Consider the following 144179-nt stretch of genomic DNA (forward strand, 5'->3'; position numbering starts at 1 on the left):
AATCATCCTCTGAGCATCATCTTTTTTTTTCTCTAAGGAGTTTCTGCTACTGTCACTACAGTTTTTTCCTTTGTCCACTAATAGTAAGTATAGTCATTCTTTAAATGGTAAATTCCTGCTATTTTCCAGCTGTTATTTGCTACACTCTCCACTATTTGGGGTCTCCTCATGCTGTTCTCTCAGCTGCCAGAGTTCCGAAATGCCTCAAACTTTCACTTTCCGCTCCATCGTAGCATGCCCTCTACCAGCTCTTGCTTTCCTTTCCAGCAGCCTAGATCCCACCTGCTGTTTCTTAGTTGTTCAATTCCTAGTTTTCAGCAGAGACTCCTGTTTCCAGTTGCTAGATTGAGTTTACATAAAAACTTCTATCTTAACATCACATTTTTTCTCCAAAATAAGTTACAGCACCCAAAATATTCTGTTCGTTTGAGTATTAGCAGAGGGACAAATACAGGAGGTGCTCTCTAGATAGGCAACTTGATGAAGTCTTCATGAAAAATCCTTTATTTTTAACAAAACTCCTTCCCCCTGTGCCCCCTCTCCTATGTCCCTCTGTTTTCTGAGTGTTGAGAATTTAAAGCATACTTGAGTTAACAGTTTTTTCTGTTCAGAAAATTGGGGGGGGGGTGTGCACTTTGGTTTGGTTTTTTAATAAAAAAATTGCATCTATATACCCTGCTGGATGGCATTATTTTATCTAGTAGTGTTATACTGGGGGTTTACATTGCTGGTGCAGCTTTTGTCAAAAAGCATAATAAAGTCAGCAGCGCGCATCACTAACTCACTGCTTTTGCTTTGTAACTGACAGCACAAGACTTAAGTTTAAGTATCACTTTTTGTGACTGGCTGTTGCTTCCTTCTATCAGACACTGTTTTCAGAGTTTTTCCAGTCTGATAATTTTCTGTCTCAGGGTGATGCTTTTTGTGGGAAGTATTTTAACCATCCTAAGGAATGGTAAAATTTTCTCTGTATGAATACCATAGGAGTATTTTGGTGGCTAATCATTTCAGGAATGCAGTATGCGTTACTGTCCTTGTGAGTCTTCCCAAATATCACCATTAATGTGCCTTTGAAAATTGCTACTTCTGTATGATCTGTGAAGATTTACAAGAGTTCACAAAGTCAAGTCTCCAGTTTTCACTTCAGTGAGTACCTCATGACTAAGCCTGTACTTGTGTCTTTTCTGTAGGACAGCTCTTGAGATTAAGCAGAATACACATGCATCAATCTTGTTGAGCAGACATGCCGGCCCCACCCCAGGGTTCATGTATTTTCCTAAAAATGGATGCTTTCAGCTACCTTTTCAACTAATTAAGTGCAATATTTGAAGTGGGTGAAGGAAGGTTTAAAGAAAAAGCTTAGTGGTTTAAAGAAAAAGCTTAGTGGTGCAAATGCACAGAAATAAAAGTAAAGAGGTGGATTGGGGAAAGATGCTGGTGAGATTCAGATTGGAAGAAGGATGAAGACAAATTTGCTGGAAGATGAAGAGAAAGCAGCACATAAGCCAGTTAGCAGAAAAGGGGGGGAAGAGAGTGACTGTAGCTGAGGTAAGGGAAGAGACTTGAGTTTGATGTAAACTGGCTTCAAAAAACAAAGGCAGATGAATAAAAATATGATAGGACACTAAATATGCAGGGTGGGTGATGTACCAACAACATGGTGATAGTCTTTTACATGTATGCAGTATCAAAATGATTAGGTATCATAGAACAGTTTAAGTTGGAAGGGACCTCCAGAGGTTTCCAAGTCCAGCCCCGATCAAAGCAGGTCTGATTAGACCAGGTTGCCCAGGGCTGTGTCAAGTTGAGTCTTGAACACCTACAAGGATGGAGAGTCCATTACCTTCCTTGGTAATCTGTTCCTGTATTTAACCATTCCTATAGAGAAAAAAAAAAAAAAGAAGAGTAAGTAACACTGTAGCAGTAATATCTCTGTGATAGCCTGACCCATTTCTCTACAACATGGGTCAACTTGTATGTCGTCTTTAGTTCTTTCCCCATCCTCTTCAGAGATCGTATCCCTGTCTAGTTAGCCTGTCTTCTCCATTGGGGAGGAAGAAGAGAGGATGAAAGTGAGCAGCACATCCACTTTTGGCTGAGGATACTCCTCCCTGCACAGCAGAGTAATAGAGCAAAACTGCTGCATCACCAAAGAGTGAGTGAAGCCTGGAGTTTTGCTGTTTGGGAGAGTCCCAGAGCTACAACATCCATTACAGGGGATGTACTTCTAAGATGGGTCTGAATGTGAACTGTATTGAGACAGAGGCAGGAAGGTGATAGACAATGGTGTGATGGACATGTAGAGCAGACCAGCAGTAAGAGAAGACTTGGGAAGTAGTTGCAGAAGGAGTTGGTGTGGACAGGGGAGTATTGTAGATTATTTGATGAGAAGAATTGGATTATATTTGGGAAGAGGGACATGCTGGAAATTTGGTACCATGATAGGACTGGCTGAAGAAGGAAACTGGTACTTCACGGAGAAGGGATGGAGCTAGGGACATGAAGCTAGAGGAAGGACAGAGGATTGGGAAGAGGATGTGTTGGAAGGGATAATTTTAAAGGAGTCGAAATTGGGAGAAAACAGCAACATAGTCTGTGTAAGTTACAGCACATGATTGTCCAGATCATCTGGAATAGAGGAAGGTAGTGAACGTTGTTCTGCTGTGTGCAACAGTTCACTCAGATTTTTTTTTTTTTTTTTTTTTTTTTTGGTCAGTGTGTGATAACTATTAATCAGCCACGCTATAGTAACAAACACTGTAAAATAATTTAAACAAATACTTTTGCTGCTTTGGCCTTTTGAATTTGTCTTGTATTAGATTTAGTTCTGCTCTGGCTTGCTCAGGACTTCACAGCTGTCTGCGTTGACTAGCTTCCTCTCTACTTCCCCAAAGTTGAGAGATGAGGTGTAAACTCTGCAGGAAGGACATGATTCTATTTTAAAGGCAGATAGTATAATAAAGATGCTGGGGGCTTCTTAAAAGATCCATCGTCTAAGAGAGGGAATACTCTGTAGCAGACCTGAGCTGAAAGGCCTTTGAGATGCCTGCTGGAATTGTTTCAGAATTTAGTGCTAGTCAAAACCAGTGGTTGTATAGCCTTTCTTCTCCAATGTGTGAAATGGTCTAGATGCTTTGCTAGGTGATTTAGACTTCGAGTACAAGTTCAGGAGGTAATGTGGGTACTTGGTATAACATCACATTAAAAGTTAGTGGGGCTTTGACCGTAGTGGCACATTTGCTTTGTGCACAGCACTTTTGTTAAAGCACTTCAGACAGCAAAAGCAGCAGAACTGCAGCAGCAGGGTGTGGGTTCGCTTTTTCCTCATCTGAGATTAGGAAATGTGTGTAGATGCCTGCCACTCTAGGAGGTAGAGTCTGGTTCACAGTCACTTAGGTGTATTTGGAAAATAATACTTGGGTATAATTTTCAACCACTAAATTAGTGTACCAAACCTTTTAAATACTGCAGGTATGCTGGAGTACCTAAATGGTCTAATTTTGCTTTCATTAATCTTTAGTTTTGACGTAAGCATGAGTTTCTCAGTGGTCTTCCAGACCGTTGATGAATTGCTCGTTCAAGGGCAGATTTCTGGATTGTAGAGGTAAAAATAGCTTAGTTATTTAGAAATGTAATCATAAGTAAATTAATAAACCTAGATTATTCTTCTCAGCCTTGAATTATAAAACAGCAAGTCATAGAACCATACTAAGATTAAAAGCTTTGATTCTTTATCTGTAACCTTTTTGTGAGATTATCTAACTGCTTCTTATGGTAAAAAAGAGATTGGGGTGGGGGCAAAGTTGCTTTAATACTGTGTAGCCTAGATTGCAATTGCATGTGACCTTTTTTCCCCCGCCCTTTCATCCACATCTAAGTATATGTTACATTAACTAAAGGGTATGCAGAACCCAGTGACTCTTTTTTGGTTGGATTTTTTTTTGATTGTTGGTTTGTTTTTTTTTTTTTCCTGTAGTGAAAGGCAACATCTGAGTTAGTAGAATGCAATGTTACATATTTCCTTTATAGCTTCTTAATCTAGTAATACTGAAAATTAGTAATAGCCTTTCAGATTCAGTAGACTTCTTCATCTCCCATATTAAAACATGCCTGGATAAAAAAATTAGTATGCAAAGGGATGGTTATATCTGGTTCTGTGAGACACATCCAGAGTTGTGACTGTCACTTGCTAATCGCTATCCTGTTGTCTTAGTAATACATTTTATCATGAGATACTTTATTATTTCAAGGAGGGATTTTTTAAATTTTTTTTTTTAAATAGAAACCTTCCTGGAAAGTTTAGGGTAATAGTTGGATCATTCAGTCAGACTTACTAATGAATTGTGTATTTCCCAGTGTGTGATAGATTCTGAACCTCTTACTGGCACCAGAGAGATGTTTAATTTATATAGTTAAAGCTCTGCTGTTGTCATGGGTGACTGTGGGTGAATTGTCAGCTTTATTTTAATTCTGGAGATAAAAATATATCATTATTTATACCATCAGTACTACTGTTATTCTTTATGCATTGGTTGGATAATTAATATTTATCAGAAATCTAAATGTGTTGATGCACTTCAATTTAGTAACTGCTACCTGAAGTTCTTAACAGCTTAGTTAATTGAGGTAATAATATTTACCTATTTCAAATAACCTTTTTTCCTCCGAAGTATTTTCCAGCTAAGTCAGTCATCCATTGCATCTTTTTTATGTGGAAGGTAACATAAAGTATTTGTAGCAGCTGTATAAAAATCTAATTAAACTTGGATTGTCTTTAACTAGTTCTGGTTCTGTATTTAATTTTTGGTTTTTAATTTTTTAAAAAATTTCTTAATTATGTTTTGTGAATACTTTCTTTCTAGGTAGACAATGTTACTAGCTCAGATAAATAGAGACTCTCAGGGAATGACTGAATTTTCTGGAGGAGGAATGGAGGCCCAGCATGTGACTCTCTGTCTAACAGAAGCTGTAGCTGTGCAAGGTGAACCTTCAGGTTAAAATGTCTCTACATTATTGTGTCTTTTCAGTTTAAAATTCAGATAAAACTCTAAAACTCATGTAATGTATTGTAAATTAAAATCTAACAGAAATTATTCTTAGTTAACTGAGATTTATTAAGTTCACTAATTTAATTCTGAAAAGAAATTATCTCTTAAGTTAATAGGAGTGTAACTGTGCCAAAATAGGAAATATAAAATGTGACTTTGTTATCATTATATTTGTACTGTTTTATACTTTGTAACTTCAGTTTATATCTAAGTATGTATTAAACAAGCTGAGTTTTAAAATAGATCGGTGATCTAGGATTGGTTTAAACTTGATGTTTTCCAACAGCTTCGTTACAATTTTATATGATTAAAAACTTTTCCTCACATCTGTGTTTTACTCTAAATAGATTTGTGTATATTAATGACAGTAGTATGTAGTAGTGTAGTATTTGTAGTAGTGTACAAAACAAACTTATCAATACAAGTACATATATATCATTATTTCACTGGTGACACTCATGACCTAATTAACATTTCTCCTAAAACCTTAGCTTTGTAGTTATTTATGCAGTGACACTATAACTTTTTTTAGTAGAAAATGACATTCTAGCTGTTATGTTTACATGAACATATGACCCTAGTATATGTTTAAAGTTCAAAAACCAGAAAGCAAATACGAGCTATCTCCTATTATTATTTCTGAAGTCATTGTGTTTTAAGGGGATATAATAATTTATGGAGGTGGTTAAGTTCTGATTTTTAGGGTTTGATGCTTGTAATAGTGAATGTGAACTTTTTTCCTTGCTAGATGGTGACAACTTGGAAAACATGGAAGGTGTAAGCTTGCAAGCTGTTACCCTTGCTGATGGCTCCACTGCTTACATACAGCACAATTCTAAAGGTAGGTAAATGACTAGAAGTTGATTGGTATTGAAATCGTATTCCCCCTTTTAACCCTGTCTTTGGATTGTAAACCTCTTTAAATTGTAACGTCAGGCAAAATCTGTACAATGTTTATGAATTTCCAATTCCAGCTGGGAATTACATGTATTACAGTAATAGTACAAAGTAAATATTTTTTTCTGCTACTAATAAGGTGCAGGTATCAAATGCAGAACATAAGTCAAACAAAAGTGACCTTTACACTTCAAACCCAAATATCAACATTCTGCCTACTAGATAGGACATCAGGCCCTTTCCATTTTTTTTATCCCAGAATTTTAAAATATCTATGCTTACTCTTTACCAAACATTATTTCTTGGTGATATTTTATTGATTCTTTAAATAATTTTAATAATTCTAATCCAGAAAGCATCAACTATGTATTTAAACTGTGATGGGTCTTACAGAATATTTTTTAAGAATTCTAATTGTGTATTTCAGATGGTAAATTAATGGATGGACAAGTGATTCAATTAGAAGATGGTTCTGCTGCTTATGTTCAACATGTACCCATGCCTAAAAGCAGTAAGTGTAATAATACAAGAAATATATTCTAAAATAATGTATTACTGATAAATATTGATATTAAGTAATTAATGGTAATTATGATAGCTTGCTTTCTTATTTTGATGGAAACAGTCAGGAAGAGATCCTAGGTATTTTGTATTCCTAGGTATTTAGAGTTTAATCTTTCCAACCTAAAGGATTTTTCAAACTATCATTGAAGCATTGTAATTCTTTCTTCTGAACAGGGGACAGCTTGCGTCTGGAAGATGGACAAGCAGTTCAGCTGGAAGATGGAACTACGGCATTTATTCATCACACCTCGAAAGGTAATTTTTTTGGAATTGTGATTTATTACACTAGAGTTCAACAGAACTTCAGAAGTATAAAATATGGTACTCTGTTTAGACTATGACATCACTTAGTGTGCTTCCCAATGTAGATTACTTGTTGCTTTTACTTCGTGACATCTGGAAATTGTTGAAATGAGACTGGTTCAGTTCCTTATTTGGGCCTCATATAACAGTTATAATCAAAACCAGCATATTTCACTTTTTTTTTTTTAGCCCAGGATCACATTAAAGTAAGTATATGTCATGTTAGTGGAGAATGTAAGTCCTTATCCGGATTTCAGCAATAATTGCATGTGAAAATGAGAAGAGAAAGCAGGTAAGAATCAATCAATCAATCCTTCTTGAGCTAAAGAATGTAGAGATTGACTTAAATTTTAAAGATCGTGCTATTGATGGTAGGGCAGAAAATGTGACCGCTGACAGGCAAGAATGCAAATGTATTTATTTTAAATTATAACTTAGATTTCTGCAGAAGATAATTACACTAGTCTTGGAAATAGTATTACTTCTTTACAGAAAGTGAACAAGTAGCTATTTTAAGTCTGTTTAAACTAGTGTGACAAGAATTACATTCTACAATCAGCAGTGCTAAGAGGAAAGAATATAATAAAGAATTTCTTCCTTAAAAGTAATCCTATATTTTATGTGTTTCTTTTGCATGTTTGCACAATTCTGTTCGTAAAATGATCACGTTTATGAATTCTAAAATCTGAAGTACTGACATCAGTACATGTGTTACATTATTTTCATTTTATTATGAGTGGATATGAAATGGAAAGCATATGTGTGTTCCTGGTTTCCTCTGTAAATACAGCTAGACCAATATAGAATTGGTTTTGCACTTTTGTAAGTGTGCAGAAATAAAGCTATGGGAGGTGTTGTCTTGAAAGAAATTTCATCAGTGCTATTCATAGTAATATTTCAAATGTTTATATTTCTCATACACTAGTGGTTGTATTTCTCATATGTTTCATACATCTATATGACTTTAGGAGATATTTCCGAACCAGCAGCAGTTTCTTGTGTAATGTGCAGACATTGCTATTCCTTTTCTTTCATAATACTTTGTAATACTATTTTTCAGACAGTTACGACCAGAGTGCATTACAAGCAGTCCAGCTGGAGGATGGAACTACTGCCTACATTCACCACACGGTGCAAATGCCACAGTCGGATACCATTTTAGCCATTCAAGCTGATGGCACAGTGGCAGGTCTTCATACAGGAGATGCTGCCATTGACCCAGATACCATCAGTGCTTTGGAGCAATACGCAGCCAAGGTATACTGAAAGATATTTTTCCCTATCCATAACGCTTTAATGTAGCATCCCAAGATAATCTGGCAACAAAAGCCAATTGTGATCTAAGAATTAAAGTGATAATTAAGTGAGTCTTCAGACTCTTCTAAGAGAGAATACCAAATTGTCATGACAGTGCTTCACTATCATGAGCAGCTCCAATGTGTAGTGTTGCATAAAAAGATGATGTGGAGTCAGACAGATACAGAAAGTGATTTAGACAACCAAATGAATAATTTTCTCTAAAACATGGCATTAGAAAGGAGCCTCCTGAGAGGATACTGTTTGGAAAGAAGGACAAAGTTAAATTATTCTTGTGCAGGAACTATTGCTGGATTTTAACCTTTTTTTTTTTCCTTGCATTGGGATGAGTAGGGCCTAGTATACTGGGCAAGGACAATGCATGGTATGAAGTGTAAAATAGACAATTAAATGATTACTGAGTTTGGAAAAAACTTCTTTGATCTATACTTTCAATAATAAAATGTAGTATGATGCTCAAAATTCACGTTGTCCACTTTACTGGACTTCTGTAAAGCATGATGTAAGTATAATAATGGGAGGTGCAACTGCCATGACTTTATAGTTTAGCAGTGTCCCAGTTGCTGGATGATTACCATCAGTGCTTGTATTGCTCTGGAAAAAGAGTAGAATAGATTTTAAAATTTGTCCACCAGTGTCACTGAAAGTTGTCAAATTTTGGGAGAAGGCCACTTAGGATAATTTGTGGTTTAATCCCAGCCAGCAACTAAGCCCCATACAGCCGCTCACTCACTCCCTGCTGGTGGGATGGGGAAGAGAATCAGAAGAGTAAAAGTGAGAAAATTTGCGGGTTGAGATAAAGACAGTTTCATAGGTAAAGCAAAAGCAGCGCATGCCAGCAAAGCAAAACAAGGAATCCATTCACTGCTTCCCATTGGCAGGCAGGTAGGTGTTCAGCCATCTCCAGGAAAGCAGGGCTCCATCACATGTAATGGTTTCTTAGGAAGACAAAGGTGGTACCTCCATACATCCCCCCACTTCCTCCTTCTTCATCCCAACTTTAAATACTGAGCATGATGTCATATCGTATGGAATAATCCTTTGGCCAGCCTGGGTCAGCTGTCCCGGCTGTGTCCCCTCCCAGCTTCCCATGCACCCCCAGCCTACTCGCTGGCAGGCCAGCATGAGAAGCTGGATAGTCCTTGACTGCTTAGCCACAACCCAAAACATCAGTACATTATCAACACTATTTTCATCCCAAATCCAAAACATAGCCTCATACTAGCTGCTCTGAAGAAAATCAGCTCTATCCCAGCTGACACCAGGACAGATAATTAAATGGCTTATACTCTATTCTTTGCATTAGGCTTCTGTCTGTTATAATTGAGAGATCCTCAAATGAGTGGTCAAGCACTGGAACATGCTGCCCAGGGAGGTGGTGGAGTCACCATCACTGGAAATATTCAAAAAATGTGTGGACGTGGCACTTTGGGACATGGTTTAGGGGGCATGGTGGTGTTGGGTTAACGGTTGGACTTAATGGAAGGTCCTTTCCAACCCTGATGATTCTGTGATCCTAAGAGGGCCAGTCAGATTGTGTTGTGTTTAGCCATGCCTTAACATTTCATAAAATAAAAGGTAATTCAAGGCTAGTTGAGCTGTAGTGACAAGCTTTTACACATTCCCTAGCTACTAGTTAATTTAGGTCTAAATCAATCATAACTTTGTCCTTCTTAGCAAGGAGCTATGTTAATCATAATTTGTTTTGAGAAGGTGAAGAAGAAACTGAAGAAATGCAAATAAATTTGCATTTTTGTCCTATTTATCTCAACATAGGTTTTTTAATTCTGTAATGTGAATTTGTTTTCTGTAGTGTACTTGTGTGAGTCTAGGAAAAATTCTATTTATTCTCTTTAAGCTTTCATCCCAGAAACTTATTCTGGAAGGTACTGCTAGAACCTCTTGGGCAAAGTCAGTAGAAGTGAGTTTCCAAGCATTGCACCTGTTTTACATACAAAAGCAAATAATAGCTCAGTCATCACAATCCTGCCTTTCTCTTAAAAGGAGAGAAATGTGGTTTTGTGATTCTATTCCATGTCTGTGTACACCTCATAATGAGGCGAAGTATACTTTTCATAGCAGCTGGTATAGGAACACTGAAAAAGGTACAGGAAGGGGCAATGATGACCAAACATATGAAATACATGAGGTAAGTATCTGATAGAATTTTATAAAATTTTGAATGGCATAAAGAAGAGTAGTGACTTGTCATTGTCTTTACCAGCGTAAGAACTGGGAAACATCAGATGAAAGTCTCAGATGACAGGTTCGAGAAAAACAAGGGAAGAATACTTTTTCAAACAGCAGAAAGTTAAGCCATGGCACTGCTTGTAGGATATTGCGGATGCTAATATGTCCCTGGATTCAAAGAGTAATTAGATAAATTCATAGAAGAAAAATGTATCCAGGGCTCTTAGGTAGAAACATGTGACTTCTAGTTGAGGAACTTCCTAAGCCACAAATTGCTTGGAGGTTGGGAGAGTATTTCTGAGAATGTATCACTATATGCTTGGCCTGTTCCTTTAGTCTTCTCTAGCATCAGTTACTGGCTGCTGTTGGAAACAAAATTGTGCACTAGATTGACCTTTAGTTTGACTCAATATAGGTGTTCTTATGTTCTTAATCGAAGGCAGACTGAATCTTTCATTAGAATCTAAGAGTCTTTTAGGAGGAACTCAAAGATCTTCCTTGGAATCCTTCCAGAATTCTCACAATAATGAAAAAGAGAGGTTTATAATTAGGCACCTTGCTTTTTTTTGTTGACTTTTAAGATTTTCTCCTCAAAACTTAAAAGGGTGAAGAAAATTTTAGAGGTGAATTTGGAGAACAGTAGTTCTTCCTACATAACAGGCAGAAATACCGAAGATCAGTAGGCTGCCCAAGATCAGTGCAGAAGCTCTGTAAGAGTATTCATACAAAGAGGTCCAAGACAACTACAGAGAAGCTCCCTGGAAGTGGTAGAACACATACATTTTTTCATTGTCCCTTGCTTCTCCTTTAGGCATAGTACTACTTTCCCACATCTTGCAGAACACATGCAAAGACTTCACTAGGGTCCTCTTAATTTTGGGCTAAGTCAATGCCACCTTCCTGCCAAAGCAAGCAAGCTAAAAAGAGATCATTGCTCTCAGAGAATGAAAAGTCAGAAGATACATAATGGAATTGTGAGAAGGTTACAACTTCTTTACTTTCTTTCTCTCTACTTCTCTCTAATTTACTTTCTTCCATAAGGTGTTTTCCTGTGGCATCCCACCTGCTGAAAAAGTACAAAAGTACAGTGCCTGGGATTTGTGTTTGTCTACACAGATGCACACACATTCTGTTTGGATCATTTGTTTCCAGTGGTGTTGATGAACTTTTAATTTCATGTCAACAGTTCTTTTCTCAACCAACAACAGTTCACAATGAAGTGATTCTCAAGTCTCCTTTCTGTGCAGGTTTTGTCCCCTCCCTTCAAAAATTCTGCAGGAGAAGGTCCCAAAAGAGCTATTTTTTCCTTTAAAAAAAAAAACACTGAGAATTACTTGCTTGCAGGCTCTCTTTGCAGTCTTTCTATAACGTAAACTTGCCTCTGCTTGGGCACTTTCCTCTTCACTCCTTTAGCTCAAAGTTGCCAAAAGTATATTGCTTACAATTGTCTAATTTAGAAAGATAGTACAGTCTGAAAACCTCTTACGGAACAAGTTCATCTTTAGTCTCCAAGTGAAATGTTGGTAGCTGATGCTTTGAGCAAGATACTTTACGCAACCATTAACATTCTCAGGAGCCTGCTATGACCTCCTTAATGAAGGGGCATAAGCATACCAGCTGAGGAGGGTTCCTGCCAAACTATTTTAGAGAAGAATAAAATCACTTAGACTAGATTTAGGGGCATCAGTCTCAGCCTTGAGTGTAATGGATGCAGAGAGTATTATGAATGCATGTGCTCAATACAGAGGCAATGAAGGAACAGGAAACTATGTAAGGAATGGGAAACTACATACAGCATACTTCAAATTAGTTTTTTCTACACTGACTAATAAGACACTGGTCTTTGAGTTGACCTGTGTGAGAGAGTTTTGTGGGTTGTTTTTTTTTTTTTTAAACAGGGCAATTATATTTTTATTTAAATAAAAATTTCACATTAACATCTAATACTCTTTCCAATATTTTTATAAGCTCCTTGGAAAGCAGCAATACCTTTCTCCTCCTGTATATTGATTTTTAAATATAAACCTATGGAGCAATACACAAGTCTTTGTTTAGCTGTTTATAATTTGACTATTTCAAGTTGAGATGTAACACGCTGTCTAGGTATTTTGATTCCAAAGGAGTTGTGCTCTTCAAAACAAGTAAATTCTGCTTAACAGGGAGTGAAAGATATATCCCTATTATAAAAGAAGTAAATGTTTTCAGGTTTTTTTCTGTCAGAACTCAGTATTGCTAAATTCATTAATTTATTTTTAAACTTTTGTCAGTCTATTAATTTAACACACTTGCATCTTGCAGTCTTTCTTACCTTGTTTTAAGACAACTTTGAGATGCTTACTTTACCTATCCTATAATGCAGGTGCTACAAGTGGTGTTTTTCATGTAAGCTAGTGTACTGTAGGGTAACCATGTTTCAAGAGGGAGCTAGAGAGCTATGAAATAAAAAGCCCTCAGCAACTGTCTGTAACCCTCTGTTTTTCAGATGAATAAAAATAACCTGTAAATGTTTTTCCCATTTCAACTTCATTTTTCAGGTGTCTATTGATGGAAATGACAGTGTTAGTGGCACAGGAATGATAGGTGAAAATGAACAAGATAAAAAAATGCAGGTATGTAGCCCAATACGAAATAATTAAATATATCTATTTCTTCTGTCTTCTCTGCCTAGCAACATGCATGATAGGTAATCCTGTGTAACCATGAACTAGGGTCTGCTGCTACCCTTCAGGGATTTTAGATCTCAGACCTATACAGATAGCTCATATTTCTCACTTTGTACAAGATTTTAGAATGATCTTCTAATGCTTACTGTTTTCTGGGGGTTTTCTGTTAAAAGGTAATTAAAAATTGTGTTGGATTTCTAAGATTTTTTCAAGCTGACCTGAGTATGTCATCAGTAAGGGTGTAAGTATTTCAGAAGTTCTTTTCTAGAGGATGAACTACTTTTTATAGTCCTTAAAGCAGAAGGAATGCTGACTCAATTAATGAATTATTTTCTTCTCAAGAGAGACAATTCTAGGCATATGTCTGGAACTGTTCTCTCTTTGGTGACTTATTTTGATTCCACTTGCCCTGTTAGTGTCTCTGACTTGTATTGTGGGTTTTGTAAGTAATCAGTATATAAGTGTCACTCCTAGTGCATGCTTAAAGAAGCAGAAAAATACTTCCATTTCTTTTTCTGTATTCATGTTGTTAGTACGTAGGAGTAAAAAAACCTTTTCAATGTGTAAATATTAACTTAAAAGATCAAAGGGCAATGGAAAATACAGGTGCAACACTCAAGCTTTTTTTTTACTTGGGATCCGTAAAATTATGTAAGGAGAATGGTATTTGTCATCATAACATATTTTATTAAAGGAAAAGACAAAGCAGGAATGTATTCTGGGCTTCAAAGAATTATGACCGGCAACAAAAATAATAAAACTCCTATACCCTCACATGTTCGAGTAACAATATCAAAAATGGAAAAGTCTTGAGAAAGGTTTGGTCAGAAAAGCCCTGGTTTTCTTTTTTGTTTTATTTAAGAGATAATGATCTAGACAATGAGGAAAAATACCTTCCAAGATAAAATACAGTATCTGTGAAAGGAAGAATTACATGCTCACTTCTGACAGTTACCTCAAAATTCTCTATTCTTAATTTTTTTAAAAGCTAGGTCCCACAATATTTAAAGCCGCACACACTCCGATGTTGCCTCTGTGGCATGACTGTGAAAGGAGAGAATAGCTAATGCATGCATTATTTATAGTATTGGAATATATTCCATAAAATTAAATCAAGAAATTTAGAGGTTTTGCACACCTGTAGGTTGGAATAGGGGTGCAGCTCCAACAAAAGCCAAAATTCAAGGAAGAGTAAGATAAGATCTTATAGAATCATAGAATAATTTGGGTTGGAAGGGACCTTTAAAGGTCATCTAGCCCAACCCCCTGTAGTGAGCAGGGGCATCTTCAGTTAGAGCAGGTTGCTCAGAGAAGGGACCTTTAAAGGTCATCTAGCCCAACCCCCTGTAGTGAGCAGGGGCATCTTCAGTTCGAGCAGGTTGCTCAGAGAAGGGACCTTTAAAGGTCATCTAGCCCAACCCCCTGTAGTGAGCAGGGGCATCTTCAGTTCGAGCAGGTTGCTCAGAGCCCCGTCCAACCTGACCTTCAGTGTTGCCAGGGATGGGGCATCTACCACCTCTCTGGGCAACCTGTGCCACTGTCTCACCACCCTCGTTGTGAAAGATTTCTTCCTTACACCTAATCTAAATCTGTCTTCTTTTAGTTTAAAACCATTACACTGTGTCCTGTCACAACAGGCCCTGCTAAAAAGTTTGTCCCCATCTTTCTTAGATGCCCCTTTTAAGTACCGGAAGGCTGCAGTAAGGTCTCCCCAGAGCCTTCTCTCCTCCAGGCTGAACAACCCCAACTCCCTCAGCCTGTCCTCACAGCAGAGGTGTTCCAGCCCTCTGGTCATTTTGGTGGCCCCCCTCTGGACCTGATCCAACAGGTCTGTCTTTCCTGTGCTGAGAGCTCCAGGCTGGATGCAGTACTGCAGGTGGGGTCTCACCAGAGCCGAATAGAGGGGCAGAATCCCCTCCCTCCCGCTGCTGGCCACGCTTCTTTTGATGCAGCCCAGGATATGGTTGGCCTTCTGGGCTACGAGTGCACATTGCTGGCTCATGTCCAGCTTCTCACCCTCCAGCACCCCCAAGTCCTTCTCAGCAGAGCTGCTCTCTATCCCTTCATCCCCCAGCCTGTATTGATACCAGGGGTTGCCCCAACCCAGGTGCAGGACCCTGCACTTGGCCTTGTTGAACCTCATAAGCCCATTCCTCGAGTTTGTCCAGATCCCTCTGGATGGTATCCCATCCCTCAGGCGTGTCAACCGCACCATTCAGCTTGGTGTCATCTGCAAACTTGCTGAGGGTGCACTTGATCCCACTGTCTGTGTCATTGATGAATATATTAAACAGTACTGGTCCCAGTACGGACCCCTGAGGGACACCGCTCGTCACTGATCTCCATCTGGACATTGAGTCATTGATCGCTACAGTCTGGGTGTGACCATCCAACTAATTCCTCGTCCACCCATCAAATCCATATCTCTCCAATTTAGAGAGAAGGATGTTGTGGGGGACAGTGTCAAAGGCCTTACAGAAGTCCAGATAGATGACATCCATAGCTCTTCCCTTGTCCACTGGTGTAGTCACTCCATCATAGAAGGCCGCTAGGTTGGTGAGGCAGGACTTGCCCTTGGTGAAGGCATGCTGACCGTTTCCAATCTCGGTTGGTTTTACCTGGAAGGAAGAGCCTATTAAGCAAAATGACCTATAACCAGTATACAGTTACATGTTGATTTCAGCCTCAGCCCCAAAACAAAGTGAATCTGGAGGTTGCTTTATCTTATACCTGTATGGCAACATATATGCCATATGGAAGTGTGCCAATCTTATGGAGCATTATATGTTCCGGACAAAAAAAGTTCTGATATTTCAAAAGGTATTGAGGCTTAGCCTCAAATTCTGACACCTATAAGGTGACTTCAGTTGGCCAAATGAAGGGTCCCAAAGCTATCAATTATCTATGAAAATTGTAATCATGTTTATATCTTGATTTAAGTAGATACCTACTTGTAACTCATTCTGAAATAATATATTACTTGGGATAAAATAGTATCATATTTAGATATAGTATTAAATAAGTATATAAATACAAACTTTTTAAGTCCACAGGTAACACAAGAACAGAACAGATGTCATGCTGCTAAGCAATCATTCAGACTTGCCTGTGGTTAGGTTTTTCAACAAGAAGACAGCATAAAACCTCTTTGTGATTTCCACATGTAAAAGCAAAAGACTATGTGTGCCCAAATGGTATCACACAGTATTTCCTTTCAAACCTGTCATACCCATCTGTTCATAATAAAAGCAGAATCATATGACTGAAGTTTGTATGTATACAATATAAAAATCTTATCTGAGATCTTTGTTACCTTTGTTGTTCTACTGTGTTACCTGTCAACTCAGGATGCATTTGTGATCTCTTTTAAAATTAGTGTGGTTTTTAAAATTTTGTCTATTTAAAAGTATTTTGAAGTACACAATTTCTCTCAACAAGTTTCACATTATTATAAAGGTTCTTTATTTGCTGTGTTCTTTTGATTTTGTGCCTCCTAACATCTGAATTTTTTAGTTTCTTTAGAGTGTATTATCTTCTAAGAACAGTAATTTTAATAACTATATCTGTCCTTGTTGAATAATACTGACTTAATTCTTAACAATCTTCAAGTCATGCTGACGTATTGTGAAGAAACACATACTTCTGCAAACAGTTGTCTGAACAAACAAATGCTCATGATGTTCAACTTTTTTTTTTCTTAAGCGTTCTGTGCTTTATTCTCCTTCCCCTTTGTATCAATCTTAATATTGGTAAAATTATGTCTGGTTATTTCCTTACAGATATTAGCACATTGATTATAGAAGTGTTCTAATTTTCTTTTAAACTTTGGCTTATTTCAGCTTTATAGTAGAACTTAAGCAACTACATACATATTTTTATATGCTGAAACAAAAAAGAAATACTAGCAGGTTTACTGATGGAAAAAACAAATCAATGCTTAAGTGTATGTGTTCAGTCATCGTCGTGATCCTTAATGTATTAAAGTGACTTCTATGTTCATGATATCATAGGTTAGTTAGCAATGGGTTTCTTGATTCATGAGATTATGTTTTCCTCCATGGTTCCAGAGAAGCTTTTCTGAAGTGGTGGTGTTGTACATTTCAGTTGATTAAAAATTTCATATTCAACTTTGCATCTTTAGTCTTAAGAACAGTCTGAAAGTAACAGGGGTCATACTCCCCAAAGAATCTATAGGGAAGTTGTTCTTAATCAAATTTCTGATCTATCTGAATGAGGAATTAGAGGTCTATGCGCAGTTGCAGGGCTGCAGTCTCGTTGGGGTGAGGGAGATGTGGTGGCATAGTTCAGATGACCGGAATGCTGTGATGGATGGATAAAGGCTTTTTAATAAGGCCAGGCAGGGAAGGAGAGGACGGGAACTTGCCCTGCACATGAGAACAGCAGGACTGCACAGGGCTCTGCTTTGGGAATGGTCATGAGCCAGTCAAGAGCCTGACTGGCAGACCAGTGTGGGTGGCATCGTGGTGGCTGTCTGCTATGGAGTCCCTGATCAGAAAGAAGATGAGGTCTTCTTCAGACAACTAGAAGAAGCTTCATGTTCACAGGCCCAGGTCCTCAGGGGGAATTTTAACCACCTCTGTCTGCTGGAAGAGCATCACAACAGGGCACATGAAATCCAGGAGGTTTCTGGAGTTCAGGGATGGCAACTGGCAACCTCTAACAGGTTATTGAGCAGCTGGTGAAGTGAAACACTTTGATGGGCCTCATACTAACCAAGAAGAATTAGTTGGGAATGTGAAGGCTGGGGGCAGCCTTAAGGGAGTCTCCATCCTTAGAAATACTCAGAACCCATCTGGATACTGCTTTGAGCAACCTGCTGCAGTTGACCCTGCTTTGAGCAGAGGGTGTTGGACTAGAAGATCTCCAGAGGTGCCTGCCCACCTCATCCATTCTGTGAAATATTCTTTTGACAATTCAGAATAGAATTGGATCCATAAGAAAAGGGGGGAGGTTTAAAAGAAGGATACACCTTTTAGAATAATGTTGATTACTTTGCATATGGTTGTATCAAAATGTTTACATTTGGGCTTCTGTCTTTTTCTTCAGTCAGTATTAATGTTTCTTGCATATTAGTATATGAAGAAGCCTTTAAAAGGGGATTAAGTTGCATCATAAAGCTGTTCTGTATATTTTCCTGTTGTGTCATGCCAGAGAGTAGAACCTAGCTCAAATTGCTCCAATTAGTTTGATCAAAACATGTGCATCACTGACAAAGTACAAAATGCTTTCCTTCATTTTCAAAAAGTGCTCATTATAAGTGCATTTAATTATTGTTTGGCCTTTGCAGGAACATATCTTTGAAGGTGGTCTGATTTATGGCTAATCTCCCTTAGGAACGGATCCAGTGCCTTAGATGTAATCTAAGCCTCTTGTCTCTACTAATTTGGTCATCTTACCACTGGGCTTTATTTCAAATTATTTTGTCTTTGTTGTTATTTGTCTAATTAATGCATGCATTTAAAATTGCTAGCTACAAGTAAATATGTTTTACAGTTTCTCTGTTTCCTTTCATCCGAACTTACGCTTTTTAATTATTTATTTTTAGTTTATTGAGGACAAAGAAATAAATGGCATAGCAAAGAGAGACAAAAGAAACCTGTCAGAATCAGCTGGCTTGATAGCAAAATAAAGTGTGTGACTTTTCTGATCCATTGTGAGTTTTAATGGTGGGTTTTTTTTAAAGATTGTCTTGCAAGGACATGGAACAAGAGTGACTGCAAAATCTCAGCAGAGTGGAGAGAAAGCCTTTCGCTGTGATTACGATGGCTGTGGAAAACTGTATACAACAGCTCACCATCTTAAGGTGATGAGATGTAAAATGAGCATTGTTACTTTGCAGGCATGATTTTTTTTTTTGTCAGATTGTGTGGTTAAAAGTAACAGAAAATAACAGAGAGCCAGTCACAATGGTGCTGTTTTGTCAAATGTTTACTGGATTGATTTTACAATAATTGCTTGTCCCATGTGCTCAGCTGATTTTGCTTAGTGTTCTGGATAGATGCAGGTGTGGGATTGTGTTAGGCTCACATATTGGCAGCATGTAAGAAATCTCTTGTTGAGATAGTTTCTACCAGCAGTGTCACAGAAACTCTGAAATCCAGTGTTCACTTTAACTACTTCATGTGTATGCAAAAATTCCAATTTTTGAAAGATTTTACCATCATAATACAAAGTCTAACTCCTCAAAAAACCCACAAAATTCCAAGTGAAAAGTGGAACATCTTTTCTTTACAGGTGGCAACTCCTTAATTCTCTTCCTTTTTTAAATTAAGTAGGAATTACTTAAACAGTAAGGGTGTAGAGCTGTTCACATTCCAGCTTAGGCTGAGATAATCACTTGCCGATGAGGTAAACTCCTTGCAGTGCGGCCTCCTCTCTGACAAAACACTCTGGAGTCAGTGAGTAATTGACTCTATGGATCATATGTTAAAATGGTGTCCTTGCTGTAGAGGTTTCAGTGGAGTCAAAAAATCAGATAGAGAGTGGGCTCTGAGGCATGTTTGCCCACTGTCCTTAATGTAGTTGCATGATGGCAACTCCGTGTATTTACAGAAATGTTTTTTGCAAAACTGACTGAAAGGATCAGGTTAGACCTTGGAAAGAGACATCTTTAGTTTTAGGGAAAACATTGTCACCATATTTCATTGGTTTTTAAATCACTGATCTAAAAAGAAGACAGTTGAATGTGAATCTTAGGAAGAGAAACAAAATATGTTGTCTTTGAGAATTAACTTTTTCTGTGTTGAAGTAATCAGATACAACATTTCATTAAGTCAGTGTATTTGATGTCTTGACAGGTGCATGAAAGGTCACACACGGGAGACAGACCGTATCAATGTGAACATCCTGGATGTGGCAAGGCCTTTGCAACAGGTAATCTTTTGTAGACTAGCTCCTCCTGCTTGTTAGTGTTTGTCTCTGTATAAAGTAAGTTTTTAATATTGCCTTTTTTAAACTGCTAAGTAAAGAACTTGGTTGGGAGAACTGCAAAAAGAAAAAGTCATCATTTCAGCTAGCATAGCATAGAGAAGGGACAGAGGAATTAACTCTTACTTACTGAAGGAGGAATGAGGTGAAACACTTGACACTTTGCCTTACTCTTCACCTGTCATGCTACAGTCAGATTTTATGTTGAAGAATAGGCCTTTCTTAACATGAAACTAATAGTATAAGTTAAATGAGGTGATAATAAGAAGCTGAACCTGGTGGCTAGAAGTAAATACCTGATCTTCTGTTCCAAACTTGAAAAGAACTTTGATAGAAGATGCTGTTTTAAGTGTTTCTTATTGAACACTTCCTTGAGCTTGTCCAGATCCCTCTGGACGGCATCCTGTCCCTCAGGTGTGTCAACTCACTGAAAGGGTTGCACCTAAGTTTAATTGCATAGTGTTTGTAAAGGATTTCAAAACTAAATAATAAAATATTCGCTTCCCTTGCAACAGACTGATGTTTAGCTATAAACAGCTGTTTGTCTATTAATACCATATTTTTGGTCAGAGCCATTATACCACTGTAGTTCAGCAATCCTTGCCTTCAGTAAAGTTCATTTTAAGTACTTAATGCTGTCAGTTTAAATATTAAGAACTCTTCTGGGTTGGATCATGAAATTGAGTTTATTTTAGATGAAAGAATTAATTAATGCTCAGCTTGGTAGACATGCTTTGTGTTTCTAAAAACATCAAGAATAGGAATTTCAGCTATTTTAGGGAGAACATATTGAAAGTAAAACAGGTGCCATCTTCTTGCAGGCTTATGCTTTATTTTGTAGAAATATATACATCACTTGTGGACACAAGTACAGTTCAAGTTCATTTTCTAAAATGGCTGTTTCAGGGTTCTTTAGTCATGATCTTTTCAGGCAAGCGCAGCAAGGAAAATCTTGGTAAAATGCTCATTGCGAAATAATTTACAGAGAGCCTGATCCAAAGCTCACTTTCGACTGGTAGAGTTTTTGATGATGGTGAGTTCCTAACAGTAATCTTAAAGGGAATGAATGTCCATGACTGCTATCAGTTGGCACCTATATATGCAATGAGGTTAATAATATAGTTTAAAATAATTAGCGTTTAGAGCCTGGGTAGCAGTAGAGCTTTTACTGCTGACTTCATTAATGGTACTGATTTTTGTATGAGTAGATAATTAAATGTCATTTTGACGACAGCAGTGGTAAGAGATAAAAAGTACATGGAATACAGAGCATACAGCTTCCTCAGAAGACAGAATAAATATCTGTCCACATTATAATCATTTCAGTTTATCCTTTTGAAGGGAAGGAGAAGCATAAATGAAGGATGAAAGAATTTCTAAACTGTATCTAGAGTTCTGCTGCTCTGTATGGTAGAATGAAGAGCTTGTGAAGAGTGAAAGAACAAATTTTACTCATCAGGGAGCTTCCTGATTGGAATGGCAAGCTCACTTTTTGATGATTATGGTTTATGAGTATCCTAATTTTGTGCTTATACTATTATAACATCCTTTCTGATCTTCAGGGTATGGATTAAAAAGTCATGTCCGAACACACACTGGTGAAAAGCCTTACCGTTGCACAGAAGAAAATTGCACCAAATCATTCAAGACTTCAGGAGACCTGCAGAAACATATCCGAACCCACACAGGTACTGTTATCACTTTGTTGTTGTTGTTTTTAACTCACTTAGATGGATTTTTTTTTTTTCTCTTTCGTCATTCTGTGACTTTATAGTTATGAAATCAGCCTTTGTATATTTTTTTTCTGAAGCCCAATGAGCTCAACAGCATTCAGCATGGTAAGCACTTACTGCAAATCCAGCATGCTTTTCTTGGAAAAAGCGCATAAGCATTTATACTGCTATTGCAAATGCATTAACTTTTAGCAGTGCATCACTTACATTGTCACTGAGTCACTTGATCCCTTTACCATTTAATTTGCAGCTAATAGAACAAAGAACTTCTCTTCAATAATATCACTCACCTTTCAGAAATGGCATCAGCATTCTTAAGTTTTGGTGCTTTAAGATAACTTGCATGCCAGCTTCACAAAGTTTGATAGTTATGAGCTTCTTGTTATCCTGATTTCCCTTCTTGCAGTAAAAAAATGAACATAGAAAACCAACTGTTATTAAAACTTTCAAAAGCATAAAAAATAAGATCTTACATTTTATCTAAAAAAAGATTAATTTGAAAGCCAAAACACAAATAAATTCTAGACGGCATACACTGCATTCCACAAGCCTCTATGGATGCACACACGTGTAAACAAATTTGCACAGTGTCTCCTTTGTTCCTGAGATCTCCAAAAAAAAGAAAAAAATCCTTAAACGTAGGAAAAATAATTATCACTAGCCTATTCCATTAAGTATACTTACCTGTCCGCTAGAACACTGACAAGTTTTTCCACTAAGCTTTTTGAATCTTAGAGTGTAAAAAAGAAAAAAAAAAAAAAAAGTGTGTCTCAGGTTAAAAAGAACAATGGGGGGCAATAAAAGCATGCAATAACAATTGTAAAAACTCAAGATTACATTGAGATAATTCTGCTTTCCTGGATTTACGTATTCAAAGACAGACTGTTGGGTTTAGTGCTATCTTAATGTTACGCTGGTCATCGGGATGAAGACATGAAAGTGTCATCTGTTTTCAGTTCTAGAAGAGAACTGTTTGATGTTACATAGTACAGCAAGTACAAACTATGAACTGAAAGATTTCTGTAGTATGGACAACTGGATTAGCTGTAGACTGTTTTCTTTGCTTCTTTATGCCCATAGATGTTGTATGGTAATTAATTGCTTTAATCTAATTTAGAAGTTGAGACAAAAGACTTGAGCCAGCCCTATGTAACCACATAATAAATAAATAAATAAATAAATAAATAAGGGTAACAATTTGAACAATATTAATAATACAAACACAGATTCCTGCCAGACCAGGGACCAGAGCTCAGGGGTGTCTTTTTTTTAGATTTATGAGTAGTTGCAGGAAGCCAAAGAATGCGAAGAAAACTGCACCAAGTCCTTTGTGCAGATGCATGGAGTAGTGGATGCTCCTACCCTGTGCAAGCTGCAACAGTGCGCCCGATGGAGACAAGTCTGGGCTCTGCCCACTCTCTCCCATGGTTCTGAAACCTTTTTGTTCCTTTATCATGTAGAGCAGGGTTCTGCCTGTTTTAGCCAAAATGATTTTTCCCTCTCTTTCAGTGTCAGTCCAGTCTCACTTTCTGTTGCCATCAAATGCTTGCCTCTGATTCCTCCATGACTTCCCTAGACATACTATTCTGGTATCAGAAAAGCTGGTGTGGATGGTGCTTCGTAGCTGCTGGGGGGTAGAGCATGAAGGCTTCTGACTTGCTTTGCATTTCTAGTGCTAGAAATCTCAGTTACCTGGAAACAGGTCGCTTTTCTAACAAGTACATTAGAAACTCAAAAGGCTGGCTTCCCCAACCGGTCGGATGACATTCTTGCAGGCATTCTTTAAGAGCAATCTGTTTTGGTTTCTAATGCAGGGTCTGTTGTTGGGCGGGGTTGACTCTGCAACCCTGTTTTCAGGCATGATTTGAGGTCCTGTGCTGAAGCAAGGATTAGAGGAGCCATGGTAACACAACACTGAGGCGTGTATGTTTAATACACACGCACACTGCCTTGGCAGGAAGCTGAAAAACCTTCCCGAAACAGCTGCCCTAAGGAGTGAATTATAGTTTCCTCTGCCAAGGAGCTAACTACTTTGGAGTTTCATGGTATTAATATCAGGACTTTGTTTTTTATTTCTGTCTCTAAGTACTTAATGTTGTATCTGTAGTGGTAATCTGCCCTCTTTTGCTCTCAGATTCTTCTCTTTGGTAAGCAGTACAGTCAGCGGAATGTACTTAGCTCTAGGAAGTGTGAAATTACAACGGGACAGCATCTCAGGTGGCTCGCACTTCTTCAGAGTTCACCTCCTTCATGCTCCCCCTCTGTGTGCTTTGATAGATCTGAAGGGTCGGGGTATTGGGGTATTAGACAGGGCTTGGCCTTATGTAATGCTCATGGTGAAACGGTTTGGTGCAATGATGTAAGTGATTGTGCTTAAATTTATATTACACTAATAGACTTGTTTTAAAAAGAACCTGTATTCGTGATTGCTTTTGTTTTGGTGTTTGAAACTTGAGTTTCAGGACTGTCTGTGTTTAAAAAGTTGTTTCTTCTCATGTAAGGTTAAGTACTTTCTATAATAAGTTTTACTAATCCATTTGTATCTTGGTTATATGCTCAATCATGAAGGTATTTTTTTCATTTTATGTATTATAATTTACAAATGTACACATGGGATGATATACTTGTTTTGGATAATGTATGTATGAATTGGGGGAGGGTGTTAAATACATGTTAGAATATGGACAATGTGGAAGCTAATCCAAGCAATTGAGTCTGTTTTATACACCATAAAGTACTAATTAAATTCTTCATAATCTAGCTTACAGATTGTATGATTTTCCTGAATTTTGCCGGCTTTGGGTAAACAGTAGAACACTCCACAGTGCATGTTCATGGTATTTCTGACTGAGGGTCTCAAAGAGAGAATTAGGTAGCGCTAGATTCCTACATTCAGTCCAAGTGTAACTCAGGATTTTTGTTCTTTTATAACTTTTGCATGTGTACTTTTTCTTTTTTTTCAGGTGAAAGGCCCTTTAAGTGCCCATTTGAAGGATGTGGCAGGTCGTTCACAACATCTAATATTAGAAAGGTTCACATCAGGACACATACAGGCGAAAGGCCTTATTACTGTACAGAGCCAGGATGTGGGAGAGCTTTTGCCAGTGCAACTAATTATAAGAATCATGTGAGAATACACACAGGTATATGAGTGTTGTTTTGTATTTTGAAGTGGAATCTGCTTGGAGAGGCTGTGTCATTCTCCTTGTGAACACTGTTTTGGTGCATTGTAATCGGCTATAGTCACGTTTATAAGACCTGGCATGGGACTTTTGTTTGGGCCTCGTCTCCCCTCAGCTGAGGATATAATTAAGCAGTCAAGTTTCCCGCCTTGCTGTCAAGGCCAAATGAGTTTGGTTTGAATAGAGTTCTTTAAAACGAATGCAAAACCTTGTCTTCAGTGGACATGAGGCTAGATCCTTAATACGGTTCTGGGACTTGACTCTTTTGTGAGCTGTTTCTTAAATAAATAATAGTAAAGCACTAGCCTGAGCTTCGCTTTGGCTCACCATTGTGAGTCACCCTTTCATCCCAGCTGTATTTTCCTTGCTGTTGGAGCAGTGGTCAAAACCTTCTTTTTATAGACTGGAGGTAAAAATACTTACCTAACGTGATTGTCAGGGTTAGGCAGCAGAAATAATCGGCACAAATTCAAAAGTTCTAAAATGTAAAAGCCAGCGGTAGCCGTATCGGCGTGCTAGCCTCATCTATTTTTATAGAAGCACTGTCAAGTTTCATAGAGGTATGTTTTGTATCTCAGATTATCCTTTTAGTTTATAATGTAATTTGGGCGTTTATTTCATTGATTTTAAATGAAAGCTGGTTTTATATGAAACTGTAATTTTTTAAACATACACTTCCTATAAATTTCTTCAGAGCTTAAAGACTCAAAAGTAAGTGAAATCATATTAATGTATCAATGTACCTGATTATTGAGGAGAAGTGAGGTTTCCAGTAATAAAAGAACAAAATTCTCAATACAGTGCCAAATTGACATCACAGGTTTCAGCCTCTATTGTTCTGTCTTCATCAGAAGGATGTTTTAGATGGAATGATAGGGAGAAAAAAAGGCCCAAATGTTTACTGGCAGTAGTTTTTAAAAAAAGACAGTGGGAGGCTGCATTGATAAATTTTTTGAGCTTGAGCTTCACTGTTGCCTTTGACATTGAAGTATGGTTGGTAACGAAGATGTCACTAATATCATTTGTTGACAAGTTTTTCTGTGCATCCTCAATAAAGTTCTCTTTATCTCTTTTGTTTTTCCATACAGGGGAGAAGCCCTATGTCTGTACAGTTCCTGGTTGTGATAAACGTTTTACAGAGTATTCCAGTTTATACAAACATCATGTTGTACATACTCATTCCAAACCATATAACTGTAATCACTGTGGGAAAACATACAAGCAGATTTCTACACTTGCTATGCACAAGCGGACGGCACACAATGACACAGAGCCCATTGAAGAAGAACAAGAGGCTTTTTTTGAGCCACCTCCAGGTTAGAGTTTCAGTCTTTGAATCTCTTGTTGTAAAAAAAAAAATGGGCTGGATAATATTTTGCTGTTTTCTTATAACTAGGGAGATGAAAGCATAGATAAAGATCTGAAGTATTTAATAAAGTTATTTAACTTCTTTGTAGGACTTTTTAGTGTAGTGGGCAACTTGTAAACAGAAACTGAGAGCGCAACTGAGCAGATTGTAAACTCATTTATAGCAGTCCTGGAGATAAGAGGGAAATCTGAGTGGCAGTCCCAGCAAACCAGCTATAAACATGAATGTGGGAGGGGGCCTGAGAGAATATAAAATGTTTGTTTGCAACGCACTGGATTTTTCTTAGAGATTTTTCTAAAGGTATGTGTAACACCATGGTTGGTGACAGTCTTTTGTGCAGGAGTAAAGGCACGGCCTTGAGAAAAGGAAGATCTTTTTTTGCAGCACCCTGATACAGTGCTGGCTTTGCTGCCGTTGATAGCAGTTTCTGTAAACTGTCCTAGAGGCAAAGATGAAAATAAGCTCATGTGCTGCAGTAGTCCTTAGAATATGTTTTTCATGGTATCATGAGTATTGAATCCTATGACTATAAAAGATCAGACTGAAGGAGGTACTGTGATAGGACAAATATAATTTGTCAAATTGTGTTTTTTAGATGTGACTGAAGATAGGAAATACATAAACAAATTGTTTTGGTCAGAAAAGTTGTTTTACTACACGTATTTGGGAAACTGCACTGAATGCCTCAAGCAGATTTGCTATAGTCTAATTCCTTTTAAGGGAATGATAAGATTCATTTGCTGAGGTTAAACATTTATTAAGATAATGAACTTACTTAAATCTTCACACAAAGGCATCACTATGTTCTTTTATATGTCTGTTAATCAGTAACTTTTAAAAAGCTGCCAGTTGTGTTTGCATGGAACCCCTTGTATGGAGAGGTTAACATTTAATGACTGAATTAGAAATGTTTGTCACCATTTTAATACTTGCTTATAAACTAAATGTAGATTTTATGTGTAGTGTTTATGTGTGTTAAAACTCATTGCTAAAAGATTATACCCTGTGTTCCCAAAACAACAGACTTTGTGACTTGATTTTGGTGTCTTTCCTCCTTTTATTTTTCTCATCTTTCCACTAAATTTTTTCCATTGGAGTGTGTAAAACTTTCAAACCAGGCTGGCACTTAATTCTTGCCATTTGCTTTCCTGGCAGCAAAATTTTGAGTATGTAAACTATCCTCTTGCCTTCTTTGTATCAAATAGGTCAAGGTGAAGATGTTCTCAAAGGCTCCCAGATAACCTATGTGACAGGTGTAGAGGGAGAAGATGTAATTTCTGCACAGGTTGCTACAGTTACTCAGTCAGGATTAGGTCAACAAGTAGCACTAATATCCCAGGATGGAACCCAACATGTAAGTAACCACGGTGTTCAAGAGCTGACAAAAATGCACTGAGAATTGAGACAGGTGTTTGCAGATACTCCGTGTGCTTTCTAAAATCAGTTAGGATTCTTGCTAAATACATACGTGGGTTTCTTGAGGAAAGCAGCTTATTTGGAGCTGGCTCAGGATATGTTTAGGGTTGGGCCTCCTGTGGAATACCTAAATTAAACCACATATTCTGATATCTGAAACTGTATTAATACAAAGTTAAAATTTTTGGCTATCCTTGTTATCTTTGTCACTCTTAAAGTGGTTTTTCATTCTGAGGTTTCTCAGAATTCCCTGATTATTAATATTTGATGGTCATCTTCACTGTTGTCTTGTCTGCACGCACTTTGGGGGTGTGGGAAATCTCTTTAGTCCAGCTGCCTGCTTTACAAGCTGTTTGGTAGCGTGCAGTTCTTACCATTTCGAGCATAAACAAGAGGATAAGGAATGCTTACTACCTCCACTTGAAAATTCCTATGGATTTTTTTTTTTAAGGATTCCCCTGAATATATTTTTTTTATGGATTTCATATGAAATATCATAGGTAGGGGATTTCAACACAACTCTTTTGTTTAGCTGTGGCAATATATCAAAGGCATATGGGGAAAAGTTTATATCTCAGCTGGAAAGGTAGCTGAAATGCCAGTAGCATGTGAAAGAGATCTTCTAAATTCAAATTGGAAATGAAATATTAAAGGGGGCTGTTATATTGCCAGCTCTGAACATTGCAGCAATACTAAGTAACTGGCATTTTTACCATCTAAAATGAAGGCCTGCAGAAGCCTTGATACAGAGTTCTCACATTTACTTAAATTACCTTTCAGCTTGACTTTAGTCCTGGGATGTTTTATTACCTTGTAAATCAGACATCAAATCACATAACTAATGCCCTAATGCATTTATACTGGAGGCATCAGTAATTTATATCATTAATTTTTTATTAATTGTTTATTTGTGGTTTAAATTTTAAGCCCTCATAGGCCTCTTTAGTATTTCCATTAAGATAAAAGTATGTCAGGTGGTACTACCTTGAGTCACATTGTCCATTGTGTAAGACATGTGCATAGATAATCTGTCATGCAGTTATTTGGGATTATGATCTGATCTGATTAACGTGGAGTTATAGACTCTGGGGCCAAGTATGCATCCTTTTTCTTATTACTGAGAGCTGTAATTTTATTTCTGCAAGCAGCTAAGTGTGTCTGAAAGGTCATGGAATATTAGATCCCAGTCAGTAAGATGAATGCGATGAGGCCTCTGTCCAAGACAGTGACTTAGCCAAAGCTTGACAGTGATTCTCGAGGAATGCAGGAGCATGCTGGTCAGGAAATGGAATAACGGCTACTAGATCTTTTGGCCAGTATGTTACTTGTGATCATGGCTTAAAATATTTTTTTCCCCCGCTATTATGAACAAGTTGCCTTTTTGTATTCCTGCTGAACCAACTAGCAAGAATTTGTTTGATGAATGCTGTTACACTTAAAATGCATGTAATCTTTTTTTTTTTCCCCTCAAACCTTACTTAAAAACATATGTTCTGTTGCCAACAGCTAAGACTCAGGTACGACTTGAGCGGCGCTTCATTTTTTACTTCAGGAATTATTTTGTGTTTCAGGTCAACATATCCCAGGCAGATATGCAGGCCATTGGCAATACTATCACTATGGTAACACAAGATGGCACCACCATCACAGTCCCTGCCCACGACGCAGTCATCTCTTCTGCAGGCACACATTCCGTAGCAATGGTTACTGCAGAAGGCACAGAAGGACAGCAGGTAAGATATTATCCTGCATACATGTTGTAATGTTCCTTTATAAGATGACATAAAATAGGCACCTAAGCCATCACAGTTCTGTCATTCACATAGATAAATCCAAGTAAAGCAGTTTTCAACACCTGGCCATAGCATTCCCCTCATAAGAGTATGGTGTGTTCTGCTCCAGTGTTCTATGTCAACATATGACAGAATCTTTTAAAAATAATTGGGCACCAAGAAAAAATTCTGAGGTACCAGTCCGGTAATTCATTTAAGTGTATATAAAATAAGACCTGGAAATGCTAAGTGTTTTTCCCCAAAGTCACATAGGCAGAGCTAAGAATAGAATCCAGTATGAACTATAACTTTATCACTTAATATTATGGGACTGTAATTTATTTGGCAGATAGGAAACATTTGTGTAACTATATATTTGTGGGTTTGTTTTTAATATACAAATACAATAGCTAATTTTTTTAGTAGAAATATAATTAAAATGCATTCTGCTGTTCTAAAAATGCGCCACATGAAAATGAAGATACTTCTTCATCACCGTGCTCTGTATGTATAAATAGTCACAGGTTTATAGGCACATTTACTGAACTTCTGTGCAGTGCTGAGGATATTTGTATTTTGAGAGCTAATTAGATAACTTTGAGAACACAGTGATGACAACCTTTCTTAAAAAATGTATCTTATGGACAGTAAAATTATGCTCATGATTAATCACAGCTTTGAATTTTACTTTGAAGATAACCATTGTATGAGGTCAGTAACAGTAACAGATCTGTCATCCAGTTGATTTTTTTTTCCTTTGGTCTTGAAGGTTGCTATTGTGGCTCAAGACTTAGCAGCATTTCATAGTGCCTCATCAGAAATGGGACATCAGCAACATGGGCACCATTTAGTGACTACAGAAACTAGACCTGTTACATTGTTGGCTACATCCAATGGAACACAAATTGCAGTTCAGGTAAGATGGTTATAAATGTTCTGTGGAGTGTTTCTTACTTCTAGAGCTAGAAACTCCTAGTCATGTAAGAAAATTATTTGAATAAGCCCTGAAAAAATAGTCCATAACCATATGATCGCATATCTTAAATGATATATAGGGTAAGGAAGAGGAATTAGAAGTACCTGGTTTTCCAAATCTACATGTAGAACTTCCAGAAAAGGGAGAGGTTATGCGAGGGCCAAACTTCAGGTCAACTGAATTGTTTATGGAGTCACAGCTTTCCAGTGGAAAAGCACTTTCAGTCATCCTTCAGCATTACATACAGAGCTGATACATGTAAAACCAAACTCAGAGTAAATTTCTGTGAACTTATACAGGTAAAATTACTGAATTTACGTTATTTGAACCTTGAAATGCTAATGTTAAAAAAGTGTAAACAGTTATATAGAAGGATTAATAATCAGAAATCTCTGGAAGTAGTAACCTTCTGTTTATGTGTCAAACCAGCACAGTATAAGCAGCAATCTCTGTACATAGTTCCTCACATTGTAAAAACACTGTAATGGAAGAGTAATTTGTAGGTATGAAAGAGTTTTAATGGGAACCAAACACAAATTAAGCTTTTATCTAGAAAGTAACTGAAAACAAAACCTAGACAAGTGTTTTCATGAATAGTTTATTCAGAGGGAAGCTTGGCTTGACTGGAAGGTTGAATCAAACTTGTTGTGCAAACCATGGCCAGTATGCTACCTTACTCAAACATTAAATTAACTATGTGTATATTTTATTTTTGTTAAATATGATACGATGGTAGGTTAATCGAAGCTTTTGGAAATTTTAAATCTGGAAGATTTAGTGTTTTAATTCATCTCCTTAAATGACATTGCACTCAAGGGTTAGATAAATGACTGAAGGATCTTGGGGAAATTGCCACTTCAATGACAAAAGCCAATTTTAAACTCAAAGTGAAATAAAAGGAGTTGAATTGGTTTAAATTTTAGGTTGCATAGTAGTATTAGTCCTGCAAAGTCCCTAATACTTTTGGTCCACCTCATAGCCCTCTTGATTCTGTGCTTAACTTCATGCATAAATAAGTAGTCCAGTGGGAATGTAATGAAGCTACTTTTGTATTCAAATTTACTGTGGAATTGGGACTCAGCACTTTGGGTTTGATCCTATCGTTGTTGGGGTATCACCACAGACACATTTTTTTCTAGAGAACATGGAGAAGCACAGGAACCATACATCCTGAAACACCATATAATTAGGAGTAGGATAATGTTCATGGATGTGATACACCTTTTGAATTTCAAAGGGAGTTGAGTATATGCCACTGTCTTGAGTATGGTTTGCTTGGTTGGCCTTAGCTCTGACAAATAGCAATATAAAAGAACATCAGTGTGATTATTCAGAGAGGAGATGCTCAAAAAAGTTTCCAAACAAATCAGTATGAAGCAGTGTAAGTCAATGTGTTCTTGGAAAGTTCTTGGAAATAGCTTCAAATGGAAAAAGAAGTGCAGAAAATGCATTCACAAATTTCATTTCCAGGGTGTAAAATATACTTTGCATGTGGAAGTAACAGCAACTTAAGTCTGGTTCCCTCAAACTGTTCATATTTGCTGAAACAAATATGAGATCAAAACCTTTGAGCATTTGAGTCTCAGGATTAATGCTGCAGTCTAAGTGTATGTATGCATGGTACTCTCTTAAGAGCTGAGACTGAAAAGCATTGTGTTAATATCTTCAAGCAGAAATGAGAGATTGGTATTCTCCCCTTTGTTAAATGGAAAATAGCAGTCAGTTGCTGATTGAAGACCAATGAAAGTCAAGAAGCTCTTAATTCTTAACTCCTCTCTTGAGCTAAGTTGGCAGTAATCAAAACTGCATGTGAGAGAAAGTGTATCAGAAGCCAATTGTTTGCATGAGAGGAAAAAAAAAAAGTAACTTGCACCCTCAGCGTTGTGTCCTTTGAATGAAAGGAAAACAAAGGCACTCTCTGCACATGCCCCTCTCTTGTTACCAGCAGTGAAGCTTTTAGTGAAGTATCTTTATATTTATTAATCTTAAAATATACAATACAAATAGAAGAAGAGAGAGAATTCAAAATTAAAATAGCACTGATTATTCCTGAGTTCTTGATTGTTTCTCTTTTGTACTTTGATACTAACAAATTAATCCACTTGGTTTCTAAATACTGATAAAGCCAGGAGCCTGATGGCCAGATTGAAGTCATAAGGAGGTGGTAACAGAGCTCTTCTGGATTTGAGTGGCTCCAGAATGTGGTATCCAGTGACTGTAAAAACAAGTTACAAGCGATATTTAGAACTGTCCCATTAGGTCGATCCATCTGTCAAGTACTTCAATTTTACTTTTCACACTTTAATAGGTCTTTCTCCTGAGCCAATAGGCAATGGCAAGCTTTACATTTTTGTTAAGGTGAGGTTGTCTTCAGTGTTTCCATCACTGGATGTACATGTATAGTGTACATATTATAAAACTCCATGGATTCTTTCCCAAAATTGTGTCCAGTTGTCTTTATTCAGGGTTGGTTGATGTGGCTTCTGACAGTGCCAGATACATTGACGGCCTTGTAGTTACAACTACAAGGTTATTTCCTCTTGGAGACACATCGAACAGTGTCATCATGACTGCTTTTTTATACAGTCAGGATTCTGCAATAATTATACACTTTCTATAAATATTTATGTCATATGGTGTTCCAAAGAGCAAGCTTTCTGCAAGAGAATTAAGAAAAATGAAGATGTTTGTTTGCTTTACCAGTGTTAAAATGTAATTAAACAGCCACCATGACTTTTGAAAGCCTTATCTTAGCTTTGTTATAGCTGCTAAACTGAAATATCATCTATTTTGTGTGTCATGAAATGTGTTTACCATGCAGCAGTTCTTTGAAGAAAATTTATTCGGTAGATACATAGAAACTGAGTTTAATCTGCTGTCGGAAGCTATCGTAATTGTCAGGTTGATTAGATAGCTGCTAGTATATGTTACCCAGAAGAGGTGTGACAATACTGATCACACTTATTTGTGCTAAAGTATTGATCCATAGCTAGATCATTGGTTTCATATTTAATGTTTTTTACACATATATCCATATGTAAGATTTTGGATTCATTTATGTTTAAATGCATTTGTTTCAGCTTGGAGAACAACAGTCTCTGGAAGAAGCCATTAGAATAGCCTCCAGAATACAACAGGGTGAAACACCAGGAATTGATGATTAACTTCTAAAACTGCTACCAGAACAATAGAGTGAAAGGTATTTTATTTTCAATCAACAAAGGTCCATGCCAGCAGCAATCCATAAAAACTTTGAAGTTCCCCGCTCATTGATACTGTGTACACTTTTTATGCAAGAGCGAAGAACATTTTGTAAGTTTTGTGTACATAACCCTTGGAATGGACTGACATAATCTACTTCCAACCGTTGTATATTCAGGAGTATGGAATTAGGATTATATGGTAAATTTCCTTGTTATCCTTTCATCAGATTTCAGACCAGTCTACAAGCAAGTGAAAAATTAAATAGAAGTATTGGAATGAATTTTTAATGTCATGTACAAATAATGAAGGCATTACTGAAGATTTCAGATGTTTAAAATACTATTAAAAATCATTATTTCGGGAACCCTTACAAGTAATAAAGATGACAAAGCCTTTTAAATTGCTTTCCATAAATGGAAGAGTCTTGGATTTTGAGCCTACTGTAAATCTTCGTATTTTGATTTGTTTCACACAGATTTGAATACTCTTTAGATTATCCACCCCATCTCATTCATTGTAAATACAGACTATTAATGCTGGAAGTCCTAATTATATTATCTTTAAATTGGATTATGTACAAAGAAGAAACTTTGGTTGTTCAATATTAAAGGAAGTAAATCTAATGATTTTGTTTCTTTACATATTTTACTTAAGATGTTACTCTCAAATTATTATGCAATAAAATATAGCAAGATTGTATTGTCTAGATAGGATGGTATTGTTGTGTGACGTACTGTTTTACTTTTTAATGAGACTGAAGTTCAAATTATTTATTTATGGCCTTGTACAAATTTTTCCAAAGTTTATTTATGATAAACTTAATTTTTTGACATATTAATTTTGATCATAATCCACCGTAGTGTAGTAAGTAATTAATGTTAATAGTTATTTTAAACACTACGAGAATGATTAAAATAGTAATTATTCAACTGATTTTGACTAAAAAGTAAACTACCTGTTTTCAAGAGGAATATTTTCAAATGGTGCATTTGTGGCATAAATACAAGTACTAACAGTCTATTTTCAACAGTTCTGAGTGCCTGCTGCTACCATTCAGTACCTAGGATATGCTGATAATCAGTGCTTTTGAAAATCAGGGCACAAGTTACACTTTTACCAGAAAAAGGGATTAATTAATGATGATGTAAGTACAATGCTCCTCTCCACCTATCATTCTGTAAAGGAAAAAAAAATCCACTGTAGATATGTCTAACACATACAGTAAAATGTAACTTTAAGGGGGTTTTATATGAAGAACTGTCTTTACTCATTTGTCGTCTTAGTAAGCTTGGTAAGCAAGTTAAAATTTTTTGGCTTCATGTAAGATTCAGTGCTTGCTTTAGATGAGTGTCAAGAGCACTTCTGAAACTGAAGCCTTACCTTTTACCTTCTCAAGGGAAGGATTAAAAACCCTCTGGATGAAATGTTAATCAAGTAATCATAAGTATTGTGAGGTACAAATTTTACAGAAAGAATAAAGTCCATAGCTACATACCTGGAGGTATTTGACCTTGAAAAAGCCAAGTTTGAATAGAATGAAGCTAATTTATTGTGAATTTCTGTATCAGTGTGGGTTGCAGCCTTTTGTTTTTTGTACAGGTGACCAACTGAAAAGTGCAGTGAAAGAATACAGTACTGTGGGATAGATGTGGACAAAGCAAAGACTGTTCTCTGGATCCATTACAAAGTAAAACTTGGAAACATTGAGGTTGTCTGTAACTTTTGTACAGGATTGAGGCTGCTTGCTCACTTAGGTGCCAGTTTTCCTGAAGTGTTGTAATTCTTGATATCCCATGGAGATAAATGTACTATGCAAGGAGTTTCTTAGTACTTATGACCTTTTAGAAATTAAAGATTTATCATTTGACCTGAATGTTCAAGGTTTTTTTTTCTTAAATTTCATTGCTAATAGTTTTGGAAACAGTGACTGGAGTGGTGGCTTTGACTTAGCAAAGAAATAACTTCAGTTCTTCTCATTTCTCAGGACATTTTCTGACCACTGTACAAATGTGAGTATTCTTTCCTCTTTCATAGTAGTTTGTTTGCTGCAAGGCATTCAGAACTAGCTCAGTCAGGCAAAGCTGCAGTATTTTTAAAATTCTTCTCTTACTGATATCTTACCAGTTATTCTTGCAAAACTCCCCAGTCAAAGGTTGTGATTCCATGTTGTGCTAGCTACCCCTATGAAGGAAAACATACTCACTGAATAAATAAGCCAAGCTGACTTAAGACTGCTTAGTGTTTAAAGAGGAGCTGAGGTGTTTATATGAGTCTTAGCTGTGAGGCCTGTATTCATAATAGACTTGTGTCCGAGTGGAGAGACCTGTGTGATTTTCCACTCTGTTTCCATTCAGATCGGAGTGGAAGGAGCTGTTTTGGTAAGCTGATGCTGCATGTTGGTGTTGGAAGGACCTGTAGTGGAGATTAGACAGGATGAAATTGGGTAAGATAGGAATATTGGTGAAAAGGATTTCAGGAGGACGAAACAAAGAATATGACAGAAAGGACTGGGCATTTGGCAGTAGAAATCTCTGTACTTTCTCCATAGATTTTATTCCTCTCTTTGAAAGTTCTGTTTCAAAGGGAATGCTTTGGCACACTAGAAGGAAATAATTTGTAAAAGAGGAATCCTATGAAGTAAAGCAACTCAGTATTTCACTTCCTTTTATAAACCGGCTCACACTTCCAGCATTCCCAGTCACAATTTTTCTTTCAGGTTTGAATTCCAGGCCTACATGAACTCCTCCCGTAAAGGAATAAAACCAAAACCTCTCTAGACTTTGCAGTCAACTTTTCCGTTTTAAATGTTTCAACAGTTTTTCACCACTGTGGGCTTTGCTTTACTGTAGTTCAATCCCTTTCCTGATAGTAAAAAAGAGAGAGACAATTATTTTCGGTGCTCCAGGCTGATGACCTATTGTGCCAGACACATTACGCATAACAATAGGACAGTTTTTACCCTGAAGAGCTAATGCCAAAGCACACATGAATAGGCTGATGCTGGAAAAGTGTGTTTTTAGAAGAGTAAATCCTGAAGCCTGACAACAAAGTTGTAAACAGCCATAATCCCTGATGGTATAATTAATCTCAGAAACCGATCAGCTGACCGATACGGGAGATACTCAGGCACAGTGTGGGAGAAAAGGCATGTGGTGCCTGCTTAGCACACAAGAGAAGGACAGAGCTGATAGACCAGATAAACAAAATATCTGAGCTTGGACGGCAGTTCTTCCTAAACTTTACTCTAGTTCCTAACCCTCATAACCCCTCAAATACTGCCGGGAATAATTTGTATGACTGGATGCTCTGGTTTCTGTGATGATTGTGCTGTACTAGAATACGGAAAAATCATTGCATGCTGTGTACTTCCCAGTGCAGAGTCAAGGAGCCTCCCCCAGGGACAGAAAGCTATCTAACCGGTATTTAGCCACCAGGAAAAGATGGTATGGAGTCAGGATGTGATCAAGAGTGTTTCTGAATCTGGCAACTTCAGCACTACAGCTGTTGAGGTTAGTCAGACTGCACACTTTAGGTTGACCGTAGCTTCTACTTACCAAGGTGCAGTAAACAAACTGCAAACGTATTCCAGTCACTCTTAGTTTGTCATTGAATTAAAACAATTAAATGTTCTGTAAAATTTTCTATGTAGTTTTCAAATATAGCACAGATGAAATTTCACTAATAGTTGGGTGGGAAGCGAACTGATTTTCTTAAACTGTAAGGCATTAAGAGACCGGAAATGAAGGGCAACTCGTGTCCTGTTCAGCTATTACTTTACAGTTGTTTGGAACTTGAAAAATATGTTTATTCAGTCTGCATCATTTTTGTCTTGAAAAAGATAGAATTAACACATGCCTTGTCTTTGCAGATGCATAAATTGAAACTCCAGCTGGTTGTTGATAGTGAGGTACTCCTTTTTTTTTTTTTTTTTTTTTTGCAAAGCAGTATATATTTGAACACCAGATCTCCCAAAAGTACTTAGTAAACTACACTCCAAATAAGGCATAGAAACAAGAATTTTTCCTCCTTGTGTTATGTGTATTTTAAAATGTAGTTTGGGTGTTGCCAGCAGTTTAACATTCCTTTGATGCCATTTTTTTATTCTGCCAGTAAAGTTCACTTGGCCAAAGGAAAATCTAACAATCTAATTAGACCATCACCATTAGCAGTAAGTGGTTGACACCTAACCCTATCAGGAATGTGATACCAGACTTTTTCAACTGAGAATTATATTCAAAGCAGACTTTAATTATCCCAATAAACATACAAGCTTATATCAACAAGCAAAAATTTTGTCCTACATAACCTGTATATTTATCACTAGTGGAAATGTGACCGCCTTAAATCCCACCTGTCTCAGGTTCTGAAGCAGTAAGAGATTTTATTTGGATTATTTTTATTTGGTTTAGATTATTGGAAGCATTTTACTCAAAGGAATGGCAAAACATGTACACTTTCAGGGCACAAGTGATTGTGTGGCATTTTTTCTACAATAAACTGTCTTATGTTACTGTCAAAACCCCAGCATTTTAGCCTTTCCTTTGTTTAAATCCCTCACCAGCCTTTAGGCTGACTGGCTGCCATATTTTACTACTTTTTCTGGGGAGTTTTAGATTCTCCATCATGTTACTTCTTGGTTCTGTAGTATTTGGCTGAGAGTTTTCTGAGCAGGTATCTTAGTGAGGCAAGACAAGGAAAGGAGGCTGACTTCCTAACACCTGGCACGTCCGCTGGCATAGCAGAAGCTACCACATGGCTGTAAAAAGCTCCTGGAGAAATGACAATGTTACAAAGCTACACCTCCAGTGGGATTTTTGCTCTGGTGTAGAGCTAATTCAGATTTGAATATAAGTTGCAATGACTGAAAAATCAAAAGTACAAGAATGGTTTGTAAGATAGACAAGATTAGCTGCTTTTTGTTTTTAAACAGATATATTTAAGGCAATGAGAGACAGATTTTTGAATGTATGTAGGTTCCTGAGGATGGTGTTATTGAGAAGGTGGTGGCTGCACTTCTTGAAACTCTTAGTAGGCTTTTATCTTTTTATCTGCATCTCTAAAAGTGTTTGCAAAATGTCTTATCTTAAATGATATGCATAAGAGATTACTGAAATTAATAGTAGTAAAATTGAAAAAACGTTGAGTACCTCTTTTATGGTTTTGCATATTCCCTAAAGGAGAAAAAGGAAGAAAGTTAGCAATACTGGTAAATTAGTAGTGACTATTTAGTTCCTGTGCGTTAGACATTTTAAGGTTTTTAATTGCAGATACAAAATCTTGACTTCTGTTCTATTCTGATCGTTTTAACTTCACTTCAGCACAGGAATGGGGCATTCTAATTGTACCTGTTTCAGTCATGGCAATCATTCTGTCTCCAACTTTTCGGATGTTTTGGAGGAAATTTCTGATCTGAATACAACTCTTGGGAACAGATTCTTTTGCCATTTTCTTTGTAAGGAGAGATTTCAAATGTTAATAGGCAGACATACAGGCAGAAAGGGAGTCACTAAAAACTGTTAAGAGTGTGTGCTCTCATAGTCACAAGAGACATATGAATTGTACATGACTGTGTGGCAAAACCTGGGCTTTTTTTCATGTACCTTGTACATTATAACTTCTGAGTATCTTCAGATCTTCCTTTAAATTCCCAGATTTTGGGCCCAGAGGCTGCTCTCTACTTTGGGATGCATCCTATGTGCTGTCAAATTCCCCATTCTATTCTCCACCTTGTTCTCTTGCTCCTATTATGTACACTTTCTGGGTGAATATATCCTTGAGAAGTGCTCTATCTGCATGCAGACTATAGGCTAAAAAGAGTAAAAGGACTGGCACCATCAACTACAGGCATGTCTTTGGACACAAAGGCCACCTTCGATGGAGAACCAATTCAACTCTGGACCTTGTAATGAAGAAAAAGAGTTTGCCAGCTAACAGCAGTTGTTAGCAGCACAACCCCAGATAAAATAATCTTTAAACTGTTCACCTTTAAGCTGTCAGTGGCTGGGAGACAACATCTCCCTGTTGGCACACTACCACTGAGACCTGTTAGCCCTGTATATGTCAAGTCTTGCGTGAACACTGGAACACCATCACTGGCACCGGTGACAAGCACACTGATCCTCATGTACCTGCTGGAACACAAGAAGAAAAGCTGGGAATAGTGCAGATCTGTCCCTGCTCTCGGTTCTCCAGTAGCAGCCTTGGCATAGGGAGCTGTAGTGCTTTTGGTTTTCATATAAGCAACTCAACCTCCCTCCTCTTCTGCTTTTTCACTCCATTTGCCCTTCGCATAGTAAGATCAACTCATCATCGTTTCACAATTATGCTGGCTGATGTAGAATGGATTTCATCTAGTTTTTGGCAGAACTCTTCCAATTTGATCAAAGCAGTTTTGGGGGACTGCAGATGAACTTGTAAGTACAGGAAATCCTGACAAGACGGCAGTGTACCCACTTCTGTGTCAGCTTCCTCTGACAGCTAGACAAATTGGCCATTGTTCCATTTCTTTCCCATTCATCGTTATTTGTGTTCCTCTGCTACCCACAGAAGAGGGAACAACGGTTTCCCTTGAGCTTGAAAACTAGTTAAAAGATGCTGTTTGTCAGTGAGCATGTGCTGCCCCAGATAAGTATTTCTGGTAGCAAAATCTTCAGTGCACCCAACTGATATACTTATTTTTTAATTTAAAAGCAAGTATTAAAGAAAACCAGAAGCCAATTTTGCAAATGTGTCCTGAAAACCCTTAAACCACTCAAATTTGTAGGAATATCAGTCAGGCACTGCTTGGACATCAGATTACATGCTGTTACATCTATTTGGAGGATCAGGGCTTTAGTTTGCAAGATCTACAGAGGCTCAAAGGTGCAATTTAATCAGCTTCAGAGAATTTGGGATGAATTTGCCTTGTAGAGTATGGTGCAGTGGAAGCCTGCAGAGCTCCTCCCTGCTCACCTCTCTTCCTCCTGTGATGATGTTCATTGCTAATGCACTCTCTGACTGAGGGAATTAGCTATGCAATGCTTCTTAGTTAGGATATTTATAGGCCTCCTAATGCTAGTTGTAGTGGTTGTCATGGGGGACAGGACAGCAGAGTTGCCACACAACTGTTCATGGTCCAGTCAAACTACAGCAAAAGAACAACTGATGCAAATTCAGAATGGCACATAATGTAGAGCCTATGAATACAGGCCTTTATATAGCAATTATACATTTTGTTATAGTTACATATTTATTCGGTATTTCCCTTTCTTATTTGCTCTCAGTTTGGAAATAAACTTTCTTTTAAATTGTGTAATGTCTGTTTATTTCTTTCTCTGTTCCATTTTTCCTTTGCTCTAATATCTTTGTCTTCTCTTCAGAAATCCTTCCTTCTCTGTGCAAACTGCGAATTGTTCCATTTGATTTTGTCCCACTTAAACTGTTACAGTGATTAGCAATTCATTAGTTGAAGTCTATACAATGGGGTGTCTGAATTTCAGTTTGCCACTTACCCTCACCAAATACCCATGTCTGTAGACTCCAGAAAGCAATGCAGCGCCAGTTATACTTAGGTTGAGTTTGAGAAGGAAACTAAAGATTTGACATTTCAGGGGGAGGGATTTATTGAAAGCTTAAATTCTTCAATCTTTTTTAAAGAAAAGGAAACTTCATATATGACTGAGGCAAGCCACAGCTAGTGGCTGGATTGTTTTCAGTCACTTACTAGGAATTGCTTTGCATTCTTCCTCTGTGGGCTATTAATTGAGAAAGAGATGAGGTATTTTTTTAATAGCCTACTCTTACATTTAGAACATTTACACTGTTACAAAACTCAAATGCTTCAGTTAGTATTTGCTATACAGTGCATTTCAGTTTTAAAAATTAGTATTTTTAATGGGACATTATTGTGATTCTAAATTATTGCACACCAAGCATGTTTACAGCACTTGGCTTGATGGCAGCATTTACAGAGATACAGCTACCAGTCCTATTTTCATAGGTGATCTTGGCTACTTTCAGTTTTCCGAACTAGTTTTCAGTACGTTTCCACAATCTCAAAAAATTTTTTCTTGTGGCTCGCCACTGCTTGTCCTGAAAACAAAAACTGTCATAAGCTTTCGGGCCATTGAAAGTGTGAGAAATACATAGGAATGTGATATTTAAATGGAAATGTTTCTGTGTAGGCCTTAGAAAAGGAGGGTAGTGACCCACACATCTCCAAGTGATGGAGCGCCAAGCAAAACCATTTCACTGCGCAGGCATGAGGAGTGTGTGTGAGTACAGAGTTACATTGGCCAAATAAATTCAAAATGCTCTTACGCTGGTGCAATGCTGGTGGCACAGGCAGTTGCCTGCGCGCATGCTGCTGGTTCAATCCCCGCAGGGTACCAGTGAGAGCAGTTGGGGACAGCTGTGTCACCCGGCATGGCAGCTCTCCGCAAAGAAATGGGTATTTTCAGGCAGAAGAGGTTAATGAAAGGAAGAACAACTAGCAAAAGTGAGTATGGGACACTAGCATCCCCATGGTGTTTCCGATGTCCCAAAATCACAAGGACTTGGAGAGCAGCAGTTGTGTGAACAGCACCAGTGAGAAAAAGGCATCCCAGTATTTTTGGTTTGGGCCTCAATAGAGAATCTGTCTAAGAATTTACCTGTTGGAGATACACGTGTTCTGTTTCAGCAGGCAGCAGAAAAGGACCTCCGAGCCCCGCTGTTGACCACAAGCCTTCCTTCAGCAGCGGCAACATCTGCACCCCAGCTGCGGAAGCTGGAACTGTGTCCAAAAAGCTGCTTCTGAGGCTTCTTCCCATGGACATTGAGGACCAGTGGCCCAGCTACAGGAGATCAACAACGGAAACATCGTTAAGTATAATCTTCTATTTTCTATTGACTGGGCCTTAGGTGTTTTAGTTCATTACCTTTGAAGCTTTCACACTCGCAGTCAGACCATGCTGCTCCCTGTGGAGGTGTCCCATTTTCAGCAGATGAGGTTTTTGTCCTCCAGGTGAGGAAGGGTAGGCTTTGGAGAGGAGGCTGGCTGGGGGCACAGGCTGACAGAAGAGGGGCTGTGCCGCAAGGTCCCAGCAACCTACGTGCCCTCAGCTCTCAGAAAAGTGAACTCGGCACTGCTTGCATGTCCAGGGGATGGTGTGCCTGGGGAAGCGGGGAGAAACTCCACAGGCATACACACCTGGCTTTGGGCTGTTCGGGGCTCCTGTGGCTGGAAAAGCCCTATTTTTTCAGGACCTTTGTTACCCAAGAGGTTCATTTTAAGGTGATTTGGTACAAGAGAGATATTGGGGTTTTATTTGTTGCGTTGTATTTCATCAAGGTGGTACGAGACAGAAAATTAAGCTAACAACCCAAGTTGTGGCATCTGTAGAAAATGGCATCCACTATAAGTCATATTTGCTGTGCTTTTGGTTTGTTTATCTTGTAGGAGTTTTCATTAACAGCATGGGATGCTGTATTTGAGGCTTCTGTGTTTCTGTCTGCATTTTAAATCATAGTAATAGAGTCATTTGGAATGTATTAATTTTTTGGTTTAGCAGAAAAAGGTAGTCTTTAACTGACCTAAAAGGAGTTACTGTTTTCAGGCACATGAAACGGAGATTTTTGCGAACTCTTACAGCCACCAAAACAACCTTGCTGTGAAGCGGGGAGCTGCACCCTCAGAAGGGCAGCGCGCGGCCCGCCTCGGCCGGGCTGGGCAGCCCGGCGTCCCCGCCCGCCCAACGCCCGCTTCCCGGGCGGTACCGGCCCGGCCCGGCCGTCCTCCGGGCCCCGCCGCCGCTACCGGGTGGGGCCGCGCCCTCGGGCTAAGATGGCGCCTCGCCCGCGCCGGGCAAACACGTACGTGTGGCTGCCTCAGGGCTGGTTTCGCGTGGCGAACCCCGCCCCACCCCCTCCGCTCGCGGCGTTCGCGCCAAAGCGTCCCGTGACGCGACCGTGTGTAGATCCGCCCTCGCCCTCCGTGTTTTCAAACCGAGTGGGCGGGTGTGATTGGCTGGCGTGCGCCCCACGTGACTAACGGTCGCGGGAAAGCCGCGGAGTCCGAACAGCGCGAGGTGAGCCGTGCCCGGGGGCAGCGCTGTGCGGAGCCGCCGCACCCAGGGGCGTAGCGTACCGAGGGGACGTGGAGCAGCGCAGCGACAGCGGGCGCGGCGCTGCCGAGTTCGGCCGTGAGTGGGGCTCGCAGCGAGCCGCCATGAGCTTTCTTAGCTTGCAGCAGGCGGCGCCGCCGCGGCGGGTCTCGGCCCGGCGGGCGGCCGCCCCGATCCGGCAGAAACTGCTGTTCCTGAGCGGCCACAGCGACTGTGAGGAGGAGGACGAGGAGGAGGAGGAGGAAGGCGGAAGCAGCGGCAACAGCACCGGCGAGGACTCGGCCTTCCAGGAGGCGGACTCGCCGCTCTCGGCGGCTCGCACCCCGGCGCGGGGCGACCCGCCCCTGCTGGAGGAGGAGGAGGAGGAGGAGGAGATGATGGAGCCGGCGGCGGCGCCGCTGCCGGACGAGGGGGACTCGTGGGAGGAGGAGGGGTTCGGCTCCTCTCCGGTGAAGTCGCCCGCAGCCTATTTCATGGCCGGCTCGCCCTCGCCGCCGCCCCCTCACAAGGGCCGCCGCTACTGCGGGCGCTCTCCGCCGCATTCGGCGGCTGGTGGTTACCGGGTGCGGAGCGAGGAGCCCAGCTCGCCGCTGCCCGACTACCCCGGCACCCCGCCTCACAAGACCTTCCGCAAGCTGCGCCTCTTTGACACGCCACACACCCCCAAGGTGAGGCACCCGACCCGGCGCCGGAGCGCTCCGCCGCGCCGCGGGGACCCCTGTTCGGCCCGCCCGGGGTGAGGGTGGAGGGAGGTGCTGGGCCGGGCTCGGCCGCCGGGGGACCGCGGTAGGCACGGCGCCGCGCCCGGCCGTTGAAATATGGGGTTAGGGGGTGGTAGGAGCCCGGGTCCGGGAGGTGCCGGCGGGGTCGCCGCCCGCCCCGCGAGCCGTTTGCACCCCGCCTGCCCGCAACGGCAAGTTGGCGTCAGCCCCGGGACCTGCCCATAGCCCGTCCGTTACGGTTACGTAACCCGTGGGGGGCTCCGCGCGCCGGTGGGCCCGGCGGGGGGGGGGGGAAGGGGCGGGCGGCTACGGGCTCCGCGTTACAGGCCGGGGAGGCGCCGCCTCCCCGCGGGCCGGCTGGCGGCCGGCGCTCCGCCGAGTGGCGGCATGGACGACCGGGGATGTGAAAGTAGTGCCGCGCCCCCCGGCCGTACGTTTTGTCCCGTAGGGTAACTGGGGACATGGAACAATCCCCCTTACATATAAAAATACATATTTATTAATACATTTATACGTTATTTATATATATAAAAATTTAAAGTACCCTGCTTTTGCTATATTTTGTGGAAAAGACTTTAAAAAAATCTGTAAGTATAATATTAAACTCTTAAAACACTTCATTGTCGCGTGGGCATTTGTACCTTTATGACCAGATGAAGTTAAAGCTTGAATTGGAATTTGCTCCTGCGTGTCTGTTCAGTAAATTGGTATGTCTTGGCTGAGTTGTACCGTATGCCAGGGCGGCAAGTTCAGTGTCCTCACTCTTTTGCGTTAGATGTAAAGGGCTATTTGAGTTGCCGATGCTGTTAAACTGACGGATTTGAAAGCTTAAAGGGATAGGTGTCTCTTAACTCCGTCAATAACAGACTTTTGGAAGGCATTTCAACTTTTGAACTCGACACTCGTGTAAAACACCGTAGAATGAATCTAAATCTAGTGATAATAGGCTTGCTTTCTTCGTTACTTTTCATATAGCCCTGTAGAAGTAATCCAGGGATAATCCCCGGGGATAATCTCCCAGGCGTCTATAGATTCAAAACAACAGACTTGAGGTGCGAGGAAGCCAACCTTGTTAATTGGTTTTCTACAGCATCCATCTCAAATGATGTTTCAATGGTAGGAATCAGTGCTACAAGTTGGGAAATAGTAGAATTGGTGATGATCTTGTACGAGTCAGGAGCAGATGCTTTAGAGATGCAGGAGTCTTGTGGATTGTGACACTAAAAACTGGAAGTACTGAAATATGTGTTGAGACACAGTTGACACGGTGACTTGAAGGTCTTCATCTAGCCCAGATTTGGGGAGTTCAGTTGAGATTCCCAAGTACTGAGACACCTTTCTTATGGTGATTTAGGCTTTAGTTATGTTAATTCATTATTTTGTAAGGTGTTGCTAATCATTCCTGCTTGTGATCCAGTAAGTCACTGGTTGGCATCCTCATCAGGATGTAGGAGACTCAGGTGCAAACTTCCCTACCTAACTGGGAGAGGTTTCATCATCTTCCTGGAAAATGCCTGGTCTGACAAATTACCACACAAAAGATCTGTTTTGGGTATTGAACCAACAGTACAACAATGCTGTCAATTCTTGAGCAATTTTTTGTAGATTCATGAAGACGCATCTGTGCATCAGTATTAAATCTTTTGTGTACTTTTTTTTTTAGCTTGCCACCTAAATTTGTAGTCACCAAAGAGAATTTCCTATGTCTGATATAGCTTCTATACCTTATATGTGAAAATCATGCTGATACAGCACAAGGTGGTCCATGAGTTTCATCTGTGTTTGTTTAATGGACGAAAAATTGTCCAAGAGGTTTAGGTGATGACATGATTAAAACCAGAAGAACACTGCTGTCATAATCTTTCCTGTCTTTTAAAAGTTATTTTAACATTCAATATTTCCTTCAGCTGTTTTTGTGTGGAATGTAAAGCCCTATAGTTTTTTTGGAATTCTTTTTGGTGGAAATGCAGGTATTTAAACAACTCATGCTAACTTTGATTAGACAATATTGTAATGATGGCTTTCAAGTGTGACCTGACTGTTTATGTCTAATGCAATATTGAGGCTATAAATGTCTTTGTTGTTGTTGTTGTCTCTTTTCTTAATAAATACAGAGTTTGCTTTCTAAAGCACAAGGAATAGGCTCCAGCTCAGTCAAACTTCGAGGGGGCTCTCTATTTATGAATGTTGGGAAGTCAGAGAAGCAAGAAGAAGATATTAGACAAACACCTCATGTGAACATCAATCCCTTCACTCCTGATTCCATGTTCCTTCACAACTCTGAAGGAAAATGTCGTAGGAGGAAGAGAATGCACTGGAATGAGTGAGTAACTTGCATCTTCCTTTGTTAAGCTTATCTTTAGAACTACTTTTAGCTGCAAAAGTTTTGTTACAAGTTGCTTCCATGAAAGTGTTTTTCCTTGCAAATCTGTTAGTGATGCATAATATAGCTCTTAAAGTATCTGCTTTGAGATGCTTGATACTATGAAATAAACATTTAGCACTAGATTAGTACACAGAGAGGATAGACTATGCTGTGACCTACAGTCTTTTTACCAGAGCTATGCACAGTCTTTTCTTGAGGAGGGAAAAACACGTTAAATACTAATGAAATGTGAAGAAAGAAATGACAAAGGTATTAGCATCATACCTTTAATTTTTATGAGTTTGTGCTTACAATTGTCTAGCATTCAATTAGTTAAACTAAACTTGGGTAGAATGGGAGAATTAGATCTCAGAAAAATCAACAGCTGCTGAAGTTCAGTTTTACACTTACTTAAGCCATATTCTGCAAAAGTAACTGGTGTGACTTCCAGCTCTTGTGGAGAGGACATGGAAGCAAGTGATGGAGAGGCTGAAGATGAAACTATCAGACCTGCTAAGGTAATTAATCTTTAGAACTTGATACTAAGTTTGGCAGTTTGTGTATCTGCAGTTCTAAGTATCTTCCTTTCTAATCTTTGCAGAGGATAACAATAACAGAAAGTAATATGAAGTCACGGTATGCAACCGAATTTCATGAGTTGGAGAAGATTGGATCTGGCGAATTCGGTTCTGTGTTTAAATGTGTGAAGAGGCTTGACGGCTGTATTTATGCAATAAAACGATCCAAGAAACCCTTAGCTGGCTCAGTGGATGAGTGAGTATTTCCTGCTATTAAAAGTTAACTCACCTCTTGGTGCTTTTTCCTCCCATGTCTCTATGTGCTGGTGTCTAGAGATGGCATTGAAGAGAAAAGTATAAATATACATGAATTAAATGTAAAACAGATACAATTTTGAAGTAACTTTTTTTCATGAATACTGTGCAGTACTGGGTATGAAAGGCTACTTGCCTTTTTCCTAGAAAACATTTGTCCCAATATTCTGTGTGGAAACAGATTGTTATCTGAAAAGTAAGAATAATGCTTACTTGTAGTAATGGCAGGAGGCACTATATGAATAAATTTCAGTGATGATCCTCTGAGATATGAAAGGCAATATGCCTGACTAGGTCCTCATCCTTGTCAACTTGAGTGACATGCAGATCAGTTAAGTCAGTCTTGCGGTATTTTTTGGCATTAGTGAATGAGCCTGCGATTCATGGCTTTTTCCCTGACCATTCTAATAGTTATAATGTAAAACCTCACAAGTTTCAGTCACTCAAAATTGCATATCAGACTTACACACAAGAAGTTAGGAATGTTGAGTTCAGTGAAGTTCAGTCCTGGGTTATGATTTTTTTCCTAAAATTTCAGCAGTGCTTCTGAAAACTTGCTGCTGGTTGGAAAGTATGTAATGGAAGTGGCATCTCCCTCAAGACTTACCTGGAACAAAACCTGTTTTTTTGATGTTCTGTACACTTAGTCTTTTAATACTAGGTAAATTATTTTAGCTGTTCGGATATAAATACAACTCCATGTTAAGGTGCTACAGAACTGAATATGAAGGTTCCAATTAGAAACTTGGGCTGGCGGAGGGGCATGATATTATAATAAGTGTTCCTATCAAGCTGAAATTGGACTAATTTCACCTCGTAATATTCTTGTATGCTGTTATTTTTTTGTGACTATAACAGGCAGAATGCTTTAAGAGAGGTCTATGCACATGCAGTTCTGGGACAGCATTCTCACGTAGTAAGATACTACTCTGCATGGGCAGAAGATGATCATATGCTTATACAGAACGAATATTGCAATGGTAAGTAACGTTTATAGCTTGTTCTGAACTTGCTTTCAAAAAGTCTAATTTTTGAAGATAACACGGGTATCTCTACAAATCCCTAGCACTAGTTAGGAACTGATTACCCTACACATAGCTCATACCACTTTTGTCTCAGATATATCTGTTCCTTTCTATTGGAAAAGGCGTATCAGATATATGAAGCAAAAACTATACAAAATTGCAGACAAAGGCTTAAGTGTTCAAGAGTATTGGAAGTACAGCGAGGCATTTGCGAGCAGCACAACTGTTCTTTCTTCTTTCCAATAGTACAAGCTTGTATAGAGAAAATTGCCAGAGAGGTGCCTTTAAAAAGGGAGGTGGACCTGATTTCTGAAGCTTTTTGCTATGGTTTATACCCTAACAGATTTGGAAGAGGGAGAGAGGTCTTTTCCCTTGTGTTGCTATTCTGTTAGTTTGCATGGCAATAGCAGAAAAATTATTTTATTATATGGCTATGAAGAGGGGATACCAGTACTAGATTTTATACTTCCTATGTATCCCAAGCAAGCTCTTGGCGATATATTAACTGTTTATTTTGGAAGCAAGTTGTCATTACTTTGTCAACTGTTTGATGTAAAATGATTAGTTGTTTTTTTTAATGTTGTTTTAGGCGGCAGTTTAGCAGATGCTATAAGTGAAAATTACAGGAATATGCGTTATTTTACTGAACCGGAACTGAAGGACCTGCTCCTTCAGGTGGCTCGAGGCTTAAAGTACATTCATTCAATGTCACTGGTACACATGGATATCAAACCTAGTAAGTTTGTAAACTGCTTTACTGTGTATTGACAACTTCCTCGTTAATTTGATCTACTGTAGAAAAATGAGCAGTTAGCCACACCTTATGAACTGTATAAATTCTTCACTGAAGTTCTAAATAGCAGGATGCAGATGTCGGTTATAAAATTGGCTAGCAAACTTAAACTGTTGTTGTGAGTTTATCTTGGGTCCTTTTTGTGTAGCTGACTCTACTTGCATAACACTTGGCTCCCTTCCCAGCAGAGGGGCCAGAGTGAGTAAGTTACATTTTCTTGCTCTATGAACTGGGTATGTATACAACTAAAACTTTTGTGTGTTTAAAGCAAACTGTAGTCAAACTAGATGAAGTAGAAATTGGACAGAATTTTTTTTTAACACTTCTGCTCTTTTTTAGGTAATATTTTCATATCTAGGACATCAGTCCCAAGTACAACTTCAGAAGAAGGTGATGATGATGATTGGTCATCTGATAGAGTCATATTTAAAATAGGTGAGGAGCAGCACAGTTGTGCTCAGAAGAATTGCATTGTCTATTTGTCTTCTGCAAAAATAACTTCTTTTTGCAGGTGACCTTGGTCATGTAACTCGAGTATCTAGTCCACAAGTGGAGGAAGGTGATAGCCGTTTTCTTGCAAATGAAGTCCTCCAAGAGGTAACTGTTCTGTTTGTACAAGATAGTGATGTTGTGTTTGCATGCTGTTTTCTTTTAGAGTAATGGGTTGCTGTCTGCCACCTCCTTGCTGGAGAACAAATTTCCTAGATGGTACCCCCTTGAACACTGGTAGTACTGTAATATTGTTGGATGTGTTCAGTGCTGAATAATTTACCTGTCTGTTAAATTTCTTCTTACACTGGGTGCTATGTCTAGTAACTAATTTATTTTTCTTTGTTTTCAAGAATTACACTCATCTGCCAAAAGCAGATATTTTTGCTCTTGCTCTGACTGTTGTCTGTGCTGCTGGGGCTGAACCACTTCCAACTAATGGGGACCAATGGCATGAAATTCGACAGGGAAAACTACCTAGACTACCACAAGTGCTTTCTCAAGAATTACTAGACTTACTAAAAGTAAGAACTCTTTTACAAGTGGCTCGCTGATTAGTGTAATTTACTGTATTACAGGCCTTAACTACAATGCCTTATTTTCTTTTTTCCAAGGTTATGATTAATCCGGATCCAGAGAAACGGCCTTCAGCTGTGGCACTAGTCAAGCATTCAGTGCTTCTCTCTGCTGCAAAAAAGAGTGCAGAGCAGCTCCGGATAGAACTGAATGCTGAAAAATTCAAAAACTCACTCTTGCAGAAGTAAGTAGTTCCTTGAGGTCCTTAAATATAATTTAATTTCTAATGGGTTTTCATATGACAGTAGAGTGATGATAAAATGGGACCGTCCTTGTTTCTGTGTGAGGTCCACAAATCTGTGTGCATGTACATACCTGAAAGTACAAAGTGGGTAATGTAACTTGAAAAGGAACTTTCTCCATAGAAGGAACTTGAACACTCTAAGGGAATCTCAACTACACTATAGTATTCAAGGCACACAAAACATCACAGTTTTGAAAAAAATGTTTCAAGCATAATGCATACTTCTGTGACATGTATAGTGTAACTTATATCTGTATTATTTGAGTCTGTGTTTTCCTAGGTCATCTGTACATTGAAATGTTTTGGAAAATGTGACTAAATGAGCTGTTTTGGACTTAAATGAAATGGCACATCAAGAATGTTTTTGGACTAAATTGACTTATATGCAGCAGTGTTATTAGATTACCACAGAATCATTTGTATAAGGAGGTCACCTTGCCCTACCCCTTGCTCAAACATTGAATTCTGAATTAAAACTTTGAAGAAGAGATTCCCTTCAGGAAAGTCTGATTTCTGCTTAAGTTTCAGAGAAGAGTTAGTAAGTTAAGAAGCAATCATCTGAATCTTTCACTGCAGTTAACTTTGCACGTATTATGCATAATAGGTAGGCTTTTATAAGGAAATATAGAACACCAATTACCTTCTGACTGGCTCATTTTAATGAAGATGTTAACTTGGATTCTCTCCATTGCTATCTGCTTATCTTGCCACTGCTACAGTCTGAATGTAGCCAGACTTGCCATTTTAGATGGTTAACTTTATATAATCTTCTTGTGGATTACACTGGCTGCAGAAAGAATAATTTGACAGTTTGTGCAGGTTATTCAAGGACAGATTTGCTGAGATAACTTGCTTGTGTAAAGGACATATTTTTGTATCATGTGAAAGGGGAAGCTGGCAAAGCTAATACTTTGTGAAGTACTTCTGGCCTGGCAACATGTAGGGTGCATACTTATAACTGTCAATCCAAGAATGATTTAAAGAGAACACTTACCCACAGTAATTTTTAACGTTGTGTGGGATAGCGTTCATAAAATAGTTCAGGTAGGTAGTTTTTATTTTGTTTTTTTTTTTTTTTAACACTCGTGCATTTGAACTATTTAATGTGCCACTTGCGTATGTAAGTTGTCATCAGCGAAAGGAATCCTTGTAGGGAAACTCAACTGTTCTACTGTGTCATCATCTTCAGAGGAAGGAAGAATTCAAGATTAGACTTCTAGGGAAGAATGGAAGTAATTGTAAAATATAGTTCCCTGATAATGGTGTGGTGAGTGGGTGTGCACACGTGTGTGCATTTGTGACTGACGTTCAGTATTTAGGGAAGATGACTGAAAATGGACTGCATTCTCTTGCAGTGAACTGACACAGTGATAAGGTGGGGAGAATTAGATGGGGCATGGGTGCTAATGAATAATACTTTGGCTTACAAGAATGGGAGTAGCTTATTAAACAAAGACATGTAACTTAAAACTAAATACACCTACACCAATATGCAGCAAGCTTGTAAAATTTGATCTTGCTTTGGAGTGCTGATGTGATATGAGATTACAAATACTAGTTCTTATGGTAGAGAAAATTCTTTGAGGGATAGTTTGGGATAGGAGAAGGAAAAGAGTATGGGGGAATCCTTACACTTAGCCATATGTCAGCATTTAAGGAAAGGAGAAAAGGGGTGTGTGGGGAAACCCTTGATAACTTTGCTCTTTAGTCAGACTATTTCATAGCTTTATCCTGAGTTTTATTTAACTTCTTTCTCAGACTGAGTATTGGTAATGTTCTGCAACAGAATAGTTGACAATGTTGCACAGGGACAATCGCCTGTGCTACCTTCAGTGACTCACCCTTGCAGTTTTGGGCTCAAATTTTTGTTAGGCAACGAAGATTTAGGTGGTGATAAACTTTTGATGTGCCTATGCAAAAGGAAAAGGATACTTCCCGAGTTGTCTGTTGCCAGTTACATTCGTCTATGTTCATTTAAGTGTGTGTCTGTCTGAATCTTCCACAGAAGTTCAGTTGTGGCTGAATGCTTCATTTGGGCAAACGTCAGTAATTAGCTCTTCAGTGATTTATCACACACCTTGTACTAGAAAGTAGACAGCATCCTACCATGTCCTGGTAATTGAAGTGTGGAGCTGCTTATAAAAGGCTGGATTTCAAAATCCGAGTTGTGTGAATTTGTCATTTCCTTCCCTTGTTGTTCAAAAGAAGGAACACCTAGACAAGTAATGAGCATCCCACTTCTGTCCTCTGGGTTGTAAACAAGTGGATGCCAATGATAATGGTCTTAGTATGACCTAAATTGACAGCAAGTCTTAAGTTCTGAACTGCTGTAATGAATTTGAAACACTCTTGCTGTGATACGCCTGTAGTACGTATTGATACCATTGTGTAAGTGTGACTCTCAATGTCTTTCAGAGAGCTGAAGAAGGCACAGATGGCAAAGGCTGCAGCTGAGGAGCGAGCACTGTTCACTGACAGAATGACAACTAGATCTACGACACAAAATAGACCATCTCGACTCATTGGAAAGAAAATGAACCGCTCAGTTAGTCTTACCATATACTAACTATGAAGTCTAAAAACTACTGAGGATGGCTTATAGCATCTCTGCCGGACTGGAGCCTAAGGAATTGAAGGAAACATTCAATTCCTGGTTTCTTGTCCTGTCTTTGATCAGTGTCACTAGTTTTACAGGAATTGCTTCTGGGTTTTTATTTGTACAATATGGCTGATTAGCTGTATTAACCATTTGAGTTAATGGACTCAGTTACTATCTTGTCTATAGAGGATCCTGGATGTTAATCCATAAGCCTTTCAGTTACACTGTTAGATGTTACATCGTCCCAGGGTTAACCACTATAGTGGTGTGCTGCTTTGTAGTGTTACGGCATTGTAATAAGAAGTAATATCCCTAATGATCTTTTAAGAGGGAGGGAGGGGGCCTTGCTTTGATAGTTACTGAATTTTTTTTTGTTTGTTTTGTTTGTTTTGTTTTTTTTTGGAGCAGAGGGGAATAAATTTTGAAAGACAGGCTTTAAGGCCACCTATACTCAATGTACCTGATGTCAGGTAGACTTTTATTGTGAATTTTATTTGTATATTCAACTGGGAGCACTTTGTAGGCATTGCATAAACCACAGCTTAGAAACCTGTGGAATTAAGTGCCATGTGGAACTGCTGCTATTTTTAGTTTGTTGTCCTTGCTGTAAACTGTAGCATTAAAACAATCATTATTGTGTTAATAGGCTTCTTGTTAAAACAATTACGTGAAACAAATCTAAGCTGCGTTTTAGTAAAGGCAGCATTTTTCTCTCAAAGCTAGTGCATTGTGAAATAATGCACCAATTTAATATTTGGACTTTGTATTAGTGTAGTGCAATTGTTAATGTCTTTGGCTATTGATGTTTTGTAATTCTTTCTAATAAGGTTCTCTAAATGTTGGTATTTTCTTCAGTTGTCCATTCTTGAGGCTATTGTATAATTTTTTTTATGTTGGAATATTGTAAATAATTGTTTAGTGTAAGTGTTCAGGTTGTTCTTCACTGTTTATGTACATAAGTTTGATCGTGCTTATAGTATACTATACTGAAACTGCAGTCTGAGATGCCAACAGACAAAGCTTAACTATTCAGTTTTAAGCTCCAAAATGAACAGAATGTGCCTGACAAAACCTGTACTGATGTTGGACCTAGGCTGACAGATGTTGCTAAAAATAGAACTGTTCTAATTACTGGCTTATCTCTTCATTAATTTTAGTTTAAACAATGTTTCCTATTTGTGTTCTGTTGTTCTTACTAGTCTTGAATTTGAATATTAAAGTTAAAAGTTTTGTTTAATATTGTCTAACACTTATTTAACTCTAGAGTTGTGGAAATAAAATATTGAGTCAGGAATATACTATGGCAAGTCCTGACTAGATCTGCTTCCTGCTCCTGCGTAATGCTTGCGGTTCCCTCTCATGAGAGTGGGGCTGAGGTAACATACTTGCTGATAGCTATGTTAGGAGAGAAGCACCGCAGTCTGTGTGTTAGTATCTATAGCAGTCTGTCTCTACAGCTTCAGAAATGTACTGCATGTTGGAAGGATGAAGCCCCGGGAAGGCCTGAAGTGGAACCCATGACTGTGAAGATGGAGGACTAGATGTGAAGAAAGACCTGGACCTGAGGTAAGGAGGAAAACTCATGAATTGCTGAGAATGGGAAGAGAACGGCTTATTTAGGAGTTGGACAGAAAACGGTGGTAGAAATTGGAATAGTCTAGGAAACATGATAACAGCATGTTCTGTGGTATGGATGCAAAATATTTATGCATTTGTATTCTACCCCATGTAAAAAAGAGAGATACAGTAAAATTAATAAAGGCTTAATAGAGTAGTCTATTGGGGAAGGTTTTACATTGCTGTATTAAAGTCACAGGTGACTGTCAGAGAAGCTGTATGTGAATTGAAAGGACTACCATAAAATTTAACTTTGCAATTAGCAAATGAAAACTGCTAAATATTTTTATTTGTAAGAGGTCTCGGTGCTCTTCATGTTATGACAGTGAAATTCAGAGGCTTTGTTTAGGAAACTTTATTCTCTGAATATGCAGTTTGCATCAGTAAAAACTGATAGACTGAAATACCTTCAAGTTTTTACTTTGTATAATAGTCCTGTCTTGTTTGTGAGAGAACTTAGAACATCTCATGGTTTTGTTGCAGAATTTTAAGGTTCATCTACACTAAATGAGACCTCTCTTAAAGCATACTTCTAAACAGTCACAAATATCAATCAGTGGGGGATCAACAAACTTAATAAGTCTTTCTTCCCCTATAGTGGAGATAAATTTGATCTACCTATGATAATTATGTGCTCTTGCATAGCTCCTTTTCAGAAGCTTGTAACATCAGTACAGGTACTGCTGTGCAAACAAGCTGTACACAGTAGCTGTGTAGGCTTGTAGAGGTGTACTCTTCCCTGGGTAAAAAACTGGCTGGATGGCCAGGCCCAAAGAGTTGTGAATGGGATTAAATCCAGTTGGTGGCTGGTCACAAGTGGTGTTCCCCAGGGCTTAGTATTGCGGCCAGTTCTGTTTAATATCCTTATCAATGACCTGGACGAGGGTATTGAGTGCACCCTCAGTAAGTCTGCAGACGACACCAAGTTGGGCAGGAGTGTTGATCTGCTTGAGGGTAGAAAAGCTCTACAAAGGGATCCAAACAGGCTGGATCAATGGGCCAAGGCCGTCTGCATGAGATTCAACAAGGCTAAGTGCTGGCTCCTACACTTGAGTCACAACAACCACATGCAATGCTACAGGCTTAGGGAAGAGTGGCTGGAAAGCTGCGTTACGGAAAAGGACTTGGGGGTGTTGGTCAGCAGCTGGCTGAATATGAGCTGGCAGTGTGCCCAGGGGGCCAAGAAGGCTAGTAGCATCAGTACTGTGGACAGCAGGACTAGGGAAGGGATTGTCCTCCTGTAGGCATTGGTGAGGCCGTGACTCAAATACTGTGTTCGGTTTTGCGCCCCCCACCCCGAAGAAAGACTTTGAGGTGCTGGACCGTGTCCAAAGAAGGGCAACAAAGCTGGTGATGGGCCTAGAGAACAGGTTTATGGAGGGCAGCTGAGGGAACTGTGGTTTTTTAGTCTGGGAAAAAGGAGGCGCAAGGGGAGACTTTAATTGCTCTCTACAACTACCTGAAAGGAGACTGTATTGGGGTGGGTGTTGGTCTCTTCTCCCAAGTAACAAATGATAGGACAACAGGAAATGGCCTCAAGTTGCACCAGGGTAGGTTTAGATTGGATATTAGGAAAAATTTCTTCACCAAAAGGATTGTCACGCACTGGAACAGGCTGCCCAGGGAAGTTGTTGAGTCGCCATCTGTGGAGATATTTAAAAGATGTGTAGATGTTGTGCTTAGGGACATGGATTAGTGGTGGACTTGGCAGTGTTAACAGTTGGACTTGGTGATCTTAATGGTCTTTACCAACCTAAATGATTCTCTTCTATTGCTCGTCACAGGTTTTTTATCTGCCATGGAGTGGATGCCTAGTCTAAACCACACAACTGAGGTGGCTTTGGATGTTTTAACTTTCTCCTGTGTGCCAAGGAGCCTAAAAGGGAGTTTCAGGGTTTTTAAGTAATTTATGGGAGCAGTAAGAATGGTGAAATTTTACCTCAAATTTTCATAAGCTTTCCTGAGGCCGATGGTGAGGCTGAGAATCCTGTCCCCAACGGTGGCCGTGGGAAGAGAAAAGGCAGAGAATTCGGGAAGTGTGCATTAATGCTTCCCATGAATACTCCCAGCATCCAGTGATTCATCATTCAGATGCTTGCTGAGTGAGAAGTGGCATTGATTTTTATTGACATTGAAGGGTTTTCTTTTTTTAATAGAAACAATTTTACGGTATGTTTTGTAGCTTACAAATTTATTGCAAAAACAACATTTGGGCAAAACTTATTAGGTAGTCAGGCAAGCCGCCTTTTCAGGTGGAAGAAGCTACAAGCCTCTTGCAAAATGTAGAAAGTCAGATGTCAGTTGAAGAAATTCTACCAAGCATGGTATAACAAGATGAGCTTCAGCACTTCCAGAAGAAAGCTTTATCTCAATTTAAGAAGCAAGCATTGGAGTTGGGTGGCAAACGTGTTATTCAAAATAGCTACATTTAATGTTTAACCATTTTTTCTCGTGAATTCATCTAGCTTAATTTTCCAGTACAGAAGTAGCATAGTACCTTATTTGGTCAGAGTACCTGACTTCTTCACGAAGTACAGAGAAAGAGAACCTAAAAATAACCGAAAGCAGGCATTTCATGTCTTCTCCTCCTCTAGATATTTGTCTGCTTCTTTATCTTTGTATATAAATCCAGTGTCTATAATCCATCTTCTAATGATGCATTACTAGACAACACTACCTGTTTAGTCTTGCTGCATCTTGTGCCCAAAGGGTGGGTGGTGTGATGGACTAAAGCTCTTACAGCATTAGTTTCTGATAAGGACATGACCATGTAACACTGACAAATGCAGCTTTCCAAAAGAATATTCTGAAATTATTCCATCTAAATGGTTTATTTATGGATTGTCTTCCATTGGACTGTACAAAACTAGTTCTTGTTGGAAATAAACCAAAAAGCATTAACCCCCCCTGCCAACTTCTTAATGTGAATTTCAAGTATCAATGATTGATTCACTTTTTGGATAATTCATCTTGTGAATCAAACCTTTCCATGGACTACCTGTAGAAATACTGATGGTCCTTAGTTTTTCATTGTTTTTCAGGCTAAATCATTATAATCAAATCATAAATCCTATATTTTAAAAAATATTTTGAGTCATGTATGGTATTCAAATGCTAGAAGAAAATCTACTTATGCCATTACTATCAAAACAAAATCGGGTTTACTTGGAGAATATTTTTTCCAGAAAACAGTACTGTGATTGTCATGCATACTACTGATCCATTATAGCCATAAAGGCCAATAGATGGACAAGGAATATGTCTGTAAAGAGAAGTTAGCACTTTCCAGTTGGAAGCTGTAGCATAACTAGAAATTGTTGTTCTACTTTCATAGATTGCTATCAACTCCCAGCAGTTTTTGTCATGAATTCACACAGGATTAACCAGCTAGAATTACTAAGGTCATCTTAATATCTTTTGTTTTTGTTAAGCTGTTGGTACTTAGCATTTGTCTAGGGTTGTGGGGTTTTTTTGCAGTTTCCAAGTGTCATAGAATAGTTTTGGTTGGAAGGGACCTTTAAAGGTCATCTAGTCCAACCCCCCTGCAGGGCACAGAGCAGGTTGCTCAGAGCCCCGTCCAACCTGACCTTGTCCTATTGGCTCACTGATTTCATGCTTCCCCCCTTCCCCAGATACAAGCTGTTGATTATCACAGACCTAGTAACATGTTTCATTTATTTGGGATGGATCTGAATTAGTAAGGTGTAGAGCCTGACAAACTTACTGATCACTTGGCTTTTTTATGAAGTTATAGACAAGCTTTATCTCCACTTAAAAATGGAGGTAGGCACTGCTTGTGTATTTGAAAATAGGATTTCAATTTCACAGATTGCATTACTCATGAATAAAAGTATACTTAGTCATCCTATTCTTCTTGAACTGTGGGGGAGGAGGAAAGGTGCCATGCATTGTTTGACCCTCTAACAAAAGCTGACCAGCTTGACCTTGTCTTTAATGTGTTTTGTGGTCTCCAGCAACACCTGCTGGACAAAATCGTCAACTGTACACTAAATTTTTGTCTTTAAAGTGTTTGTGTGCTAGTATGACACTTGACCCTGAATGTTAGAAATCATTATCTTGTTCTGCAGTAGTGATTGAGCATTCTTGCCAGCAGTAGCTCAGGTAAGTGTTGACTTTTATTTTTCCATCTGCACCCACCCCCTCAGTTCTGTAGGCTTGGAAAAGGCATCCTCATGATTTCACCATATATGTGATTTGGTATACAACATGTATGCACGTTTAATAAATCTGTGTATGTGTGCTACCTATGAATATCACTGCTATAGCTGTGCTTGAGAACTCGGGTCTAAAGCAATGGTCAGCAAGAGTCAAAAGCAGGGCTATTCCCTGCCTGAACCTTACCTGCTTTCAATGAACCATGGACACCACCTGAGAGCTGCGAGCTCCCGCAGTTGGAGGCTGCTGAGCCAACACATAGGTTCTTGTCCCAAGAAATACTGCAGAGAGAAAGCAGGAAGCAGCAGTGACTGAGCAGGACAGCACACAGGAAATTAATGTCCTGCTTCTGTTTAAACAGTTAGAATTGGATGAAGATGCTATCTTCCCAAAGTATAATGGGATTGGGGTAGAGGAAAGGGAGGTGCCCGGAGGGGAGAATATTGCTGTGCCTAATTAAACAGGAAGCAATTTATTACTGTTTAACCTGTTGCTCAGAGAACTGAGGTTGTACACGCTTAAATACTATCTGAGATTCTGGATAGTCTTGAAAAATCTGCAGAATTGGTTTCAAAGATCTTCCTTTTGCCAGTCATTTGAGTCCTAATATGCAGCATCAATATTCAACGTGACATCTGAATAATCATGCTGGTTTAAACTGATTTCTCTGACTCAAGATGAAAGCAGAATAACTGGCCTAATTCTAATTAATGATCTTCTATGTAGCCCTAGGGTTACTGCCAGATAGGTGGGCTAATGGGTGTAAAAACTGCTGCTGTTACTGAATTACCATTTATGCACAGGAAGAGATTCTGCTTGTTGAGCCTGCATCCTGATGGAGAAGATCTTGTTCATCTATGGATTTACAGACAACAGAATGCACCACTAATTAAAGTATTTTAGGCAAGGTGTTCTGCAGGATAGGGATGGGGGGACAGAAATATTTATTCCTAACCAGAATAGGTTAGAAGGACAGAAATATCTTATTCCTAACCTTTAGTAGTCTCACCAACCTTGGGTGATCTTCCTACCTCTGCAGACATTCCCTCTTGCCTCTTCATTCTCAGCTACTTAGGTGTTAAGATGTTTAGGGTAGAATCTCCCCATATATTTGTTCCATGCCTTAGCAAATGGCATTGTAATCTCCTTTTGGTCTTTTAGACACTGAGTCAATATTGATTGACAGTCTTTTACACTAACCCTGCTTAAATGGCTATTTCCATTGACCGTTTCTCTCTTTAGTTTCCATCCCAAAATATGGTATCAGATGGTTACTGCAGTATGCACCTGGGATTTAATTTCCTCTTCCTTTCTGCAAGTAAGGTATCTGTGGTATTCTGTTCTACGGTAAGTTCTGCAACTTGGTGAAAAATACCTCATCAGCTACAAGTGTAGAGTAAGATGTGTGTTACCAGGGAGGAACTCAAAGGTAACTTAATGTTCTGTATTTTACCTCTTCCTTATGTTTTTTTTGTTGTTGTTCAAGTTTGAATAGAAATGCATGTGTTGTGCATATGTGTATAAATAGCAGAAAACTATAGTGAAGTAGGTGTGCTTTTCTGGAATCACTTTAAAGGTTGCTCTAGAAGTCTTAGAAGTGAATGGGAAAAGAACTTTTTTTGTAGGAGAGACTGAGCTGCCATTCTGATTCAGCATCTAATGCTGCTTCCTATTTCACCTGAAATAATTGTCATGCTTAATTTCCACACAGTTTCAGTGAGACTGTTTGAGGTATATGTATAAGGCCAGAGATAAAACTGTTAAAGGTATTTAAAAATAACAGAAAAATCAAATTCCTCAAATGGCTTGAGGATTGGGTTATGGTATAATGTCAAATATACTCACTGTTTTTTACACTGTCCCCCAATGCTTCCTTGAGATGTTTATGGTGGGACTAGTCTGTTCAGAAACTACAACATGTTGATCACGAACACTGGCATTTGCTTTAGTTTTATCTTCTACTGAAACACTGCTGTGAAATAGCAGATACTGGAAACGCAGTTTGCTACAAAGTTGGCTTAATGGTTTGTTCCCATTTAGTTTTCCTGTGGAGAATGAAAATGACTCGTCTAGCCACAGTTCAGGAAGATTTTCTATGGGCTAACAATGAGCAGAAAACAGAACCGCTGATGTGTCTGAAATCCTTCCTTGATGGCAGTTTAACTGACTCAGTGGCATAAAACAAAATCAGTAACAGTTCAAATGCATAGTCTTTTCTCTGGTTAGAACCTCCTGACAAATACTTATTATTTGGCTAACAAGAAGTAATTAAGCTTCTGCAGGGAGGAGGAAGGGAAAAGTGATTGACTTCTTAAGGCTGAGGCTCAGCAGGGCCTAACTAAAGCTTCTTCCTTAAAGTGTGAGTCACTCTGAGACTGTGAGCCAGTTTTCCCTCCCTGATCTCCTCACCACCCTTCAGTCATGTTCTTAACTGTGGTGAACAAACAAGATTAGAATTAGCACAGATTTAAAATAAAGTTGCTGAGATCTCAGACAACTTTCAAGAAAAGTGGAAGTATGTGAGGTTGCATCAGAACTTACTTTTGTACCATGCAGGCAATTTAAAGTTTATGTAGTGCTGCCAAGGACTTCATGGTTGTGTGATCACTGTTGATGTTCTATGGATTATATGTCAATCTTATCTTCAAAGGTTTAGAATGTAAAGTCTGATAAGCAAAGGTCCAGACTAGCACATTAAAACAGGAGAGATGCTTAAAATAACTTACATTTTGGGTGTGGATGCAGTTAGTCCTGTAACTTTGTTAAAGCTATTTTGGGTAAGTATAAAAAACAAAGGTTTTGTTCAACAGCAAGTTTATGTCTCCATATGAACTTCAGTTTAACTGTTTTTGCTCATTAGTTCAGCCCTATAAGAACTGTTTTTAAATATTAGTATGTCTATATATAATCATGTACTAGTTTTATGCATAACTTATAAGTATCCTTTTGATTAACCTACCAAAAGCTGGAGCAGTTGAGGCTTAGATAAACTACTCATTAAAATGAAACATTTAAGCATGGATTGTTAACCTATTGACTATTTATAGCTGTAGTGGAAAACAAGTCCTGTTCTGGCAAAGGATTTTAGCATGCCATTTAAATCAGGAATAACAGAAGCCAGCAAAAAGAATGAAGAGAAAATGAAGTGAAGCACACGGGTTTGTTTGTTTGTTTGTTTTTACAATTACTTTGTGGGGCATATTTTTTTAATTTCATTTTTCCACTCGTATCTTTTTTTTTTATAGAAATGAGCTGCCAAAAATGACTGAACTCTGTTCAGAACAGAAATTAAGTCCCTGCCATGAGGAGATTCATGTGTGAACTATAATAATTGCTTTTCCTCAGTGACATTTCACAGAACCTTACTGTATTTTAATGTAATTTAATAGGGATGTTCTGTATTTGCTGGTGACCTTGTGGTTGCTCAGCTACCAAATAAAGTAAGTTTTTTAGGTTATCTGCATATACAACAGTTTTTTCCTTCCTCCTTAAGTGGAATAGTTGTGGTCAAACTGGAGAAATGCTAATGTATTTCAAGATGATAGATGTTTCTGGTGATAGTAACAGCTATAATGTTAGCAAATCTGGTTCATTAGGAAATTAAACTAATTGTTGATATTAATTGTATAGTTCACACCATCCATCTCGAGGAAAGAGCATAAATAATTCTTTGTGGATTCCGAAGTCCTGAATAAATTATGGGGAAAAATGTGTGGAAAAAGGCTGCTTGGGATATGCCCAGTGAATAAGGCAGGTTGTGTTTGACTATTCGCTGTGCTACTGAGAGACTATGCCATCGCTGCATTGCTAGAGTATTTTTGTTGCTTTGCTGTAAGCTAGAGAAGGCACTAAAAAAAATAAATTACTGGAAATCTGTGGACGATTCAAGTCTCCAGTTCCACACAAATAGAAAACTCATTTAGGAATGATCACATATGAGAATTAAAAGTAATTCCTACAGTGGACTTTGTTGGAGTTTGTCTGCTCATCTGTAGTGATCTGTAGTGATCCTGACCAGAAGACCACTGTACACTGAGGATTAGTGATCCACGTAAGTTAGGCCTGTGCCTACTCTGCTTGTGCTGCACTGCCTGTCCAGTCTGGCCTCCGTGCCCACGTGGGACTGGGTGTGTCCTGTGGCCGTGGGATAAATTTACCTGGTTGATTGTACCAGAGGAGCCCGTGGGCAGCTCCTGCTTGGTACCTGACTGGTACACAATTATACCCCCTGCCTGGCCTGCCCTTTATCTGAAAATGCAGCAAGAGGTTCTTGTGTGTACATCTTTTCTGTTTGACAGTAGAAATGATGTATAGAGTTGTTCTCTTGTACGAAAGTCCTGTAATAGCTTTAATGATCAAAATGGCGTAACTTTTCCATGGGCAGGATCTGTGTGCCGTGCTGCACCTTGATCAGAGATCTGGTTGATGCTGCACAGCTCTTGGTTCCCAGCACCTGAATGAATGTAAGATTATCTATACTCTCCTCTCCATTATAGTGTTAGCTCCAGTAAATGGCATTTTAAGTGATACTTTAGAATGAGTGCCTTTCTTACTGGGATCGTAATGAACCGGCACCACCTGGTGCACAATGGTCATCTTGCTGTACCTGCCAGCACTGTTTCACTTGCAGAGTGCTATTTGTGCTCTGATGATACAGTTGAGTGAAGACTAAATTGGACAAACGTTAATCTCTTTTTTTTTTTTTCTTGTTATGTGTCTTGAAGTTGGGATCTTAATGGTTCTGCTTAAAATCCATGGAAATGAAACCTTAACTTGACCATGAGCTGTGTACTGTGAAGGATTGCACAGGCAGTATTCAAAGCAGTATGCATTGTGGCATTATCTTCCTCCCACTTCTGGCCCACATGTAGCTAACCCTACTGTTAGGAGAGGAATAACAAAATCTTAGAGTAGTTTTGGTTGGAAGGGACCTTTAAAGGCTATCCAGTCCAACTGCCCTGCAATAAGCCCTGTCCAACCTTGACTTGAGACAGGGCATCTACCCCCTCTCTGGGCAACTTGTGCCAATGTTTCACCACCTGCATCGTGAAAAATTTGTCTAGTCTAAATCTGCCCTCTTCCAGTTTAAAACCATTACCCTGTGTCCTGTTGCAACAGGCCCTCCTAAAAAGTCTGTCCCCATCTTTCTTATAAGCCCCTTTAAGTACTGAAAGGCTGCAGTAGGATCTCCTGGGAGTCTCCTCTTCTGCAGGCTGAACAACCCCACCTCTCAGCCTGTCCTCACAGCAGAGGTGTTCCAGCCCTCTGATCATTTTTGTGGCTTCTTCTGGCCCTGCTCCAACAACTACCATTGAGGGATCTGCTAGAAAGCAGGAGTGTGGAGACCATCTGAAGTCCTCACACAGCAGCTGCTCTCCCTATTGCTTAGTCAGAACCCACAGCATTTAAGGGGACTTAACACCAAAAAAACCCAAAAAGACAACAACAAAAAAATCCAAACCAAAACCCCCAACAGCAAAACTTATTCCTTCTGCTGATGTTTTGTACCACTCCTGCTCTGGAAGTAGTGGTGCCTTTTTTTTTTTTTTTTTTAGTCCTACCCCCATTATTTGTGATTGACCTTCATTCACTCCAGCTGCACGCAGTCTTCCTTGCAAGCTGCTTTTTGAAATTCTTGGGGGGTGAAATACTCTTTTCGCAGTGTGAGCGTATCCTACTGCCAAAGTCAGACGGCGTCTCCTGTACGAACTAGCCGAGGGCTGCGGCCCCCGCCCGCGGGAAGGTTGCCGCCTCGGGCCGCCCCGCCGCCTCAGGCCGCTGCGGCTCCTCGCAGCCCCTCGGCTCTCGCCTCGAAGGAGGAACGCGCGCGCCTCCCGGGGCGGTGTCTGCGGAGCCGGGCAGGGCCGGGCGCCCGCCCCCGGGGCGGTGCGGGGCGGGCGCGACGGCGGAGCCGGGCGAGGCGAAGCGAAGGCAGAAGCGGCCGCGGGAGCGGGGCGGCGGCAGCCGGCGGGCCGGCCATGGTGGGCCTCAAGGAGGAGCTGCTGAAGTCCATCTGGCACGCTTTCACCGCTCTCGACCTCGACCACAGCGGGAAGGTCTCAAAGTCCCAGCTTAAGGCAAGCGGGGTGGCCGGGGACAGCCGGGAGAGAGGGGTGGCGGGCCCCCAGCGTGGGGCCGGGGCCCGACGTGGGTGTGAGGTGTTGTGAAATGGGCCTGGGCTGTCCTCAGTGGCCACCTCCACAGTGGACATGGGGGTGCAGGGCCTGGGGCCTGAGGTGGTCACTGTCGGGGGTGCACAATAGGACACAGCCACCTCTTTTCAAAGGCCACTTGGGAGTCCTAAATTGCTTTTTCTCCATTGAGGTTGTCGTTCAGTACACAGCATTGCCAGTCACTGTGGCTCCTGGATGCCTCTGACCTGCCAGAAACTCGTGCAGGCCCTTCCTCCAGCTCGAGGAGGCTTATTTTCATTCTGCCCAGGCAAGCACTTCGTCCTCCCTGAGATGTCCGTGCACAAACCCTTGTTGTGCTTCTGGTCTGCTTTCAACCGCATGTCCTTGGTACCCTTTCTGGCCAAAATTTTTTGTGGAGTAGCCACAAGGTCCTATCTATAGGGGTTGGCTGCATCCAAGTGAAATTCATAGGTTGCCAAGGGGAGAGTGAGGTTGCACAGTGCTCTCTTATTTGGATATAAACAGGAGAATTAGTCAAGAGGCTCCAACTGTGCTATTCTTTCCTTAGCTTATACGCTGAAGTAATGTTTGTGCTCTTAAAAGAGCTCTCAGGCAGCTCACTGAATCTGATCCCATCTTGGCCCCACTTTATGGGACTGTCTTGGCCTGGGAATAATAGCAGGAATCTGGCTAAATAAATATTTTGAATAAGAACGCAACACCTGTTGACATTTGAGACTGTGGGTCCTTGTACTGAGTGCTGAAGTTGTGTTGGTCGCAACAATTAGCTGAAGTTTATGCCCTTTGTGGGATTAACTCCACAAGCAAGAGTGGCCATGCCACGGGCAGTATTTCCAAGTGTGGTCGGTAACTAATGGACTTTGGTTTTTGCATTATGTAATAAGCATCCGCAACATGTGAAGTGCTGCAAGCAGCCTGTTCCTCTTTTCCTTTTCTTTCGCTTGGGGCGATCAGGCTGTGAGATACAGCCTAACTCAGCCAGAAGCGACTGTGGGGCAGGAGTCGGGCAGGAGGCCAGGCCTGACTGTGAGCCCAAGCTGAAAACATGCGCAGGTCCCAGGTCTTTTACAGGTGGCACCATGAAAGTGAGTATTTGTGTTGCAGGACTAACTGATGTAGGTTGCAGAGAGGTGGGTTTTTTATTATCTTGCTCTTTAAAGGAATCCTGTTTTTCTGTTGTGCTACCACACCTTGTGTGCACTGCCGTGATTTGTGTGCTCAGTACATTCACCTGGGAGGTATGTCTGCAGCATGTGTTGTGCTGGTTGGTGGAGAAGCTGTTGTGCTTGCACAGGTGCTGGGGTGAATTAAATGGCTGAAGAAGCAGCCAGGGTGCTGGTGGGCTTGTACAGCTTGCTCCGAAGGAGGTGTTGTCACTTCTTCTCTAAGATCATTGACTGACCTAGGTGGATTAACACAGCAGTTGTATTTCCAAACTGAAGCACGGTTACCTGTCTCATCATGTTCTGCTGTCTTATTAGAGCCCCAGTGTCTACAAATGTTTGTGTTTAAAAAAAGTAAAAAAATAAAAAGGAGAGGGGAAATTAAACTTGTCCCCTTGTTACTTGTCCCCATCTTCCTAAACAGTTTTGATATTTCATTCTGTCTATCTGTGGGAGAGAAGGGTTGAAAAAAGAGTGGGTCTTTGTGGGTCTGTGCAGTTCTGCATGTGATACAAAGGCTCCTGAGAGAAGTGTCAAGTGGGGGATCCGGGAATGCAGAAACAAGTCTGCATTAGTTACTTTGCTCCCTTTGCTCCCTTCTCCTGTGGCCACCAAGAGTTAGTTTTCAGGAAACACAGGAAGGGGTAGAGAGCATTCTTCCATAGGCTTTTTGTGGCAAATGATGAATGTGGTGTCAAACTGATAGTCCTACTGGGGAGTAAAGGTGTACATTATGGCAGTAGCCCCACATTGATGCAGTGGAAGGGGTAGGCAGGACAGCAGAACAGAAGTTCCTCTCTGATGATGTAGGGCTATATTGTACTAAGAAGGTATCTCATAATAAAGTATTTCTCATCCACATTTCCGCGAGGAAGATATAGCACCCCTATAAAATGGAGAGATGAGGCTTGGACATAAACAGGTTAGTAGAGATCTGTGGCGTTAGAAAAATATGTTTAATAATTTAGTGAAACTCCTGTTATTAAAAAAAAAAAAAGGTAAAAACCTATTTGTTTTCTGAGAACAACATGCAGTGTTGTAACGTGCTGAACTCTTGCCTCCTCAATAAGAAAACTTACTGACAATGGATCTTTGAGTTGTATAATCCAGCATAAAGTATTGCCATCATGTTGCACAGAAGGTCTTAAGTATAACATGTTGGTTGTTGAAGAGAGTGATTTCTAGTTTCTCTACCTAGAAGTGATCTTTGAGCGTTCCATAAAAATAAATAATTTTCATTAAATACTATGAGAAAAATTAACATGTGTTATGTAGCTGAGGCCCTACTGTGAAGGGTTTGCATCACGCATTTGTTTTTAATGTACCTAGAGCAAAGGAATGGAGGTGAGTGAATTGGGTCTGTTTTGTAGTCTGGAGAAGCAGCAAATGCTCAGAGGAAAAACTAGGACTTTCTTGGAATAGTAAGGATTTAATGAGATGTCTTTTATCCATTTGTATCTTCTGTATATGGTTTGAGCTGCTGAGAGAAGAGATGGTTAAATCAGTCCTCTGTGTAATTTGAATATTATCTTCTTCCAGTATTTTTTTTTTTTGTCTAGTCGGTAATCTTCAGAAGTTCTCCTGTTATGCTGGCTGCAGATCTTGCCTTTTTTTCTACATCAGCAGAAACATTTGTGTGTTCTGTTCTTAAATTACACCTTTAGATATGGACACAATCATTTTTTCAATGTGTTTCAGCACTTTCAAACACTGATATATCAAGGCTGAAGTACAAGTTCTGTGTATGCAGTTATAGCTGCTGTTGTGGTTCGAGCATGAGCTACATGCAAATACTTGCTTTCCTATACTTAAATCCAATTTCATCTTTCTTGCAGTCTGCAATTTCAAAATTGACTTATTTTAATAAGTTTCTGTGATGTGCCAACATTCAATCTGCTTTTCATCTGGATCTTGAAACACTGCAGTTTTAAATGTACTTACACTTAACAGCCAGCAAAATTCCTTGTAGCATGTGTGTATGATTGGATCTTGGAAAGAATACATACTAATTAGGTTTCACACTCTCTCTGGAAGCTCTTCCTTATATTGCTTTGTGACTTGGCTCTGCTTAGGCAATGGGATTATTTGGCTGTTCTTGTTTTGTTTTGCATGCTACACTGGGATGGATTTTCCAAGTCTTGGATTCCTGGTGTGATACCTGAAGAATGTGGATGGTGAGCACCTCGTGAAAATACAGTCTCATTCGGGCCCATAAGATGTGGGTGACCAAAGTAACTAGTCAGGCTTTGAAAATTTAAACTGATCTTTAATCATCTCTGGGGTGTTACAGGATTATTATACCTCGTATCTTTATTTTGCCTTTTTTACTAAATGGGAAGTCAGTGGCCGGTGGGAAGAGGAAGAATGGTGTAATCAGGGGCAAGAGGGATGGTCCAAAGGGAGAGGAAGACCTTGAACAATGTAGCAAGGCACTGGAAGGGTTGAGAGCCTGTGACGAGTGGGCAGGACCCCAGCTGGACAATTGACTCTGTACAACATTGAAGGATGGTAGGAAATTAGTCATTATGACTCACTATGAGAGAGTTGTACTCTGATGTTATTAACGGGACTCGGAAGTGTTTGCATGAGGGTAGCCATGAGTAATCGTGTCTGTAAGGTGCAAGGGGAGAGATGCTCCTCCTCCAGAAGAGCTGGCAAACCAAGGCAGCTTGTAGACCAAAAGGAGGGCATTAGGAAACGACGGGGCTGTGATACTGTGTTCGAGAGGAGCAGCTGCCAGTGGATCAGCAGCCCATTTAACCTTTGTCCTTGAGGTTTTGGCAACTGGTTTCAGGGAAGATATAGAAGAAGGGATGCACTAGCTGGAGGATGTTTACTGGGAGCTCTTCCTAAGGCCTGGGAGTGACAGGGCAGAAAGGCAATTCCCTTGGCAACTGGGCAGGCGCAGGCTGGCACCGATATGTGATTGGGGGCCAAAACGGGTGTTCTGATAATGAAGGCAAGAGGAAGAGTGAGGGTTGTTCAAAAGATGAGAAGGGGTCTGTGGGTGCCCAAGGGAGAAGGGAGCAAATGAAGGAACTGAGAGGTGATGTCTGTGAAGGGTACTAGGTGAGCTGGTGGAGGCTGGGCTTGAATACACTCGTCTGACTGGGAAAGAGGTTGCTGCACTGACCCCGATGTTAAATAATGAGACTCCGAATGGAGCATTTGCTACCTGAGTGGTACCAAGGAAGCTGTACCTTGGAGATGCTGTGATGCAAGAAAATGCATGCTTAGGACGTACCCTGGGTGAAAAGACCTTATGCCTGTGACAAGGGGCATATACGATGCTGGTTTCCACGCTGGTCAAAAAAGGAAAAGGGGAAGTACTTGTGAGTAGCCTTATTTTGGCTGGCTAGCTGCTGACATGGATGTCATGGAGACATTAGCCAAGAATGTCTTGGAATGAATTCACACAAAGCCACTGAATGGAGCTGTCAGGATCTGTGATGCCAATGTTTTAAAATCTTAAAAAGAGATGGGGGAGGGAGAAGACCCCCCTGAAAAATGGAAAAGAAAAAGAAAGAAGTGCTGAAGAAACTGACAATAGCCGCTGTAGGATTAGTCTGCCCTGTTAATGCTCCTGCTATCATCTGGGCCAAATTTTTGTTGCTGAGCAGTAAGTAGTCTAGCAGATCTTCCTTTTCCCTTCAGAAACTCGGATCACTTTTATGGACAAGGTTAAATGGAATTACTCAGAGGGTAACAATTCAACACGTGCTTAAACTTTTGGAAGATCGGTGCTTTGGAAAATGGGAGCTCAGAGGGGAGCAGTTGTGGTGGAGTAGAGCTGGGCTGGAGATCTGCACTCCACCAGGTAAAGCAGCATGAGACTGGCCATAAATAAAGTAAATCTGGTGTCTGTAAAGACCTTTGGTGTTCAGTTTGCTTGTTTCATCCAGTTATTTATATTTAGAGCAGAACACCTTCAGTATTCCCAGGGCACCACTAGGCATCTTTCTTATGAAACTTTTCATTGAAAAGGGACGAACTGTGCCCAGACTGCACTGGTTTTGTGAACCCTTTGCAGACCACTTGTACTGCCTCATGGACTACAGTTCAGGGACCACCGCTGTGCCCATTTGCCGCAGTACAGAGATGAGTCTCTGTCCTGGAGTAGGAGTTGGCTCTGGCATGAAGGTAGATTGTTAGATGTGGCATCCCGAGCATAGTAAGTGCTGAAAGAAAAAGCTGCCTAGCAACCCTCTGGGCATGGGGGGAATAATCTTTACTGGTGCAAAACTTCCTCATGGTTGATGGAGCTTCTGCAAGGCAAGGCAATTTTTTGTACCCCAGTTAACCTAATACTCAGCTAGATTTTTTTTTTTTTTAAATTGGTTATTAAAATGAAGTATAACATGGTCCAAATAATGTGATTTGAGGAGACAAAACAAAATGAGGCATCAGTGCAAAATTTTTCAGGCTTACCCTGCAACTGAAGAATTCAGCTGGCACTTGGCCGTCTTAGAGAATGGCAGGCTTTGGCAGGCGCTGAGGAATTTCCTGAGTTATGAAAAGAGAGCACTGGGCACAGGAGAGATCGCAGATAAGGCAGATCTTAGAAAATGACTGAAAGTGGAATTCTTTCCTGGTAAAGTGGTTGCTTGATGCGGAAACCACCTAGGTTTCTGACAGCCCAAGCACAGCAAGAAAGCTGAAAAAGGGAGAAGAGAAACACATAGAAGGGACATGACGAAAAGTGTTTTATTGAGACTTGTAAGTTATTTTGGTAATAAGCTTAAATCAGTTATGCTTTTAGAATAATTTTTTATTAGCTGAGGTTTTTTTTAGTTATAGTATTAGCAACTAGAGGCTGGTTGGAAAACTGAGATCATCTTTATCTCTCAGAAATTCAAGAATCCCGCAGTGTTCTATAAATAACAACAGAAGCCTTAAATAGAAGGGGAAACACGCATGATAGTACATCGTCGTCGTCCCCCCAGTTGTAAATCACATGGACTCAAATACTTCATTTGATGTGGTGGTTAAAAATAAGGATGGATGGAAGGGAAATACACTGTTGATGGAGGGTAGTGTGAAATATGGTAACTTCTAAATACTATTTTGCTACTCTGGGAAATAAAACTTTTGTTGTAATACGGCTGATGTTATTGTTTTTCTGTTTTCAAACTTCTGCACCTGGTTAGCCCCAGTGGCTTAATATTAGCATATGAAATGAAAATATGTATTTCTCGTGGAAATGTGTGCTTTTTCTAAAAGAAAGTGTAACTTTGGAAGCATGTAGAGAGGAATTTTCCTCCGAAATCAGTTGCATCTTGGGCTATCTTTGTAGGATTTTATGTCAACTAGTACTTAGTCTTTGCATGTGTCGTTGTTGTACTTAAGAAAAGTAAAATGTACATTATTTTTTGGGGTGGGGGAAAACCCAGACATTTTAAGTGTGTGGCATAAGTTTGATTTCCTAGGCTTTGACAACTTTAGACTTTCACTTCTTGTTTTGCAGATAACCCATCTAGACTGGTGTATGTCTACTCACCTAAATAGACCTACTTACAAATTTTCTGCACTTTTTTTACTGCTTTTTCTTGGCATCATTTGAGTCTGGGTTTTTTTTTAGTCTATGCAGCGCAAAATTCAGTTGCAGTCTGTCCCATCTAGTTGTTGATTTAAAAAAACCCCTAACCGTAAGCAGCATACTTTTTCAAAAGATGCAATCTATTTCACTTCTACCAAATTTTGTTTTACCTGTATTTTTTGCCTTTGGTTCTTAGATTTTTTTCAATGCAGACCATTCCTGGGCATGTGAAGTTAAGTCCTTAACGCAGTTCCTGTAGCTGGTATGTGGTCTTCAGAGGCTTAACTCTACATCATGCCAAGGGGAGAGAGCTCCTGAGTGACATCATGTTTAAGACCCAGCAGGCAGCATGTTACAGGACTGACCTGACTCAAGACAGTGTAAACAACGAAAGGGATGGTGTTTTGTCTTTGTTAGGAAAGTGCTGGTGGCACAGGAGTGACTGCTACCCTGGCTCTACCTTCCTGTTGTCGGTACTGACGCGTTAGTTTGTGCGTGCAAAACTTGGCCTAAGCTGAAGAAGTTGAGATGTGTTGGCTACCGGTTAGTTTTCAGTCATTCAGTACTTCCTTAAAACTAATCAAGCGTGTAGCCTCTTCTTGAAGGTCATTTCTCAAGAACAGACATGAGTGCTGGTGGGTGTTAAGCTCTTGACATAATTAATGCAAATATCTTTTTAAAATAAAAATTCGAGAAGCACGCCTAAAACCTTCCCCTTTCTATATAAGATTACTTTTCCTTTGCTAACTGAAACATGGAATGAATGTTAAGCAGCAACACAAAAGCAAGCAGATGAGAGAAATCTGTTATCAATGCGTGAACTGGAGGGGTCATTTCTTTGTAAAGTAAAGGTACATATTGAGTCGTTTTCTTTGTTACTTGTCAGTAGATAATAAATATAATTTCAAAGGCTAGGTGTTTGTGGTTGTTTTCTGTAGCTATCTAATTTCACTCTGTAAATATTACTTTGGTGTTTCTGCGAGCCTGTCCTGTTTTTCAAATGGGTATGAGTACAAAGGGTAGCTTCCGTAGCTGTGTGTGCACTCCTGTAGGAATGGACCTATCTGTGATTGCATTGCTTCTGTAAATGTGCAACTGTCTGAAGCCGTTGAATCCTTGGAGTCAACTTTTTTAGTTACGCTTTGTTTTTTGACAAAAATCCACAGGGCAGAACTTGTGCTGACATGAAAGCGTCACTTTCTGCATGGTTTTGCACATCACAGGTCTGCTCTGGAGGGAACACAGCATGGTTAAGACCAACAGCATTGTCACTGATTTCTCTTCTGTCCTTAGGTCCTTTCTCACAACTTGTGCACAGTGTTAAATGTTCCCCACGATCCGGTGGCCTTGGAAGAGCACTTTAGGGATGATGATGAAGGGCCAGTTTCCAATCAGGGTTACATGCCTTATCTAAACAAATTCATCTTGGAGAAGGTAAGTTTTGAATTCTTGTGTTCTGTTTTTCCTTTTATCAGGTTTTGTATTAGTTTCTTTACGGCTTGCAGGAAGCATGCTGGTGTGAAGACACTTTGGTGGTGAGTGTGCCTGTGTGGGGTTGTGATGGGGCAGGTGCTCTGGACAGCCTGTGCCTGAAAATGGAAGCATGCAGTGTTCTCTACTTCTTATTTTTCTCCTTCGTTTCTATTTCCTGTTACATCTGGTCTTTGTCTTATCTGTGTTCATGCAGAACTGTGTTCATATTAATAAAGGACCTCAGCTTGAATTTATTTGAAAGTGTCTTAGAGCTATAGATTGTCCCACTTTATACTACAGCTATAACAGAATATTGCTATAGATTCCTTTGCAAACAGGAAGGTCAAAAACATCTTTAATGTCTATTCACAAGGTACTTGAATAAATAGATCCCTTCAAATAGTTACAGTGGGTGACATTAGCAAGTGTTGTTAAGTTTCGTCTTGTAAGTTCTTCCCTTTCATGTCTGAGCACTCTTCAGTCTTCCATTGTGCCTTGTTTTGAGGGAAGCTCTGGAAAGCTAGCAAGGTTTCCTCATCTCTCCTTTCCACCTTGTTCTAAGATAGGTAGTCACTGAGCCAGAACTGGGCTCTCAGAGCTGTGTGTTTGAGATTTAGGATGAAATTTTTGAAAGTAAAAAAACTATCGTCTTGCTTTTTTTTCCAACAACTTCTGTTGAGAGACTGGTCTAGACAGTAAAAACTAGCCCAGGTGATAGTGCAAACATATCAGCTTTGATACCACTGATTACTCGTACACTTGGAGGCTGACTCCAGAAACCCTCAAACTTTGATTCTGTGTCTGCAGAGATAGAGATGTTTGCTTTCTTTGTAATGTTTCTTTATAACGTTAAGAAGTCCTGAACTTACATGCTACTGAAAAGTCCAATGCAGCAATTGCAGATTATGCAAATTCCTTAGCCCTATCTGCTATTCTTTTCTGCTTCTTTAATCTACATTTAATACAAGTGGAAAATATGAGAGAGAGAGGGAGTGCGCTAGATAGATAGATAGATATAAAAATGCAGTCTGGCAGCTTGGAAGCTGGAGAAGCTTCATATATGTAGCTAAGACTTGCCAGATTCTCTGCCTCTAGACTGTGTTTCTTTCATACCCAATAATAGAGTTATGTTTTACATGTGGGAGTTGTTGGCTGTTAACCCACATAAAGGTACCCGCTTAATAACTTCGTTGTTTGATGTTGGAGAATCTAGCTTTGTCCCTAAAAAGTTCGTGATCTCATTTCCACCTTGTGTTGGCTGTCTGAGCTCCTGTGAGATTCAATGGAAACCAAGCAGTTTGTATACAAATTTTGGGAAAAAAGAAAAGGGCTTGCTTTATTTTGACTGAAGGATTACAGTAGTAGAGTCTGAACCACGATGTTTTTTGTTAATACCATTTGTAGGCAGTAGCAAGCCATTAAGTAAAAAAAAGAAAAGAAAAAAAGAGATAGAAGGCTTTTCCAAATATAAACATGGTTTATTATTAAAGGATGTTTATAGGGAGAATAGTTACAGAAATTAGGAGCAATTGCATTTAAATAACACTTTAATTTGAAAATTAAAGACCTGGCTATATAAGCACGTTGGTGTGAATTTACAGTGTTTAGCTACTCTGAGGCACCTTCTTACCCCATGGTAAAAACAAAAGACAAGGGACTTTGCTTTCTTATGAAAGGAGAGAGCATGACTGCATGTAGTTTCTTGTGTTGTTTTATACATACAACGATCTGGCTTCCAATAATTGCCTGATATACCCATACCATTAGTTCATCTTAAAAGATGAAAGTGTTAAGGAACAGGATTAAATTACCTGTAACTTCATGCTACTTAATCCTGACTAAGTGCTTGTAAACTGTTTAGATATGTAGTATTAAAAATTAGTGGAATTCTTTAGACAGAGGCTATCTTTGTGGACTGGAGAAATCTTGACTGTGACATCTTATCTTTTAGAGATGACTTTACATCAGTGCCAAAAAACAACATACAGAAGGATGAAGTCACTGGTTCATAGCATGTCTCCTTTGTTTAAAACAAACAAGCAAAAAAGGCAAACAAGAAACCCCTTCTCTTTTCATTCTTCCAAGGCGTAATCTGTTCTTTAGATGGGGTGATTGTAGAACAAATGCTATTAATTTATGCTAGTAAGCAAAGCTACTAAAGAAGGACTGGTGCTTTACACCCACAGAATTACAGAGGAAATTATCTCAATTTTGAGTCATACATCTTGTGGTGAATTAATTGATTTGAGGAAGAGCAACCTGCTCGAGAGATTGTTTTTTTAAATCTCAAAATATTTTGCTTTAAAACATTAGTAAAATATTTAAACAATAAATCCTTAGATTTCTTTAAAACAGATATGTAATTGTGACTTATAATTTTATTGAGAGAACTTTGTAACCTTTTGAAACAACTTCTGTTGTACTCTTAAATGCAAGTTGTAGCTTTTTTTTTTTTTTTTTTATTGCTGGCTTAACCTCTGTTGCCCTGCAATAAAGCCTCTTTATATAGATCCAAGGAGTCATCAAGAAAGGCACAAGTTCATAATTGAGGCAAATTTGTTGTAACTAGTTTCCTTTATCCAAATAGCGAATTTTAATAAATAGTTTGAATAACTAGTATTGCCTTATTGACAATTTCTAGTATTGTGCTGTTTGCTACTTAGCAACAGGTGTATCCATGATTTTCCTGCATCTGAAGCAAAATCTGTTCTTGTTCTGTAAGTGTCCCTTTCCAGAGGGAGCTGTCACTTGCCAGTATAAGGTCTTCTTCATAATTTGTTTTACTTGGTTTCATAACCATATTTTACCATGTTCCATTATTTACAATGTACATCTTTTAATTGGAAATGTTTTAATACCATTTGAAAATGTTTCATTTTCAATTATGCCGATGGTGGTATTTTACAACAGGCCTTATTTATAGCAGGGAAGAGTCATAGAGGAGGGAGATACAGAACATCATTCTAAACCTCAGTTTATCTCATCTTCCAGACAACTTAGTGAATGCTATTTACACTAACAACACTTGTTACATTTTTGGAACTGATCTGATCACTGGTACTTAAGCCAAATATTTTCTGTATTTCCTGATGTTTTAGAGTTATTTGGTAGGGTATTGATGATGGTAAATTATACTTTGCATATTGATAGACATTGAAGATCTAGAAGTGGTAAGGATTTTGCTGCATTTTTCTTTTCATTATTTTGAGAAAATTCGTAGACGGGGAAGGTAGGTGTCTTTTATATATCATGTTTTTATCTCTATGAATTTAAACAGTTTCAAGGTTGGAGGGGTCTGTTCATTTGCATGTTTCATCGTTTGGACAGATTCAGAAACAAAAGTGATAGTGGCTGTAGAGTTAATAGTGTGGAAGTGGAACTGTAGAAGTTCCCAAATGAAATTGTGACTTGAAATAATTTGGACAAATTTTGAAGCATAGTTAAAAGCATATACTAGTGCACAGGGAAAATCTCTTGTACAAGGATTTGTTCATTAATTAAGAAACAGAATTGTGTGATATTCCCAGAGATTGCAAGCAGGATGAGTATTCTGGCCAAACCCAATTGAAATTCTGGTTTCTCAGTAGAGTGTCATAAATCTCTTATTTTAGTTTCACATGAAGATGATTTCAGTGTAGGATTCATGGTAGAGTCTCACTGTAATTAAAGAAGTTTTGGGAAATCCTCTTTAAAATTAAATTTCAGGATAGTCTTTGACCCAATCTTTTTTTTATAAATACATGTTTTGTGTATGTCATGAAAAAGCAGTGTGTGTATTTGTTTATGACTGTTTTTTGACATCAGCGCCTCCTGTTTGAAAAGTTTCTACTTTTACAGTTTCTTAACTGTTAGAAGTAGTTTTGCAAATAAGTTCAAGTATAACTTTAGAAACTGTTCAGATATTTTTAATTTTTGAAATGAGGCTGAGAAATGATCTCTCATAAATCCAGAGAGATTATTCATACAGAGTAATTGTTATGTAGCCACCTACGGTGGAGTAGTGCCAGTCAAGGAAGCCAAAGTAGCACAGCTAAGACTTTTGTCGTATGGAGTTAGCTATAAAGCAATTTGGGTTTAGTTGCGGGAGTTTCACCTTCTTTCCCCTCCCACCCCATGCAAATGTACCTGTAGAATGTAGGTGCCAGGAATAGTTGACATTGCTATGTGAAATTGCTGAGGATAATTTTTATTCTTTATTAAAGAGAACTGTTTAGTTCCATCCCGATTCCCAATATCCCCAGGAAAACAACTTTGTGATTGTATCCTTTATTTAACAGACAGCCTGATCATTTAGAAAAAAAGCCACAGATGTGAACCAGAGTTATTTTAGAGAGCCGAGACTTGTGCGCTGATCTGATTATCGGTCCTGAATAATTCCTAAGCAGTGTCTCTGCTCCATATGCTACATGGGTCCCATGAAGTCCATTTCAGAATCAAGTTTGGATTCCGAAAAAAGGACTTACGTGTCTAAAGTGGGACGTCTGGCACGGCATGACCTAGTCCCCTGCAGCAAAATGGTCCTGAAACCTCCTGCTTGGCTGCCCTAATCCTGGTGGCCAGGGCCCATGCCTTTCTTCACCCGTCTCCCTGTGGTCATTGATTGCTGCTGTGCTTTAAAACACGAGCTGCTCACACAGCAACCCACCTTATTGATAGTGCTTGGACCGCTTGCCGTGTGGTGGCTGTAGGAAAGGAGATTTCCCACCCTGTTGGCATCTTCCTTGGGGAGCAGCATAACCACTAGGACATTTCCAAAGTGGAACTGCTCATCATCTGGGTAGGTGAAGCTGTTTTACAAAAGAAATCCAGCTTCACTGGGCAGGGTGGGGAGGACAGACAGGAAAAAGCACAGGCAAAAGTAGCCAAGACGCTGGCAAATTGAAGGAAGGAGAAGGAAACCTGGCTTCTTGCCCTTCTTCCAAAGGGTGTTCATTCGCTTAGCTGGCGTTTCATTTAAGACCCATGTTTTCTTGTGCGAACAACCAGGATGCCAAGCTTGTGTCTCTAGCAGCTATAGCTCTTACAGCTTCCACCTTCTTCAAAGGACAGTTGCAGCCTGTAGCCAGCCTCTTGCATTGTCACTTACGTTAGTGGCCTGCTCTGCAAGCATGCAAAGTCTATGGCTTGCTTTCATAATCTCACTTTTAGTCCTGGAAACTGTACTGTAAAATGCTTCTTGGCATAGGGTTGGTTTCCTGTTTACTTCTGTCTTTTTTTTCTTTTCTTTTTTTCTTATTTTCCTCCACCCACATCATTTCATCCACTTCCTTAGTCTGTCTTTGACTTAGCCATTGTGACTTACCCACTATTTGACCGCTTACCAGACTGGACAGGAAATCATACAGTTTGCAGTGGTGTCCTTGAAGCATCTAAGATGCATGGTTTGGCCTATCATAAGAAAATGTCACTGAACATTACTGGTGTCGTTACCACAAGAGGTACAAGAACGTGTTTCTTAGACATGCTTTCTGAAATCTCAAGGGACTTCTATTACAGTGCAGAACATGCCTTTATCAGTTACATGCTGGCAAAGAAATAGCATTGCTAAGCTGTAGGGAGATAAATAGATTTCACTGAGGGTTTAAAAAGAAAATAGAGGAAATGAAAGCTTTCGCATATGTAAATAATTCACAGATGGGTATGTACGGTTGCTAGGTATGATAAAGGGTAACGAAAACAAGAGGAATTTTTTTATCAATAAGGTAAAATTTTGCAAGTCTGAGAAAAAGGAAAGGTTTTAAGTGGATTGGCATTTCAGAAAAAGATGATTACATGTTTATGAATATCCTACAAGAGTTATGTTTGAGTAACATGAAGTGGAAAAACATATTAAAGGTCTTTCCCAACTATTGTTCCAATATTGCCTTTAGCATATTCACATGTAGTTTTGGCTATAATAGTTTCCAAATTTGCTACATAAAATCTCAGTAACTCAGTGCAACAGAAGGGCAGTTGGAACTAAGGCAGTTATGAAGATGGTTTGGAAGCTAAAGCTAACGCGCTAGATGAAACGCAGAATGCAGTGTAGCCTCCTTCACATGAAGTCAGGGTGTTATTAACTTGACCAGAAATTGCAGGTTGGATGTAGATTTTGCTGGAAGAAATTCCTTAGTTGACCCCTTTCAGGAAGTCAGACTAGGCTGCTACAGTGCTCTTTTTGGGCCTTGACATTTCTTGCAAACTAGAATTTTCTCAGTGTTTTTTGAATGACTTAGCCTGCTAAATTTTGTCTGTCTGTTATTCTGTGCCATTTGTGCATATTAAATTTTTTTTGTTCAATTTCTTCACTTCAGGTTCAAGGAAACTTTGACAAAGTTGAATTCAACAGGATGTGCTGGACCCTTTGTGCTAAAAAGAACCTCTCTAAAAGTCCTTTGCTGATTAGTGATGAAGATGCATTTAAAGTGTGGGTTATTTTTAACTTCTTATCAGAGGACAAATACCCCTTAATCATTGTACCTGAAGAGGTAAGAAACAAGAACTTAAGCTGTTTAACACCAGTTTGCTTAACATCCCAGCTGAATTATGTTAATGTTTGCTACTCTCCAGAGATTTGAGAGAAAATAATTGTTTAATATAAAACTTCTATTCCCCTCTTTTAATAATGTAAGGGCTTCGGTGCTTTTCGTTGTCTTCCAGGGTCCATATGCAGGGATTCCCACAGGATACTTTACATGCTGATAGCTATGCATATCTGTCATTTAAACAGCCTGGACTAACTGGGTCATGCTGCTTGCTCCCCAGTAAATAGCTTATTTTGCTTTTTGTGAGGACTGACTGGTGCTAGGGAGACTTGCTCCAGTACCAGCGTGCAACGCTGTTGAGGTTCTTGCTTTGCTCATGGGTAGTGCATGTATGTGATCTTTAATCACTGTGCTTGCTTGTATGTGATTAAAATTTTGCACAGTTAGTACATCAGTGTGATTCTGAAAAAAAATTCTCTCCTCTGGTCTGTGTTACTATGACTTGCAAGATGAGTCTTCAGTCTCATGTCAACCTCCTGATGAAAAGGAGAAGTACAAACTTTTTTGGTAATGTCTGTTTCTGATCAAAAGCAGCTACCACCTGAACACTCTCGCTTGAAATGGTTGAATACCAGAGACATCTCTTTGTATTTTAATTTCACGAACTAGTATGGGCAACACTCAATTAGGTATTTTAGCCCTACAGCAAGATTTTGGTATCTCCATAGTTCTTCCCTTGGGGAGGAGTGAGGGAAGAAGCAGAAGGATCAGAACTGTAGGCATAAATAATCTCCTGCAAAACTGTATACAGAAATCCCACGGGTTTGCAGTTCAGCACTGGAGTACAAATTAATAAATATTTGCAAATTGTTGAACAGTCAGGGATCAAAACAGTCTGATTTACATGCAACTACGACATAACTGTTAGACTCCAAGCTGTTTTGCCAAACCATAAAGTACAGATAACTCCCCTATTAAAATAAACTGCTTGGTTTTGCCTTATCACTTACTTGTTAGCAGGAGGATTTCACTCTGTACAATGTTTCTGCTTTTGCCAGGCTGGTGTTGACAGGGCCCTACCTGGTGTGCTGTATTCCCACGAGAAATGGGACAGTCTTCTTGCTTGCTTTCCTGTTTTTTCTGTCAGTTCTGGGAGATGGCGATCATGCTTGTAAAAGCTAAGACAGCTTCTTTCTTAATGGTGCCAGATTTGGCTTTAAGAAGGTCAGAGCCATTAATAAATGTCAAAACTGGGACTCAAATCTACGTCTCTGGTTTGTCATTGTGTTCCCCACTGCACAGCCTAGTTTACCTGAGCGTAGATACTTCACATCTCCTTATTTGTTGGCAAAGAGGTTTTCCAGATTTCATAGCTGCTGCTGTTTGCTTTGCTTCCCATCCTTAATGTCCAAGGTTAACTTGTATTGCTCTTCTACTTGGATGATTTTAAAAATTATTCGGGTGGATCTGTGTCTGCATCTCCCTTACTATGGCAAGACTTAAATTGTGCAATACTGTTTAAAGAAAGCTTACAGAGCCCGACAAAGAAAGGCTGCTCTGTTCTTATCATATACAATGCCTGTATTCACTCTAACCTCTTGCCTTAGACCACACAGGTAATGTAATCAGCCAGTGGAGGAATGCTGTCTGCTGAATGTGCTCCTTTTGGTCCTTCTCGGGCTCTCTGTACTTCTTGAAAATTTGACATTTACTCATTTACCCTTTTACACCAAATTCCAAAAGTAAAGGTGCAAAGTCTCAATTTTGGTCAGTTTTGCTTTCTCGCTGTGTGACCTTTCATACCTGCCTTTTAAGTTCTTATGTCTGGAATTTTTTAATGTTAAATCTAAACTCCAGATTTGCAAAGCAGATTTTTGTATGAACTTGTAGTTGTTGTCTTAGCGCACTGAGTAGTCAAAATGATACTAGTACCTAGTAAAGGTATGTTTCTTTACTTTTTATGCCTCTTGAGTTCATAATAAAGCTTGATTATAAACTTAAGTCTTCATCACTTCATACTGCGTCATGTCATTTAATTACAGATGCAAAGTGAAGAACAGAGGGGAGGGTGATGGAAGCATTGCTGTTCTGAGATGTTTACATTTTAGTGAGACCAGCGTAAACCTCTCATGGGTGACTATAGCTTCCCAGCCAGGGAACAAGCTTGCTTTCCCTCCTTGTCTGCTGCTTTTATCATTGGCTGAGAATATTGCGACACACAATTTACCGCAGTCTCTGGCTTGCAGTCCTTTGTGTCGGATCTAACCATTTCACCTCCTCCCTCCCTTCCACCTCATAGGCTTTTGGGTTTCAGGGATTTTGTTTCCTCTTTATAAGTAACTAGGAAACTTGCCTCATACTTCCAAGTTGGAAGGGTGATCCCTTGAAGATTTTTGTATCCTATCTTTGGATGGGAAGATTATAATAGAACTTAGGTCTCCAGTGAATGTGTTGATACAATTTCATGTGGCTGGGAGGATGCCTTCTCTCCCTCCTCCCTGGAGGAGCTGCTCTTTGAGACCTGCTTGAAAGCCCGATTTTCTTTCCTTTTTTTTTTTTTTTTTAATGAGATAAGTGGTTTCTGCACTCATTGGAACAATTTCATATCTGGAAAACTCTGCTTGGTTGCAGTTTTACCTCCTTTGCACTGCGCTGACTAAAGATTGAGGCTGCTGTCTTGCCTTTTTGCCCGTGTTGTGTGCTGCTGTGCTAGGCCTTTCATATTAGAGAGCTAATTGTGGTGGGGCTGTTAGCCCCATCTGGAAAGCGTTAAGTCTTGATTCCCTGCCCAGGTGTTGAATGGGCAGCAAATTGGGAACAGCTGCAGCTCAACCAGAGAAGGGAAAACAGGCTACTTTGGAAAGGTTTTGGAGATGCAGGCTGAGGAAAGCTTTAGAAAGAGCAAAGTGAGGAAAGCAGTTATAAAGAGGGAATTTGAAAGCAGAAGAGAGGTGACATAAGGGAGAGAAGCTGCTCACTTAGCAGAGGCCAGGCTGAAAGCCAGAGGCAGCATCTGGCCTGTGTTCCTCACCTGCCGTGGAAGCAGAGGTGGCAGCCCTGCACTTGAGGGAAATAAGGTTAGTAAAATCCAGCATGGGGAAGGGCCTAGGTTGGGGTGTGCAGTTTTGGGGTGTGACTTCAAGCTTGAGAGAATCCCTCGATGTTATGGGGAGAAGTCAGGTTAACAGAAAGATAGGAGCTGGTGGTTATGTGGGGAACTGGACTTAGCTGGTAATGACCTTGGACTCCAGTGTAGCTTCTGCTGGTGACTGGTGGGCAGCTGAGAGCAGTTAGGAGAGTTGGAAAGGAGCAGAGATCCATCAATGTCTGTTTTGCAAAGGTGCTTGTGTCCCAGGGAAATGCAAAATGGTATCAAATCTGAAAGCTGCCTCCCCTTTCAAGTGAGAAGCCTTGCTGTGCACAAAATAAAACACTTCTGTGAACTGGGTAAATGTGGTATTTCAAAGAGATACAGATGGACTGGGGAAAAACAGTACTGTATTTTGTTTGCTCTAGGTAAAATTAGTCCTGATGGACAGCTTTCAGAATTAATACAATTCATGTCTTACAACAGAATTGCCTTCCGGTGCAGCGGGCAGAGCTTAACCAAGCAGCTATATTGCTAATGCACATGGAAAGTGGGTGCCTAGGTGGGAGCGCCTTCCCCTCCCCGCAGCCAGTCTTTTCCACTAGCTCATCTGAGACACAGACATCCAAGTGTGTGTTTCCTTCAGCTCTCGCAGGCATTACCTCTTCCATGAGAAGGGTAAAATAAAGGGAAGAAAGGTGGAGGGAACTGTAGCCACAGGAGGAGAAATATTTCTAGTCTGTCGTGAGCTTGCCTTACAACTCGCCTCTTAGTTGTTACAGGCTCATTTGTGTGCCTTGGTATTGTTTAACCAGACGTTTTCAGTTTTATAAAAAGGTTTCCAAACACTTCCCCTTATTTCTGGACATGTGACTGCAGCCTTGGGAATGCTTTATCGCCTGAAAGCTGTGGTATGTGGTTAGCTATGTTTCTGGGCCATCCTTAATGCTGAAACTTGCAGATATGTACGCTGCAAGCTGTGCGGTCTTTGCGTGTTGTAATATAGTGTTCACATAACTTGTTTTAAATAAGCCAAACATATTTGTTGTCTTTGCTTTTTAAGCCTGGCTTCTTGAGGAAAGAAGATTTGTACAGCCATTTTTCACTTGTCCTCTAGCCTTCAACTGTATTAACACGTGGCATTTCTAATCCTCCTAGTGAGGACAAAGAGAGTCCAAACCTTGTGTGGCTTTCTGTGCATTTGAAAATGAGGTGGTGTTTTTTTAGACTGAGGAGGTAAAAGTCTGAAGCTGTCCAGTGGTGATTCTTCTGTAGGCATTTCTTGCAGAAAAAGGTTTTTTGTGACCATGTTTGCTTCCTTGTTCTGCATTCTAGTATCAGAAACTAGTACAGTGAATGAAATACTGGGAATTGAACCTTTGCTGTTCACAAATAAAATCAAAACAGATACAACTAGAACGAAAGCTGCTTGTGTGGGGGTTTAATTGACCCATGACCTCTACAAGTTGATGATGATAATGATTAGAAACATGTTTAGTCATTTATGACTTACATCAGTTCTTCCCATTTCACTACTCTTTTTCTTTTTTTGATGGCTGCAAAAAATAAGACAATTTGCAGCTTATGCAGCAGATTGCCCCTAGGATTTGCATGTTTACATGTTACACTGTTTTTTGAGTTGACTTTTATTATATTACTTAATGCTAATTTAATTTAAAAAAAGATGGCTTACACTGTGTGATGAACACAGTTTACGCAAAGTCTATTCATCCGGAGTAGTTATTGTCCACGAAGTTTAATAAAACCTAGTATGGGGATTTTTTTGTTGGTGGAAGGGAAGAAACAAATATTTGATGTAAAGTAAGTCATGTTCTGATGGGATGAAAAAAAAGGAATTGATGATGACAGTAAAAGGGGATATAATTGCTTTCGTGTTTCTTGCCCAGTAACATGTGCTTCCACAGAATTTTGTACAATGTGAATAGACTTTTTACATCTGCTCCGTTAATATCACAAACCTTATTTGAATAGCATGAACTAGAATAGCTTTGTCTGCTGTGCTCTGCTGGGCATGGAGGCCTCCTTGACATTATTTTTCATTTTTCATCTTCTAAGAGACCCACTTATATAGCAGAAAAATACATGAAACATCTATGATACTTCATTTCTCCTGGAGGATAGTGCCAGGAATACCTGGAAAAGCAAAGTGAATAGGTATTGAAACATGGGAAAAGAAAGTGCCCTCTGAAAGAAGGTATCAAACAGACTGCATAGCTCATGTTAAAGAGCCTCTATTCTTTGAATTGTTTTTGCTTTCTCTTGGCAAAATTCTGAAAAGCTTCTGTTAATTTGAGATGGAAGCCATTTCTCATACTGAGAGCCAGTTGGTCCTCACTGGCGTATGTAGCATTAGCCACCCTGCTGTGTTTTTATGTCCATATCTGAAAGTGAGTAAGGTCCAGTCAGAAAATGTTGCTTCACGTTTGCTTTTCGACACTTTACTTTTTAACCACAATAGTAGCTTATGTTTGAGCCAGTAGACTTAATTTGTCAGTTATTTGCTGAGTTGACATGTCTCTTTGTGGAGGAGGGGAAATGTCATTTGCTCTCAGAGGTTCCTCATTTGAGCACATAATGAATGGTTTCTTCTTTGCTTCCATACTTACTAGATCCAACTTACTTCTTTATATTTACCTCGCACTGTTCCATATTTATACCCCACCCCAACGCTCACTATTGCTCTTAAGCAGATATGTTAGATAAAATTCTCTGGGGACTTGGGTTAGCCATCTTCTTACCTGAATGAAAGATAAAGCTTGAAAATATATATATATATTTTTTTTAATTTTGGAAATTAAATTGTAATATGCAGAGGTCCTTTTTCAGTTGAGTTAATGTATTTTAAAATTATGAGATATTTTATGTACTTGAATGGAATTTGTGGTCGTTTTAGTGACTTGCAGATGGGGGTTAGCAGACTTAAACGTTTAAATCGGTTCTAATAATCAAAATAAGGTAAAGTGTCTACAAATGCTATCAAAGGAAAGGATATGTTGACTTATTTTTAGTGCACATGATAAGGTGTACTAGTCAAGAGTTTTGCATTCCCTTTTTTCCAGACCATTAGTTTGATGTACATTTTGTTTGTATGGCTTGAGCAAAAAAGTGAAAAAAATCTATTCAGGTATGATTTTGTTGTTTTGTGTGTCCCTTTGTCTGCAAGTCCTAGTACTTTGAGATAATTAACCAAAAGAATTTGAGAGCTGCATGCCTCAAGCAGTGTAATAGGTTGTGAAATCTTGGAACAATAAATTTTAAAGCTCAAGTTCATTTAAGTTTTAATGATTTTTTTTTTTTAATTAATCTCTAGCATTTTGGCAGGTATATTATCTACTTAATTAAGCCTCAGTTATTTTAGCTTTCCCTTCAACTAAAGTACAGGATCATAGTTCAGAACCGGTGCTGCTCAGAGGGACTGAGCCAAGTGGTAGAATGTGTTTTGAACATGGGGGAAAAAAGTTACTCCTGCATTGATGCCAGAGCTCGTTTCAGCTCATCAAATCCAGGTTTTAGGAGGTTTGTTCTGAAACAAGTTCAGAGTGCTACTGTTACATGCTGTGAAGGGCTTTTTTGGGCTGTTGTTTTTTTTTTTTTTTTTCTATAAAACTTGCCTGGAGTAGGAAGTAAGCTGCTTCCTGCCTTTAACTGAATGCTGAGGATTTATGGTAGCTGGTGCTCAAAAGCCTTGGATTAATTTTTTAACTTAAGGATTTTGGACAGTGAAAATCAGCAAAGAATATTTTAAAGATTTTTAAGGGAAATAGTTACTGAATTTTACAGAAATTTAGTAAAAACTGTATGTTGGTTGCTTGGGAGGGCATGCTAAAGTTTCCTTGCTATCATGTGACTGTATGAACTTCAGTAATTCCGAGCTGTGCATGGAACTGGTGCAGAGCACAGTTTTATGACCCATTCTGGTGAAGTCGGATATGAGCAGCAGCGAACATCACACAGCAGAGCCCTGGCACTGCAGCAGCAGGAGGCCCATGTCGCACCTCGGAGGGACATGCGTTTCTTGCTCATTCAACGGAGCGGGAACTTTCCTCCATACCGTGCAGTGGCTTTCAGTAACTTCTCCATTTTGCTACCGCATTAGTCCAATGTGTAGGGGCTGTGAGACCAAGAAAGTTACTGAGCTGAAATAGTAAGAAAAGTCCACCCATCTGTAGGGTGAATTTGGTAATTTCCTGCTTTGCCAGGTGAGTGTTCTGGTCCATGCTTGTGTGTTTCTTGGTCGTGGATGTGAGGGAAAGGAAGGGATTTGCCTGTACCAGTTGCAAGAGAGAGAAGCAGCAGCCACAAAACCAGCATGTATGCTGCATCAAAACCTTGAGGCCTGGGAGTCCTTGTGGTGAAGTGTGTGGGGAAAAAACACTTCCTTATTTCTTTGTACTCCCGGATCTCTTATGTAGAGACTGCTGGATGCTCAAAAGCCCATTAGACCAGCTGAAAAGTGACTCTGAGCTGTAACTGAAAAGTTAATTCATTCTGTAGTGAAACATCCCCTGGCGCTGTCAGCTGGGGTTTTTCTTACCTGTAGGAGAAACTACATTGTGTTTTCAAGCAGTGCTGAGCAACAGAGGCAAACCAGCGCTGGTGATTAATAAAATGAGGTCCCAGAAAGCATTTGGTTTCCGCAGCTTTTCAATGAGGCGCCTTCACGCTGTATAACTGAGTAATTTTTTATAATGGGATTCAGACTCCCAAGTCACTTAGTGTTTCTGAAACCACACCTAAAATAGGTAAAATTGACACTGGAACAGACTGTCCTGAAGGACTGACATTCAGAAAAGCAGCATGTTCAAGGTCAGGTTGGACGGGGCTCTGAGCAACCTGCTGTGGTTGAAGATGCGTCCCTGCTCATTGCAGGGGGGGTTGGACTACATGAACTTTAAAGGTCCTTTCCAACCCAAACTATTCTATGATTCTTAGGAAATCCATGCTATTTCCATGTGCACGGGGAGAACCTGAAAGGATTGTGGTGCTTTCCATCCCCACCTCCACTGGGTGGTGTGCAGTTCCCACCCTGTTGCACCCCCCATCCTTGTCAAGAAGCAGGGCAGCCAGGAGGGGCCCTGGCCTGCAGCTTTGTGAGCCAACCTGCCAGGAGGTGGTTCTGTGCTGGCCTTGTGGTGGCTGGAGAGAAAGGCCAGTCCTTGGGAGAGCTGCTGCTGCCCTGTCCCAGCAGTGGGCTGGTGCAGGAGGGTGCTCCAGTGTGGGGTTACTGAGCACCCTCTCCCCAGGCTTCCTCCTTAGGGAGGGCGCAGGTGGCTGTACTGTCTGTCTGGGCTGGTTGCTGAAGGCAGTCGGGTTCCCTTCAAAGCCGGTGAGGAAACACAGTGAGCTGTTGCGCAAAACAGGAGAAAGCTACATTAGGTTGGTCTGTCTTCAAAACTGGGTTAAACGCAGTAGTTTGTATCCTGTGACTTCAGTCAGAGAAACTTAGAAGCATGGCTTTTACTTCGTTTTGTCTTTAGGAAAGCTCTCACCGATTATTTTGTTTAAAGAGCCATTAAAAGCATTTTAAATGTGCTCAAAGCTGTAGATGGACTTTGTTTAAAATAATTCTTTGTTTAAAGAGCCAACAGTGATGAGTTTAAAAACTACATAAACAAACAGACAAAAGAAGAAACACAGCCTTCTTTCCCTCTTTTTCATTCTTGTGTTTATTTTGACTAGTGTTATTGGTGTTATTACCCTGTGTATGGTAATGCTTACAGAATGATAAAAGATTAAAGGAAAAGGAGAGTTTATTTTGGAAACAGTAAAAGCGGACATGAAAAATTTGTCCTTTTACTTCTCTTGGTACATCTGCCAAGATTGTGTCCAGTGATAGAGTGCATGAGAGATGGAGAAGAAGGGATGAGTGAAGACTAACATATGTGATTGTACCTTGGTAGTTTTTCATTTCACTTCTTGCCCGAACTGCCATCTTTCCTTATTTTTTCTAATTTGTTTGCTTTTTGTCTTACAAGAATACTTTTTGAAACTTCTTACTTTCTCACACTTCAGTCATCATGGTTTGGAAGCTGTTGCAGGGAAGGTCCCTGCTCTGTAGGAATCTGAAATATTAAAAGAGGCAGTCAGGTTCATTCTTTGTTTCTTTCCTGTGAAGAGAGTAGCTGCAGGATGGGCTTGGCAGTCAAAAGTTCAACTGAGACAGGAGCCCAAAATCTTTGCTAATTAAACCGCCTACATGTGAACGTATGAATCTAGCTGTAACGTCTTTGGAGAAGCTTAGTTTACAGCTCTGAAACACTTGGTTTCCCTGCCTGCTGAAAATGATTAATTTCTGCTTCTATTTCTGTACAGATTGAATATTTACTGAAAAAGCTCACCGAAGCAATGGGAGCAGGCTGGCAGCAAGAGCAGTTTGACCATTATAAAATTGCTCTCAACACCAGTCGAGAAGGTCTTTCTGCATGGGAGCTGATTGACCTCATCGGAAGTGGGCAGTTTAGTAAAGGGATGGACCGACAGACGGTGTCCATGGCAGTCAATGAAGTCTTTAATGAGCTCATATTAGATGTACTCAAACAGGTAAGAACCACAGAGAACTAATGTTTTAAAGTAGAACAATTTATTGCATAATTAGAAAATGTTCAACTTTTACTGAAATTTCTTTACCTGGTGGATTAATGAACAGGGGGAAATTATGTGAATTACTTAGAAGGGCTCTTTAATATGAGCTTATTTTTATAAAAGAGAAATAGTGCTGCTGTTCAGATTGTTGTAATTGTTGCAGTATTATGAATGAGTTGCTTGTTGGGAGAGTTTGTTTTTAGAAAGTAAAAGAAGTGTGCTCTGCCTTAAAATACAGCCTTTTTTATACTACTATCAGCTGCTTGTTAGCTGACAGAATAGCTGCAACACACTGTCAGTTCTTAAACTGGTGACAACTCTTCAATCTTTGAAAATGCTTTTTTCTAGTTTCATTTACATTGTAGCAAATGTAAGTTGTGCTGATGATGACCTCTGTTCAAACAAGGGGGTCTGGACAAAGGTATTGCTCCAGTTGAAACGTCTGCTTCTAAGTTGCCCCACTTCAACAGGGCAAAAAGGTGTAGAACTGCCTTCTTGTTCTGCTTAGCAGGCTACATGACTGACAGCTTATTTACCTGTACTCAAACACAAGAAGTCATGCTGGCCTTTATATTCTTAGCAAACTTTTGTCAATCTTCAGTTTCTTCAGATTTCCAGTGGCTGGATTATCAGTTTAGGAATGGCTTTTAAAATGGCATTTCTTTCATGGGAAGTATAAATATCACAGGGACCTGAGGGATCACAGCAGAGCTTACAGAGAGAGCTATTTAAAATTGACTTTTACCTGACAGAGGCTTTTTGTCATCTTTGATTTCTTGGCTTCTTGGTGAGGAGAGAAACAAAGGCTTTCTTGGCAGGCTTTCCTGAGCTGTTATGAAGAAATCATCAGAAGGTCTTGGCACAGGAAATTCTTTCGGAATATCCACCGAACAATGCAAAAATCTATTTTTGTTAACTGCTGGTGGCCTGTTAGAGGTGAGGGCTGGGGACACACACACACATAGTCAGTTGAGGGCAAAATGAAGTCATTCTGCTATTTAATACCATGAAAATAAAATAACCAGCGTCAGGTCAGTCCTTCCACTTGAAACTTGTGAGGAAATCTGATTTCTCTTCAGTTTTGATACTGCATTGTGTCTCTCCCCCCACCATCCCCCCCTTTTTTTTTTTTTTACTGTCTCCTTCCTTTCCTCTCTTGGTGGCTGGGCCTCTTTCTCAAGGATGTCTGAGTGCCTTTGGTTCCTTGACACTTAAAAATAGTTTGTGTCAAGATTTGGCCCAGCGCCTTCTGGACAGTCACTGGCCTAATGGAGAATAGAGTTCCCTGTGTGACTTACAGATGTCTGGTTCGGTCACAGCTTGTACTGTGATACCTTGTTGATTCACAGAATTGTCCTGTTTATTGCAGTATATGATTACTTCAAGGTATTAATTAATGACATACCGTATCGTAGCCAAGTTTCATACTACCCTTTTTCTTGGACACTTATCCTGGATCTCCAAGGCTTATGGAGGGTAGCAGTGATGATTAAATTTGTGATACTTAGTTTTCTGAAAGATGTGTTCTTCATGTGAGAGTTGGTGTGAAAAGGTCCCCAGGAGCTGTTAGTGGGTTCTTGGAAGATGAGAAGCAGCTGATGCACAGAAATAATAAAAGATTTTGCAGAAATTTGAGGGGAAAATATCAGTCTGACTTGGCTTTGAAAGCAAATTTAGTATGTCAGGAAGGGGAAAAACACCCTTAGGCTTAGACTGTGCAAGGCATGGAAGAGTGAAGCTGCAGGGGTCCTTTACATGCTCTTGCAACCACCCAGGCCTCGGACCCAATTACGGAGGCGGCAAACAAAGATTGTTTCTCTGCACATTCCTGTTTTGGAGCAGAGGGGTGGGATAGCACAGGGGAATAGGCAAGGCCTTGGCTCTGGCCACGTTTAACTGGCTGGAAAAGCTGAGCACAGATAAGCTGTGTGTGTAGGGGGGGTGTTTATTTTTTGTTTGTTTTGTTTTTTAAACAAAAGAGCTTCTCCCACTGTCCTGAATCTTTTTCCCCTCAGACCTGTACAGAAAGACAACTTTGACTTAAATATGCCACAGCACATTTATTTATTTACTTATATCCAAAGTTGCTATAGCTAAAAGGCACTATGGAAAAATGTTCCTTGATCTCCTTTCCAACTTTTCCATCTTCTTAATCTGGAATATTTTAAGTACAGTGCTTTCTGTATTGCTTGTTCATAGCTATAGTGATGTAGGTGTTTCAGTTTCATCAGTGATTTGACTTTTTTCTGAAGTTAAGAGCCAGACGAAAGTGTGTAAGTAATTAGGAAGTATGGCTTCAGAAATGGCAGGTATAGCTCAACTACTGACAAACTTTGAAACTCTAGATTAAAAACTGTCAGGGTCACAGCGGTGCCCCTGATAAGACCACTAAAAATCAAACGCCTGAAAGAATGACCAATTATTATATCATTCTCTGTGTACCCTCTTTTCCATGAGAGGGTTTTTGAATTGCCATAGCCACACTGGATAATGTATAGCAGGGTTACTAGTATAACTGCACTTAGTATTGCTCTTTATATTTTAGAAATGTTAATATTTAATAGAGGCAAACTTGGATGATTTGCTCATGATACCAGTCCCATGTATTGCCATTACAGAAGTTTACAGTTTTTATTCTTTTATTTGTATAAAGCTCAGTGGCAAAGTATGGGCTTATCTACCTTGTTTTGAAATAGTCTTGTTAAGGCTTGCAAGTGCTTTTTTCTCATATAGAAAGTTGAGTGGATCATCTTTCAAGAAAAAAAAAATACTATGAGTAAAATCTTGGCATGATTTAAATCAAAGTACAACCTTCTTTCTTCAAGGGAAGATCCAGGCTTCGCCAGTGTTCCCATATCCAGTCCAATAAAGATGCCAGGAGTATGGTTCTGTTATCAGTTTCTCTAACATAGTCATTGAAGTATCCTGTATGGGATTGCTTCTTCAGTGGGGTGCAGCTAAATGAGTGTGGTGGTGGGGTGGAGCCACTCCCAGAAGAGAGGCGCTTCTGCTTTGTCCCTGGGAGTATCCCGTAACAGCCTGGGTTTACAGTGCGTAGATGCAGGCGCACATCCGCCACTGGGGCGTGCATCCTCACAGGACTGATTTTTAATAACGGCTGTCATTAAAATACTACAGGTGAGTCTTAGCGATGGCAAATGTCTCTGCTTGACTGAAGAAAATTAAATAGTAAAGGACATCCAAGAGAAGTCATAGTAATGACTTATGATGATGACGATAATGATAATAATAATGTTATTCAGATAATCCAGTTACTTAAAAACGGGACAGAAGAACAGCAAGTAGTTTCTCAGGGGCTAAACAATTAGCATGTGTGCTGGTATTAAGAATGGATGTGTGTAGGTGAAGTATTTAGGGCCTTGAGCTAACTTTTCTGTGTGCCCTCTTGGGCCTTTAAAGCCCCGTAACCAAAAGACCAGGTGATTCAACACAGGCCGGGCATTTCAGCAGATGCATTGCTTTTTACAGGGCTATATGTTGAAAAAAGGTCATAAAAGGAAAAATTGGACGGAACGATGGTTTGTGCTAAAACCCAATATTATTTCCTACTATGTAAGTGAAGATTTAAAGGACAAGAAGGGAGACATCATACTGGATGGCAACTGTTGTGTAGAGGTAAAAAAAAAAGCCAAAAACTTATGAATATCTCTAAAGATAAGAATTAATCTTGTGTGTGTGTGCAGGGTGGACTCCTGATATCTTGTTATTTTTTACTGTCATAAAAAGTGTTTATGAACTGTATTTATATAAGGTTCTTAGTACCGGTATTTGTAGCTCTGTAACAGATAACTGCATACATGGGGCTTGAGAATACAACTTAGATTTCAGTGTTTGCAAGTCTAATCCTTTGTTACCCATTCTAGGCCTTGCCTGACAAAGATGGAAAGAAATGCCTTTTTCTCATAAAATGTCTTGATAAAAGCTTTGAGATCAGTGCCTCTGATAAAAAGAAGAAGCAAGAGTGGATTCAAGGTGAGGTTTCAAAACTCTTAGTTATGTGAAAGTTAAGGTAAGCTGAAGTCTTACAGCTTTACTCAGATTTTAAATTCTTGGTCTTCTGATTGTTGGTGTCTCTGTTTTGGGCACATGGAAAGGATCTTTAAGGAGCCTGAGACTGAGGAAGAGCTAATGATCCACATCAGGGGAATTGGTTTCTGTCGCTTACATGACTCAATTCAGGCAGCCATAACCAAAATGAAACAGATATTCTTGTTGTTTGCTTTTTCTATAATTTTTGCATAATTCTAGGGGTGGGGAAGGGAAAGAGAATACTTTGTAAATTGTTACTTTTGGGGAGAAAGGGAAAGCTTGTTCATTTCGGCTTATCATAAAATACTGGCTTTGCCTTTACAATTTCACTTGAGGTAGTGTGGGTTGGTGAGCTGAGGATAAGGCTGAGAATTGGGGCTTCCTTTTCTATTCCCACGGTGAAGGTACTCGTTCTGTGAGGGATTCCCAAGGATGTGCTGAGTGATAGTTAGATGCATCTTCTGCAGAGTGAGGTAGAAGCCCTTGAACAACCCACTGTTGCCAATGGCATTGAAGTATGTGCAGCATTTAAATGTTTGGAGCTGTGTGCGTTCATTTGCACTTCCTTCTTTACCTAATGCATGTGTTTAATCGCACCAAAGTCTGATGTATGATGAATGATTCCTCAGTTCCAAAAGAGATCTTTTTCACAGTTGTAGTAGATGAATAAAATATCAAAAACATCTGCCACTCCTCAGCTTTGCTCTCGGAATATAACAACTTACTGCTTGATTAGGGTCACTGAATCTATGTACTAAGAAATCTTAAAGTGTTGGGTTTGGCTTTTTTTTTTTTTGCAGCTGTGCATACATGTGACTTGTATATCCACTGCCTGTTGGAAATCAATATTGGAATTGACATAATGCATTGGAATTGCAGGACTTTATCCTTGTGGCACACAGCCAATGCTGAAAGCCCACCAGCTTTCACTTTTGGTTTGTGTTGACAGCTAGCCTGATGAGAATTAGGAGAACTGACAACAGTTATTTCTGATTTAACAATACATCAAAAAACCCAAACAACACATCACCACAAGTATCCGTTCACTAAAGCTATCCAGAAAGTTTAGCATTTCCATTCACTGGTGTTCTCTTCCTCTCCCTTTGTCTTGCCACCCTCCTTTCCAGCCATACAGACCACTGTAAACCTGCTGAGAGCGGGGAGCCCTCCACCCCACAAAGAAGCACGCCAAAAACGGAAAGAATTGCGCCAGAAGCTGTTAGCTGAGCAAGAAGAGCTGGAGCGGCAGATGAAAGAACTGCAAACGGCCAATGAGAACAAGCAGAAGGAACTGGAGACTGTGCGAAAGGTGGGAGTGGGAGCCGCTAACCTTCAAGCTTTAAGCTCAGTCTCTGTGGTTGCGATTCTCAAAGGATAATGAGGCATCTATTTCCTGTTCAGGTGTTGAGACGTGTTGCGCTAACTCCTCCAGAGGAGGCGAGCTTGTGTCAGCCAGCTCCCTAGGCAGGTAGACCTGCCAGCTGAGCCTGCAGTACAGCCTTCAGCACCGGCTGCAGCGCTTTCTAAGGACTGTTCCGCAGGCCCAAGGGAACTGGCGTGGCCCAGCCCTGGGCCCTGTACTTACGAGGGTGTTGTGAGGCTAGTGCAAAAGAAAACCCCAGCTGTGTGGATGGTGTTTGGGGAATGGAGAATCTAGTATTTTCAGTTACTTGTGGTTTTTTTGGGTTTTTTTTCTGTCAGACATGTCTGTCAAACTTGGGGCTTTCCATTAAGCTTTTCTTACACAGTTTTCCAGAGTTCTGTTATATGAATTTTTTTTTTGGGGGGGAACTCTTTCTGTCACATAGATGTAGTTTCCAGAGATACAAATTAAATTTACAAAGATTCCAAAGATGCAAAGCGATTTTGTAAGTATGTATAAGCATAACTTTATTAAGTAGTTTGGGAGAGACTTATAGAGCTGAGACACATAGCAACCATTTATAAACTGTTTAAATGCATGTTCCTTATAAATGCTGGATTAACTTCCAAAAGCCTGAGAATTGGACTGGGAATTTCTGAGTGTTAGCAGAAGATTTGCTGAATACGTTATTTTCTGTGTAGACAGCTTTTCAGTCTAAATCTAACGACTCGCAGGAGGCACCAAGGTGCCTTTGCTGTGGCTGCACACTCTTGACAGTAGATTGAACATGCTAATGGATCTTTGTACTTGGGAACAACTGGTACCTCTGCAATAGATCTCCACAGAGACTTGGTTAGTATCCAGATATACTTCCCATCTTTTCTTTTTAAAGACTTGCAAGAAGAGTTACTATGGCTTTTATTGCCGTGGTACCTTTTAATGAGGAGCGTGCCTTGGAAATAGCTTAGAATGCTATTTTCCCTTAGAGAAAGCAAATGCCTCCCTCCCCGACATTTTGGCTGCTGAAGCAGTCCTGATCTTTGGTTGATGCTTAGTCTAAAGAGTCTTTTGTTCACTACATTCCTAAATTAATTTGATTTTTTGCATTCACATTTAGGACAAGTCTGAGTCATTACTTTAGTTTTTCATAAATGAAAAACACTAATTTTAGCCCTCAGAAGAAACTAATAAAAATAAAACAAATAAATACTCCAAAAGGTGTCTTTTTAGCAGTCTTGTCACAATTTGTGGCAAGGAGAAATTTGTCTTTTTTTTAACAATGTTGTACTGACAGTAGTGATGTGGGTATTATTCTGTTTGCCTTAAATGGAGTCTGTCAGGTGAAAACCATTTTTTAATTTAATGTTAGCACCTTTACTCTACCATGTGTTTAAGACTCAGAATGCAGAACATGCTTTAAAGGATAGCCTGTGTTACCTGCAAGTTACTGGTTAAGTAATATACCTGTTAACAGAAATCACAGGGCTGGATTGCAGTGTTGAGTTTACTTTATTGAGAAAACATGAGGGGGAAGACAACAGGAGAGCAACCCTGTTGGAGCAGTAGGATGTTGACAGGCTCTGGGGAGTTTTGTAGAAATTGCAACAGGTAAACTAAAGAGAATTGCAGCAAGAAGCGACTTTTGAAGTGGACTGGATTAAAATGACTTCTCAAGGAGAGTAGTTTAGTCTCTGACATGAACTGCTGCACTCTGAGTAGAATTAGTGGGGAGGTACTGTGTTGGAGGAACTTAAAGTGTTTGATTAGTTAGAAAAATGTTCTTCAAGGAAAAGGCTTTGTAAATGGTTCAGGAAACTGAATTGTTCTGGAAAGCTTAGAGTTAGATTTGCTTCTAATGGCAGCGAGCCACCACTTACACAGCACTTGCCAAAGTGCACTCTGAGAGGGGTTTGTATTTTGATAGCTCTTGCAGTAGAAAATTGCATAAGAATAAGAGCCTTTGGCTCTATATAGATTTTTTTTTCATATTTTTTAATGGAATGTCAAGATACTCACATTAAACAGACTGAAAGGTAAGTTTTTCTTACCAAGAGAACATGCACAGGATTCATGCAGCTGTTCTGTTTCAATCTGGTGTCTTGCATGGGATTCGGAGACTCTGCGCTAATTAACCCCTCCTGGAATGGTGTGTTCCTGTTGATTCCCCCTCCCTCCCCAACCCCAACATTTGGGACTTTTCCCTAAACTGCATAGTTGTTGCCAGCAACCTTACCTGCCAGGAACTGATGTCCTCTGACACGAAATAAGCATGAAGTTGCTGACAGAGTGGACAAACACTGTATTTTCTTGTTGAGCTCTCTGGCAAAAGCCTAGCACACACCCTTGCCTGTGATTCTGCACGTTCGCCCTCTCGGCTCAGTATTGGCAATGTTTGTTTCATTTCAAAGCAGGGAAGGAAATCAAAAGAAAATTTCACTTAAATAGGCATCTTGGATTTGATTACAATTACATGCTTCTTAATGTTCTGGCAGAGGAGGAATACTACTTCTAAAAGACTTGCATCATTTAAGCCTTTCAAAGGAGAGCAATTCTGTACTATCTTCTACAGCTTAAAAACAAACTAGGACCCTTCTCTTTCCCTTCTTCCCATTTATTTCAGACTACAGTGATATAACAAGTACTTAAAGGAATGAAAGTTTTAGCTTGGCAGTTTTAATCATTCAGGCATCTCGTTAGTTCATATAGGTTGTGTGAGGGAAGATGGTTTAAATGTGGTACCTTCCAAAAATACTAAAGAAGATGGGTGTCCTGCTCTTACCAGAGGTCTGTAGAAACAATTTCACCAGCCTCACGTATTACAAAAGAAGAGTGCTTGCTTTCTGTTTCCTCTGAACCATCAGATAAGTTTCTTAGGAAAATTCTGTGAGAGAATTCTTTTTTTTCAGTATTGGTAAAGTTTTGGCTGGTACTTGTACACTTCTAACTTTCCATACATTCTAAATACACATGCTGTTCAAATCCAGATGAAAGGAAAAACTGTGACGACTCTCTATATGTGAAATCAAGATGCAAAAAAAGTTAAGTTGCAAAAAGGCATGAAGGTACCAGCAGCTGTTTCCTAGGCCTTAGCTCTGACTAGGCTAATTTTTCCCCTAATTTCAAGTGATGATTATTGACTAGGATTTTATTTACCTTACATGGCAATTTAGGGGATGTTAAAGGGATGTGATTCACAATCGCATAATCACTTATTGTAGTCAAAGTCTGCAGCACTTCTGCTTTCCCATGGCAATTTAGTGCTTCTCACTTCTGTTTCTGTATGAACTCTATGCATGCTGGCATGTTTTCGCTGTTGGAACTCCTGTGCACTCCTGCCTGTGATGTGGTTTTCCGTAACAGTTTTTTATCCCATACGAGATAAAGAAGGAAATAGAGCGATTTTTATCTGTTGTGCAAAGCAGGACTCGAAGCTTGGAAGAAGTCTTGATAATTGACTTTTCATTGGTAAACTTAAAATTGTCTTGCAAATAACAAGATTAAAAAAGATATGTAGAGATTGAGAATAGTCTCGGACGTTTAAAAAAAACCAAAGTGGTGCCTCAATGCTTTTGAAGGTTTCTTCCATTTTAGCTAAAAACAAAAATTGTTAAATGAAATTCCATTCCCTTGAAATGTTTTAGTTTTGACAAATTATTTTTTCTTTCTTTTCTCTCCTCCACCCCCTGCCCTTCTCTTCCAGCAACTAGAAGCAGCAGCTGCTCGTGCTGCTGAGGAAGAGAAGAAAAGACTTCAGACTCAAGTCGAATTACAAGATCGCTTCAGTTTGGAGCTGGAGAGAGAAAAAATGGTGAGTAGCGCATGTGGTGTTTTGCTACGATTACACATAGTGACCAATGCATTCAGCAATGACTTCCCTCACAGGCTGTCACTGAAAGGATTCCGCAGGAGGCTGGAGAATGCAACCTGTGTTGCATTTATTACAGATGTAGGAATAAAATATTTTTACTAGTGAATTCAAATACTGGAACAGCTTGCCTGCAATTTGTATGGCTTTCAAAGCTTAAATATTATTGGAAAATTGGGAAAAAATTGACTGCTTAAAAGATAAACGCAGACTGAAGTTATCCATGCAGTTTTCAAAGATGGAGAGCCTGAGGCCAGTACATACTATATGAATACGCAAAGTGAACACAGGCACAAACAAAATGCATTTTAGGAATTTTCTGACTTGAATATATTCCTAAAACAATTGCTTTTTTATACTGTGTGTTCTTTTACATTTATATACACACACGCAAACAAAAAAAATTAAAGAAATCTTGTAGCTTTACAACACTGTCAGTATAATCCACACTGAGAATTTCCAAAAGAACTCATTTTCCATCTTGAAGAGCTTTGTCAGGCATAACGGGCTTTTCTGTTAGCTGGAGAAAAGAAGTAGAAATAGTTAAGTCGATGTGATGGATTGTCTCGGGACATAAATGCACACAGTGCTGCTTTATGGGCTGCCTGTGAATTCCTGAATATGACCACGTGCTGGGTCAGTGGGATTTTGGTTAGCTGAGGGAAAGCAGACTGCAGACCAGTGGAGCAGGACATGCCATTCTATCACACTTGACAAGCAAGCCTTTCTTGCTGGCTTCAGGAGCTGTGCTTACCTTCTGTGAAGTACATACTGCTAAATGCTAAGGTTTTGGCGCTTTATCCCGGCTCAGTTCAAAGCCAGCTGACTGCTGCTGTCCCCAGCGCAGTGAGGAAGGGTGGCTCTGCGGCCGCAGTGCCCTGGTTTCCCACTCTGGTCAGCAAAAGGAGGGGAATGAGCATCAGGGTGTGGGTGACTAGATATGCAGCATCCCCTCACCTTCCTCTACCCCTTACCTTTGTTTTTTGTTATAGCTGCTTTTCTCTTAGCAAAGCCAAGCTCCTTGGCTGATTTCCACCCCTTTATCAATCCTGTGCTGTTGGCGGTGCCATCATCCAGGTGGAAGTGTGTGAAATACACTGCTGCCAAGGGAGGACATGCCTGAGGAGAGGAGTGGAAACAGTGTAATTAAACCAGCCTGACCTTTGTGTCTGGGCACTCCGTCAGCTTTCCCTTCCGTTTGTTCTGTGTGTATCTGTAAATTAAGTGCAAGATCAAACAGATTGAAGTTAGGTTTGAAGCCCTGTAAAAATCCCGTGTGGCATGAAGTAGGGCAATGTAAGAAACCTGTGTTGTTATTTATTTTTTTTAAATGCTCTTAGTTACACATCTACAAATCCAGACGCAGTTTTATCAGTTTTGCTCTGCAGGCAGCAGGAAAAGGTTTGTCTCTGAAAACGCTGTCTGAAGGAAACCTGGCAATTCCTTTAAAAACTGGAAGCCTGAGTTTGAATGGTAGCTCATATGTGTCCTCAATTTGTGCTGCTAGGTAAGACAAAAAATGGAAGAGCAGGTTGCTCAGAAATCATCTGAACTGGAACAGTATTTACAGAGAGTACGTGAACTGGAAGAAATGTATAAGCAGCTACAGGAAGCTTTGGAGGATGAGAAACAGGCACGTCAAGATGAAGAGACTGTAAGGAAACTTCAAGCCAGGTATGGCTTTTACCTAGTAGGGATTTACTTCAATTCCCTTCTCCCCCCTGCAATAATAAACAACGGTGCCATAGTGTTAAAGATTGTTTGCATCTTGGACACGCTGCTGGAAAGGGGGGCTAGCCTGAAGTCCAGACACAGGATAGAATTTTTGTTTTTTTCTTAAACTATGAAGGCTAAAGCTGGTATTTATGACATGTTAATGTGTTTGATTAGCCTGTAGCAGTGGGAGTGCTCAGCAATTTCAGGAAAGCAGGCGCACTTATTTTTCACCAAGTGTTGTGCATGTCAGCACTTGAGAAATTGGGATCAGACTTTTCAATTGTGTAGCTTGTAAATGAGTAACTGTAGCATATGACTTTCTGCTGCATTTTATTGCAGGTTTAAATAATAATCGATAAAGTGTTAAGTCTCCTCTTACTCATATGGTCTTTGTTTAGTGTGGTTTGTTTCTTCATATATTCAGTTCTCCTAAGACAATTAAGATAACTTACACATGCTTGTTTCTTCTGTGCTTTTCAGTGTTGCGTATTTGCATTATTGGCTACATTTTCTGAATAGCCCTTTGTAACAGTCAGACTGCTTACACTGCTGGCATGATTTTCAGCTTTACAGTGAAGACAAGCCAACAAGCAATAACTTTTTCCCTAGTTCTCAAGTTGTTGGTTTTTTTTTAAAAAAAAGGAAAGAAAATAATTAGCTTGGCTTCCCTACATGTATGCTACATAATGGATACAGCTGACTTTAAAGTGCAGTTAACACCGCAATCTCCATTGCAGATTACTGGAAGAGGAGTCAGCAAAGAGGGCAGAACTGGAAAAATGGCACTTGCAGCAGCAACAGACCATTCAGATGACAGAAGCAGAGAAGCAAGAGCTAGAAAACCAGAGAATGATAAAGGAACAGGCTCTTCAAGTTGCTATGCAGCAACTGGAACAACTTGAACTGGAGAGGAAAGAGGCCCTTGAGCAATATGAGGTGAGCTGTTCTGTTCATCAGCCTCTCATACTTAGCCAGGTATTCAGTGGTTTAACTGAATTTGAAGTTCATCAACATTATCCTTCTTTAAGGATGAGTATGGCACAAAAATTAGAATAACAGGTAGGGTAGTTACGTGTTGGGTTTTTTTGGCCTAGACCAGTGGATATAGTTGAAGAAGAAGAGGACATGTTTCAGACACACCACCTCCTTTATTCTTTTGTCCCAATTCATGTGCAAGCCATCTAAGTCATATCCTGAAATACTCCATATACATTTGTCTTCTACTGTAGACTAACTATTCTTATGTAGTCCCATTGCTGTCATTGCCTTACGCTTTTTATGCTTTTGAATTGATTATTCTTGCAATGTTTTGATGATGTCACGGGGCACTATTGTCTTCTACAGATGAAAAATCAATGTGCTACTGGTAGGCCCTTGCTCCTCAAAAAGGTATTTAAGCACTGAACTGATGTCAAGGATAGCTAGGAATTAGCCCAGATTCTCAATGTGTAGCAGTGCCTCGCGTCACGAATGCCAGGCCTGTTCTCTGCTCCGCTGAGTGTTGTTGGTGAAGGCCAGTAGCTGTATTTGAGTCAGAATCCAGCGAGTGCAGAGTCTGAAGTGCTGCGTACTTTCTAGGGCTAGGGAGGTGTTGATCCTGTGTGTGTTTAGGTCAGGAAACAAAACATGACTGTGTTTCTGTTTAACTAGGGAGTGTGTTCACGCTGTCTGTATGCTGTTGAGGTTAGCTCTGTGAGAAGGGCAAGCTAGTGAGCTGTATCCAGGGCGTAGGTGGGGTAGTTCTGGCCACTTTACAACTTTCCATATTGGTGTTACATCTAACACCATCATTAGATTGCTTTTGGCTAATACTTGACCTTTTTTTAGATGACATTTCAAGCTTTTTGTACATGAAACATCATTTACTACTCCAAAGGAATTGCTGAATACAATAGACATAAAACCCAAACAAAAAAACAACCAACAAAACAAATCTGCAAAACAAATGGAGTGGGTCACTGCAAAAGTTGACTCATTATTTTAGAAATAATTAAACATTCTGGCCTTCTGTTTGGAATTGGCCAAAAGCTCGGTTTAGACTGAAGAACACCTCTTTCTTAACAGCAGCGGTTCTTTTCCTAGCTTATATTTTATGACTCCTGATAAGTGAGAGGTACCCACTAGCTCGTCTTAGCTTGGAACAGAAAATACATCTTTCTGTTTTGCAACTATGTTTATGTTTTCAATCTTCGTGAAAACTGGCCCTACTTAGGCAGCTGCAGAATCTTGTAGAAGCTCGTTGTTTTTGGATTCTGGTTTGACAGCTTTTTTCTATACAGCTAGCGACTGAATAAATTACTTAGGATGGTTAGAAACGCAGTTCTCCTGTCTACACTAAATGGAGTGCTGGCTGAATTAGCATGGTTCTGTCTTTAGCCTTAAAAGGATGTTTTTTCTTTTTATATAAACAGAGTAAAGTTGTTCTTGTTTTTGAGTGGGCTGTATCTTATTTCAGGAGGTTAAGAAAAAGTTGGAAATGGCAGCTAATAACACCAAGAGTTGGAAAGATAAAGTAGCTCATCATGAGGGATTAATTCGACTAATAGAGCCAGGTAAGTTATCAACAGAAAAGTTACACAGAATTTGTATTCATTCTGTCTCCTACACTTAGAACACCTAGTGATTTACTGAAGTCTGCCTTCTCCTGTAGCTTACTGGTTTCACGGCAGCCTATACATACCACATTTGTGAGATCTGCTGATGGTAACTTTCAAGTCTTTACCTCTACTGGCCCTACTCTAACAAGTTTTTTTATTACTATTATTTGTTTGTTTAAAACAAAGCAAGGATCAACCTGAACATTGCATGTTTTGGGTGTTTAATACAGTTAGCATAAATGCTAATTGCCAAAAACATGAAGTAAAGATAGCTAAAGTATTTGATTTTGGGGAAAAGTTTAATTTCTTAGCTTAATTAACAGCTTGCTAGCCCAAAGTGGCTTTGTAATGCAGTGCTGGAGAGATCGCTTTCCTTCAAGGACATCTCTAAAGGCAAGAAGAAGAGAGGTTTGCTAAGATTTGGTCTATTGGAGGGGGGGAGGGAGGAAGTTGGGAGAGAAGGATGTGAAAGCTGGCAGAAGCTGACAACATCGTGCACTAAGCAGCTTCAGTGACGGTGTCCCAGGCCTTCCTCCCTCCGTGGCTAGGCAGGTCCTCAGGCCCCCTTTGAGAGGGTCTCCAGTCACAGAAGAGAAAGCACTCACCAACTCATCCTGCGGTGACACTCGACCTGTCCCATCAATGGTGGGTGAGTGATGCCCCTGTCAGAAATGCCTGTTTCAAGTATTGCACTCTGTCTTCCAGGCTCCAAGAATCCTCACTTAATCACAAACTGGGGCCCGGCTGCCTTCACTGAAGCTGAACTCGAGCAAAGACAAAAGAGCTGGAAAGGGAAAAAAGCCACTTCTGAGTAACGCCGGTAGCTGACGTATTGTTCATGAATAGAAGCCCACCTTTGCACGTTCTGCTTTGCACAGAGCAGCTTCTCGCTTATAAAGGTCTTAGTTTGCTCAGCAGGTTGGGCCTTTCTACAAAGGAAATACTGTTTACCACATACCAGTGTCTACTCAGAGCTCAGCAATTATCACATGTGGTGTCTGACAGTACTTGCTGTTTTTAGAAATTCTGTTCTCTCACAGACAACTTTTCAACTGAAGATTTTTATTTAAAGGTAGCTTGTGACAAGAGTTGTTTCTATACTAGCCTGTAACTATTTGACAGCATTCAACTGATCAAGCAGTGTCACTTGCATTCCAAAAAGCAAGGGAAGCAATAGTTTCATTGGTTCAGTTAGTAAAATTTAAACCCAGGATAAATCAGTCCTGGAGGTTCTGCCCAGCTCTGACATAGAGCACTACCTTTCCTTCCACTGAGTCTCCTTATATTTTTGCTGTGTCAGTGTGTTGCTCTTCACACGGTGCTTAGTGCTCAGATACGTTCTTCCCTAGCGAGGGTAGACTGGCATCACTGGGTACCTGTTGGATTTTGTGTCCTGTTTTCCTCTTTTTGCAGGAATCCAAACAAAAGAACTGGAAATAGGCATGTACAAAATGCTGCCGTAAAACATTTGGAAAAAGTAGTCCTGCAAGATTGTTCTCGTACTGTCTCATATTTGAGAAGTGCTAAAAAAAACCTTGAGAGTTCTCTCCGTAGTTTAAAACATACACAGTTTTGACTTACAGATTTCTGGAGCAGATGAATGAAAGATGGTAGCACGTACAGGCCAAATACCATCTGCATCAAAGCTATGTTCGTGCAAGAAATCTGGATTATAACATACCACTGGTTTAGATGCAGCACTTGTCTTCATTGGAGGCCAGATGAAATAAAAAAAAAGCATGAGGAAAACTAAATTTGACCTTTTTATTTTAGATAAAAATGATAAATGTATAGCAATACTGTTTTGGAAAAAAATTAATTCTTGTCAGCAAAGTAACTTCAGCATTTCTAGTAACAAGGCTTCCCAAATAGCCTACTGCTCTGCCTCAGAGTTCTCTCAAAGGACAAAGCCAGTTTGTAGGGAGATGGAACAAGTCTCTGATTCTGCTTTGTAGAGCTCCCACACCAGTCAAGAAGTCAGTCTATTGATAAATAAAATAGTATTCTTGCTAAATTGTACAGATGTTTTGAGAACTAAGTCCCCCATCCCAAAGGGCTGGTGCCCATTGGTGTGACTTGTTATCTTTGACCTTTGTATGTACACACTGAACAACCATCTCTTAGCACCTGCTTTTTAGTTCAGATAGATAAACATTAAATTATTTTTAGTAAATAAGAAGTGAAGGTTTCAGATGGATAACAAGTGCGTTGTGATACTTGGATCTCAGAAGAGCAGAAGCTGTACAGAAGTGATCGTCAGATTTGGAAGTCAATAGCATTTTATTTGCCAGTTAACTAAGACTCACTCAGATACTGAATCTTCTCAGACATCTAATCTCTGGTTATATTTTTATACTAATTGAAATCTTTAATGCTTCAGTAAATGGAGTGCTGATTAGAATGGCAGGAAAATCCAGGATCTTCCTATTTGTATTTACTGTACAGGGCAGCAATAGTTCTTTAAGCTTGCTAACAAGGCATTTTTTAAAATTATGTTTACAGAAGAAATGTGAAAAAAACTGTAATAGAAATACTAATGTATACGTTATTAAACTTCGCTAAAGGAGATGGAACAGTATTTATAACTACCAAATGTCTGTCTTTTATGCAGAGAGCAGAAGGTGTATTGAGGCTAAACTTGTTTAATTTTTCCTAACAGTCTTCATTTTGGACAAACTTTTTTTAAGAACACCAAATGATGCATGTTTTCATATTTTTTACTGTTCTTTAGAATTGGCTATTTAATAAAGTAATACAAGTCGTTTACATTTCTGAATTAATTGATGACTTTTTGCATGGGTTACTTCTGTGTTACTTCAGTTCAAAAGCCAGTAACTGTTGTGTCAAAGTGGTACTGTGATGGAAGAAATACACCCTTGACAGTCCAAGCAATGGGATTCGGATTAAAGGCAATGGTCACACACATAAGACAGATTATTGTATAAACAAACAGCAACACTTCTCTTACATGTTCATATTCAGTACACCCTGATACAGTATAAAGATGCTCAGCTATTACAGACAGCGTTGCTCAGTAACAGTATTTTGAGGGCACAGTTTAGCTGCCAGAGGGGAAATGAACTGATAGAACAGGTGCACCTACAGTAACACATGAAGGCGTAGTGCACTAGCCGGGCAGAAGGGCTCTTACCGGTGAGCTAACAGGGGGAAGCATCTGTGGCGTGAGGGTGCCTCGGCACACACAGGCAGGTGCCCCCACCGGCAAAACAAACAGCCCTTTGTTAAAATGCTGTCTGCATATGTCTGTCTTATTTCTTATATTAGAAGAGGAAATGAGACAAGTCTCCTTTTCACTTTGTTGTCCCTGCTTGCTCTGACCAATTAAGACAGCTTTGTGTGAAATGTTGTACAATAAAAGTAGGAGAAGAGGTTGGTTTAAAAATCAATCAATCAGTGGCATTTTTGCTCAAAATGTCACTTTAGAGTAAGTCAGTCCATTAAAGCTACACTAAATGGCATTCAAAGAGAATGTAGCACTGTGAGTCAGAGTCACCGCATCTGATGAAACAGTGCAGCACAGAAAACTGCACCCCAGTGCAGTACTGTTTCTGGGGAGCCCAAGGGTTACAGCCGCCTTATTGCAAGAAACCAGCGAGACCACTAATGGCTCAATGACATGCGATGCTGTGGATGTGTCTGTTGCGCCCCGAGAAGCCTTGCAACATCGTAGTAACGTACATACACGCCAGGCTTACCTGTGCAGAGGCCAGTGGAAAGCTGCATCTGCTGTTCTTGAATCCTCAGCAGATGCGCTGCCAGGCTTAGTCCACTTGTTTCGTCTGCCCAGTGCAGGTTTACCTGCTGCTGCTGGTGGAACGGTCCTGCAAACCAATAGCACAGTACCATGCTTTTTTTTTTCCTCCTAAGACAAGACTTTTTTTGCCCTGTGACCATTTTATGGAGCTGATTTATGAAACTGTTGCATCCTTATTTATGCATTCCCCAACTGTAACAGGCAGGTGTCCAGCAACTCATATTACCTCTGTTTAACTTTCCCGCAATGAAGATCCATAAAACCAAAGCCTATAATGGGAAAGCAACAGCATGTTAGGGAAATATCTCTATCCTGGGGACACACACACACAGACGGGGGACCCAGCCCCAAAAGAAGCAACTGTTCAGTCATGCAGGTCTTCTGGAACAGTAGCCCCACCATCCCTTTCAGTAAAAGCGAACTGAAAACAACTGCTCTGATTGTTATCTTGAATACGTGAAGCAAACCATTTTTGAGCAAACCTTTGCATGGCCAGGAAAGAGGATATCCATAAGGTCTTTTTAGCTGCTTCATAAAGTAAATGGCACAGAAGAGACAAATTATAACGTGCTATAAAGCTGTCGTCTCTAATAGAATGAAACTCTCATGCAACACTAGCAAGATTTTAGTTCCCCCACTCATCAGTCAGGGACTTTCCAGCTCTGCCTGCTCTTTGCTGGTTATTTGATAATTGTGGCTCTCTTTTTCTTGGTTTGGCGAGGGGGGGGGAGCTTTTTTGTTGTTTGGGGTTTTTTTGGTTTTTTTTTAATCTTTTCGCGTCACGGTGGGAGCCCCAGTGTCATCCCACCTGGCTGTACTCGCTGGGACCTGGGACAGGGGCAGCAGCGGCGGGAACAAAAGAGGGTCCCTGGGGCCTGGCTCATATTTGGACTCCAGCTGCCATCTGGTGGTGGCTCAGCCCGCCAGCGCCCCAGCTTCCCCAGCCTGCGTTATCAGCGGGTCTTACCCTCCGAATGTGTCGCGAGACGGAGAAAAGCACTCTTCAGCCTCACTCCTCTTCAACAACCGCAGCAGCCCTTTACCAGAGAGAAGTACAATGATGTACAAAGGCTGGAAAAACGTTAGGTGAGTGAACCAGGTCTCCCGCTGCATTACGTTGCCCTCACTGCCATCGTTGTGGCACGTTGTTGTCGTCAAGTTCACGAGCCAGCCTGGTGGTTCTGTTACCTCAGCTTAGCATGTCTGATCCCAGAGAGGTCCCATGAGCCTAGGAAAAAGGATTTTGCAATACGAGTGTTACCACTGGCCTAGGATAAATTTATGCTCGGAGCCTTGAAGCTAATTCAGGCATATTTTCCAAAAACACCCCACTACACCACAGAAGGACACGTACAGTGGGGTGCATCACCTGGCAAGCTCTCAGTTGCAGCACAAAGCTTGGGCTGCCATCCAGCTTTCCTAGTGGGAGTAAAGCAGGGCAAGCAAAAAATGTGTAAGGAAGGTTACTTACCTGCAAATAGTGTTTTCCCAGGTGCCTCGTGTACATGCCTCGTTTATCCTTCACCCCCATCCCATTCTCCCTCATCCTACTGAACGGTGCTCATTGACTTGTAGGATAAAAATCCCCGAGGCTGCAGCAGTGGGGCTGAAAGATATGCAGTGTGCCAGCTCACAGCTATTCCTCTCTAGGGACCAGGACCCAGACTCATCCCTTCAAGTCACACATGGGGGGTGTGGGGGGTAAACAAACCTACCAAGAGACCAGCCTGCGGCCTGAAGCACTTCGGGGCTCACCGCCTGGCAGGCTGAGTAACCAGAAAGACATCGTGTCTTGAGGACTCCTGTTACTGCTAATGCATCCATGAGTTCCAAAATAAAACGCAAACAGAAAGTAAGTTGTAACACTACATGCATTTAGAGACTAGCGTGACTTTCATACACCGCGTCTCACTGTGAACTTCAGCTACTTGGAAATGCCACGGAAGTGAAAGTGCAGAAAAGCACTCCTTTATGAACTGGCTTTCTGGGTATGTCAAATGTATACATCCTCAAAAAATGGAAAGGCCAGTGGTTGTTTTAACACTTAAGATGAAAAAAAAAATTTGGAAAAAGGTAGCTGCTTCTCACCTCCAAAAGAAATTAGAACAGTATGATGCAAAAAAAAAAAAAAGATAAAAACATCCCAAAAAGCCTTGAGAGGGAGATTTAATGAGGCAGTTAACACCCACAAGCACAATCCTGAAAGGACCACGTGACGAGCACCCATGTCCCCGCTTCCTTCTGATATTTTAGCCTAATTGACAAAGGTGATGTAAAAGGGTATGAGCACAAGCTGGCCAAAGGAAAACCCATAACAGACTGAAGAGAATGTTGATAAAAAGAAAAAAAAAAATTTAAAAAAATCGCAAATCCCAGAACAATTGCACTCACTTTTCCCCACTGGTCATTATTGTAAATTCCTTAATAAATAAGCACAAAAAAGCCACCCCTTTCTACCTTAGTCAGTGTGCTTATTGCTCACATCGTTCTTCTGCCTGTCAAAGGAGCTTGCTCTAGCATCAGCTTTATACACTGTTATTATCATAGAATCATTAATATAATAGCTAATTAATAGAGCTACTTGCCATGGCTACAGCACACAGCTTTTACAGGATCTGGGCCTAATGTCTTTGTGCAAATGCTCACCTGTCATTATTCTTGTTGTCGCCTATTTTCTGAGCAAACGAGAGCGATTGCTCAGGCAACGCAGATTTCACCACCAGGAACCTACCAGGGTGTTTGTGAGGAGTTTTGTTTTTAAGTGCGAGTGGCGCAGGTCTGTGTCGGCTGCTCTCGCACACAGTTGCACAAGGCGCCCGTGTCCTTTCACCTAACTTGGCCAACAAGTCTAATTTGGACACGTCAGCATCTCAGATGGGATTGAAAACTCAAGCACTGTCATGAGACAGCTTCAGAAGCAGCCTAGATTTCCTCGGTGTTGACATTAGCTGTTTCAATGCCTACCAGAGCATGGGGATTTCTCTTTCCACTCCGAAGAGGCTTGTGCAGCTCAGCCCTGACACATCACGCAAGTGCTGGGGAAGCCCAGGTCCTCTGGGGCGTTGGTTTCTTGGTCCTGATGAAAAAAGGAAAAAAAACCCCACTTAATCATCTATTTAAGGTTAGACCCTGCTTAGACACATTTAGAAAGTCCCTCTCACAGCATAGCTGGGACTGAAATTTTGCAGTTGGAGCAGCCTAAGGTAGTGTTTTCTCAACCGTTTGCCAGTGATGCATTGGGCCATTTTGCTCTTTCCAAGCTGTGAAGTCGACTGCCGCGTCTGCCCGTGAGGGAGGAGCATGCCTCATTTCACAGCTGGGCTTTGCCCACTGCCAGAAAGATTGTGTTGGCCCTGGGGTGCTTTTTCCGAGAGAGAAGGTGGGAAAAGATGGGTGGGGGGCAGGTACAGCCTGCTCGCACACAGGGCCCTCCCAAAAAGCTGAGCAGTGGGGAACGGCCCAGGCACTCAGTGCAGGGCTGCTCCCTGTGGGGATGGAGGTGGCATCTTCTGCGTTTGCTGTTTTGCCTTTGCTGTTTTGCCTTAGCGTGGCCGTTGCCTGCCTGGAGGATTGCATGACGCCCAAGGGGGTCGCTGCTGGCCCATGGAGCATCCTGGGGAGATGGCTGGCCAGATACAACCATCGCCCCAAGCCTGGTCTCGCCACATAGCCATACGCGGCCCCGCTTGCAAAAGGAACATGCCTGCCCGTGCTCCCACATGCTCCCTTCACTGTCACCACTACAGATGGCAAGAGCCAAACCCACAACTGCCCTCAGGCCACCTCCAGCCAGCAAATCCTCCCTGCCAGCACGAGAAAATCCAGGGCATATATTCCTTGAAATCATATTTCCAAGGTCTGGGCGCAGATATGGGGCGCGGTACGAGAACCAGCTTGGCAGAACAGCTCACCAAAGGAAAAGGGAACAAGGACACACCACCAGGTGCCAAACACCTCACCAGGCCGGGCTGTGCTCCCCAGCATTTCTGCTGTCTCCGCAGAGCGTGGACCAGTCCTGCACAGCTTCGAAGACAGCTCTGCCTCTGCTTCCCCTCCTCACCCCACTCTGACCAGTCGCTTCTACTGGTCTCCCTGCGACCCAGCTGACAGCATACCCGTTAGCAGGCATTTACCACCCAGCAAGCCCGAGGTGCTCTGTTGCTGCAGACTGGTGCAGCTATTTTGTTCAGCAGAAAGCTCCTGGGCGAGCGCTGGGCCCAGGGCAGCGCGCACCAAGCCTGCACCGCTTCCAGGCGAGTGGTGCTGCACGACCACTCTTCCAGTTTTCTGTTCTTCTCCCCTTTTTATCTTGTCCCTCTTGATCAGCCCCGACTCCCTATGTGCCGAAGCAGGGCGAGAAGACTGACTCGATTTTTCCAAAGCCCCCGGCTAGTTCTGGGACCCGCAGCACAGGACTCCGCCAGCTCCTGCCCCGGCAGGCCGGCCAGGCAGCTGCAGCCGCTCCCCCAGAGACGGGGAGAACAATAAGAAATACCAGATCTGCCGCAGGAATGCGGGAGATATCGTGGCAGGGGGCCCTGGTGAGTCTGGGCAGGGTTTGCTCACGGCTTGGACGTAGACCAGAGGTTGCCACTTGAACAGCCCTGTCGTTGGGCCGGGGTGACTCAGGGGGTGCCCCGCCGCGGCCCCCGACGCCAGATGGCAGGCGGACACCGCCGCACAGCCTCCGGAACGGCTCACGGGAGCAAAGCGTCGCCTCGGCAGGCTTGTAATTAATCACATCTGCGGATCCTGTTTTGAAAGGCAGATTCACACAGATGCGGTACTACACGGGTTTTTTACAGCTGAGTTGGTAGCACGCTCGGAGCTGCGTCACTTGTGTACGTGCAGCAACACACTGCTACTGCGGGAGGAAAAACCCACTCTTCCTTTGCAAGGAAAGCACACCTCACACAAAACCAAAACCTTTTCTTTGGGTTTGGATGACTTCTCTCACCAAAGACAGGTAAAAAGAGCAAGGACCAGGCAGAACACGAACGACGAGGCTGTCAGCATACCCAGTCATCACAGCTTGGTGGGCTTCCACCTAAGTGCCAAGGCTTGCATCTCACTGCCTCGTGTGCTCTGGGCACGTGGGTTACCCTGATTTATTCAGGTGACTGAAACCAGGGTCTGCACCCACAGCTGTGAAGGCCCAACACTAATTTGAGAGTCATAGTTACTCTGTTGGGTAACATTTTCCCTCAACGACTTACAAACTTTAATCCAATTTTGAAATGTAGGGGAGGCTAAGTGGGATTACATTAGCTTAACTGCTCATGTCATAAACTCTTGAGCAGTGGGACCGGAGGTTTTTTCCTCCTGAAACCTTTTGTTGGCCCACAAAATGATTGGTTTTCTCTTAGCTCAGACACCAAAAAGGGGGAGTTTTCAACTTCCAAAAATAAATCAAAGACACCATGATGCCTGCAGGGTATTTGTTTCTCCATAGGAACGTGAACCCGGTGATTTAGTTTAAGAGCAACTAAGCTAACTCTCGCATTTTCTACATTCCTCTTTTTCCTGATATATCAAGATCGACAGGTTTGAAATGTTGTTTTAATGAAAACCTACTACTCCTGAGAGGGTTTCCTGTTTTAGAAAGATGATATTTCAGAGCTACAAAATTCCAAACAATTTGACTTGCTATCACCTTCGTCAGGTCCCTTAACCTCCTTATGCCTCAGCTGCTCATTGATGAAACCTGGGTGATATTTACCCATTAAAAAGAGCATACAAACATCTGCAAAATACTCAACTGTCCCTAAAAAGAGAGGTCTTTATGTGATAGCATGATAAACTGAAACTGTGTCCACAAGGTGCAAATCAGGCCTTGGAAAGGGCCATGTGTACCCGGGCAAGCCCTGCACACCCAGAGCCCCCTGGCACCATCCCCTGCCAGCCCCTCGCAGGGGCACCTCCAGCTCCTCCACCTTCATGCACAATCCCTGGCGGCCAGAAAACCTCCGCTGAGCTCTTGGGTAACAACCACAAATTGAAGCAGCCTTTAGCTCTTTAATTAACTGGAGCTAAATTACCGCGTAGCTACCCCCAAAGTGTCAGGAAAATTAAGCCAGTAGTCATAAAGTCACGCTGCGCTCCAGCCAAGCCCTCTTTCATCATCTCTAATTCAGGCTGCTGAATCAATCCCAGGTAGGTTTTCCCCTCCCTTGTGCATGCGGAGCCCCAGTAACATCCTGGGGTAAATGTAAACGTGACTGACCTGGACACTGCATCTCTGGACAGTTTTCAGAGCTTAAGGTCTGCAACTCAGAGCAACAAGTTTTGCAGGTAGGTATTTGTGTTAAACTTGCAAGTACAACAGGACTCTCCGAATGTTTTTGGTCTTGGAAACTGATCTTCAGCTCCCAGTTTTGTTAATTCTGCAATTCAAAATGTTTTCTTCGCTGTTTTTTTTCTCGTCTACAAAAGGCAGTTAGGATTTTCCAACTATTCTAACAGTTTAGAAGCTCTAATATGTAAAAACCACCATCTTGTTTTACAAAAGTTTCTCTGAATGGTAAAATGCATTACAAAGGGGAGGGAGTCAGTCCCTTGTACGCTGCTTGGGCTGCTCTCCTGGCAGAAAATGACCACTGGCAGCTTGCAAGGCGTGGAAAAAAGACTTATCACCCAGATCCTGGAAACAGTCAAAGCTGCCTCAGCTAGTCAAATCGGCACTGATTTCTCAGCACTAGTCCCTGGAGGTACAGGTCTGCTGACGTCAAATCTGTCATGGTTATTGCAGTGCTCACAGCCCTTCAAACATTTTATCTGCAAGCCCTAGTCCATCCCACCCCACAGAAAAGCTCTTCAATCGCTTCTGATAGGGACGGCTGGGACACGAGAATGTTGAGTGCTCTTGATGCCTCCCCACTCACCTGCTCCAACTGTGCAGCAGCATGTTTTAGGGATCTCTGAAATACACCCTTTGAGAAGCCAATTGCTCTCCCGTTTGACTCCGAAATCCTCCTGGAACAGTGCTGCTTCCTGTCTGAATGCCTCTTGAAAGCCAGGTTTTCCTCCTGCTATGCCAAAGCAGCCTATAAAAAAGGAAAAGACAGCAAAGTTCAGGAAAGCACTTACCTGATATGCAAAAGCTCACAGGTGCAACGTGAAGGAATGCACAATGCTCGGGTTTACCCGCCCGATGGGAAGACGGGAAAGCCACTAATGATTTTTGAAGCTAGACTCTCACTCGTTAGTTCTATCTGGCTGTTATTTTTGGGACACTTGAAGATTCCTTTTATCAGGGAATGTTTCCTGATCGTTTCTTACAGAAAAAGCATTGATCTCAGCCCTTCGCATTTCAGGTAGATGAAGCACTTCATAAGTTGCTCGCTGAGCACTGCTCAAGGGCAAAAGTAGTGGGTTTTTTGGGGGGTGGGGGGAGGCTGAGTCATATGAACTTGCTGGAAGAGCTGGAGCAGAGCCAGCATCCCTGCCGACCAGCCCTGCAGTGGTGCATGCTAGTGGTGGGAGGGCATATCGCTGTCCCAGAGAGCTGCTGATAAGCTGCTTCGCCTTCTGATGCAGCAGTGCAAAGCTGCACATGGGCTTCTTTTCTGTTTCCCTGTGTTCTGCAATGCAGACACCCCCCGGGGTCCCAACGTCGCAGGATGAAAAACTCATCCTTCCTTTTGGCCCGGATCCTGAGCAGACATATGCACATGCTTAGCGCCGAGCATGTGAGTAGCAACACTGATCTCCGTGGAGCAATCTGCTCCGCTCGAGCCTCTGCACATTTGGGAGCGGGGGAGAAAAGGACACTTGGTTCTTTAGTTGCCTGTTATTACATACCACTGGTGGAGATCCCACCCAAGAGAGAGCCGTGCAGCAGGATGGCGCTGAACTATATAGCTATTTTTATTTCCGTCACTTGTGGCCTTGCTGAGACCTGCTACGAATTATCTGGGATATTACACCCCAGACGAGTTGAAACAACAGGTCTTGCTGCAGACTGCCTGTGTTTAGTGGGATGATTTAGTTACTGCTTTCCCCCCACCCCGTCTTCTTCCTTATTCCCATTAGTGACACGTTGGCTGCAGAGAAAAGTTATTCATGCTCTAGAAATGTAATATTTACTCAAAACAATTTTTATTTGGCTTGGCTTCTTCCCAGTGCCATAAAGTGATAGCCAACCCCAAGTGCTTACATAGACAACATGTGCATCTGAGTCATATTTATGATCCCAGTTATAAAAAGCACACAATCTTGTTGTTTGGTGCAATAGGATGGGACTGAAGGCATCAGCACGTCTTGAGCATAGCCTGTCTCTGGAATCTGCAGAAATTTGCCATGCTCCAAATTTAGAACTTGTGGGTGGAAGCTCAGGCAGGAGCCAACTTTTTATACCATTACATCACAGGAATTGAGGGCTTCGTGCCAAAGGATCCAAGGAAATTAATAAAGAGCAGAGCCTGTCCAGCTGTTTGAATTTAAAGTCACGGCAGAGAGGTAATTATTAATAAAAGTGGCTTCATTCAGAGCATAGTAATCTCATTGCTTAAATTGAACATATCCCCTCTTTACTGCAGCTTACTATTCTGTTGGAACTTGTAAAGATAATAGTAAGGAATTAACATCTGTAAGAGATAGGCCCACTGAAGCTCAGATTGTTCTCTATAGAGGACACGCTTCAGCGATCACTTTCCAGCTAAGTAACGCTCAGTGAGCGCACACGTTTGCCAGTGGTATCACTGCTCCCCTTGCTGGAGGAGGTGGCTGGAACGTGGTGTGCATTTTTGCAGCTAAAACACACGAGGTCTCAAATGGACGGTGATCAAAGCCGCATCCAGCTAATTTGAAGAGTAATTCAATTTGTTTGACCTCCCTGCTCTGGGGCAGCCAGTGTAAATTCAAATGTCACAGCCTCCCAGGAGCTGATGGTAAAGCATCGTGGCCTGTTACCAAGAGGCATGGGGTGACCTGATTGCCCTCCTCTCTGGTTTGGGGGGCACTGTGCATGCCCACAGCCCTGGTGTTGAATGGCCCTGTGTGCCGACGCTGGGAGGGGGCCATTGTCTGTGCATGTTAGGGCTGTGCCCTGACAGACTGCAGAGTCCAGGTCTGCTAGATGCTGCTTTCTTGTACCTCAAAAGCACAGTGCACGCGATAGGCACCTTCCTATCTCCAACAGTGAACCTGCAGCCCCCAGCAGGACAGGCTCCATAGAGAAAAAATTCTGGATCTGTATACAGAGGGGGGTGGTGGGGTCTAGGTGCGGAGGCTCTGCATGCCAAGGGATGAACACAGGCTTGGCACAAAACATATAGCCAGTAGAATACAGCAGTGTCTTTGGAAAAGGGGCTCCCCTGATGCTTAAACCACAGAAATGCTGGCATGCAGCTTCAGAGATTTACAGCTTATTCTCTCCTCAGGGGTATGCAAAAGCTATGAATAATTAAAAATTTAGCTCTGGGTTCTCTAGGAAGTTCCCTATTCCCATTTTACAGATAAACAAACCAAGGTGGGAAGCAACTAAAAGCTTCTTCACTGGAGCGATATTGTCAGCAAACCAAACATTAGAGTTCCCAAAGAGATGCTCCTGCACCCACAGATATCACGTCATGCTTGCACATGTATTTCTTGCAGCACCACATACCAATGGCTTTACGCATCCATGCCTCCACTGGGAGCCAGCACAGCAAAGACCTGCAGCTCCCAGCATTCCCTGCTTTGGTCTAAGCACCCACACACACACAATACCACTTTCTCTAGGGAGAGCCGATTTTAAAAAAAAAAAAAAAAAAAAATCACTTTAACCACATGTCTACAGGGTGACAATGTCCATGATGGGAAGACAACAGTTACTGGTAGGGAAAAGTAAGGGATAAATAGCAGAAATCAAGTCATTCTCCATTTCTTAAACATGGTATTTCCGCCAGCAACACAGGCATGTGTGTGCAGGGGATGCTACAAGACTTCAGGCTGCTCTGGATTCAACAGGCTCTATTACTGGATAAACCTCTTGTATTTTACCTAGAAAAATAATGATGCCAACCATTCAATTTCTGCCAGAGAAACCACTGAGAGATCCTGGCCCTGCTCAAGTACAACGCGTCAATGCTACGTATTTTTTTCTTAGTGTGTAGCTGATCATGCTGGAACAGTATTTTATTTTTTGTGAATAGCTGTGAACATTTAAAGATCAAAAAACCTCAGGTTCATTAAACATCCCATTTATAGTTGAGATGCCCTCCCGCAACGCATGACTCACAGAGGTAAGCTGAGGCGCTGCAGTGGGTGAGGAGAGCTTTTGGCTGCTGCTTCACTGTGTGATGGGCAACATCTTGCTGGGTGGGAACTGGGAGCTGGACTGACTCCTGGGGCTGGCTTGTCCGTGTAGCTGCGTGCCAAAAGCATCTGACATGGCTCTGAAGTATTTCTCCACTTCAACAAAGAATGGCATGAGGAGACTTGGAGGAGGGACAATACAGGGGTTTCCTTGACTGCTAAAAACACCGACAACATAGGACTTAAAAGGAGGATTGGTAATTGGATAAATTAAATAAATAATAAATAATAAGTAATAAATAAACAAATAGGAATTTATTTTTCACAGAATCACAGAATCACAGAATCACTAGGTTGGAAAGGACCTTTAAGATCATCAAGTCCAACCATTAATCCAGAACCACCATGTCCCCTAAACCATGTCCTGAAGCGCCACATCCACACGTTTTTTGAACACTTCCAGGGATGGCGACTCCACCACCTCCCTGGGCAGCCTGTTCCAATGCCTGACCACCCTCTCAGTGAAGAAATTTTTCCTAATATCCAATCTAAACCTCCCCTGGCGCAACTTGAGGCCATTTCCTCTTGTCCTATCACTAGTTACTTGGGAGAAGAGACCAACACCCTCGTCGCCACAACCCCCTTTCAGGTAGTTGTAGAGAGCGATAAGGTCTCCCCTCAGCCTCCTCTTCTCCAGACTAAACAACCCCAGTTCCCTCAGCCGCTCCTCATAAGACTTGTGCTCCAGACCCCTCACCAGCTTCGTTGCCCTTCTCTGGACACGCTCCAGCACATTATTATCAGGGACAGAAAGCACCCCAAAAACTATGACTAGATATTTGCCATAGTAAAAAGGCAAAAGACTCCTTAGTTCCTGCTTGAGTGCCCCAAGGTGGGTTCAGCTTGAGGAGTGAAATAGCCATTTTACCTGCCTCTCATGTAGTTAATCCACAGCTTTTCAGTGCATGCTCCATCTTGCACTAGAGAGAGTCTGCAACCTCATGCCACTGTCCCTCTGACATGTGGATAGAAGGTGGAAGAGAAAAAGTCAACAAAATGAGCAGTCTTAAGGATACCGTCATGCACGCCAGAAGTTGGGAATGCCTACCTATCAGAGCCAGACAATGGATACTCATCGTCCTCAGCCCTTCCTTTCAGATATTGCAGGATAGTAACCTCGCTTCCTGGAGCACTGCACTAGGCAAATAAGTGTAATAAGCAAGTGATTTTATGGAAATAGATAAAACACTTCAAGCTACAACCCAATGAGTTTCTAACCCATGCCTAATCTCCAGCTCTCTTCCCGCTGAAGTCAGTGGCAATCTCTTCCACCCCATCTACACTCATTAAAAATGCAGCAAGCATTTAAAAATTTAGAGACCTTGCCCATTCTTACAACTGTGCAAGAGTCAGATTTCCAAAATGCTATCTATGCTGTGTAGAAACTTCTTTCCCAGAAGTCCCTTTGTCTCCAGCAGACAATCCTTTATCTCACTGCTAGTTTTAGATGAAGCCAACCATCACCCTGTTTAAAAGTCGTTCCTTGGCCATCTTCTTCCAACAATGGTAACAACAAATGGTAACATTTGATCAGCTAATTCACCTTCTGCAGTCATGAAGCTAGACTAATGGCCTGTTTTATCTTCCAGCACGTAGCTTGTAAAACCAACTCAAGCTAGTAGCACAGAAATTAATACTAATATACAAAATATGGAAAAGAGTGTTATGAGAAGGTGGGTTTGTGGCTTCTTGTTTTGACTTTTTTCCCATGAGGTTCTTAAAAGTCTCAAACACTGAAATTATTAAGGAACCTTGGTGGTGCCTTATTTCCCAGCAGTTTCTTTAAAAGATGAGTCGTTCGGAAAACATGGAAAGTATTAGAGTCATTGCTTTGATGTCTTTAATAGAAATTTGGGATTGATTTGAAAGAAATGAGGAAAGTGCTGTTATTTCCTTTTGGAATGGCAGTCTGACATGACTGGTGCTGTTATACAACGGAGCGACCAAACGGCAGTGCACACGCTAACCCAGCAGCGGGCCGAGGAACTCGTCCTCCTGATCAAGTTTATAGCTGGATGCTAATGGACTCAGCAAACAAACACTCATGTTTATTATAACAGAATGAACAGAATGTACCACAGAGAATATGACTCACTTTTCCATAGGACGCCTGTCTATTCTCTGGGTTTGAATAATGAAATATTGCACCTCTTGCTTGCAGTTTGTTTTACAAAGTTTTAATGAGTTCATCCCAACGAGCTGTAGCCCTGCCACATAAAAACTGATTCATTTGCCTTGTGAAAATAAGCGTGCCTTTTGACAGGACACTCTGCACTGGGCCCTACTAAATCAGCCAGAGAGGCTAGACTTGCTCACAGGTGGTTTTAGTCTTGAGTGCTTTTTGAAAATGAAAATATGCGGTCAGTTTTTGCAGCATGTCGTCTGTTTTCCCTTGGGTGACAGGCTGTCCTGCTGTGTCCAAAGTACCCCTCCTCCTCTGTACGCAGTTTGTCTTTTAAACTGGGGCTTTAAAACCATTGCATTCTGTAAGAAAAGTGTTTATTTTAAAGCAGAGTTTGGGAAAAGGGCATTTTAGAAATTATTACATTTTTATTTCAAAACATGCAAGAACAAAAAAAAGCTGCCTATTAACTCACGGGAAATTCTTATTAAAGTATGTGTCCTTATAAGACCCTCCTGCAAGAAATTCAAATGAAGGGCATTGGAGGGAAAGAGATTTTTAAGTAAACAAGTGAGAAGAGCCAGGGAAAACAAGAGCAATGAGCAGAGAGTCTCAGGTGGCCAACTTGGCGGAGTGGGGCGTGAAGGAAGGAAGAGGCTGTGGGACAACGAACCACTGGCATTTACAGTAGTCGAGGAGTCTCCAGAGTTTGTGACTTTAACCACAAGTTGCTTAACAATACTGTATGCTCCTTTTCTTTCACATCCAACCCTGGTCACATTGGTAAATCCCCCTTCGAGTCAAGAGGGTGGACGCAGGTGCATGGGTGGTGGTGTGGATGGTGCTGTTTGAGAGAAGAGGACCGGCAGAGGGGGTGTTTCACTGCCCCTTGAAATTACAGAAGTCATGACGAGAAAAGACAGTTCCTGACTCGGGCCTCCGTCCCTGGACAGAAGAGGGCTGGTGAGTAACAAGTTAGGGACAGAGGGACTGCCCTGTGGTGTAGACAGGGCTATTTGCAGCTAGAAGGATTTCCCCCTCAACCCCCCCGAAGCTGGAGGACTTCAAGTACCAGAAGAGAATGATGAGTTAGGAGAAACGGTGTGTTTGTCACTTCCCAGCAACGGATGCAGGAGCATTGAGGATCTACTAGCAAAGAGGTGGATGTAAGCTGGCACTTCAGAGACCAACTTGTTACTGTGGCTTTCTGCCAAGCATCAACAGTTACTGCAAAAAACCACACTCGATTCATGTTTGTGGTGGTGATTAACCTCGGCTAAGACTCTGGAAGTTAGAAAACCATTTCAAGTTAAGAAATGAAATATTCCCCCAGGTTAAAGATTGGTCAGGTTATATCTCATTCCTATGGGAATTTTTAGCATGGATCTACAAATGCATTGTTTGAAAGTTATTTAAGTACCGTTTTGCAGCCTGAAACACTAGCTGCAATAATGGAGAAACTAACTGAATGACAGAAAAGCAAACCCTAAAATAGTTACTGTTAACACCAGGAAGGCTGGGGGTGTGTTATTCTGTGGTTTTCTGTGCTTGGTAGCAATGTGTCATCATAAAGAGCGTACATTTAATGGCTGAACAATGCCGTGCATGGTGTCACCTTCCCAAGGGCTAACTGTGCAAGAGCTTCTCCAAACTGCTGGATTTCCACTGCTGAAGCAGTTCATTAAAAAAAAATCCTTATACAGCTGGGAATTATAAAACTCTGCAAGAGCCTGTGATGCCAAGGACCTTCATTTGGAGGCACACCTAGGTTTCTAGAGCGTTGGAAGCTGGTCTTTTCCAAAAATCTTTCTATAGACGCTAAAGCAAGGATGAATCTGGCCACAGTCCATTCACCATGAGTGATTATATCTTAAAGGGACATTCCCTCTCTTTAAAAATTCTAATTCTTCACATGTTTCTGGTTAAAAAAAAAAAAGCATAAAAGAACCAACCCTTGTGCCTATGTTAGTGTTTTAGCTGTATAAATCTAAACATTCCATTGTAAGCTAAGATTATCTTGCCTCTTGCCCACTGAGACATGTGGGTTTGGCTTTATAAGACTCCATAACTGGCCTGCTTGAACCCTGTCCAGCAAGTTTTCATCTAAATTGATTAGGACTTGGAACGTATTTTCTTGGACAAATTGTGTTCTAATGAATAGAACACTCCCTCACAGCTGTCCTGCCAGAAAGCCAAGATTTTTTCTGTCTAGAAATCATCCCAAAGTGACCCTTAGATAAAGTTCAGAATCCATTTTCATTTTTTAATTAAGAAAAGGTTTGCTTAATTCCATTCCATACATTTCAGTGCTAGGCAGCTGACACATGATTCCCCCTAAACATTTTATTTTAAAGAATTCGGTTGTGATGTCAGATCTGCCACACACAATACATTTCTAAGCACACTGTTTACATTAAATGCAAAGCATAAGGACGGCTTCAGCAGGAGGAGATTTCTCTCTCATCCCAACACCTGTAGATGGCATATAGAGCAAACTCAAGGTCAGCTCTATTCTCCACACAATAAATTTAAACATCAATAAAGACAAACAGGGGACATCACTCTAAAGCCTCACCGAGGCACCAGGCATTTCCATGATGCTCTTCCCCAGGGACATGGCTTCACAACAGACTCCTCCTCCCACCCAACAGGCAGCTTCAAGAGCTCACCTTCAAGTCCAAGAGTGGACTGTCCAGGAGATCCTATCATTAACTGATGCTGGCAAAATGAAGAGGGCATTTCCTCTCAATAAGGGGCCCTGGCTGCTCCGAGGTAAGAGCTTTCCCCAGTCAGGATGAAGACACCTTTTCTTTTTGGCATTTTGCTCCATAGTTGTTCTCCCAGATGTCCCAGTTTGAAACGTCGGTAAATGTTTGTGTTGTGATTAGCCCATCTGGAATTTTTATTCTATGACCATTCCCGTGGTACACAAGGAGGATTTCATTCAATCCAGAACACCCAGTGGACATCCATGATTACATAATTTTCCTTATCTTTTAGCAAGAGTATTTCTAGGAACCAGGAGTACAACTGGAGACGAGATCAGATCCTTTCTAGCTTGCAAAAGATGGTTCTGACCCATGCACTTAATGCGGCAATAACACGCCTTCATCATGGTTTCAGGATTTGGCTGACACATGGCACTCGGAAACTAAAGATGTTTGTTTACAGGAATTCAAAGGAACAGGTCTTTCAAGGAACATTACTTCCCAACTCTTTAAACATCAGCTATATCTTTAACAAGACAGGAAACTGAGGCAAAGTCACTTATACTCAATCTTTAACAAACTTTGACTCCTTCAACTACTAACTATGCTTATAGAAGAAATAAGTAAACCATGACAAATTGCTCTGCTACAGAAGTAATTAACATGTGGTATCGCTTGTGGAAAGCGGGTCATAAGAAGACAATAAAAATAGGAAGCTTGCTCTGCTCTCAACAGGTTCCGCTTGCTCATACTTGCAAGACACTGAGCTGCAGAAATTTACCTGAAATCCCACAGAGAAAGATGATAGCTGCTGCAGTTATTCTCCATTGCCTTTACTGAAAGCTGGTCCAGTCAAATCAACATGATTAGTCAATCTGGATGATTAGATAAAAAAAGTCTTACTTAAGCTTATGCTGCTTTGGCAGACACCCTCAGACGGAAAAATATCACATACCTCAGCTAGAGGCCATGTCATCTTTGCTTGTGGACGAAGAAAACTGGTTACATTTGCAGCCATTGCTTTGAGCTCATGTTTTCTTTTTTCTGTGTGCTCTTAAACCAGCTCATCAAAACCTAAATGACAGGGAATGAAGAGGAACAAGATTTACTAACACTTTATTGCACTGTATTCTACAGCCTGCTATTGTCTGGAAATGTGGTTATAATGGGCAGATTATACAACATTAAACCCTCCTGAAAGCATACATAGAATCTCTGATATAATCATGCTCGGAGCAGTTATCTTTAAACACAAGCATGGGTTCAGCGCCCAGTGGAGAGCGGCAAGCAAAGCTATGGGCCCAAGGCAAAACAATGACCAACTGCCAAGAAACATCCTCGTTAGTCTTTGTTAGGGTTTGTATTTTTAAAGTCATTGTGCAGTTTAATTAAGTTGGTAACATGCAGATGAGAAAGTGGAAAAAAATGTGAAGACATAGGGAGATGAAATGTTAAAGCACTGAAAGATGTCACCTCCTCTGTGAAATGCTTACATTGTGAAATAAAAAGAGAAGAAAGAACGAGTCATTTCAGGATATGTCTGGAATGAGAGATAAGACCAGAAGATTACAATCTTCTAGTAGTCTTCCACAAAACCTCTTTATTTGCATTCTACATCCTGCGGTCTGATTCTGAACACAAATCAAAGGGAGAACAGACTAGAAGATGAACTGCAGTCTAAGAAATGAGATTTCAGGACATGGTGGCACTTTCAAGGCCCTGAGAACTTTATCCACATGTTCCCTGAAGACAATAACAACATTTATTCACAGGAGCTGAAGGTTTGATCAAGCCTAAGTCATCACAGTATGATTAACTCTGAGATCAAGGATGTAAATGGGATAAGAGAGCAGGGGAGAGAGAGAGCAGAACTCAAGTCAACCCTTGTGACCGCCCCTGGTGGTCCCTGTGTGCTACCAAGTTGATCACAGGCTTTAAGTATTTTCTGGTTGTATTCCAGCTTGTTATACACACTCAGCTCCTCTCTCTGTTTATCTGTTTTGCAATGCTGGACGTGTGAGTAGTTTTGTGAAATTATATAAAGCTTTAAAGCAGACACAGCCAAAAATATTTAGAGAGAGACAGGCAAACTATTTCTTGAGTTGAAGAGGAGACTTCAGGCCAGATCCCAGCTATCACGTCCAGGTTAAGTTCCCCTTGCACCATTTCCAGAAAAAGAGAGGACTTCAAGATGTCTTTGGGAGCAGCTGGGAATTTCCTTTTCCTGGGGGGACCCACGGGTGGCATCAAGCCAAAAGAAGCCAGATTCCTGCTGTCCACTCCCTGCTGACAAAGTGGGTGCTCCCCTGTCATCCGACGACAGGAGGGGACAACCAGCATTCAGTGTTGTGGTCCCCTGAGGAGAAGCCCAGCAGGCTGAAGTTGGAAAAAAACCACATGAGCGTTTCCTGCCCTCACTTGAGGTGACAGCAGCTTTTGTGGGCATCAAATTGCAGGTATCGAAACCAGAGAAAGAAGTGAGCTACTATAGGGGGCCTGCCAGGGTTTTTGTCCCTCATCTGTACAGAAACCAAAGGACTTTGCCCTAGCTTGTGCTCTTTTGCACATGTGGCTGCCCTTGTCTTGCTGCATGACTCAAAGGCTGGCATGCAAGCGGTCCCCCTTGTGCATGGGCAGACAGGTAGGAGACTCTGACAGCAAGACCAGACATTACATTACCTTTAACTCTTACATTCCCAGTAATGAATCGGCACCCGTTTCACAGAAGTCACGTGGATTGCTAACATCCCGGAGCGGCCCTGGCTCAGCAATCTACTTGCTTGCTGAATTTCCACTGTGCTTAAATGACAGTTTTGCCTAGGGACTCAGTCTGCAAAAAAAAAAAAAAAAAAAAAAGTGCTGAACACCATATACAAGCTCTTGGTAGCTAGTGTTTTGCAAGATCCATCCTTGTTGAAGGACTGCAGGTTTGTACCCTCTGCGGTTAAATGGAGGGAGAGAAGAGTTACAGGAAAGGCACACTTGAACTCTCTGTAGCCAGTATATAGCATTGTAGGGAATGAGCCAAAATGTCAACGCTAAGGAAGCAAAACAGAGAACCAAAGAGAGATGGGAGTGGAGTAGAAAGCTCAGAATTATGGACACAAATTAATGAACCAGCAGTACTGGAAATGGGAACAAGCTGTCAGAACTTCATCTCTTACAAGGGACAAAGGAAAAAAAAATCATAATTTCTGATGATTTTGATGGAAACAGAGTTATGCAAGACTGATATTGTTCACACTGATTTAATTAAGACTCTGTCAGCACTGTCAAGCTTAATTGGCCTGGTATTTAACATTTATAGAAGTCAGTTATAAAAACGTGCTCTGCACTAAAAATCAGCATTCTATAAATGGTCCCAGTCCTAGAAGGGTCGCCTTTTTGGCACAGCAGGCTCTTGAGAGCATCCCACTTATGTGCTAAGATATCTCTATCTAGCTGAAAAGATTACAAGCTCATGCCGCATTCCTTGCCCACACAGTCCTCTCCTCACAGTTTGTGGGAATCCAGGGTGTCCAAGGAATGCAGACTCAAGCTTCCTGGCAGCATCCCATCACGGAAATTATTTCACAGAGAATTAATCCTCAATTCTGACACTTCTTGTCATGTTAGATTCAAATCTCTGCATTTGCTGAGCTGTAATGAGCGTGGAAAGGCAAGGACTAGACAATGGACTTGTACGACTTGTGAACGTTTTGGTTTCTGGGCTGGTTAGTGACAGAAGCAGTTCTCTATGTAGAGAAACAAGCTCATCTGGATGTCAGCAACAGCCCGTAGATAGAGTATGCCACAAACCTCAGCTACTGTCATGTACAGTCCTATTCATCTGGGCCATAGCACCTCTAGCACTAACTCCTGCAGCTGTGGGACATGCCTTTCTTCTTGCCTTAGTGGGCAGCAAATACACACCAGCCTGGAGTCACCAATGAAATCAGTTTGGTCTCTAGTGGGCTGCCTCAGGGAGTATTATAGATAAGATTCAAATAGAGGCATCAAAATTAATATCAATAAGAACAAACAACCAACACTCCCAGAAAATCCCATGTTCTGTAATTGTTATTGCTTCATCAGTGACAGGAAAGAACAGTGTTTTAAAATAGAAGTTCACTTAATTGAATTTCCCTTAAGGCACAGAAAAAAAGCTTCCATGAAGTGGTATCAATTGTTCAACAATAACATGCTCTCCTGACTGAAAACTGGGTTAGGAATTTGTATTGTATTTTCACAAAACATAATTCCTAACCCAGTTTCCTCCTGCTCCTCCTTGTGATAACCAGGCAGATTCCACCTCAGTGATTACTGACTGAGACTATAGGCGCTGGTCACTGTGTAACTGATGTCCAGCTTCTCCACATGCCTACTTAGTGGAGGCTGGTGGATCTACTACATGGCTTTAGACACACAGGTATTAAAGGAGTTGGTTGCTTAAATACCTTTATAGATACACATCCTTATCCTCTGTGCTGGGGCCCAAGGTTCAAAATTCTTTTTCCGCGCAGGCAAGTTCAGCTGCACACAGGACTCCTGGTTACAGGGTCCTTGTCCCTCCTGGGTTACAGGGCATGGAGAAATATAAATCTCAGGGTACTACAAAAAGGGAAAGAAAGGGACACTCAAAACCCACAGGACAATGAGGTCCCATACCTCTTTCTGATAATACAGGAAGTGTTAAGAACCAACAGTCACGTATTTACATGTGAAATACTATCTTTGCAAAAGCTTGTCATAAATGTGGCTCACACCGCAGGGATGGCCACGCTTTCCAAGTTTGTGCAGCAGGAAGAATATTTCCTAGGGAATAGAGTCAAAATATTAGTATTCAACTGAATCAGTATGGGCCAAATTAATGAAGTTACTACTCCATCATAGACTTCCATACATGAAATCTGAGAAAGCGGTTGTATCAACAGCACATCAATCCATGGCACTGGTCAGACGAACAAAAAACCCTAACCTTCAGTTTCAAAGTTTCATTAAGCTTTGGAACAGAAAGGTTAACTTTTGTTTAAACAATGCTTCTGAACAGATAACATTAATTAAATGTTTGCATTCAAATCTTATTACACAGTGCAATAAGTTTGCTTTCTATACAAACACTGCACGTCCGGTACGGAACAGAAAGCTGGGGGGCAGACACTAATGAGTAATAGTTCAATCCCATGGACCTTTTTAAAACTAAAAGCAAGGAGCGGGGGGAATGTTTGCCATCTCCAGACTCTGTGTGCATCCGTCTCTAAGTTTCTTCTCATTCTGCAGGGATTTGCAAAATTATGGGTTTAAATATTAATTTTCCTTCTACTCTAATGCTGCTTAAAACTCCTTTTTCAAGCCCAAGAATGACATAGCCAGTGGATGCAAATTATACTCAGTAAAAACAGAAATCTTGTAGCAGGGCTGAGTAAGTCAAATGCCAAGTTAGCCCTGATGTGAAGCAAAGCAGCTAAATCACCCATCCAGATGGGAAATGTTGACAGTCCCTTAACTGCAGTGGTTCTAGCTGCAATATAGAGAGGTGCACAATTTGGCTTTGTTAAGCAGACATCATGGAACTATTTATTCTGTCCACAAGTCGAACAGGAAGTTTATTAAACTTGTATATTGCTGGACATATCACCTGGCTGCTTTGTTTCGTATCGGAATGCAAAATTGGATGGTTGATTTCTGTACTGACGTAATGTACTGCCATGTGGAGGATTTCTCTTTGAGCTTAAGACCCGTTTCTCTGACCCCAGGAGCGCATTGGATGTTGTGCATCCAATTCCTGACAGAAATGCTTCATTTTGCTCTTGAGCAACCACTTCTGAGCAAGCCAGGAGCAGAATCCAGCTCTTCTTGGCTAGAAGAATTGGGATGTCCCAAAATGGGGCTTTTTGAACAGATGAGTGAAAAAGCAGAGAGCCCAAAGGACCATCCCTCTCCAAAGAAAATTGTACAAATCAACAAGGAAAAATTCCTCTTCGTAAGTTAGACTTTCTATGATGGTAAAACAGCTGTGTGCTGTTGGGCTTAGCTCTGCTCCAGCATACCCCTGAATATCTGTTTGACTGTCTCAACACGGCCCCAGGGGACAGAGCGAGGCTCCTGGGTCTGCCTTTGGCAGATGCTGAACCAAGTTGACTTTAAATGTGCTCTAGGTTTGTTGTGGGAGACCATCTTGGTCAGGCAACTGCCACCCCAGCACACCATTGCTCTCCCTCCCCATGGGCTGGATGCTTCCCTTTTGTTGGGCTTGGCTAGGCTGTAGCTTCCTCCCCTGCCAAAGCAGTGAGTTGCAGTCAGCACGCCTGCTGGGGACACGCTTGCTGCTGCCACCAACATGCTCTCTCTGGCAGACTGGAAAGCTGCAAATATGGTGCTGCTTCCCATGCAGGAGAGCTCTTACCTCCCCCAGGATGAGGAGCCCTGGCATGGGGTGCAGGATGGTGGTTGGGAGCACAGCATTGTATCCATCTGAAGGCCCCATGGGGAAGAAAATATGCGTGACAACCAAGATTTTCAGACTTCATTTGCTGAACTACCAAGTCCCCCTGCAAATGCATCAGAGAGAACAAGGGAGTCCCAAGTAATTTCTGTAGTTTCTCTTCTCTCTGCAGTGAGCTGCTGAGCATGACCATCCCCTACTTACCAATATAAGGTATGGGGCAGAACTGATTTTTCCTCACTTTATTTGCAGCTCAATATCAATCCCAAATAATTTCTTTTCACCCTGATGAAAGTTTTCTCTTAACAGCAAACAGTGTTGTTTTCAGACTTGTCTTAACAACCTCCCAAGGCGCATGTAAATTTTGTTGAATTTAGCCAGTGAACATCCTTTGAAAGTGAATAGTTCAAAAGATCGCTTGTTTTCGGCTAAAACTGTACAAAATACACTAGGTATTTTGTCCAAAGAATCCCTCCCAGATTTACAGCAGGCCAACTGGATTCATAAACCGTTCACAGATAGAGTAATTGGACAGATTTAAAATAGGAAATATTTTCTCCTCTGTTCGTGCTAATTTTTTCAAAATCGGATGACAAATACAACATCAGCGCAATGTATCATTTTACAAATGTATAAAGGCCCTTCCCTAACACTTCACTCTTCATAGCAGCCTGCAGAAGGTAATTTAAGATGCAGGCATTTTTTGAAATATGAATAGAGACACACTCATCCAAAGCACACCAATCTTTTTGGCTTGTTCTGAACAGAGAAACTTTAACTGCTATAAACATTTCAAGCAGCCTGGATATCTCTTGAGATGGAGAATTACATCTTTTCACTTCTAGCTTAATACAGCAGGAGTAGGCAAACCCCAGCATATGTACAGGCATGTGAACCCAACTGCCATCCCTCAACACTCCTTCGTGGCCCAATGCTATTGTAATTATTCAGCCTGTTTTCCGCACCTTGCTTGCTTGGCTTTGCATGTTACTGAACCTCAGTGTCACCGCCATGCACTACCACAAAGCACCACAAAACATGGGTCGGCAGGGACCCCTGGATGTTACTCAGCCCAGCCTCCGGCTCGAAGCAGGTCTGTCACCAATGCCAGAGCAGACCAGCAGGTTCAGCTGCTGTCCCACTCACCAGGAAGTTTCGGCAGAAAAACCATAGCAGTATTCAAACTACAACCTTGCCCAAACTGGACACCACTCCAGGAACCACTTGAGTCTTTACAGTGGTCAGGCATTGCCTCTTGTGAAGAATACAGCGGGGAATGGAGGTCCCCAGCTACACAGAAGTTAGTACTGCTTCACCAAGCCTACAAGCATTATGAATTTTAACAAACTGTAAAAAAGAGCAGATTCCAAGCTTTGAGGCAGGGAGAAAAGCTAACTCTATGCTATAATTACATTTTCTTTGGATCTGTACGCAAGAGCTGGGGTTGAAAACACTTAGTATGAAGCAGAGATGAACTTAAAGCACACTCACTCACTTAAACCAGCTTCCAGCATTCTTGTTCAAAGTAAATGCACAAAAAATATAACGTTTTAGTGTAAGAGGGATTCTCTTTTTTTTTCCTACAATGCTTTTTGAATTGCTATCCTGTCCGTTCCCTTTCCAGAGAATTAAGATTCATCTGTGTGTAACGAATGCTTAAAGGACAGGGACTAGTAGGGTAAGACTGCTTAGGACACTGCTCCTGATGCGTTCACCCAGCCACCGAGATTCCCCATTGAAGAACAAGCAGAACTGGTATCTGTGATATTAACACTTCTCAACATGTTCCTCATGCAGCTGCAAGAGGCCAACCAAAGAGGATGCCCCCTGCGCAGCCTCCAAGGAAGGCCAGGTGCCAAGGAACAGACTTTGACTTTATGACACCCTCATTTTGCTCTAAAGGTTTTGCCATTAGTCATAAAGCCCTACGCATTCCATTCACTTGCATCGTGAAAAGGTTTTTACTGTAAAAATTCAGATATTTTCTACAAGTTCATCGAAGTTCAGTAAGCTGTTTTTTCTCATTGCTAGGAACATGTCTCCTTGAGCTGGAAAACTTCCCGGCAAAGTGCAAGTCTTTAACAGAGTAGTCGGTACTTGTCAGACCATGCAGAAAGCTCAAGAGCTCCCTTCTCAGCAAGCCTTACACCTTCCTCATGACTCCTGTGGCTTTGCACATGCCTGCAACTACATGCCCCAGAACCATACCCTAGTTTAAAAAGGCAAAAGAGGTTTTTTCCGAGTTTGAACTTTGGCTTTGTTTTGAAACCTTCCCCTTTTTTCCTGACTAATGCAGCTCATGAAGGAACACCTCCCTTAGGCCAAAAGCATTGAAGATGCTTGTGATGATCTGCCAGGATTTTAACAAGGGCGTCCTCAGCACCTCGAAGCTGCACATCAGTGGAATGTGGCTCATATTAATAATACTTTAACTTCTCTCAACATGCTCAGAGACAGCCTTGATGCCAACCCACAGGGTCCTGAGGGCAGAATGACAGCATCCACAGAGGCTATTAACCTGAAAGACAAACGCTTGCATTTTTTGCTAATCCCCTCAAGTACTTAGTATTTTGGAATCTCTTTCCTCATAGTCTCACTCACAAGACCGTGGAATTACTTATTTTAGTCTGAAAGAGTCTAGTCATGTGCTGGCATTAATTGTGAGAACTGTCACTTGTTTATTACCATAGCACTATTGGTATATAGCAAACGGATCAGATTTACAAACGAAGGGCTTTGCTCAGGAAATTGCTCAGACACATGCGAAACCTCTCTAAGAATGAACATTTTGGGGATGTAGGTGGGAATCATTCACAATACGCTCAGTGAGCATTTCTCTGCACATCCAGGAGTTAGACCAGCAGGTTTGGACCCTGCCCCTCCATCCTACCCCTGTCCTAGGGCAAGCCAAGGAGGGGAGTACTGCTGCAGCACTGCACCCAGCGTTACAAAGGTATTGGCCTCTTTCAAAATATGTACTAACATTTAAGCTGCAGGAGTACAGACTGACCACGGCAGAAAGTGGGCCAAGTCTTACAGTCTTTTCTACGGTAGAAGCCTCTATGGCAACAAGAGAGATCAAGAACATCTTGATTTGGATATACACCTTTGAATTACCTAATCAGAAAGAATATTATGGGCAGCAGGGATTTAAAACCATCACATAACCGAGCCAATTTTATACTGGTCTTATCGGAAGATGTTGCAACATTGTTTACATTTCCAAAATGATGAAACCAGAGGACAGAACAAATGAAACTAAAACCCCAGGCTGCTTCATGTAGTTTCTACACTTCGGTAAATCAAAGTCAAAACAAAATCCCAAAGCTTCCCCACATCTTCTCCCCTCTCACAAGGGGCGAAAGAAGGATTCTTAAGTGCTGTTAAACAACTAAATTTTAGCATTGCTTCCTCATTTCAAGTTTGTTAAGAAAACACAGCGGTGTCCCTCCTTGTACCTAGAAAAGAAAGCTGACATAGGAAGATGAAGAAAATACCAGCAATATTGAGAGAAAGAATGGCGAGAAAGCAAGTTTAGTATTGAAGACTTGTTGCCAAGTGGAGGCAGATCCTTCCATGTTGACATAACTCAGACTCTACTCTTGGGCTAGGTGTGCTGTGCAGGAAAGAGCTGGGATCTCCCCCCAGCTGCTCCACCACTCTTGGTCTGGTTAATCTCTACCAGAAACACACCTGCCAACCCTCTCCCTTTTCTGACCATCATAAGTATCAAGGTTAAAGATCAAAATCTGAAAACAAAACATGTTGAAAGGCTTGTCTTCTCTGAAAGTCAGAAGCAAGCATGTCTAACTATTCAGACTGCATGCTTTTCAGTATGGGCATGCTGGATTATCAGAGTTTGACAGCTTTCATCACGGATCACACAAACACGGTGCAAACAAGCCACAGGTTAACCCTATAAGGCAGGGATAAATCAAGATTTTCTGTATTTCATTGAGCGGAAGACTGAAGAACCGTAAAGTTTAGGGATTCGTGCAGGGTCACATAGAAGTAGCAGGGCTGTGAAGGGAACCTCTGACCAAAATAACATGGATGCACAGGAAAAAGTCCAAACTCCACAGTTTGTCTAAATCTCATGGGATCACAGGCCCTAAGATTTCACCAGGTCAAGCAAGCCATGGTCTGCTCCAGGATCTACATTCCTTTTTTATCATGTAACCACTATGTGACCCTGACAAAAAGTTCAGGGGTTTCTTTTCTCTAATACAGGCTCTTAGTTCCTATTTAAGGGGAAGAAAAAAAAAAGGAAATGAGACCCAGGTGAGTGTACAGCGACAAAACAATCACTCCAGCCTCACTTCATTTCACTTGCAAATACCAGTACTTTTCTATTCAGGTATATACTTTTTATATATACTGTATAGGTATATACACTTTATACATACTTTTCCATTCTGGAATAATAATAAACTGTGTCCTGGACACAGCACAAGCAAGAATCTCACATTAGAAGATAATTGTCTTGCTACAGTCACGCATCAAGAAGTAGCTAACTCTAGTCTAGACTGGGAGTATCCCATCTAGGAGTAGGAAAGCAGAGCCTGGAGTTGAAGAAGCCGTGGGGCAGACACCCAGTCACAGAAGGATCTTTAGTCACCATCACCATGCACCCCTGTTACCCCAGAGCTGTGCACCCCCATGACAGCAGCAGCATTACATTTTCCTTTCTAGGCCATAAAAGAGGAGTGAGGGAGATGCAAGAGCAGGTCTTCCTGTTGGTTCTAGGAATATAGCAAAATGAAAAAATGTGGCTGTGTAGCAGTGCCGAACAAAAATAAGCTAGGCATCCCAAAGTCATCCAACACATCTATTAACACTCCTAGTAAATGACAGCTCTTACCTTTTGCAGCCACTGACATCAGTAGATGTTATTAATTTAGTGATTCAACATTTCAGTGAAGAGTAAACAAATTATGGTCTGTGCAAGGAACAGATGGTCATGAAATCTGAACTCAACAGAGATACTTTCCATAACTCAGAACTTGACAGGGTGTGCTTACAGATCTATCAGGGAACTTCCATCAAGCTTTGGAGAAGCTTATGGGAGCTGCAGTCCTCTCATTTGCAGCAGACATACTTCCTGAGAGATTCATTCTTCTTAAATGGAATGTGTTTTAACCATTTTAAAAAAATATAAGTTTAAAACTAGCAGGCATTTTGATACTGTGTGCCGAAGACTAGATTCTCACTCATTTCCCAGTAGGCTTGAAGATTGCAGCCAAGAGCATGTGGATGCCAAAGAGATGCCTCCCACAGACTTGTAAGAACCTTTCTTGCTTTTTTAAACCTGAGAAGACCTTTGGTCCAAAGTTTTGCAGTGTGGAGTTCCCAGAACTGTGAACATGCAAAGAAAAAAAAAAAAAAAATCCCTGGAGAGCTAACCTTTTTAATAACCTGCTTCTCCCTACTTAAGAGTTGGTTCAGATAGAAACACTGAATCTCAAACCCAGGCAAGTATGAGTTTGAAATTGTAACACCCAAATAGGCATGGCAGCGCTCCCAGTGATTTCTCACAGTCAGTTCTCAAGTTACAGAAGTTGGAGCTGGATTTACAAGTGGCATCAACCAAACCTCCAAATCCAAATACTGAGGTATCTTCAAAGTCTAGACCCAAATCTTACAACTTCTCCCACTAGCACGGACACGTGAACATTTAAAGGATGAAATGTTGCTCTCGGTCCACTTGGGTGACAAAACGCACACACACGCTGGAAAGGTCAGAGACCGAGAGTTCATCCTGCGCTTTTATCATACTTTAGGAGACATGGGTGGACGGAGAACTAACTGTTGCCAATAGAAACATTGTTTCTTATTCACAGGGACATGCAGCAGCAAAACCAAAATTACTCAAAACAAATAGTACTGAAATTACTCAGGTCAAGGACAGTGGAGCCAAGAACACCCAAGAAGGGTGGGACACAGGTACTTTACATCATCTTGACATTTTAAAGGCACTTTTTGGGGTTTAACTCTCCAGGTCTCACAGAGAGAGTCAGTGGTGTGAGAAAAATCTCTCCTTCCTCGCCTGTTCTTGAATTCTTTGAAAGGGACAGTCAGTATCTCTGATTACAGGCCTTTCCCGCTAAGGAGGGCTCCAGAAAACAGCCTGCTGGCGAAGTGTGCAAGGAGAGCTGCTGACAGCAGTTGCAAGTGCAACCACCGCAGCAAAATTGTGGGTTTCATCCACCCAAAGCACTAAAATAATGAGACTTTTTGGTTTTGTAGTAGCTGTAACTGTGTGAGCCATGTTGAACCAAACCATGTCAGACTTCTGAATTCACCCAGGCATAGCTTTGCCTGTTGTATTGACAATACAGCTCAAACAACGTAAATGCAGCGTATGTAGAGACACGCAAAAAAAATTTCAAACTACCATCCCAAGCAATGATACAGAAACAATCCCAGTCATGGTCCCAAAAATTCACTCTGATTTCTGGCCAGGTTTTACAGTCTGCAGTGATCCTCTGGCTGCTGCCAGCACAGGTACAGGAAGCGGCGGTACAGAACCCCCATGGGGATTACGGGTTAGGTCTCCTACTCTGGCAGCAAAGAATTTGTCAGATTACGTAACCGCATCTGAATCCACCTCTCCTAAGCCCATTTATGGAGTAAGCGAGCGGTGTTACGCGCCTGCTCCCACACTCCTCTCCCACTGCAGCCCCATGGCACGGCGCTCGCCCCACCCAGGGCCCCGAGAAGGAGTAACCGGGCACCTCCTTGTGCCACCCACCCGCCGCATCACCCCCTGCCCTTCGCTGGGGCGCTGGCAGAACCGTTTCCAGGGTGGTACCGGCAGAAATTATTTTGTGTCGCAATCGGTCAGGGAGTTGCTAGCCCCTCTCCAGCGCCGGCGTTTTGTACCCCGGTGGGCCTCCAGCCTGGCAAGTGCAGCTACCCCTCTGCTCCTGACAGCTTGTTGCAAAGCAAAGCATACAGAAAGCCAGTTGGTTCACAATCCCAGATTAGAAAGTGTCACCAGTGTAATATCACCTGATGGTATTGTTTAGCTAAGGATTTTTTTTTTTTTTTAAGCCATGTTTATAGCAGTCATTTTGATAGAATAATCACAGCACTTAGCCTCGGCTTTCATCTCCCTCATGTGACTCACTTCTTCCATTTTCTAGCGCTCAGCCGCGATTGCTGTAGTGGTTCAGCTATCTGCACTAGTGCTAGAAAGAGGCTTGTGCCACCGAGCTCAGATCTGGATCAGAAGTGCTGGGAGTCTGCGGGAGTTCAGATCAGGAGGTTTTAATCACTCCGCCGCAGGGAGGCTGACTCTTATCTCTGCAGCTGGCTCTGCTGCGTGTCTGCGGACCGAAAAGGGACAGGGGCAATCTGGGTCTTAAAAGGTAGATTTGGCTTTAGTCTCATCTCTAAATATGTATGTTTAGAGATACCTTTGTTTTACAGATAAATATAGCTCTAAACATATTTATGAAGAGATATCTTTATTTTATATATCCACATAAATACACAGAAGGTTTTGAAAGCTTCTCATTTTGAAAGCTTCCCCTCTCAATGGGTGAAAAAACCACCTTGTTTTGGAAATAGCAGTAACTCCCACAGGAGTCTGAAGGAAACGTCTCGGCCTCCCCGACCCAAAAGCACGGACTGAGCGGTTGAGGAGGTATTTCCCAGGCACCAGGGGCTCGTGGTGCAGACCAGAGGCAACCACAGTCCTGCCGACAGCAGCACCCCCGGCCCAGCCCTGGCATGGAGGAACCCGGGGGGGCTGCCAGAGTGGCCATGCCTCCTGGCCCTGACACGAGGTAGCCGGCACAGCAGCTGCATTGAGCAATGTAAAGGTGGTGGGGAAATAATTTCAGTTTCCTGTAGCGTTTCATCACTTTACATACTTTTGCATAAGCCAGTATAAAACCTCCTGGCTTTTTCCAGCAGCATTAGAAGTATAGCTAAACATACAAATTTTCAGCAATGCTCCTTGAGTTCCCTTTCTTTACAGTTTTCAGGAAAAACTGCCCATACATGATTTGTCAATTTTAATGGAATTTTGGCTCAAATAATTTTTAACTACTTAATACAGATCACATTTATTATCAGCATCAGTGGAAAATATCTTCTCAGATTTCCTTGTAAGCAGTGGGAATATAATTAATTCATGCTGCAGTTATACAAATATGTAAATCCATTACAAATACAGCATTGAATGCATTTTCTCAAATTCCTATGCTGTTTGCAGCTTTGTTTCTGGCAGCACCAATATCTTTCTGCTGGTGATCAGATTGCCCTTCAGCCCTAGAATAGTTCCTGGAATAAACCTATTGATTAATGCTCTTGTGACATACTAACTCATATGGCAACAGGGAAGTATTTTTATTGCTGGAGGCTATTTGTCCCTCATATGTGCACACATTTTGACTTCACATTTGATGCATCTCATGAAGCTGTCCTACAGTTTGATGCTATCCATCATCCCATCGCAGCTCCAACACTCCTGTTACAAGAAATTCCTTTAAGCACTAGGGGTCGGTTAACTGTATTAGAAACATAAAGCAATTTACTAAAATATACATTTAATGAGGCTTCAGGGAGAGAAAGGATCACATGCACAAATTACAGTTTGAGGAATCGGACCTAAACTTATAGTGGATAAAGTCTAAACTATGATAAGTCTGTGACAATTCCTCAATATAACCCCATGCCTGGATTCTATCAGCAGACTGTATGGTCTACACTATATCATCTTTTAGGACTTATCTATAGCTGTAATTTACCGTGCATTGATCAGAAAAATTTTCCACTTCAACAACAACAACAAAACAAACATAGCAAATACCCCAAATTCCAGAAAGTTGCTGGTGAATTCAAATTTTGTTGCTGTTACTTGTGCATTTTCTAGCAGTTGAGCACAAGGGAGATGGGAGTTCAGTATTCCGTCAGTGAAGCCAGAGGCTGGTCCCAACAGATATCCCCCTGGTTTCCCAGAAACCTGTGTAATTTTTGCCAGGCATGTCACAGTGCCACCATCATTCCAACTGGAGCCTACAGTGCTGATGGGCAGCTGGGACCTTCTTTTGCACATCCACTCATGAGGATCTCCTGATCACCATGTTGCATTCCCCATCCTGCCATGGCAAGCAGTCATGGCTCATTCCCCTGCCCGATGCAGTGCCTAGGCCTTTGGTTTCCCTGCCCCGGGAAGAGGTGGGCAGCAGGACACATCTGAGCTGCAGCCACTGTGAGGAACAAATGCACAAAAGCAGTTATCCAGATGATACTGCTGACAGTGGCCACCAGGATGGAACAGAGCCCCACGTGACCAGGGTGCTCACAGAAACCCAAGCCTTACTTCTCCCTGAATTGGGATATACTTCCAATAAAACCCATCACAGCACTTTGTGGGTGTCACAGAAGAAATCTGTTCCTTCTGCAGGTGATTAAGGAGACAAACAGGACGAATATAACACTCAGTATGTTCAGTCAGAGAAGATATGGTCTGAAGACCATGATAGTGAAACAAGAGCTGAAGGTGGGAATGTTTCTACTGCATCAGAGCTCCTCTTGCCCTTACAGTTGTATCACTAGGCTACCTGGAACCAGGCTGCCTTACAAAGGCTGCTGTATTCATCTACACTATCACCACCTTCTTTTTAACAAAAGGCAGCATTGCTCACTCACTCCAAGTAGAGGGCATGCTGGAAAAAGTACAGGTTCTCCGGATTCCCCTTAATGACGAGTGAGAATAACCACTTTACTTGCTCAGTCCTGCCACGTACCATGCGGCTGCTTACATCGTCTTCCTTTTAACACTCTCTCTTCCCCTCCACCCTACATGGTCACCTAACTGAGGATTGCAGCACTGCACCAACTAACAGAACAGAAACACAAGCTCTAACTGTAGTGGCAAAGAAGCAGCTGAAGATTAAAAAAAATCAGCCAGAGATTGCAAAAATACGAATGATTCAAGGCACGACTAGGGTTTTGCATACCTCTTTCTGGACTATTGGGTCACTTAACTGTTGTGCAATTCATGCTGACTGCAGTTGTTGGGAAAGGTAAGAGAACCAAAAAATAAGAGCAAACTTAAGGAAATCTAATTTAGGGAAGAGAATTGCACAGCAGTGCGGTTCTCTCAAAGTGACTCATAACTGATAGTACCATTCAGAGCCACTGGTGTCCTTCCACTCCAGTGCAACAGCTCCCTTTGCCTGACGCCTTTTAGAAAAGGGATATCTGCTTCAGTAAGGACAGCCAGTATCAATGTGCAAGCAAACACCACCTTGCCTCTGCATGCACCATTGTTTTCTCCTTGCCGCAACATGCTCTGTGAGAACAGATGTGGACATTAGTCTGATTTGCACTGAATTTTTATAAACTTCTCTCCTCAAGGTAGGCTGATCCCCCCCATTCTTCAGAGGCAAAAGATTTTGAAAATGTCTTGCTGTCTCCAAGACTGGGAAGAACCAGAAAGCTAAAACAAAGCGGGGAGGGGGAGCAACCCAAGCTCTTTGTTCCAGTTGGCATGAAAGCATCATTCTTACAATAGCTCATTTTCTCCTTCCCCCCAACAGCTGACAACTCATGGCAACTAAGGACAGGGCTGCTATTGTCGTTAAGCAAATACTTATCCAGTCTACGTAGGAAAAAGAAGAGCTCCAGAGATGACGACATGTTCAAAATGCTCACAAGGGCATCCCAGGAGGCAAATAAAGAGACAGAGCAGTGGAGGAAAGGGTTCCTGAACTGAAACAGGGGAGACAGAAGTGGCCTCGCACACACAGCTGCTGCAGAGGTTGAAGAGTCAGCCTGCTTCACCCAGCTAGGGACTCAGACTCTGTGAGTCCACCACAGATTGCAGACTGCAGCCCCGGCATCCTCTGCAAGCCCCTGCTTCTGCAACCATCCTCTTCCAAGGCACGCTGCTGTCTGGCCCGCACTGTCATGCGTTTCTGCAAGAAGTGATGGCAAAGATAATTCTGGGCACTGGGAGAGCCCTTAATGCTGACTCCTATCAGTAGGATAGTTTATCTGTAGCATTCTATGACCAGTGTGCACTGAGGACACATACTTATGATCTTTCACAAATAATTTCTTTAGGAAAAAAAACATGAACAACCAAGCAAACAAACAACTTGCCACACACCCACACAAAATGTGTTTATTATTAGAAATCTTCTCTTTCTGCACAAAGCATGAACCCTCCCCCATATAAAGCATTTCTGCATGTTCACCACTCCAGCCACACACTTAAGGGGAGGACGGAGGCTATACATCACAACATTAACATGCGGGATGAGTTCCAAACAAAGCACAACACATATTTTTCCATAAGCAGTCCTAATCCTCAAAGCAGGAGCATGAGTGACTATAGTCCAGTCGTGGCAGCATTTGTTTAGTGTTTTGAATCACTATAGGATAAGTCTGCCTTCAGGGTCTACCAACCTCCTCCCCCCATCTGTTGCATAAGGCTGCAGCCTTTTCTTTCACAAAAAGTTGTTCAGAAAAGCTCATGCAGTCACTGTAAAGTTTGGTGGTGATGCACCTGACATGCAGATAATAGGCAAACAAACTAGTCTCTCCTCTGCAGCAGCAGTGAGGGACATAGCCAGAGGCCGCAAGGCCAAGAATCACAAGCATGGCTGTAGGAAGCCTGGCACAAGAGGCTTTTCAAGACTGTTATGCCTTAACGGTGAACCTCTCACAGCAACTGCAGGCTTTGTGGGCCCTTTTTTACAGAATTATTCCAGGGGCTCCAAGTGTAAGCAACACAGTCATCCATATCAAACAACTTGGGGACTCACAAATGCACAGACTTGCAAGTACCTATTATGGATTGTTCAGCTTAACACGCCTTCATGACAGCAGCACCTGGGTCCTATGCAAGTCAGTCAGCTGTTCTACCTGGCACAGATAGTCAGTGGCTAACTCACGGCGTGCTTAAGGATGGAGAAGCATGAGTCAAAGGGAGAACTGCCTTTATATAACAAATCCCCTGCTGCCCCTCCAAAGGGCTTCCATGCAGGCTTTGAGGAGGGCTTTGGTCACAGGGGATTTTACCAATTTGTAACTCCAGATCAACAAAACTAACCTGCTATCAATCATTGCTGGTTGCCCAAGACAGACCACACTCCACTGAGCAAGGCTGCCCTGGTAGGGGTAGTGCTCTGTGTGCCTGGTGTCAGACTCCTCTTTGGCTGCCCTTATTGCCCTGGTCCTGAAAACTTTGCATGTCTTCAGACATGTTTGCAACAGCCTGTTTATAGTCATCACCATGAACATCTCGATGCTTGCCAAAGTTTTTAAACTGGTGCTGGCTGGGTTGCAAAAAAAAAGATGGATGTGAGATAAGAAGAATCATGGGAATTTAAATTTCACTCCAAGCCTCAACATTCCATCATCTTGCAGTTGAATGCCACAACACAGAGTATGTAAAGTCCTAGGATCTTACACAGCAGTGGCAATGCATCGCAGGAAGCCTGGCTAAAGAGCCCAACGCTTGTTTGGAAACACTGCAACACTGGGCAGTTGTAGTGATACATAGCTAAAACTACTTTGCCTGCAGAATGACAGTATTCACTGCACAATGTTTATGGATATACAATTCAACTGTATAAAACCACTGTATGTATCTTGTTACTAGCCTCATGCTAACCCTTAAGCAAACTGCTTGCTGCACACCCAGCAATGAAGTGGGGCATGTAGAACCGCAATACAGCACAGCCACAAAATTGCTACTATTATGCTGGCTCCCAGCAATGCTTTCACAAAAGTAGAAAAAATCTAGCTTTTTAAGTCTAATAGATTTCTCCCCAGAACATTGTGGTTCGGTTCTCTTATCAATTTGAAAATTCTACTGAAGAGTTTTGAGCTTCTCAGATTGTGAAATACCTAAGAAGCCACAGCAGACAGGCACTATGCAGATAAACAATCTCAGTACAACAGCAGCTGCAGAAAGGCAGTAAACATGCATTTTGGCCTTCTGCAGCTAAACATTGTAAGACAAAAACAAGAAAGCATCCATGATTAGGGCGATTTATAGCCTAAAATAAACCCGAAGATTGATGAAGAACACGAGACCAAGAGAAACTATTTCTTCCATTTCACCAGTTTTGTAATCGCTTTGGAACAAGAGAGGAGAAGAATTTAAGAGATTAGGGGAAAGTAATTCTTCATTCCCCATGGGTCTGATCCAGGGCTTATTGAAGTCAATGAAATGAACCCCACTGCAGCTCCACTGGATTTTTTCGATCAGGCCACAAGAGATGATTACTAAAGAGGCTGTACAGAAGAGTCAAGTTTGTTTCAGAAAAATATATTTAATCAGCATTTTCCTTTAAGGTAATCACAGACCCCATGAAGCAGTAAAAACTCAGTGCATCTAGCCTCAGCACTCAAGGGTGAATAGCTGTGAATAGCATCAATTTAAGAAAACAACATTTGTTTTCAACATTTTTTCCACCCATTTACTGTTAGCATACCCAGAACAACTAGAGGTGATAATAGAAAATAGAGTTGTTCTGCTCCTTCTCTCCACCCCAGTGAACTTGCACATTTGTGCAGAGTCAAGCTCATTATTTTCTCTGATTCTTGTGTAGCTCTTTTACAACAGTGAGGAGAACCTTTAAATGTGAAAAGCTGAGAGCACATGACAAAAACAGGAGAATCCACATGCAGATTTGACTTAAACTGCTCTTAATTCATCATTTACAGTTTGGCTTGTGAGTCAAGGATGACTCTTTAAGTTGGAGTTTCCCCTGAAATTCTGCCTTTACAAGCAAGTTTTTTTCAGGCCTCTGTCCAGAAGGGGAAAGTTAACAATTCTTGGAATCATTATTATCTTTTAGGTCATGTTTTGGGTGTTTGGTTTTTTTTTTCTGATACGAACTTTCTGAAACAAAGGCCCAGTCAAGAACAGCACTGATTTCTCAGCTTCCATTGTGGTAAAATGGAATGTTCTTCTTTAAGAAAACAAAACAATGAAAACATAAGCAAAAGAATCCCCCAAAGCCATACCGTATGCAGTGAAGCAATCGATGTTCATCAGTTCCATCCAGGTGACTTCACTGGGTCAGTAGTTGTCTGTACTCTGAAGCTCTTCTACAGGCATTCCTCTCTTTAACCATTCCAAGACTGAACTTCCTTTTGATGTTTGTTTCATCAGTGTACCTTGCTAATCTGCCTAAAAATTTAAAGAAAAAGTCAGCCGGCAGAGAGGAATTTAAAAGCTGCAATTCTTAGCTCTTTACAACACAGAGGAGCAACTGAATGGTCATAAGAATTAGCTAATTATGTTCACGTGGGCAAAGAGGGAAACCTGTGGGGCTGACACACTTCCCCAGGGCAATGCCCACAGGAGAACACCACCACACCAGTGCTGTGCTGAGGCAGTGATTAGGGTAAAGCTGTAAGCAGAATCACAGCCTCTGCAACAAGGAGATAAAGCCTCTGGAGAGCTACTTTTGAAGGTTATCCATTCTCTGGTTTTGGATATACAGATGTAGAAGTGAAACATGTCCTGTGGTCCCTGCCACACAGGTATTTTGGTAAAGTGGTCAGGAAGGCTGACCACCCCTTCACTAAGGAGTTTGAGTCTTTGGATTCTTGCACCTTAACCCCAAGTTTATGAAAGCCCTCAGCAAAGCCATGGCCAATTTACAATGGCCTAGAGGAACAGCGTATTGCATCCATGTCCCAGTAGGTCACCATTAACTGAGAACCAGGCTATTGTGGCTTTTGCCATTATATGCCTGCTGTAAATCAAATTACCGAGATGAGGTTTTGTCTCTCTTCCCCTCTCTTCCTCTGGCATTGAATTGTTTGTCCTCCAATTGCTTCATTCTCACTTCAGTGTGCTTAAGCCAAGCTTCAGTCTTATTGTTGTCTCCATTATACTTCACATATGAGTCTACCTACAGATGAATACAAGTCAACTTTTCCTTAATGAGAAGGATATGATATTCTCAAGGAATTAGGCAGAAGCACTTTGTTAATTCAGATAATTTTGACAATTTTGTTATTTTGGAGAATGAATATTTATCCTTATTGGATAGCTGGAACAGATGATCTTCCAGATACAGCCAACCTTACTGCAGAGGTATGTTACAACTCCGTTACTGCTGTACTAACACACATATTCATTTCTTTATAACCTAAACTGTTCATAACAAATGTGGGACACAAATCGCCTCCCATGTCCATACTTGAAACAGGTCTTAGGAATAGTTATGTTTATGGAAGGAAATCTCAAGGCCTATCTCAACAAGGCATAATTCAGCAATTAAAAAAAGAAAAAAAAAGAAAGAAAAATTGTATGTTCTTTTCTGGTGCTAAAGCTAGTACTGATGCCTGCTGCTAAGGATGGTCCCACGTTGCATCTCATCTAGAAAAAGAAGTAATATAGCTGGTTTCTTGAGGCATGCCATGTGCATACTTACTCCACTACCAGTGTGCCTAAATCCCTACGCACACTGCCCCAAATTTTCTCATCATCTCTCCTGACGCACTGAAAGCATCCAAAACTATTGTTACACCACAGAAAAGCACAGAAGCTCATAAATATCTAAAAGTCAGTGATTCTTAGTGCCCACATGTTCTCTACTCTGAAGACTCAGTTGTGGCATGGAAGGGAGTGCTTGGATCCTATGTGAATTTGAGCTGCCAGTTTATACTGCTGGAATTCTGGAGGTTTTACCTGAG

General features: G+C 41.0%; 3 protein-coding genes across 5 annotated transcripts; all 3 read left to right on the forward strand.

Annotated features, from left to right (window-relative positions):
* Positions 1–4804: 4804 nt before the first annotated feature.
* ZNF143 (zinc finger protein 143) lies at positions 4805–33542 on the forward strand (the record flags this gene model as incomplete). Of its 3 annotated transcripts, none has more annotated exons than XM_082000926.1 (15): positions 4805–4981; positions 5797–5889; positions 6373–6462; positions 6684–6764; positions 7873–8069; positions 12854–12928; positions 18687–18806; positions 19801–19876; positions 21493–21618; positions 24627–24806; positions 25934–26161; positions 27420–27568; positions 29202–29363; positions 30172–30318; positions 33459–33542. In XM_082000926.1, the coding sequence occupies exons 1-15, from the start codon at positions 4870–4872 to the stop codon at positions 33540–33542; spliced, it is 1920 nt and encodes a 639-aa protein (XP_081857052.1). In that variant the 5' UTR covers positions 4805–4869. The 3 variants fall into 3 exon arrangements, with proteins under 3 accessions (XP_081857052.1, XP_081857053.1, XP_081857054.1); XM_082000927.1 differs by having other exon boundaries at positions 6373–6456; XM_082000928.1 differs by lacking the exon at positions 5797–5889.
* A 10226-nt stretch (positions 33543–43768) lies between these two features.
* On the forward strand, positions 43769–54275 carry WEE1 (WEE1 G2 checkpoint kinase; the record flags this gene model as incomplete). Its single annotated transcript, XM_082000463.1, has 11 exons — positions 43769–44332; positions 46501–46709; positions 47203–47269; positions 47353–47525; positions 48443–48564; positions 49199–49345; positions 49742–49837; positions 49914–49999; positions 50245–50415; positions 50506–50651; positions 53127–54275. 11 exons carry the CDS (start codon positions 43769–43771, stop codon positions 53275–53277), a joined length of 1932 nt encoding a protein of 643 aa, XP_081856589.1. The 3' UTR covers positions 53278–54275.
* Positions 54276–65081: 10806 nt separating this feature from the next.
* On the forward strand, positions 65082–103991 carry SWAP70 (switching B cell complex subunit SWAP70; the record flags this gene model as incomplete). The annotated part of the gene is made up of 12 exons (XM_082000742.1): positions 65082–65180; positions 73251–73391; positions 79724–79897; positions 89316–89543; positions 93075–93221; positions 93470–93578; positions 94763–94944; positions 98699–98806; positions 100371–100537; positions 101317–101515; positions 103035–103131; positions 103882–103991. 12 exons carry the CDS (start codon positions 65082–65084, stop codon positions 103989–103991), a joined length of 1761 nt encoding a protein of 586 aa, XP_081856868.1.
* Positions 103992–144179: the final 40188 nt, after the last annotated feature.

The sequence above is a fragment of the Phaethon aethereus genome, assembly GCF_964289735.1.
Source record: "Phaethon aethereus genome assembly, chromosome: 5".
Classification (NCBI taxonomy): Eukaryota; Metazoa; Chordata; class Aves; order Phaethontiformes; family Phaethontidae; genus Phaethon; species Phaethon aethereus.